At 42.3% G+C, this 121,896-nt stretch overlaps 2 protein-coding genes across 8 annotated transcripts; one reads left to right on the forward strand and one right to left on the reverse strand.

The window, feature by feature from the left end:
* The first annotated feature begins 31,676 nt into the window (after positions 1-31,676).
* Positions 31,677-113,360, forward strand: MEF2A (myocyte enhancer factor 2A). 7 transcript variants are annotated; one of them, XM_059858625.1, is made up of 12 exons: positions 31,677-32,002; positions 65,755-65,952; positions 70,401-70,604; positions 86,966-87,097; positions 87,163-87,312; positions 90,170-90,389; positions 90,576-90,635; positions 100,374-100,564; positions 102,149-102,172; positions 105,706-105,835; positions 109,093-109,219; positions 109,641-113,360. In XM_059858625.1, the coding sequence occupies exons 2-12, from the start codon at positions 65,899-65,901 to the stop codon at positions 109,984-109,986; spliced, it is 1,638 nt and encodes a 545-aa protein (XP_059714608.1). In that variant the 5' UTR covers positions 31,677-32,002; positions 65,755-65,898; the 3' UTR covers positions 109,987-113,360. The 7 variants fall into 7 exon arrangements, with proteins under 7 accessions (XP_059714608.1, XP_059714602.1, XP_059714604.1 ...); XM_059858619.1 differs by lacking the exon at positions 86,966-87,097 and having other exon boundaries at positions 31,679-32,002; XM_059858621.1 differs by lacking the exon at positions 87,163-87,312 and having other exon boundaries at positions 31,680-32,002.
* A 371-nt stretch (positions 113,361-113,731) lies between these two features.
* On the reverse strand, positions 113,732-120,993 carry LYSMD4 (LysM domain containing 4). Its single transcript, XM_059858626.1, has 3 exons — positions 119,844-120,993; positions 119,448-119,738; positions 113,732-116,039 (listed from the first exon to the last, which is right to left on the reverse strand). The coding sequence occupies exons 2-3, from the start codon at positions 119,718-119,720 to the stop codon at positions 115,536-115,538; spliced, it is 777 nt and encodes a 258-aa protein (XP_059714609.1). The 5' UTR covers positions 119,721-119,738; positions 119,844-120,993; the 3' UTR covers positions 113,732-115,535.
* Positions 120,994-121,896: the final 903 nt, after the last annotated feature.

Below are 121,896 nucleotides of genomic sequence, written 5' to 3' on the forward strand. Positions count from 1 at the left end.
AGCAGGACCACAGAGCAAGCCTTGGGAAGGTGGATCAGGGAGGCTCAGAAGTGCAAATCGCTGGATTCCAGTGCTGCCAGCTGGGCAGCAATGTGCCCTTTCTTGGGGAAAGGGTGCTGGAAGTAGCAGCAAAAGAAGATGAAGGGATCTGGGGCTGTAAGAGCGAAGACAAAAGATTGGGAAGGAGAAACTCAGGAATGTCCTTGTGTTTGAGTTTCTGCGGGGGACAGTGGAAGAGCTCCCTCTTCCTGTCCCAGCCAGCTGTAACCATTGTGGGAAAAGCCTTCCTTGCAGAGTGTCTCTATGGTCCCAGCATCCATGAGACAGGGCTTTTCTTTCAGCAGGGGTTTGCAACCTGTAGGATCAACAGGAGAGCATGGATTTGCTCTGTAGGGTCACCAAGAGCAGCTCTGTGGCACCACACACCACCACCACCAGTGGGGTGGGCTTCAAAGCCAAGGTGCAGGTTGGGTGGGTTTAATGGCAGGGGACACCTCAGTGGTGGAAGTTGTGTATTGGGCCTGTCTTGTTGCAAAAGAGCTGGTGAGAGCAGAGAGGTTCTGTGTTCCTCTTGCCACTGCAGATATTCAGGAGCAGCATCTGGTGCCACAGGTGCTTCCTGTGACCTGGAGCTGATGTACTTCTGGTGTGTGGTTTCCTGCCCTGTCCTGACTGGGGTCAGGTGGTAGGTGTGCTCCAACCTCTTCAGTGGGGCAGCTGTGATAAAAGCCTGTTCTTTCTCTGCTCCAAAACCTAATTAATACAAGTCATATTTTGTCACCACATGTGCAGCAGAGATGGCAACTCCCATTTCTGCTGCTGTGGGAACCACATCCGTGTGCTACATAGACCCTGTCACGCTCTGGTGACAGACCAGTAGCACTACTGGAAACTTGAAAACAACAGCAGCAGAAGCTGAAAACTGCATATGGCAGAGCAATATTGTGGGTTGCAGGCTGGAAAATTTCTGCTGGTAAAAATTTCTGGCAAGGTGTGGACTGCAGAATTAATTAATCCGCTTTCTTTCAGCTGTTTCTAGATTAGCTCTTTCTGCCTGATCCAGCACTCCTGTGTCCATATCCATGGCAGGGATGAAATGTCACCATTGATACAAGCCTGGTGTGTAAAAGTCTGTAATTACAAGCCATTTTGTGAGCAATCTGATGGGTGAAAAAAATGACTTCCTATGGACTGGTGATCTCCACCCTCCTCGCCTTGAAAGCAGGCATACATTAATTTACTGCATACATTAATCTGCTGCATACACTAATTTACTGCATAATTTTTATGCTGCTCTAACATCATCATAAGCGTGTGTCATTTCGACATATTATCAATTCTAATACAGCTGTGAGCAGCAAAATAGAGTGAAGAGAGTCTTCGTGCCTGCCTTGGGGATTGAGGGTGGAGATGGGATTGTCCATGTATTCTGTTTTGACAGTAGCTTCTCTCTTGGTGTTCACATAAATAGTTATTTTTAGGAAGATCATATATTCCCCAGTAATTGTTTTAAATGCATCAAAGAGCTCGCTGATATAAAGCCTGTGATTTATGGGTTCCCGCTACTTTTTAATAGCTGAACTTAAATCCTGGATTCACTGAAGCCATTTGGAAAATTGGGATTATTCCAAGCTGGAGCAAAGGGAGGGAGACTGGTATTTTGCCAAGATCAGCAGTGATTCATTCCTACATTCGTGCTCAGCATCCAGTGAAGGGCAGGAGCTGGGAATGCTGTAAGGAGAGCTAGCAGGAGATTATCATGTTGAAGGTGAATCTGCCCTCCTCGCTCCCTCTGCTGCTAGATAAGGTCTTTTGAATGAGAAGGACCAAATTCTGTCACGTTTTTCTTTCATCCCCTCCAAAAGCTGATTTATTCGTACAAGCTCCAAGCCAACTAACTTGCCTCCTGACTCTGAGGCATAGGGAGAACTGAATTTTGGCTGTTCCAAGAATGTCCCCATAGGGGTGAAGGACTGGAGAACACCTCGTGATAAATGTACTTTGGAAATCCCTTACAAAGAGATGTTTTAGTGACTTCTTGGAACGAAGCAATGTCTGTATCAGGTTAGGCCAGCAGGCTCTGGCAGCGTGAGCAGGGGCCTGTAAGGGGACAGGGTGGACCCAGGACTCATTGCTGGCACATTCTGTCATGCTCCAGTGGTATTTGGCCCCTGGACCACGTGAGAGGTGATCACAGAATAAATCAGATTGGTGGTGGTATCATTTAGATTAGCTGATAAATGTTGAAGTCATAGAAGAAGTGGAACCTTGCTGTGGTCTAAGGGTTTTGTTTAGCCTGGGGACATTTATGCTTTTGGTGCCTGCACCAGTGTTCAGACTCCATCTCTAGGACGTACAGCCAGACAAATGGTCACTAATCCTGGCATGTGAGGAATGTAAGGGGCTGTCTGTCCATCCCTGTCTGTGCAGCTCACAGGGGCTGAGCTCCAGCTGCATGTCCAGTAGCCATGGCTGTGGTGGCGGGGAGAGCAAAGCTTTTACAGCTGAAATACTTCTTAGTTGTGAGCCCCTGGGGAGCTGCCTTCCCTCTGAGGGTTCTGTCCTCCTTGTCCTCAGGCCAGCTGACGTTGGAGTAACATTTCTCATATTTTTGCTCTCCCAGCCCTGGGAGAGATGCTCAGGGAGTTGGTAAAGCAAATGGACCAAGTATCCCAGCATAGCTCAGTCCTCACAGAAAGGAAAGGACTTTGTCTTTCCTCTCTTGCAGAGCAGAGGCACAGCCAAAACTGTGTTTTCTTTTTTCCTGACATATCATTCCCGTTGCGTATTTTTGAAATATATTAGTACTGAGAGCACTGCTGTTGTGATCAGGAGGCAAAAATAGCCAAATTTATATTTGTGGATAAAAGGCAGTAATAAACCCCCGAATTTCCAAACACATAGAGGAGCATTGACATCTAAATACCAGAAATTCTAAGCCCTTACCTTGCTAATTCATGTGGCATTTGGAGGGGCTGTGGATTTTTATTTCATCCTGGTATTTGTGGTATTTCCTGCCATTAGTATAGGAAAACCCTTGTGTGGTAAATGCCGGCTTTTTCCTCCGTTGGTGGCAGCCACCAGGACTTGAGTTCATGGAAGGCAAACCATCCTTTTCAATATTGAAGGATCTCTGAGGTACCTGGGAAGGAAAAATCTCATCGGGGTTGAATGAGGCTGTTGGCACCGTGACCGCTGCCAGCTGAACCGCTCCGAGCAGAGTCACATCTTGTCTCCAGATCCAGGAGTCTGGGGCTCAGAATCCATTGGGTGCCTTCAAAAGCTGTGGCTTGCAAATAGCACTGCTAGTAATTTTATCACAGCCTCTTAAAAGTCATCTGTGGATAAAAGTTTCAGGTATGAGTGTTGGCCTCAAGTCAGTGACCCAGCTTTCAGAAATTGCTGTTTTTATTGCAGATTAAACTGTAGATTGGGTCGTTTAGATTTGTAATGGAAAAATATTAGCCAATGTACTTTCCTCCCCTCCACCCTCTATCATCAGGGCATATATCAAGTTGCACTATCTGGCAGGGAGTTCCAAATGTTATTTGAGAAGAGGGAGGAATGCAAGCGATGTCAGCAGAAAACAGCTGAGTAGCGGTTAAATTTCTTTGGCCTTAACCTGCTCCACAGGGAAAAAGAAACGCAACAACTGGACTTGTTTCATTTCACCCCAGCACAAGCCATCCTTTGGAAACAGATGATGTTTGTGAGCAGATTCTCCTCAGAAGCTGGGGTTTTGGGATGCTGCTGGGCGGGCAAATCCTGCCGCGGACGTGGCAGGGCCAGCTCTGGCTGAGATCCTTCGGTGAAAGCACCGAGACCGGGGCCGTGGCTATTGCTGCTCCCTTGCTCATCTTGCTCACTTTAGAGGGGCAGCTTTAGGTTGCATCTCAGTGGCCTATTGAACTTTTTATCTACATTGGCTTTAAAGATAAAAGCCTTAAGAGCTGGCTCAAGTGAACTTGCACTGAGCTGCCAAAGAGCCGTGGAGGTGCGTGCAAGGATACTGTTAGCTGAGAAGCTGGGCTGAGTTAAATGGTACCCTTAATCCCCTTGATACGGGCAGAGTCAAGTTAAAAGGTCTTCCCCACTTGGAGGGAAGGCTTTGCACGTGTAGATGTTGGTTCACTTAAGGGCAGCGCTGCCTCTGCAGCGGGAGCCCCTTCTCAGCTGGCTTTGTTGCTGAGGGAAGAAGTTACTTCTGCAGGGGCTCTGTCAGAAGTGTGGAATTTCTGGTCCCTGGGGGCTTTTAAAATAAACAACAATGGAGGCAGCAAACAGATAGAAACAGGGTGGCTGAACAGGAGAAGAACACAAAAGTAAATATAGCCCTTTGTTTAATTCTGCCAGTCAGTTTGCAGTGGCTTCTTTGCCTTGCACTCCCTGTTTTAGCAGGATTTTGCCTGGGGTATTCACACAGCAGAGATCCACATTTTGCTTCTCATCCTTTGAGCTGTTGTAGGCAAAGGGAGGTTGCAGTCTCCTGCCATGGTCCTGCTTGGGTTCTTTCATGTCTGACTGGGGTTTAGGGCCCCTTCCCTTGCTGTATTCTTTAGTTTGTTCCATTTCCTGCCTCTGGACTGCTCTGATGGGACAGCTTGGTCTTCTCTAAGATGAAAACCCAAGCAAGAAAGGGAACAGGAGATGACTTTTCTTGGATCCCTCCCCAGCTTTGTTTCAGCTCCCAGAGGGAGACTTCCAGCAAGAGCTACACAAGACTCCTGCTTAGATACTTGGGTCAGATTTTTTCCTAGCCCCTGATCCCTAGGGCTGTCTTTAACCCAAGCCAGTGTCTGTGCTTCACAAATGTTTCATATTGAAATATTTTCCAGGTATAGTGCCCAAAATGCATTGGGTACTTGTGCCTAATTCCCACTGACTTCAGTATGAGCTCTGCCACTCTTATTGCAGATAGTGTGGACAAGAGTCAAGGTCAGTTTTGGGAGTTTTTGTAATGGAATGCAAGAGGAGAAAAACAGACCTAAGGAATACAGGGTTTTTACAATCCTACTTCTGTTGCAGTCAAAGGAAGCTACCTCATTAATTTCAGTAAAAGGAGAAATAAAGTATAAGCCAGAAAATCAGATGAAACTCAGAGAACTTGCCCATGAGTTTATTTTTCTTAGTAGTATAGAATAATTTCTTAAACTGAGGAAATGTTCCTGATAGCTGAGATCTTCATTCTAGAAATAGTGTGGCTAAGTATTTTTGTATGTGGATTTAAATTCTTTAAAAAAATAAATTGTATGAATAGTTTTTCATTAGGGACTGCAGGAATGACACTGATGTATTGAAACAGTATATTCAAGATCTTAAACCAAATCCTGCTCTGAAGCTTTTGTCTTTGAATGTTCTTCCTCTCTTCCTCACCCCAGTTGTTGGAGCCTGGTTATATTGCCTAGAAAGGCCTGTTAAAACAGATATATATTTTTTGCATGCAAATTGGTAGGAGGCAGCTTGGCTGTAAATACTGTGCTAATCATTCCAGGTTCATCAGAACCCTAATTGGCTGTGGGATTGCCTGTAACTCTCAGTACCCTGATTCAGAGCAATAGGAATTGTTGAATCTACATAATAAAGTGAGTATGATGGAAGGAGAGCTCACACCTACTTGAGATGTGTGTTATCATTCCCATCAAGGTCAAAGACATTTTTTTTTTCCTTCCAGATATACATATTCATCGAGCCTGTGCACAACTAATGAGTCGGAAGATTAAATGGTTGTGGATTAAGAACAAACCCCACTGTTCTCCTAATTTGATTGAAAGTTACTTGGTTCATCTGATTAGAATTCTGAATTCAAACCAGCCAACATGGGCTCCTCAGCCATGTGCAAAACTTGAGCCTGGCAGCCAGGAACAGGTTAAGGTTTCATCCAGTCCCCCCAAAGCTCGGGGAGGTCGATGGATCTGAAGAACCACTGGAATCCCTCCTGAACTTCCACAGGGAGAGACTGACCCAGGGCAGAAGGGCTGTGCTGCCAGGGTCAGCTACCACCCAGGATCTCCAGCCAGGATTGATTTCATGCCAGACTTTTTTAGTATTATAGCAGAGATGTTACTCCTAGTTCCTGGTAAAGGACATATTACCTAAGATATTGAGATGAGCCTTTGCTCTTGAACTGCTATGCATTAAAATATCTGTCTTTTCCACACATACTGAGTTACATAATTAGCAGCCATGATTCACAGGAGTCCTTGCCCTAAGCCCCGAGTGTCACTGCTTTTCCCCGAGGCTGGAAGCAGTTGGGCTGGTCCCAGGGCTTGGAAAGGGCTGCAGCATCACGAGGCTAGGAAAACCTTGGAAGACAAATGGCCAGGTCTCACAATAGGTGTGAGTCAGTCCCTTTGCACTTAGGTGATTTGACTTCCTGTTGCTCTGCTGTCTGGGCTGCTTGTTTTGGGGAACAAATCCCTATTAATGCTGTATCTGTAACATCCTCACTTCCACCAAAGGCTCCCTGTGTGCATTATTTTCCTGCCTTGTGCCGTGCAGCACTTCCTCTGCTCCGCAGCTGCTCCTGCTCCAGCTGCCTGCGCCAGGACTTTTGGCACAGCTCCTTAATGAATGCTGCTCCAAGATGCTTGGCTTAGCTTCATGGCACCCAGGAACATTTGTCCTTTCCCTCTAATCTCCTGAATTGCAGGAGTGTTCAGTATTTGGGCTTTAGATCCTGCCTGGCTTTATTCAGGTGTAGAAAAGGAGAGAGGAGAAGGTGCTGGAGGGTCTGTTTAACTATAAAGAAAAAAGATAATGGTTTGGGGCTGTGCTGTCCTAGTTCCTTTTTTTTTTTTTTTTTTTTTTTTTTTTTTTTTTTTTTTTGTCTGTGTGCATGCATTTATTTTAACTTTTCTGTTTGAAGGGGGAGAAGGGACCACAGGGTTTGACCTGTGTATTTAACAAAAAGAGAGCGCTGAATGAGAGGATTTCAAGAAGTTTTCACAGGTGTATTAAAAGAGCATAAGATTGCTGTTTCCTTAATGAAAATGGGAGCAATGTGTATCCACAACAGATATGAAACAAAGAGAACTAAGAAATGTGTTGGCATTCAAAAGAACAGGAAAGTAACACTGTTCCTGTCACTGTTAGAAGGTTAAAATCCTGCCTGGCAGCCTATAAACTATTTAAATGATCCTACAGAAATTCCACTGACTGAATCATTTTTGGGATTTATAGCTAAATCCTTCACCCCAATTGAAGACCCAATGTACTCACAGCCCTGCCGGAAAATACACCTTAATGAGGGGAAATTGTAAAATAGGACTGAAAAAAAAAAAAACCCTCTTCAGCAGAGGTCCTTGCTGCAGTCCTCACTCACTTCACATGGCCATTGAGATGGTGGCAGCTGTGCTGCTGTGATCATATGTGACCTAGATTTTTCTCACAGTAGTCCTGTGCTCTCCCTGATCTTGTGTAGGCCTGAATGAATTGAATAGGAACATTTCTGGATGCTTTCAGAGAGCAGTGGTATCTTTTTCTCTCTCTCTCTTGTTCTTCAAACTGCAGCATCTGTTCCCCTTGTGGTTTTCTCCCTTTGCTCTCACTCAGTGCTCGTGAAAGAGGACAGGGCTGGTGTAGCTTTAATTTGGGAAATGGTGGATGGGGAAATCAGGGCAGGTGTGATCCCTCCTTGGTGTCCTGTCACACAGCAGAGGGTAAAACTCGAGTTCATGGGTTCAGCACTGAGTGTGCACAAAGGAGGGGGGGAGGGCTCTAAGGAAGGTCGAGGGGTGAGACTTGCAGCATCAGGGAGCCTGAGATTGTGCACATGGCATCAAGAAGGCTTTTAGGTACTATTCACATAAAGCTCTTCTGCCTGGGCTCAGAAATTACCCTATGCAAGCTCCTAATCCTCTGCAGGAGAAAAGTTGGAGAGGCTCAGCTCCTCAGTGCATGTCCAAGCTTTTGTTAATGCAGTTTGGCTGGATTAGTTGTGGGCAGGAAATAGCTCATGGCATTGCAGTGCCCAGCAGAATGTCTGAGACCATCCCCAGCTCTGGTGTGGAGGTCCTGAGGCCACTCTCCTCTGGACATGGCTTTTGCCTGCCTTCCTTCCTTCCTTCCTTCCTTCCTTCCTTCCTTCCTTCCTTCCTTCCTTCCTTCCTTCCTTCCTTCCCTCCTTCCTTCCCTCCTTCCTTCCCTCCTTCCTTCCTTCCTTCCCTCATTCCTTCCTTTCTTCCCTCCTTCCTTCCTTCCCTCCTTCCTTCCCTCCTTCCTTTTTAAACTAAAATCAAGCAAGTAGCACTTAGAGTCCAGTGGAAACTTTAAGATACTGTTCTGGTGGGAATAAAAATAAACACTTATTCTCTTTCTCAGTTCATATGCAGAATAAATTGTAATGATCCCATCATCTGCTGTGCAGAAAGCCGTAAGGACAACTTCTCTTTGGTGCTGTCTTCAGTTACAGAACTGTTCTGACAGTGGCGAGTGAGTGTTACAGGTGGTGGGTGGGGGTTCCTTCCGAAATTTTATATAACTCCAATATTATCTGTTCCTGTGATTGACTTGACACATGAATTCAAAACAGTTGGAGCTTCTCTCCCACTCTGGTGTAGCAAACTGGATGTGAAAATGACACTTCCCCCTGGGAGCTGATAGTTTGCTGTTCCATGCATGGTGTTGGGTTCCTTTGTTCGCTGAATGTGGCACTTCGCAAGTGGTTTTTGCCACTTCAGGGTTGTCAGTTCTGTCTGCTAGAGGCCAAGATAAAGCTTCACAAAAAGCCTTTCACTCCAAACAAATCTTCTCTGTAATGCACTAACTCGATGACAAAGGAACCAGGAGCTTAGGGACGGCTTGGATTTCTTTCCACCCCAACGTGTGCTCTTCCCTTGTCATGCTTTTATTTTAATGCGGTATTTCCTATCCTGCTGTAAACACCGGGGTGGTTTTTGTCTTGTGACTCGGCAGCGCTTTGCCGCGACATTCCTTTCATAACGCGTTGCTGATAGCGCTGGATGTGCAGCTTATCAGAGGGGCTGTACCAGGAGCACTTAGATAACCCCGGGAGGGGATGCATTAGCGGCAGGAGACCTGTGCGAAGCACTGCTGTGATACATTTGTGACCGAGAGGATAAAACACACGGGAACGAACCCGTGGAACTCTGCAGAGCTGGGGTTTCAGCAGAGCACGGTGAAGCAACGTGTGAGCAGTGTCCTGGTCCACAATGGGATTGTTCCATCTGCGAAGTGACCCCAGCTTCTCGTGGACAGGACAGTGCCAAGGGTGCAGGGCTGGACAGCAGCATCTGTCCTGAGCCCAGTGAGCCGGGGACATTGGTCATTACAAACAGAAGCAGCAGAAATGTGACAAGTGTTCATGCCAGTGAAGCTTGCTTGGCTTTGATTTTACTTGGAGAAAACAGATCAAATTTGTCATAGGGTTCACAAAGGTGCCTGAATGCTGAAATCCTCAGCAGCCATGAGTTGATCCATCTTCGTGGAATTAGCTTTGCCTGTTGATGTGAAGCATCATTTTTCTTTGGATTTTATCTTGTTGTATTATTCCTTATGCATCAGCAACATAAGGATTCGGACATGGATTCAGAATTATTGTGCTTTCAAATTGTATGTAAATGGTCTGACTAAAGTAATAAGTTGATGTTTTGGCTTGGTTTCACTGGCTTCTGTAACAAAGAATGCAAATCACAAACCACTCAGAGGTACTGGATCCTCTCCTGTACACCAAGATTTTTCCATGGAGTTTGGCAGCTGACTGAGTCCTCAGCTCCTAATGGGGGAGAGGGGGTGATACATATAGAGGGACAAGGCAAAAGCCATAATTCCTGGTTAGACAGGACTGAAAGGTAACTTTTCTACTGAAAGAACTTCTCCCATGTATTGTGTCAGGACTGTCACAACCTTCAGCTGCCAGAACAACCTCTAGGGCAGTGGGATAACTATCTAAATGTAGGGAGACAGCAGTAGTAGGCAATGAATCTGCAAAATTGGAGATAAAGTACATGCAGTCCAACTGCAGAGCCAATTATAATCAATGTAGGTTGTTTTAGGGACTTTGCAGAAACCAGGATTTGACTTCACAAGATGAAATGAGAAATTTAACAGGGATGAAGAAAGGCGTTACCACGCTATTCATAACACTCCTTGTTAGAGGCTGCCAGCTTCTTCCTGCATAAACTGAAGGGAGCTACAGGTGATGGAAAAATAAATTGGTCCCTGTGGGCACAGTGAGTTTGACTGTACATGTGTTTTAGAGATGAGGTCGATGTGCTATGAACTGCAGGTGAAATGGCAACAGTGGTACCTGGAAATGTGGTGTTGTCAGAGATGCTGGAGAGCTGCTCAGAGATGGTCAGGGAATAATTTTATTCAGGCTGAGTTTAAAATAAACCTTTCCAAGAACATAGAAACTGCTTGTTGGAAGAGTAAATGGCAGATTGTGTGAATCTTTATGAATTTCCTGTCCTCTTCTCACAGTTGTACCATGCAATGGGGGGGCGTGTCACAGCTGCAGGATAACTTTTTGGTACAATGAAAAGTTGGACGTAGTTTCCTACAGGTCAAGCCAGCTTCTCATTGCTGGCTCAACTCCTTGTGTGCACTTTTGGAGTACTGGGTTGTATATGATCCTGAAAAATGTCTGCAGCTCTTATCCCCCCTCCCCATAGAGCTTTGGCTTCAGTCTGAAGCACAGTTATGTGACCAGGGAGAAAATGTTCTCTAAATGAATCCATCATAAACATAGTGCCTGTCCTGTAATGGTTGGGATTGGAGAGTAACAAACTAATAAACCAAAGTCTTTTATTTCCTTCCTTTTTATAGATCATGTGCTGAAGGCTCCTGAGGAGTGCCTCTGTCTCCCAGCCCTGAGCTTGAAGCAGAGATCACCTCACAGCTTGCTTTAGTAAGGGCTGATGAAGGAGAAATGCTGCTAGGTTTGCCTGGACACTCAGAGCCAGGGTAGGTTTTGGTTCTTAATTGGGCAGGTCCAAAGTTTTCCATAGCTTTTATTGTCTCGAACAGGAATATCTAGACCAGGATACTTCTGACCACCCTTTCAAGGCTCTCTGGTTTCATTAATTGGGCTCTACACCCCCAAATTAATGACTGTGCAATGTGTTACTGTTCCATTAATGAGATCCATGTTGTGGTGGATTTTGGCAGTACCAGACTCTCCTTCCACTGCCTTTGAACTCCTGCCTGGCTTTCCCCAGACTTTACAGAACCATCCACTTATCCTGCTGGCCAACAGCTTCTCTGATCCCTAAGGAGCTGATCCATTCCCTTTAAGCTGTACAGCTCTCTCATCTCTCTTAATTCTCCTTCTCTTTTCCTCCTCACCATCTTTGCTCTGAACAAATTGCTCCCAGAATGGAGCAGTGGATTTTGCAGAGGAGAGATCACATAGGACAAATCTACCAAGCTGTTGCTTCTCCTTCAGGTTGCATCTTTTCACTTTGCTCCCTAGGCTCTGTAGCCCAAATTTTCCCTGGCCTCCACAGACTGAGGACAGAGAGAGCAGGAAAATGTTGCCTCAGATTAATTATTGTCTCCAGCCCCTTTCTCATATCTCCACATTTTCTCTGTCTGGATTATTGCCTTGGGGTCAAAGGAGATTTTTTTTTGATACTGTGCAGATAATATGATGGTAGAATGCAACATTTGGTAAGTAGATCACCTTAATCTTGTTTTCACAGCTCCTTTTCTTATGCTTACATTTTGAATGTGAGGTTTGGATTTGCACATTTTCCTTCCTCCGCAGCACAGCCACCCTGGTACCAAGCATTGGCTTTATTGTGTCTAACAGGTCCTAGAAAGTTGCTTGGATCTTTATTTCTTGGCACAAATAATGGGGCAGGAGCATTTTCAATGCTGCCCTCATAATGAAGAGAGAACTTTTTGCTGGAACTCTACAAGCACTTTTAGAAAAGAATTTGGAGCAATAAGAGTGAGTGACAGTTCTCCCCTCAAACCTTTTTTATTAACTGACAGAAAGGATGCCATTTGCTTCCTTTGCAAATAAAATGAACAAAATAGTGTGAGTGATACCTGAAAATACCACATAAAAAGTGCTAGGAAAAGGCAGCCCTGGCATCTGTTGAGAAAGGACATCATTGTTCTTATTCAGTCTCAACCATGATGAGAATCTCACCTTCCAGACCTGACTACACAGCAGGCTATTTTGAGGAGAGAGTCTCTTTACATTGGCTGACTGTACAAGGCTTTAAAATATATATATTAAATGTAGACAAAAGGAGTACATTCCAAAAAATCAGGCATGTAAATGAAAACTCCTCAAATCTTTGAAAAATCTTCCTTAATATTATATAATAAGAAATACATAACTGTGCCTATTTTTACAGTAATTTTCTTTCATTTGATGACATTCAATAGTAAGATTTATTATTACCCGCATGGAAAATATCCTGCCTGGGGGTGGTTGAAATAGATCTTGCAGACAAGTCATCAATCAGCTGGTGTTTATCTCTTCAGAGATCAGCGATATCAGTGGCAGGAACAATTCCAACCAATTCAAGAGTATTTACCGATAATAAAAGGAAATGTTCGTGTGGCTTTGTACTGCTTCTCTCGCCAGAGGTCACACAGCATTTTTGCAGGAGGGCTGATTTATTGAGGCTCCTTTGAAGCTGAGGCAGGGAGGGCTCTGAGGTGTCCAAAGCCCTTGCCCTGACACCTCTGTGGCCATTGCTCCCTCTCTGAGAGGAGGTCTAACTTCCCTGGCAGAGGGCTTTAAGATAACACCAGTCCTCCCTGTCCCCACTGCTAATGAGTTCAGCTAAAAGGATTTGAGTCTGATGCAGACAAAAAGATCTTTTACATCAGCTGAATTGCATGCAAAATGATTCTTACACGTCGAAGGAGTGAATCGTAGCTTCTAACTGAACTCTGCTATAATTCTTCAGCAGAAGGTCTTACATTTGTGTCCCTGATAGAGAGGTTTTTCAAAATTTTATGACAACACTCAGAATATTTATAGGTATTGACTGCAGGGTTCAGGACAAAGATCTGTTGTCCTTGAGGCAAAATAACAACCCTGACTTTACCTAGTATTTGCCTCGTGGTGTAATCAGTCTGGACTGCAATTGTTACCTAACCCGTGTATGACACAAGGGTTTTGTTCCTCTCACTTTTGCTAATTTTTCTTTGTAAAATTCAGTATTTATACTTACTGAAACAAAGAGGACTTTGAATCACAACATGAAGTGTATGGTTTTTAAAAAGTTATAAAGGGGTCTTTTTTTTTTTTTAATTTCTATGGTTTTGTCTAAGGAAATTTACTGGAACATTCATTTCTGTTTGAGAGGAAACTTGCTCTATGTGGACAATAAAGATGTTAAGATCAGGATGAATGTCTATGAGAGATAATAATAATGAATGAAAAAATGCATCAGTCCAGCACTCATATTTTCCAGGAACTGCAAGAACTCATTTCTGGGTTGTGTTTTAAATCTGAGCCCCATTGTTCCTGACTGGGTTCCCAGTCTGTTGGAAAGGCTTCTCTTTGTTCCTCTGAGCTGCTCCAATCTGAAGCATTTGGACCAGTTCCATATTTTAAGCAAGATTTTTAAGCTGAACATGTATTTTCATCCTTCCAGCTTTAGAATGTAGAGCAAAGCATCTTTCCCCTGTTTCCTGCTGGCCATGAGCAGAGCACATTGACACTGGCAAAAGTAATTTGACCTGGGATGAGCCGGCAGGGGACAGCCAGCAGTTATCAGTGGTACGTGAGAGGTGCCAGGAGCACACTGCTCCCCCGGGGCAGGAACATGCCTTGTGAGGCAGCACTCCGGGCTTCACCCGGGCACGTGTGAGCTCTGTGCTCCCGGCTGACGTGATTTGTTCTCCCCACAGATACAAGGTGGGTGAGAACATGTTTTCCCCGCTGATGCTGTGGCATTTGGTGGCATTAATCAAACGCTTGTGGTGCCAGGGCCGGGCTTTAGTTGTGTCCTTTTGCAGGTGAATGCCCCAGCCCGGTAGCACAGAGGTGGTTTTGTTCCTCTCTTTTCTTTCTCAGTTTTTATGGAATTTTTACACAAATGGTACTTCAGCTGTGAAGCACTGAGGGTGACCTGCCCTTGGACACTCTGGCATTTGCCCTTGGTTGTGTGCAGCAGCAGCTTGGGAAGCTCTTCCCGCTCACAGGCAGGATTTGTTCCTGGCTAAAGTTACTCTCCTTGTAAGAGAAGTTATTTGGAAACGCGGCCTCTCACCCTTTTAACGCCCACCAGTTAAACTTCTTCCCTTTCAGAATGCCCACATAAGGTGTCCTGGCCCAGCCCAGCACCCACCTTGTGGCCCTGTGGCTATGCTTGCTCTCCAGTGTCACATCAAGTGTGAAACACTCTTTCATACCAACAACTCCGAGAGCTCTGCTCTCCTGTGTCACTCAGCATTTGTGAGCCCGACCCTGCTATTGACAGATTGCCGGTCTGTGAGACGGCTCTGACAATACAACCTGGCAAAAATGAGCCTGCAAAGTACTCAGGAGCTCCTTGCCATGGGCAAACCCGGGGTCCCCAAGAGGTCGATGTCAGCGTGCGGGTGAAGCCATCCAGCAGGATCGCGTTAGAGCTCGCACGGAGCGTGAACTGCTGAGAGGGGACTTGGCACTGGCTCCTGCTCAAGGGCAATGGCTGGGGCAGCTTGTGAGCAGGCAGCTCGCCAGGGAGACAGGGCACGGCTGTGGACAGCTCACAGAGCGTGTGTGTGCGCAGGGCAGGCAGGATGCACAGCTGGGAGACGGGAAAGGGATTTCTGTAAACTTCTGCTCCGAGGGGGAAGAGCACATTCAGGCGATGCCAATCCGTGGAGGAGTAAAGAAATGATTTCTGGCAGCTAAGACAGGTTTTGGGTCTGGCTAAATCTGACAGAATGCTGTGGGGGAGAACTGGAGATGTCATGGTTAATGAGTATGGAAATTATATCAGTAGCTTGGCCATCTAGGTTTTAAATGTTGTCAATCTATAACATGCAATACTTCAGTGTAACATTTTCTGGCTGCCTAGTTTAAGGCATAAAGACAGGCAGCCTCTCAGTAATGAGTCAGTATCTATAGAGAGCAAGCTGTTGATAGCAAAGCAGAAATCTTGGCTTCTCATCTCAGCAAGTTTAAATTAATCAAAAAAGATGGTGGGCAGGAGAAGAAGAGGGGTTGTTTTCTTTTGTTTTCACATTTTTGACACACCTGACAAACTGAATTCCCCATGATTTTTCTGCCTCCCTGCTCGGCCCACAGGAGCATTAATTCCTCTCTCCTCTCTGTGCACTCCAGCCCATGAGCTGTGCAGTGACCCTCCTGCCCAGTTCATCCTGGCACCCTGGAGTGCACTTAGACTCTGCACCACGAATGCTGGGAGAAGGCAAAACCTGTTTACTGTAAACACATTCTCCTCAGCACTTCAGTCCAGCGAGGGATAATTACCGAAACTCCGGGACAAAGGTGTTGTGGATCTTTTTACTGGTGGATGGAAAGGATCCTCTTCAAGTCTAATGAGTCTGTGGCTCTTGCAGACATCCAAGTGGGCCTTGCTGTCTCCAGAAGAGACAGAAAGTAACTCTGGGAAGGCAGAGTGTGGAATCTGACACTACTGCGTAATTGAGGAAAAAGAGCTATATGCATTATTTATGAGCAGAAGGCTGGGCTCAATGTTAACAAGTGAGAAGAATGTGGCTTCAAAACACTGGCTTTCTGCTCTTCCCTGTGAGAAAGGCTTCTGATTTAAATTGCTTGTATTTGAGAGCAGGAGGGGAGACAGAGCTGTTTTTAATACTGATCCTCATTCTGTGTGTGTGGAGCTGTACAAGATTGAGGGAGAGGCAGGGATTGCCCCGAGGAGAGCAGCCTCTGCTCACTCAGGCTGTGGCCAGGATGTGTCATACATGCTGCCCTGTAACGAGCTAATCCCGATCTGCTCCAGGCAAAAGATTTCACTGCAAGACAGAAGCAAGCAGAATTGCTACTCTTTTGGCATTTCCATTGGGCAGGGACGATTTTAAGAAGCTGAGGAATTTTCTCTGATTCACTCTATCCACCCCATGCCCTCCCTTTGCAACCACTGCTCAGTTTTGGGGTTGGATGAGTTGATTTTGTGGCTTTTGTCCTCTTATGGGTCCCCCAGCAGCAGGGTCTGCCCTGTCGGGTGTTGTGGTCAGAGCTGGAATTGGCATGAGCCATCCAGCTCAGGCTGTCACAAAATCTCAGGGTAAAGTTACACAAATGTGCTGGGGCTTTTGGGTTTTAGCTGTTTTCTGATTATTTTCTAAAGAAAGCAGGCCCGGCTGCCTAATGAAGTTTTGCCCTTCATGATGACAACGTGTGATTATTATCAGCAAAAGATATTATGTTCCAAAGAGTATGGGATGCTGAGCTGCCTTTTTTCCTAGGAAAACACAGCGTGGGCTGAGGCAGGGCAAGTCCCTCCCTGTGGAGAGATCACCTTCATAGCTGAGCAAATTATCACCTTCATCACTGTCTGCATGGCAGTCACACCTGGAGGCAGGAGCAGGAGCTTGAACTCTCCCTGGACCTTTTTGCAGCTCAGCACATCCATTAAGGACCCCAACACAAAGGGGTAAAGGCTCTTCCCACTCCACCCAGCAGTACATGACATTTGCTGCAAAAGATTTCCCTGCTGCTACTGCAGCCCTGCTTGGGTTGGGAGTCCATGCTTGGCATGTTTGTGATGTAAACCTGGTACCCAGCACTGCTTCATGAGCTTGTATTTGCAGGAGTTCCATGCTTTTATTTTCTGCAGGTCCCAAAAGGTAAGAGAACCTTCCATTTTCTTCTCTTTTTAAAGGTCAGCAATTTCTCCCATCCCCATTTCTGCATTATAGCCAATGTCCTTTCCATGGTATAAAATCCTGACTCTTTCCTGCTGTGATCCCAAGCAGCCAGGTCTTTATTTCTGGGAGGAAAATTAGCTCAGTGGGATAAGAGGAGAATAACTAGGCCTCTGTAAAAGTCAGGAAGCAAGAAGTGAACAGTATTACACTGGAACTGATGGGGGAAAAGCACTGTTCCTTGATTTCTTACACTGGCTCATTGATTCTCCTCTTGGTTCAATCAGCAGTTACTGCTTCTCCTTAATCCAGGTTCATAATTTCTTAGTGGAGCGTGTTCTTAACAGAAATACCCCTGAGAAATCATAACAACGGGCTGGAGGGGAAGCTGAAGATCACTGCATCCCAGAAGGATCTATTGGAGCAGGGAAGTGCTGCTTCTAATGGGGTTCCCTGGAAAGCCCCTTGGCAGCCAGGTTTGTGGCTGCACAGCTGTGTTTGGTGTCCAGAGGGGCCAGCAGACCTCGACCTGAGTGCTGAAAACAAGTAGCACCTTTTTCTAAGGAGTACTGTTAAGTTTTCCCTGTCCCCAGGCTTCTCATAGCAAAGAAGGTAACGGGCAGGAAGGACTAATGAATAAAGATGATTTTTGTAAAGGTGGGATTGAAACAGGAGAGGCTGGAGGTGAGGCACAGCGATGGGGGAGGAGGGAGGCAGCCCGAGTGGGGACTAGTGAGTCATGCATCCTCCAGCAAGCACTGACTCACTGGGAAGATGATCACTCTGCTGTTCCCTTTCTGCTAAGGATGAGGAATAGTCAGTCGGCACAACTTTATTCTGCAAGCTCCCGGGCTGGAGAGTGAGGTGTAGAAGGGAGGGAGCTGGAGACCGTGGAGCACTGAAGTGGGAGGCAGGGGTGAGCCCTGGGGCACAGCCTGGGGCTGGTGTTGCTGCTGAGGCTCCCTGCAGCAGCTGAGGGGAGAATTCCCCAGCACGGGCTGGCTGTGGAACAGAGGCTCAGCTCCCCCAGCCAGGCTGGGCACTGGAGGCTGCAGTTCCCGTTTGTGTTCTCTTTGCTGCAGGGGCAAGGCTCAGGTGCTGCCAGCACTGCTGCTCCCAACGAGGCACACAAACTCCTTGGAGCCAGGCTTGGAGTGTGCCAGCTGGGACAGGTGTCACCTGGCAGAGATGTCACATGGGAGAGGTGTCACCTGGCAGAAATGTCACTTGGGAGAGTTGTCACCCTGCTCCCCTGTGGCCAGTTAGGTACAATCAGTGGGGATGCAGTTCTATATTTGTTATCTCCTGCCCAGCTCATTATATTTGACAGATGAGGAGAGCCACCACCGAATCTGTATTATCTGCAGATTTCTAAAAGGAAATACATCTTTTTACCCGTTGTGTGCACAGGAGAGGGATTCTGCAGGGCTGAGGAGAGGGACCAGAGGCCCATGTGGTTTCTTCCTCTCTGAGAAAAAGAGGAAAGAAAATGTGTAAGAAGAATCCAAAATGACCCCAAAAGCTGATTCTCACTCAGATTGTTGCAGCTTTCGTGTGAGTGAAGTGCAGAGAGCCCTGATCCACAAAGTGGTTCTGTCAGGATTTTTGGAGCAGTGAAAGGCTCCAAGTGTGTATGTGCAGCCAGCATTGAGGGCAGGGCCTGGAACTGCCCAGCACAGCCCGTGCCCAGAGCTGGGATCAGAAACTGGGAGAGCAGTTGCAAGTCAGAGCTGCAATTTTCTTTTGCTTTACAAGTTTCATGTTGGTAATGTGAAGTAATTAATGAACCAGAGCAGTGCTGCAGAGGGGGAATAATTTTAATGCTCCTTTTAAAGAGGCTACTAAATCAATGGGGCAGTTTAAAAAGAAATGATAGCCTGGAGATTAGGAGACTTAATGGGAGAAATTCGTCAGGGTTTTGAGAGTGATTGAATCTCAAGTAGGCAGGTACATCATGAACTGCAGTGTGGGCATTTGCATGTTCAGCACACGCTGGCAAAGGCAAGGACTCACTGAGTTTTAGGCCTGACTGGTCAGACTGGGCAACCGTGCTCAGACATGAAGGTCCCCAGCACTTGGAAGAGACACTGAGAGACTGTAAAGCACAAGCTACACTCCTGCTTCCTACTGTGCAGGAGCAGTATTTTTCCACTCCTGTCACAGGTCTTCTGACTACCAGGCTCATAAGCGATGTCTACATGGGCTTTTGCAGGCAGATACGAGCTTACTCTGGCTGCTGGCCAAGAGAACCAGGAGCCATGGAGCTGCAGCTAATGTGCTATATGCCCAAATTACTGTGGCCTGCTGAGAGGCAGGATATTAGCTTGAGCTCAGGGCTCTGGCCAGCTCAGACCATGAGTGAAATAAGTTTTCCTCTGTGTGCAGAAAGGCATGGAGACAAGGATAGACAACTTGTATAGGATTCATTTTTATAGGGGCTGGGGCAGGTTAGCTGAGCCCAGGAAGATCAGGCAGACACAGCTCCCTGTGCACCCTGCCCCAAGCACAAAAAGCAGCACCACATGGTTGGCCTCGGAGCCAGCCAGATCCTCCTGGCCAAGGAAAACTGCTTTGGGAGCTGCATCCAAATTCTGTGGGCCTCCAGTTGGCTCTCCCTGTCGTAGGCATACCCAGCGTTTCTCTTCTGTTTTGGATGGCAGGGACTCGCTGTGGACAGGGAGGGTTTGAATTCCATCCTCGCTGGCTCTGTGAGTTTCTGCAGGAACATGTTTGTACAATGTGACACCTGATGGGCCATGTTGAATTCTGAGCTCTGAAGGTGGACAGGCACCTACATGTGTCCAATTTGGACTAAGTTGAAAGGCTGTCTCCATTTTAAATGTATATATTAGATGGTTGGATTAGCAAATTTTTTTTTATTCCTAAAATTTTTTACTTTCTCAATTTTGGAGACTGCTTTGCATGAGAAATTTCACCATGTATTGCTGTTTAATGTTAATAGAGGAGGAACTGTGTCTGTGTGAGTTTGGATACGTGTATGTGCATACGTACACACGCAGTGTACAAGAAAACAGGGATCTTTATATGTAAGTACACATCCAAAATTCAGTCTTGGTTGTCTTAGAATGATACATAAAGATATTAAGGCTTTACAGCAAAAAACTGTGTGCTAGGCAGTGTCATGGTGCAGTGAAGCATTTTAAAAGCAGGAATTTGAGTAACTGTCTCAGTTGCTGAGGATAGAACCATAATTTGAGCAGGAAGAAGCTTTAATTAAAACAGACCCATCAGGTGAAATCCTGGCCCTATCACGGTCAATGGCATGACTCTGACTGATCCTTCATGGAATCAGGATTTTGCTCGGATCTTGTGACATTTGCCTTTTCTGAATCTGAGGCATTAGTCCTCGAACAGAATATATAAGCTAAAAATGGAAAACTGCCTGACCTAAAATAGTTTGACATCCATATCATAGTGCTTATTGTCTGAGAGTACATCTAAATGACATGTTGATTAATCCTGAAGTGAGGAAAATGCGATTCGTTGGAAAGAACTGGGATTGTACCAATAATTCAGTACCAGAAGCTACACAGCCATCAACTCAGTGTGCAACGTTTCCAGGAAAACTTTATTTGCAAGCTGTCAGATTCATCTGCCATTTTCCCAGCGACTTCGATTCCCTTCTGAGTGGCCCGGACGAAATGCTCCAATCCAGTTCGTGTGGGCTATCAGCTACTTTGCTAAAGCAACTTTCCCCTGCCTTTTACTGAAAACAAAACAGTCACATCAAGTCAGGTTGCTGTGAGTGGCTCTTAAGAGAGATGTCGGCTGCACTTAGTGCACAGCTGGGGCCAAAGTGAAGCTGTGTAAGTGCCTGAGCTGTTCAGCTGGAAATTACATCTTGTGCAGGAGCCTAAATGTCAAGTTCCCCAGTCCCCCTCACAGCCAGAACTCCAGCAACTCCCCTTTTCCCATGACTTTCTTCCCTTTCCTACAGATGTAGCTGTGTTTTCCTTCAGACACAATAAATCTTATATGGGAACGCTGCAATGTAAAGCAAAGCAAGCTGTCACCCAGGACTTCAGATGACACTTAGCCACATTAACGAGTAAACAGAGCCCACAGGAAAGATGCCTTTTGAAATGCACTGTTTGTGTCAGCAGTGCTAAAACTAACGAACCAAAACAATGAGGGGAAAAAGGGGAATCATCAGATGCACCTAAAGCTATAGACTCTAAAGTCAGATCAGCTGAGAGCAGCTCAGATACAAGCAAATCATTGGGACAGTGCATAAATTATGATTTCCATAAGCAGTAAGACAGCGACTACTCCCAGCCTTGCGATGGGAGGAAAGCACTAAAAGAAAGGCTAAATGTAACCATGTGAAAAGAAGGGAGCAGGAATGAATGTGCTTCTTATTTTGGAACCTTCTCATGGCAAACAAGCAAGGCTGGAGCCAAAATCTCCAGGACACAGAAGGAAGTTGGAACTGTTACCCCAGCGCATGGCTCACGAGAGAGCTGGCACGGAGAGAGGGATCAGCTCTGCATTGTTCAGGAGGAGCCTCACAGAGCATGCAGCATAACATGCATCCCCAGGGCCTTTGGAGGCAACCACTGTCAACAGTCAGTGGAATCAGTCCAAAGTCAGAGAAATGTTACTAAATGATAATTTCACTCTTGATGATGGGGAAGCAATACTGTGCACCAGAAGAAAAGATATAAACTGATGGTAGGGTATAGAAATGGTGCTGCGGAAATGGCTTTGCTTCGCTTGTTGGAGGTATTTACTCTTGCATTGAACCAGTTCTTAAACAATAATCCTCTGAAGGAACCTTTCAGATCACTGACAGGGTGAGAGGAAACCAGTATTAGCTACAGTGCTTACATTCGTGGTTGCTTCATGTTGATACAAACAAAAGTGCTTGGTCTGGGATTGACAATAGCTGTGGTTTAGGTTTTCTTCTTTCAGTGATCCCAAATTATGCTTGCCTGAATAATGTGGTACTAGAGGCAGAATAAACATCGGCTCTTAATAGCTGAATTTTTAAGGTTAAAACTGAGGCTAAGTACATAACATTTATCTTCTTCTGAAGAAAGCATGTGTACCCTGGTTAAAGGGGAAGATGAAAACCATGTCTGTGAGAGCAATGGCTGATGGCTTAGTTCTGCATGATAAAATAAATAACTTCGATTAACTTCAAGCTCCAGTACCTCAGATGTTTGTTGTCACAGAGGAGCAGCTTGGCTGATTGGCAGCTCTGATTTTGTCGACATGTGTTAACAGAAATTGCTCAATTTACATGGAGTACTTCAATCTGCTGTTTTAGGAGTTTTTGTCTTACATAGACTGGCATTTCAGCTTTTGAATAGATGGAGGACTTGTAAGGGTCATTAAAGAAATTGCTAAAGCCTCTGCAAATGCTGGGGCCAGATTGCTGACTGAGATGCAGAGCATGCACGTGTCACTGCAGATACTTCCCAGATAATGGTGCTGATTGAGATTTTAATCTGGACAGAGTGCTGGAGGCAACTTTCTTTCCAACACTCAATTATCCTGATAATAATATGCTTATTTTTTTCCTGTGTTCAAAATGTGTGGTCTGCTGCAACTGTGCAGTGTGAGTACAGTGCTGAACGGAGGGGGGAAAATCAGGGAGCAAAAGTGACTCCACGGCTAAGGGCAGGGACAGCACAGTCCCACAGTGTGCAGGGGGATGTATTTTTACCTTGAATGGGCTGAGTAACCACCATGAGAAAGGGTTGCATTCCTTCCCACAGGCTGCAGGACAACTCCTTGGTTCTCAACAGCCACAGAGGAATAAATCTGGAGCACAGCCTGCAGCCAGGACTACGTAGCATGTTGTAGGGGCAAGACGATCATTTTACTGTGAATTTGCATCTTGTATCCTCCCTGGTGGGATGCTGATCCATAACAGTCTTCTAAAATCTCACACAACACAAAGAATCCAGACTAGTTTCCCACGGACACTCTCCATGAAAGAATTTCTTAGAAGAGATAACTCAGCCAGGAAATGGGAACTAGGGGGCCACATTCCTTCATTCAAATCCATCTCCCTTTGGTAAAGGATTAAAAAAATTGTCCCTATATGACTAATCCCAGCTATATTTCCCTAATTTCTAGGGAAGCAACAGTTTCTAGAGATGAAGAGTAAAGCCATTTGAGGAAATGAAGTTTTATTTGCTTTTTAGTAATTAGAGAATTTTCTGCTAGATCAAATTACTAATAACATTTTGGATATTAAAATGTATGAAACCTAGATTTACTTTTCAGCCTCTGTATCATCTTCTGATCCTTAATACTCTTCATCACACTCAAGGAATGAAAACAAACTCAGCTGCTTTGTGTTTGTTCACAGTTGACTTTTACCAGGGGTGTGTTAGGGTTGTTACATACTTGTTCCAAGTAAAGGCAGAGCACACACTTCTGAGACAGCACAGAATATTCACCCTCACTTTCAGCAGGTTACAGCCCAAAACGAGCCTCACAAACCTGCCAGGAGAGCCAGAGAAGGTTCTGCTGCTTCCACAGCTCCCTCTGTCCCTCTCTGATTGTTGTCTGCAGGGATCCTTGTGAATTTGACTCTTGCTTTATGTGTCCAGTTGTATTTGTTGTTTGAAGTCAATGCACATGCCCTAAGGCAAGGAACACAAGATTTTTGGCTTTTTATGATCAGTTGAAAGTTTTTCCATATACGTTAGATTTGGCTGTATTGAGTTTAGTTAAGCCAGTGCTGAGTACACTCTCTTATTCTGGACTAGGAGTGATTTGGGTCAATTTCCTTTGAATCCATCCCTGACTGACTCGCACTGACCCAGGCTCACGCCTGATTTAGGCTCTCAGTTATCGACCAAGAGCTCGGGGATGCTCTTGGCTGCCAGCACCGTCAGGACACCACAGTCGCAGCATTCCCGCAGCAAACGTGAGCTCCACGTGTCAGCGTGACCTCAGGCCAAGAAAAAGAGAAGTCTGAACGGGTTTCTTCCATCGCCGATCGCCACGGGCTAAGAGCAAACACACACGGTCAATTAGCGAGGCTCAGCTGATGCGCGGTGAGTTGTCAGGCACGTCAGGACCTGAATGAGATCGCTCATTCATGGATTCAGCCCCTGAAAGTGTCTTTTTAAACTGCTGTTATATAAACAAGTGTAACTATGGCTGTGGACACGCGGACAAATTAGTGCGGGGATAAGGAACCTCTGTGTGTCAGCTGTTCCATCTGCATACCTGCCGGGTGAGCTGAGGTAGCCTCTCCTCCCCTCCCCAGGGGGAAGGTACAGCTCGGGCATGGCAAATCCAGAGCCTGGCTTCCTCGGCAGCGATGGGTTTAGCCTAGTTTAGAACGGTTCAGCTTGGTTTAAGTGGAGTAAAACAGATTTAAGCCACTTTTACACCAGTTCAACTGTAATTATTGTGTATTTTGCTCGTTTGCTCAAATGGTGCAGTTGTGCAGGTCAGATCTTTGAATCAGTAAGAGACTTTCCATCGACTTTCTGGAGCATTGTTTTATGGAGAAGTTTGAAGGCCTTTCATTTTGGAATCTAAAGATGGGCTTGCATCTTAACGAACAAACCGTAAGACAACAAAGAGAAACCCCCACAATCCCAAACTTTCAGCTTTCCTCCCAAATAACACTCTGTTTCTTACTCTGCCCTGTGGGAGATGGTCATACTTTCTAAGAAGAAATTTGCTTCTTTCCAGCAAGGAATACAACAGGATTTGCTAAATTGAAATTAAAGTTTCAAAAGCTCCAAACACAGTATGTGCTTGGACCCTTTGAAACTGTGACTGAGACCAATGAAATGCAGGATCAAACACTGAAACTTTGGGTTACTTTTCTTTCTTACTCAAAAACTTGAATTCAATCTCAGTTCATCTTTCATAGAACGAAAGGGAATACATTTGATTAGGTTATGTGAGATCACGTGGATGGATTCAACACATGGCTGCAGGACCAGGCATTATTATCTTGGACACATTTTGAACACTGCTTCTCACTCTGCTATCAGCCACCGCCACCTCTGCAGTAATGTGACAGCAAGAGAAAAAGGATGGGAAGGCGATAAAGTTTGCCCACGCAAGGAGAAAAGAACTTTCTGTCCAAAGCCAGCTGGCTTGGCTTGGGAATGAAATGGCATTTTAGGGAGAGGTGACCTGTTTACATGAGCTTTGTCTCAGAACACTTGTCCTCGGTGCCACAGTGGGGTCTGAGAGGCAGTTTGTCACAGAAAAACACAGAAAACAGGTGAGCTGTCTCCGTGCCAGTTTGTCTTCTAAACTGTTTGACAGATAAGAAACCATCCTCAGAGATTGCAACAAATGTGCTGCCGCATTTCATGGTAAGAACCGAGCATATTTTTAGTAAAGGGTTGAGAAAGTATGCAATAATCCTAAATCCCAGCCAAGAAAACCACAAACCCTGTAACAAATGCCTGGTGGGATTCAGAGCTCGGAAACGTGCACCAGTTGATCCACGTTAACACTTAAAATTTTCAGCTGATTTTTCCAAACTCCAAGAGAGAATCCATGACTTTTTTTGCCTCTACCCAGAAGGGCCAGGGGGAGCAGGGAAGCTGCTGGGTGCTCTTTATCCTGTGGGATACAGACCAACCGTCCTACATCTGCTCCCAAAGAAATCAACGGGATGTGCACCAATGAAATATTTGTACTGAGGAGCCTGTTCAGCATTATAAAACCCCAAAATATACCTTGTAAACTGCCCAAGTTTAAAAATTCATCTTTATTCCATAAGTTAACTGCTTTAGAAGTTTCTTTGTTGTGCCTTGCACACTCTAACAGATCCTGCAGTGCTACGGTGGGCTCTGGATATGAAGGCTACCAGATCAGGATAAAAAATGTATTTTATTCTTTTTGTATTGCAGTTTGGTCAGTGAGTTTAAAGTGAAGCAGACAAAATGCAGGAAAAAAAAATAACACTTAAATTTGCATTTTAAGAGCAGCTTTAGTTGATTGCAGAGGGAGCCGAGGGTCCTCTGCACAAGTCAGGAGAAACTTATCTGGCTTTTAAGAGTTCCACAAGTCTTTTGTCACTTGAAGAGGCCCCATCAGCTTCAAATCTACTTTAAAAAAGTAGTTCAAAAACGTTTCAGGTATTATGGTCTCCTATGTCTATTTCTGTCCCTTTTGTTTCCTAACAGCATGAGATACTGACCACACATACTGCTGTCAAATATAGAAATTAAACTTACAGAAAAAAGGAGCCATTTTCTCTTTAATCTCTTGGAAATTTTTCCAGACTAAAGCATAGTTCTTAAATTGATAATATCCCTTTAAGTATTTATTTGCCAGGTAATGTTAGAAGAAAAAAGACTTTAAGGTCAGTTTGAACATTAAAAAGATCCCCTTTAAAATAAATTTCAAATCTATATCGGAGGTAGTGGCAAGCAGTATTTGAACAGCTCTCCAAATTATAAAATATATTTTACACCTTAAAAATGCAAATAGCTTTAAAATCCTTTTAAGTGATTTCCAGCTCCTTGGAAAAAGGTCAAGATTTATCCTAAGAAATACTTTGTTGCATAAAAATAATACAAATAGTTTAGTGTTGCAATATATACCAGTCATAATATGTATAAAGCTACAAAATTATTAACAGATGAGGGCCTGTAAGTTTTGAATAATGCAGTAAATATGATTATTTTTGAGGGGTGAAATAACACAATGCTGTCAGAAGAGAAAATTACATTTTAATAATGAAAATATTGAACATAACTATTTTTCTTTAGATCTGCTAAGCAATCTGTGTGTTCCCTATGAGATGTCAAACTATAGAGTGCACATGAAGGCTTTGCTCCCTCTATAAATATACATGTGCACGACACATTGCTAACAGCAGCAAGTGAGTGCTGGGGAAATACAGCAACAATGAAGTTCCTGAGAGAGGCTTATTTTTTCAAGTTATTAAAAGAAGGTGGCAAGCGTTCATGAGGATATGAAAATTTAAAGCCGTCTGCAGGAAACTCTGAAAACCTCTGGTTAAGGCTGCTGCCAAAAAATCTCAGCTATGTTATGTCAGAATGTTTAATTGCAAGCTGCAACTTTAATGAATGGAAAGATATGGCAAAAGCAGGAAGTTTCTGAAGCAACATGGAGCAACCATGAAAATAAAATACCAAAGGTTGTAATCTCGAGTGCTGTTGGAAGCAGGAATTTCCATCCACGCTCTGCCTCCTTTCCCTGCTGTGCAGGGGCTGCCAGCTGAGGGGAGAGGTAAAAGGCTCTGGATATCATCTCCTGGGCTCAAGGCAGCACTTGTTATGTCCATGTGAACAAGTCAACCTCTTTGCATTTGTCATTAGGGGTGTTTACAGGAGCGCAGCTTAGGAATGAGGGGAGGAAAGGCAAATGTCAGAGTGCATTAAATAACGTATTTTCTTTACTTTCCAAGAAGCTTTGCTCGCAGCATGATGTTGCTATTTATATCCCATCTCCTAAACCCAGCTGTTGGTTCATGTTAACATGCAGAATGGTGAGAAAATCCCAGCAGAAGAGTGTGAATCCCAGAGAGACTTGTGGGACCTATAAAATATCACAAGTTTTGCTGAGGTGCAGGCCGGGCGTGCCCTCGGTGAGGCAACATCAGCATTTCCCTGTTGATCCTCCAGTGTTTAAACACAAGAGCAGAGCAAAATGTAAAGTTCTGAGTGCTGCAGCAGGGAACTGAGCTCACACCCCTGGCTGGAAGAATTTGAAAGAGTACCTTTACCTGTAACTCTAAACTAGCAAATACACTGTACACCCACATAACAGCATTCTCAGACAAGCTGTGTCTGATCTAATCTTATGTACCTTGGCCACAAGTTTTGGAAAAACAAATATTCCCAAGGCAATCAGGTTAGTGAGTATACCATATAATGGTGTGGAAATACTAGTGGTTTATCGAGAGCAGTTTATGGGATGGATTGAGTGAATTTAATTCATGCATTGTCAGGCAACTTGGACTTCAGTAAAATAAGGAAATCTTGATTTTATCTGTGTGTAGTGGAACATCAGAGCCAAAGACAGTAACAGCAGCACTCCTGAGCACAGGCAGGGAGCTCAGGGGACTTTGTTCCCAGCCAGCTCCCCGAGAGGACAGGCAGTGCTTGTGCTGAGGTGACCACGGGGTTAACAGGGTTACCCAAAGCCTTAATGGCCAGGAACCATTATCTGCTCCTCTCTGATTTCCTGCTCCCTAGGTGGGAGTCCCCCCTGCCCCTCTCCTTTGTTTCTAATGTGAGTTCCCATCCTGAAATGCTGTGAGTACAATTCGGTTTTGTTGCAATCAGTAGTCCTTTACAAAATCTTCATTCACAGAGTGTTTCCCCCATTGTAAGTGGAACAATGTTAGGAATTAATCTGGCCTGTGATTTGTAGGAACCTTGTTCTGAAAACCTCGTTCTTAGACCCCCCCCCTTCCCTTTGAAGGGTAACTTAATTGTTTGGCAAACATGCAAAATCTACACAATATCCCCTACTCCTCTTAGCTATGATTTTAAAAGTCCTGCATTTTGGTTTTATGTAACATTCACCTCTAGAAGCATGAGGCTCAGATTCTCTTCTCCAGGACACAAGACTAAAAAGCTGATTTCTGGAATATAAGGAGCATTTGAAAGGAGGAAATGCCATGGTACATCTCTGGAGTGGATTGTAAGAAGGTCCTAAAATGTAAGTTGAAAGTTAGTAGGGATCTGATTTTGGTGGTAGTGCCTCCAAAATACCTTGAATGGGTGGGTGGAAATGCACTGGAATAGAGATGCAAGGGAAAGCTTTATTGCCATAACAACTGCTGGATGATGACTCTATACAACTCTGAGGCTATTCAGTTAAAATTAAGAACACTGCTATCTTTTTTCCTTATCTTTCTTTATATTTGCTATTGCTCTGAGTTTATTTCTCTTTGGATATCATGGAAATTGCAGTGCCTGCTATTTGGCCAAGGGAAGAGATTTCAGGGGGCTCTTTTCAGTCTCTGGGTTGTACATAAGATGGGCAGAAAAGCAGTCAGTGGTTGTTCCCTTTTTTCTCAGAAGTGATCCTGGCAGATGCTTGTGGTAATTTTTCCCTTGTCATATTGACACTCCAGTGTGATGTTCTCTGGGGCTTTCTTATGTTGCTGCTTCTCCAGTCTTACAAAGATTGCCATTTTTTCTCTGCAGTGTACATTTTTCTTTATTACCTACAGTTTTGCACCCTCTGTATTATCCAGGAGAATTTGGTCTTTGCAGCTGTCCTGGAAATTAAACCCACTGCAGCACCATCAGGTCAGGGAGTGATTTCAGTGATTTTGATGCACCAACTCTTCTGTGACTTTATTCGTGTCAGCCTGAGGGGTGACATTTGTCACTCACTGTGACACACCAGGACATCTGTGCCCTCCCCACCACCCATCCTTGTTCCCCACCAGTCCCAGGAGGGTTCTGTGTGAGCAGATGTGGCAGCCCATCATCACACATGGAAAAAACATCTGGAATTTCAACTGCAACCTGAATTTTGCACTTCCTTTTCTCAATTGTTACACAGGGCAGTGTTTCCAGCAGGGCAGGAAAACGTTTCAGTGGGAAGGAGGCTGCTCTGTGCCCCTGAGGTATTGTTTGCGAGGCTCATAGAGGAATCCCTTGAGCAACACGTGCTCTGCTGCTTCTTGTGGTGCCACTGAAAAGGACAGATTAGAACCAATTATTTATCTCTTTGGCTTCCTGCTCTATTTTTTGCCAGCTTGAAATAATATGTACTGAAAATAATTCATGAGTATATCGAGAAGTCCTTGCTCAGGCCGTGGTTCAGTGTCTTACTCAGATTCCCACTGACTTTTATAACTTAAACATTCAGTATTTTATCTTAACATCTTCTCAGCATATTGCTGTCAAGAGAGGATTTCGTGTTATTAATCATTAGATTCTAGTAATAGACCTTACAGGTATTATGGATGATAGGTATAGTGAGGAAGGAGAGAATAAATCATATTCATATGAAAATCAATGACATTTAGACTGTTCATCTTGAAATTGAAACAAAACTGAGTGGATTTAAATATCTTCCTGATTATTACAGATCAGCAACAAGCAGTTTGGAAATATGACTGTGGATGGCAAATATTATATATTGTTGTCTTTCTCACTTCTTGTAATCTTCTTCTTCGATCCACAAGAAGAAGTGTCTATTCTTGCACCTCTGCTTTGAACAAAAGGTGGATGTTTCAGAAGCTGTTCAACTTATTCACTGGCTGCACTTTTAAACTAATCTGTAACATTACAAACCCTGAACTCCAGCATTTCTGAGAGCTGTGAATTACTGCTTCCATTTGTGCTAAACTTCTGGAAATAAATAGACAACAGAAATTGGCATTCACTTTTTGGGAAAGATCATGGAGGATGCACCTTTTCCCATCCCATGGCGTGGTCACCACCCTGCCAGATGGGAGTTTCTGTCACCATTCCTGGCATCCTATTCCCCAACCTTTTGTGGAGCTACCTTTTTATGTTCAGCTAATGGCACCATTCTAAAACACAAAGAACCCCTCTGATCTCTGTTTTTCAGAGACAGCACCCTTGGTGCTGCTGTCCTGATTAGAGATGTGCCCTTTGCAGTGATTTGGAGCTGTGAAATGGCTCCTGTCGCTCCACTCTGAGCCCGTGGGTATCTCACAGGATAAATCTGGAAGAGCTGTAGAGCGCAGATGATTTTTGGCAAGTATCATTTTATCATCAAAATTTTATTTTTGGGTCGCTCTTCAGCTGCCGCCTTCTGTGAAGGAGAACGACGCCCATTTGATGTCTTTTATTCTGGATTCCCGAGCAGTCTCTTCTGCTTAGAGCAGAATTAATGGGAGCTCTGGCAGGGATAATGGGAGGTGGGGATGGATGCATGGAGCTGGAACTGAGGTGGACTGTCACCTTTGTCTGAACGTGGGGGCACAGCTCATGTCCTCAGAGCTGGGAGAGTCACAGCAAGCCGAGCAGGAAAATATGAATTTTTGAATCTGTATCTGTACAGTAGATAGTCACTAGGTGTACGATTAGATATATTGTATATAATTAATATTTAGGGTAGAATTGATATAGTGTATATTAATGTATACAGAGATGTATTTATAGTGCATATTATATATAGTATGTGTACTACATAAATTATATATTAATATATTTAATAATGAATTTATATTAATAGTTTTGACTTTATAGTAATAGTTTTGATTTTATAACCTTGTCCTTGTTCAATTTTACCAGTGGCTATTTCTCACAATTACATAATATCTACCAGTGTATATATACATAATACATGTATTTTATATATTGTATATATTTTCCATATACTAGACACACTGTGTTTATAGATACACCATATATAAAAATGTACCTACAGAGTATAAAGTGTGTATTTATATATATTTATATACATATATATGTGTGTGTATACACCTATATATATATGTGTGTGTGTTGTGGAGGCGGCGGTGGTTTCAGAGGGTGACACAGGGGCAGCGGAGCTGTTTATCCTGGGGGCAGTGCGGTGCTGCAGGCTCGGGAGGGGCCCGGCCCCACTCACCGGAGCCGCTGTTATTGCCCCCACGCCGCGCTCCGGCCCCGCAGGCCCCGCGTTGGCGCAGGCGCCGCTCGGGGCGGGCCGGGCCCGCTGCGTCACCGCCGGCGCACCCGGCCCCGCGCTCTGCGCATGCGCTCCCGCCGAGCTAGGGCAGGAGGGGCGTTCCCTTCCCAACGGCCCTGCCCCTACTGGGCTCTGATTGGTTGTCGCTTCCCTCCCCCCCTTTCTGATTGAGCGCTCACATGTCACTCAAGGCGTCCACGTTTCGCTACGCCCCGCCCACCAACTGCGCGCTGATTGGCGGGATGTCCCGTGCGGGGGCTGCGATTGGTTGTGCGCGCCGTCACTCCGGGGCGGGTCGGCGGGCAGGAATGTAGGCCCGGCCGCTCCCGGACCGACAAAGTAATCCGGCGATGCCTCGAGTTGAGAGCGCGGCCGTGCCTGTCCCACCGCCCGCCGCAGGAGCAGCGAGCCCCTCCCCGCCATCCCCGTTCCTTTCCGCCCCTGCCCGGCGCCGTTGAGCGCCCTTGGCCCTGCCAGAGCTGCGCGGAGAAACGTGCGGAAGGACACTGAAGAAGAGTGACAAGCTGTAGTTCCGGCCGCGGTCGGGCCTTGTTTCCCAAAAATAGCGCGGCGCGGTATCCGTGCGCCGGTGTCAGTGTCTCCTGAGGAGCCGCGGCGGGAGCGGAGCGAGCGGGGAGCGGCGGTGAGCGAGGGGTCCCGGGGTCCCGGCTCCGCGCGGCCAGCGGGGCGTGTTCCCTCAGCCCGAGGCTCGGCCAGGGCCAGCGGCCGAGGGGCTGGCGGGAGGGGAAGGGGGAAAGGAAGGAGGGTCTCCCCCCCCCCCGCCGGCCCCATCCCGCTCTGAGGGAGCGGAGAGGGGGGAGCCGGCGGGGTCCCGGGGTGGGCGAGTTCCCTGGGCCTCCTCAGAACTTCCTGCTGGAGGGAATGGACATTTATGGGCCAGGCCAGCAGATCTGCCCGGGGACCGGGCGGGAGGGAGCGAAGGAGGGTGGGGTACGCGGCCCTGGAGCGCCCGGGGTGCGGGGAAGGGACCCTTTGTGCTGGGTGTCGCTGGGGAAGGCGACATCGCAGAGAGCGGGGAACCGACAGGAAAAGGCTCCCCGGGAGCCCGTCCGTGGAATGCGCCGGCGGGAGCGGCCGGGGGTCGGCCGGGGGAGCTGGGAATGGTTCAAGGAGTTGTGTGCGCCGCAGGAAGGTGTGCTGGGAATGGCAGGGGGACAAGCGCTCCTGGTGTGTGAACTGGAGGGTGTTTTGTCCAGAAGGAGAAGGCTGAAGGTACAGCGAGGTTGTGCTGCCAGCAGGATTTTGTGTTCGGCGGCAGAAGTCGTGAGGAAAAAGGACTGGTCCGCTTCTGACTGGGAAGACAAATTTTTTTAAGTTTATGGAGCTGTCTTTTATAATAAATTTTTGCCTGCTTTTGAGATGCTAAGCGGCGAGGAGAGTGGAATTGCTCAGAAAAACTGACCGTAGTGCCTTGTTTGACAGGTGATTAATTTCAGAGTTGAGAAATTGGAGTTGTGTAGGGGAAAAAAAAGATAATTTAAGAAGAAGGGTTTTTTAATTGTTTAGTGTAAAAACATTGTGTCCCATAGCCATACAACGACTAAAATTGTTATGAGCAGTGGGGGAAAGGGGTTTTGAGAAGTACAAAGGAGGAAGGAAAAGGAATAATTTGTAAACGGTAGTAAGGAAAATAAAGTGGTTCGGTATGGAATTGGTAATGTAAATGTATTTATTTTAAACATTTTTCACAGTCTGGGAAATTTTTATCTAGCATGAGGAGGGCTATGATCTTTCAACCTTTATTATATGAACTGTCTACACACAGTTGTTCCTTATGCAAGTTTTTTTTTTTTTTTTTTTTTTAATTTAAGGAACTAGCCAGCTATATTTTGTTAGATAATTCTGGTGTCTTCTTATTGGTATCTGGTATTTAAATACGCATGCAAAAGATGTCAGGGCAACATTCCTGTCATCTATTCCGTCTCTATTTAAAATTATTTCAAATGCCTTTTACGTGTGAGAATGTAATATTTAGGTTTTTTCCTTCTATCTCACAGGTGATTTGCATTTGGGGGAGAAGTGTGAAGTTCCTCATTTAAACTATTTTTTTTTTCATTGAGGTGTTAGAATATGTGCAAAATGACATGTTATTCAATTACATAATTTAAAAGGATTATAATAAATTATAATAAAGGTTGTCATGTCGGTGCTTTTGTTCACTAAAGGGTATCATTATTAAATTATATTTTAAAATTCTATACTTGTTAAGCCAGCAAATCAAAAATAAGAGAATGGAACACATTGTCAAGATATTAAGGGATTATGATGGTGCTGTGCATCTGGAGATGAGCCTTTTTTGACTGAGGGCATTCAGTTTGGAATTTCATAAGGAAAATAACCCAATGCCCCGGTCAGTTATTTTTCTCCTCCATGATTCTCTCCCACATCTGTAGTTGGCGTGGTCCACGTGCAGTGGCAGAGGGGGATCGTCAGTAAATGGGAAGAATCCCTCGATGTCAGGGACAGGCTCTACCTCAGGACAGCTTTGGTGTACATGGAGCTCCTTCTCTCTGCCCCTGGAGCTGATCTAAACCAGTTTGAACATTGCAGCATTTCTGTGATTTATTTGTGAGCAGACATTTGGAGATGTTGGTGGAAATACATCAGCTTTTTTGCTATTTGCTTGTCCTGCTCTGTTTTTTCAGTGTGTGTTTAAACCGATGTGGTCACTGCTCACCTCTGAGTGAGCGGTGCCATGGAATGCTGTGCATATGTGCAGATCCCTGGATTTAGAGCCCTATAATATGAGTTTCTTTCTCTGTGAAACCACAGATGGAGAAGAAAGCGAACATTTGAATTTTATGAACTTAGAGGAATTGAGTCATGTTGGACTAACACAATGAGGAGGACATGGCTGCATTGAAACTTGAAATAATTCTGGAGAGCAAAATGGCTCATTATGGCAGAAGACTCATCTTATTTAGAAACCTTTGAGCTGAAGTGTGTGTGGTTCACCTTAAACTGGTTAATGCGGGCAGCAGAGATTTTATGGGTTTATTTTAGAATGTTGGCCACGTTTCTCAGATAACTTGTTGATGTCATTCTGTATATTCTGGGCCCAAGTGCTGCTTCAGAGAGCCTGGAGGCACCACTCTGCTCTGTGAACAATGCCGTGCTACCTTGCCTGCTCTCAGCCATGCCCTCCTAACAAAACACAGCTGATTAATTCTCCAGAGTACTTAAAGAAGTGTAGTCTAATGCTATGTAATGAGCAAATCTGTATTAGTTTGGCAACTTTTTTTCCTAAATAAGGAATATCTTGAATTAGTTATAACTGTGGTTTGTTATGCCTAGCTTGGGAGAGGTCTGTGGGGTTTAGTTGAATTTTTAAAAGTATATGCTTTCTAAAAATTACCATTAGCACATTTTACTCGCCTCACCAAATTCTTAATTTTGTATTTTTAAAGGATTAAATATTCTGTGTAAACCTTGGGCTTTACCAGGCTGCTGTCAGGACTGAGTAGGCCTAATGTGTGCAGAGCACTGGGATCTGCTTTTCCTTCTCATTGCAACGAATCTTCCTTTGAATTAATTGGAACATCATGTGGCAATGTATGTGCTTCTTAATGCACAAATCGCTTCAAGTTTTCACATTTATTGTGTTGGAAAGGCATTATTTCACATGTGTAATAATGTGTTCTTCAATGGATCAAATGGAACAAAAGTCCATGTGATGATATGGGTGAATTTGGTGCTTTGTGTTCAGGTTTGGTTCCTGCAGCTCGGGTGAAGTAACCAGGGGGTATAAGCACAGCACTCCCTTTTTTCCTGTGTGCCTTCCTGTGCGCTGCAAGGCCGAGCAGTGGTTACCTGAATGGGCTTGTCACTGTTACTGAGGTGGTGCTGATGAGGGGATAGTTTAACTCTCGCTCCTGCCACTGAAGTGAATAAAGACTTTGCAGGTGTGTACTGGTATGAGGTTTTAATTTAGGTGTCTTAAATTTATACTCAGAATCCCCTTGGTTTAAGGTGCACTCAGATGTGAAATAAATAACTAAAGGTAGCTGTTTTTTTCCCCTGGATGTTTGCAAGGTGGTTTGGGAGATGATACAAGACATTCTTTCACTTTTCCCCCGAGTTATCTTTGTTGACCTTCCAGTAAAAAACTTGAGGAATTTTTTTTGGACAGCTGATCAAAATACATTTTAGGTCCTTGCTGCAGTATCCAGTGTAACAGGACAAAACAGTATTACTGAGAGTTCAACCCAGCCTGTGTAATATGACAGTTCCCCTCCCCCCTGCATGTGTTCTGTGGTAGAGCACCAGCTAATAAATAATGGGCTCGTAGTCTGTAATAATAGATTTTGCTTCGTTTATTTGAAAGTAAGCATCTGATCTAGATTTCTACCTCTGACCACTCCCCTCATCTGGTGCTTTCTTATTTTAACACTTGATCTTTCAAGTTACTGCTTAGGGAGTTGAAAAGAAGAAATATTTTTCCTCCATATTAAGGCATTGATTGTTTTTTTTTAAAATCAACGGTATTGTTTTGGCTTCTGTTTAATCATTCTGCAGCAATGTTTCTAGATTTCTTTATATTTAATATGTAACTTTCTTTAGAAACATAAAGCCCTGTACTGTGTACTCTCATTTCCACTTGACACTAAAGAGGAATTAATATCTTGCAAGACTCCTCTGTTCCTGAGATTTCACCCCTGCCTGTCCAATATAATCACCCAATTATAATATTTTAAATTATATATAGAATATATATATTAATATATATATTTTTTATTTTCTCATTTTATTCTTAATATGAGTCTACAGTGAAGAATTAGGAAGAAATTTTATTAGAATAAGGCAGGCTAAATTTTGTGACCAGTCTTTTTCAGAATTGTAGTGCAGTGGAGTACAGAACCTTTTCTATGGGAGAACTTTGCATTTTCTTCCCTGTGTTGTAGCAGTTCAAGCGTGCCTCTATGATCAGAAGAAAATACATCCCTCTTAATAAGAGTGTGATTAATTGAATTATTTTTCAGGGAATTAACTACTTTATATTCAAAATGTTAGTGATGCTTAATTAGGTAGGTCTCCCAATTATATTTGCCTCTGCCCCTGGAGAGCTTTTGAATTCTGGCAAAGTCCTTATGGGCCAACCTGGAAACTTGAAAATGTGTTCTGCATTGCTTTGTGATTTCACTAAGAGCTACTGAGAATTGTTGCATGCCTATTTGAAGTGTAGTAAGATAAAAAGTAGGTGCTGGGAATTAGCAGCCAAGCAGAGTGGTGGAAAGGTGCTTGCTGTAGGTGTCTGTGTACCAGGCACTGATGACAAAGCATCTTTTCCTTTTTTTCTAATCAGGAGCAAATTGACTCAGAGAAAAATGTGTCATGGTCAGAGATCACCTAAGAGTGGGTGTGTAGAGTGGATGGGCTTGTGCTCGTGATACTTTTATGATGATAATAGAGGTAAAGAAGGATTTTTATCCATTTATTTCAAATCTCTTTGAGTGTTTGTGTAACTCAGTTTCATTTGAAAACCAGATTGCTTCTGACTCTGTAATTTAGGATTTCATGGACTGGACTGGTGTTATTTTTATTGTTTGAAAGCTCACCACAGATCTGTGAGAATATGTAAAGCAGATGTGTCATCTGTACCTGCAGTGACTCTTGCAGGCTGTGGTCAGCACTGGAGCTGAGGTTTTGTACCAATATACACAGGCCTGATCTTTTAGTTTTCTGTGATCACTTTGTGTTTGGAAGGTCAAGGGGGATAAATTATTAAACTTTTAGCTATATAATTGTGTAAGCATGTCTGTAAATGAGCTGTGCTGTTACACATTCCTTTCTTGAAGATTGTGGCATTCAGAATTAAGAAACAGAATTCAGAGGAGATTGTTTTAGTGTTCTTTATGATGTGGAAGAATTAGAAACAGTTGTAAGAGAAGAGTAAGCAAGAGGCTGAACCTTCAGGGACTCAGATATACACACATGTCCTAAAGGTGAGGGGTCATAAAGGGCACAACAGACTTGTTTTGGCAATGTCCATTAGAGAAACTTCTGAAGGTGTCAGGATAATGTGACTTTACACCCTGTATCACACAAAATCTGCAATAACTGAGTCCAAGAGCTGAGAAAAAAGTTGTAAAATTTTTCCCCCTCAGATATCAAAAAAAAGCGACTGTTTTTAAGTGGTTATCTTTCTCCAGATGTTTTGAATTGTATTTAATAGATCATCATGTGGAAAACTTGTATGGTATAGCTCAGATGCATTGTATGAGGTTATCAGCATGAGGGACATCTTGTTTTTGGTATCATTCTTTCACAAGCAACTGCCTCTTCCTGATATGACTGCATGCATCCTGTTGTAAAAGCTGTGAGCTGACAAGAATGACTGCTAATAATTTGGTGTATAGAGCAGTTTAAAAATGTTGCTTCTTCCAGTGTGAGCTTTCAAAGCAATGAGTCTTCCGAGAGTGTTTGAGAAAAGGAGATGTTCCATCATCGTTGTTCTTTTATTATCTTGTCAGGCACTGAGGGTAATAAACTGAAAATTTCAGAATTTTTATTTTTCCTTGAAGCTGTTGAAATTATTGTGTAATGGTATGAGGTTTTAATTAAGCCAGGTGTCTTAAATTTATGTTCAGAATCCTCTTTGTTTTCAGGGTAAAAGAGGGGAAGTCAGAGGTACAGCACAGGATAATTTGTTTCACTTGATTCCTACAAAAAAGGAAAAGCACTTTCTTCTACAATTTTTGAGCCTATAGGCTGTCAAATTATGTTTGTTAGTCTGAGTTTAATAATACACATATTTACTTGAATAGTTGGCTTCAGGGATTTGAAGCTTTTGAGTGCAGAAGAAGGATTTCCTCTGAGAGGCTCTGTTAATATCCTCCTGTGTTTCTTTTGAGTGTTGGGGTTTTTTAATGTTTTGTCTTCTTGTTGTCCTCCTTATCTTTGTTCATAGCATTCCAAATGGTGGTGTCTTAGATTTTTGTCATTGAAATGTATGTGAAGATCTTTGCTTTGAGAGATGTTGGGTGATGAAAAAAGTGCCAGCAGTAAGGAGGCACTAAATTAGAACTCCTCCTTCAGGGGAAGGAGACAAAATCGTGGATGGCTGAAGAGAGATGTGGTCAGTTGATGGAAGCAAGAATTTGGTGAATATTGGAGATACAGAATATGTGTGATTTGCAGAAGTTGTAATTATGAACACAAATGCCCTGAAAATTCCCAAAGAGCATGTGGAACATGAAATGGCTTTGGATGTCATAGAATAATAATGGGTTTTAAATATCTTGTTTCCTTTGTCACAAATATGAAAACTGCTAACCTGAATAGCTGTTAAAAAAAAGGGGAAAATTATCAATTGGAACAACTGAAATTTAAAAACTATTTCATCAAATCTGTATTACAAAATCATGTAGAAAGCTCTTGTTCTTAGTGAAGCACAGAGAAATTTAAGATGACTCTCCAGGCTTTGTATTGGGTTTAATATGAGATGAAATTTGAGGAAGGCAGAAACAACAAGAATTATCTTAATTGATAAATGATTTTTTTTTTCCCCTAAAAAAAGGAAAAAGCTAATGGTCAATGTTTCTATTTATCACTGCTAACTGAGTATCTTCGAGAAACTAGTAAAATATGTTTGAAACGATTGTCAATTCTGGATTTTAAAATGGAATAGTCCTGAATATTGGAGTCATTTAGGTGCCGTATGCAAAATAGGAGGAAAGTACCTTAAAAGACTAATGGTTTGTTCAGGAGATGAAACAGGGTAATGGTTTCAACTACTGCTCCTGTCATGGCATTCTGATGCTCCTGGTGACTCCTGGCTGAATTTTTTCCTAGGCTTATCTCCAAAGGAGACTTGGGTTCCCGGTGGGATGAAATGTAACCCGATATCCCCCAGTTATCCCCAAGCTGCTGCCAGTAAATCTTCCTGCAGATCCCCCGGCCTGCCCTCGCTGGGAGGCGGCTCTGCTTCAGGGGGCTGCAGCCCCTTGTGCCTCTGTTTGTAGTTTTCCCCTTGTGTTTTGTTTTCCCCTTCTGTGTTTTTGCTGGGGAGTTGGACTACTGTCCTGTCGAGTTAAGCCTAGTGGTGACGTCCTTGTTTTTACACTTCTCTCCTGAGGATGCCCTGAACTAGTCCGTGCACCCCGCTGTTGTCACACGCGTATTTCCAACGAGTCGTGTGTTAGCACAAGGTGCTTATGTAAAACTTGCACCAGATTCCAGCAGGAAGTGACAGAGTCATTCCCTTGAGAAGCTGCGATGGGAGAGGGGATCGGAAGGTTCCTACAAAGAGACTCAAGCAAAAACTGCTTTTCCTTCCAAGCTGAGGGAAGGACGTGCCCCGAGTGAGGAGGTTGTGCTCCGAGCCCAGATACCCCGTGCAGCCCCGTTCGGAGCCCCCGCAGCTCCCTCTGGTGATCCCGGCGTGCCCGTGCAGCCCCGGGGGCTTGGCCGAGCCTCCGATCAGCGAAACCATCAGCTCCTGCCACGGCACTGAAGAAACGCTTCAGAGCAAGCCGAGGCTGCAGCCAGCCTGGTGTTACTCTTGGGTGCCATTGGGTTTTGCTGCCTTTTTGTTTTATTCTTTTCACCATCTAATTTTTGTCTCGGGGGAGATGGAAGTCATTAAAGTATCTGTAGACTGTCCTGTTAACGCTGGCTCTAGGCAAGCATAACCAGTGTGATTGCATGAGATAAAAGGATTCCAGCTCTATGGCTGGGTTGCTGAGGAGCAAGTGAAGCATGGTATGGGGAAGAGGGTAGAACAAAGACAGTGCGTATATGAAAATTTTTATTCTGTGTTCTGTAGCCCATTTCATTTATGATATTAAAATATGGAGAAATGGTGGAAGTAAATTTAAAAATAGTCCGAACTGTAATAGTAAAGAAGTGATTTTGCAAATAATAAAACCTGGAGAATTTCCATTTCTCTTATTTTTCAACTCTTCCCTGATCTTTTAGAGTACCCCCTCTTTTCAGCATGTTTCTCTTCAGTTCTCCACATATCTTAAATGTGTGCCAGCTGTGGCCAGGCTGAGCACACGTGCCTGCTGACTGCCCAAGCATCCCCCAGGACCTGCTGCCTCTGGTCACTGCAGGGCACTGCTCTGCCCAGGGCTTCTCTGCAAATGCAGGTCAAAAATTCTGCAGCACTTTTGGGAAATCTCAAAAATAATTATGCATTTGCTATAGCACTTGGTTGAAACTGACCAATATAATCAGAAGCCATTTATGAGGGAGAATAGACTGTGGTCAAGTAACCTCATTTTATTAAAAAAAGTAAGTTCTAAAGCTGTGGAAATAGTTCTGTCTACAGGATTTTAATGCCATCATTGATGATGCTCTAGTCTAATATAAGCAAACTCTTATTTTAAGTTTTTATTTAATTTTTATTAAAATTAAACTTAGGGTGATTTAACACTGCATTCAGTTTCTTAATTTGCTTTGGTTCTAATGTATTTGATTTGTTCTAAGTATCATGTTAGGCTGGAATTCATTCGTTCAGCAAAATAAATACATTTTCATTTTGATGAGGCCTGATTGTAAGTGTATGGGAAGATAGTTGGAATTTCTTCCTTGTGTCTTCCTATCTTGTTAAGATATATTAATAACTTTATCTAAAGCCCTCACCTCCTCCCCCATGTGATGCTCATATCTGTGCTTTACGTAGGACTTTCTGGATCCAATTTTTTAACAAGTTTTTTTTAAGGGCTGAATTGTTCTGTAATAAAACCTATCACAATATTGCTGGGTACTGGCTGAGTAGTTCTCAAAAGAAGTTTTTACCTGCTTTTGAGTCATTCAGTCCTTGAATGAAATGTTAATGAGAAGATGATCTGACAAACTTCTTGAAATCTTTCTGCACAACAAAATCCTGATTGTGGATTTTCCTTCAGATCTGTTTGTTTTAAGGCACCGAAGTTGGTTTTTGTAGCTGTCTTGCATGCATGTAGATAATGCCTACAAGCAAGCCACAAAGGCCTTGGTGTGTTGTTTTTCTAAGGCTTGAATGACTAATTTTCTGAATGTGTAAGGAGCAACAGCCTTTTGTGTGAAGTTCCTTTTGTGCTTGTTAGAACTGTAGAAGCAGGAGAAAGTAAGCGCAGCCTAAAATTCAGAGTTGCAATCTGACAGGAATCCTCCAGGCTTATCTGCAAGAGCTGAGATCACAGTTCTTGCTTCTGTCTAACCTGTGCTTCTCTGCTTTTAATTCTTCATGTTCTCCTCTGCTTAGTCTTAGTGGCTTATAAGATTTTTCAGTGGCGTAATTAGCTTATCTTAAAATAGTCTGATCTGGTGGCAGTACTGGGACAATGATGGGACAGCCAGCCCAGCCCCAGTCACACGCTGTCAACCACAGAGATGTGTCAGTGCTTGGGCCACTCAGCAGGAAGGGAGGAGTAGGTGAAAATCTTTTGAAGATATAAGTGGACCTTGAACATGAATGATTCAGCTCACCTGTGCTAGGATTTACACGTTTTCCTTCAGGAATTTGGCAACAGCATGATAAAGTAACTAGAAAGCAGCTTCTCCTTGGTTTCAGCCAAGATACAAGTGGAATGAAAACAAAAAAAATTAAGTTCCAGTTGAGTTCCTTTCCTTGGGTTCTTTTTTATATTTGTAGCTTTAGTGTCTGGCTCTGTTTATCAGCCCTCCCACTTCAGAGAGAATCATCTTACCTCAGAGCCTCATCTTACCTCAGGTGCCTTGGTTCAAGCTTACCAGTGTTTCAGGTCTGAGACCTTTAAAGTTTGAAGTGTCCAACCATTAACATTTATACTTCCTTGAGACTGTATCTCTGGGTTTCATACTTTCTATAATTGTCTTGTCTTCTGTCTTCATTTCCGTCTCTCTAGACAAATACAGATTACAATATAAATTTAGACAAGGGCACAATTGCATGTGTTAATGAAGACTGTTGTAGGTACACCAGTTCTGAGGGGTAAACTCTACATTTTAAATGCCTTTCTTGGAAAAGCTGCTGCTGCAGTTGCTATCGTGGTTGCTACAATCTTGAACAAGGGATTAGAATACTTTTTGTGTCTTGTTACTATGCAGGGAAAGGAACTTGATCTACAGTACATTCAGGATGTTGCTTTTGATGTGATTTATCCTGTATTTTCTGAGAGCTGTCCCTTTCTTTAGATTTCAGTAGAAGAGCACTTTTTCTGAAATTCATAAACTCTCTAAATTTATGTGCCATTACCATGCTTTTTTTGTTGATTAAAAATGGATTTCAGCATTTCACAGCTCACTATTTGTTGAAATAGTGGCTCATGCTAGGGCACTCCAATACTGGCTAGTCTTGTCTTCAAGGAGAAAATTTAGCTCTGTTATTATAATGTGTAAAATGCTTTTTAGGGAAGGTTTGTTCTCTTTGGCTTGATACCTGTTCATTCTGGAGTCTAATGAAACTTCTGTGTTTACGCTTTTAGGTTCTGCATTTTCATCTCTCAAACCCTGCAAACCAATCTACTGAGAGATGCTTTTGTTACATTTGAGTTTGCAGACCTTCATTGAAAAACTAATTTGGACTCTGCAAGACATAGTTAAAAACAAACTCTTCTGGTAATGTTTGAGTTCTTCCAGGTGGATTTGATGTACTGCCTCCATGCAGGAAGTGAGAAAAGGAGTTGTAACTATACATTAATGTCTTGCATATGCTGCAATGTTCCTTGAGCTTTTCCTGTAAATGACTGTAGCCAGGCAAGTCCTCTGTGTAGTTTAATGTTCAACTCTGGTTTTATTTTGTTGCTATTGCTGGTGCCCTTATGCATGCAGATAGAGTTGCACTATAACTGAGGCTGGGAGGGGGAATTTGCTTCGCTTCCTGTTTAAGATGTGGATCCCAAAAGCTTGGTCTAGGCATGATTGTAGTCTGGTGTAGTTTGTTACTAAAAATTTAGTAACAATTACTTTACAAGGTCTACTTATTCCAGTGAAACTTCCTAGACTACTTTAGATAAAGTCAGCTTCCAGTGGGACTTGGGACATTTCTTGTAATGCTTGGTTCTTTGTGTTATGTGTATGGAGTTGGGGTTTTTCCTTTCTTTTCTTTTTTCCCTGGTTTCTCCCACATTCATTAACTGTGCTTACAATGAGTTTTCAGTGAATTAGTGTCAATGTTCCAGTGAAATCCTTGGCTGTACTGATGATGTAAGTGGTGGAGATCTTATTCTGGAATTCTTTCTACTGTCTCCTTGTGTCTGTTAGACCTATTTAGATGAAAATGCTGTAGGCCATTGCCTGTGTGCTTGTTCCCTGCTATAATATTAATGTTTGTGTCTTAGAGGTATTAGTAGAGAGATTATTAGGAGGGGAAGTCTAGCACAGAAAAGCTTCCTGTGGATGACTTGGAGTAGTGGTGAATTCTGACAGGGTTCCCATGGTAGTGAATGTGTTTTCTTTAATACACATTACTCAGATCTTGCTATTGTCTTCTTTATAATACAGCGTGGTGGCTGTATTATTGTCAATACACAAGTTGCCTTAGCAAAACCTTTTGAAGCGCTGTAAAAAAATACGTGAAACCATGTTTGGCAAAAAATGCTGAAGGGTTTAATGGTTCCTGAGTGTGTAGGGAACAGTCTTTTTTCCCCTTTTGGCAATCACATGAACTTTTGAATCCAAGTCTTTGTCTCCTTCTCCACTGCTGTATTCACATATGAAATTAAATTATTTAACTTTCATTTTAGCAATAGGAGACAATTTGAGCATAATTAAAGCAATGTATCTGTCTAAATGAGTGATACCTAATTGGATTAGCATTGTTTAGAGAGCATGTGTGCAGTCATTCTTTGTGAATCTGTACATTTCTTTTTTAGATCTACAATAAATATTGAAGTCTCACTGTTCAATCTAATGAACGAAGCTTTGATTGCCACTCTCAACTTCCAGTGGGTTGAGATGCTGTTCTGCAATTTCTGGTTTCAGCCTTCTTACTGCCTGGGGTTCATACTCTGCCTGTGGGGAGATGCACTCAATCTGGAGATGCTCAGAGTAATTTGGATAATGAGGAATGATAATATCCATACCATTAAAAAAAATTTTTTTAAAAAGTGTTTCTGAGTTCTAGTGCTCTTTTGCTAGTCTCAAGCAGTTTATGTATGAAATCTCCTACACTAGAAGATCCTTCACCCACATCTGAGGTCTGTGTATCCTATTAACAGGTCTTGCCTATTTTTCCTGTACAGTACCTTCCTGCACTTCTCTTAATAACACTGTCCTTTGAAGGACTTGGCAGGGCACTGTACTGAAGAGGAATGCAATAGGAAAAATATTATTCATTAGATCTGTCTTCTGGATTAGTCCAAATTTGGGAAGTAGTCTGTCTGATCCCCTCAGACCTCAGATCCCCTCTCAGATCAACAGTAAAGCTCTGTTTTGATAAATGTAGATAGGTAGATGTATACAGAACACCTTTAAACTAATTTATTGTACCTGTGCCAGTCAGTGGCATGTTAGGATAGCACACAGAAAGCATTTGGTTCGTTTTCCCTACTGCTTGAAAATCCATCATTTCACAAAATGCTCGTTAGTTGTAGCCTAAATGGGGCAAACCTGTTTCTTAATGAAGAACATGTTTTCAGTGTCATATTTGTCATCATTAAGGCTTTGGGAAACTGGGTTAATATGTTCAGTTGTGATTATGCACTAGCAAGATGTGGATGGCAGTGCACCTGCTTTTTGAGGTGGATACATTTTCTCACGTGGTCTCGTGTGGTTTGTAGCTGTGAATTCCTGTCTCAGCTCTTCTTTACATCTTGAGCGGAACAGTGCTGAAATTATTTGATGTGTTCCAGTAAAGCAAATGACAGCCTGCACCAACTTTTACTCTTTTTCCATTTGTTTCTTTATTAGATGTGTTTTGGTCATTTTTTTGTGTGTTGTGAGAACATGTTTTTTGGTATAGCAAGTGTTGCTGCATGAAATGCCTTCAAAAGTAGATTAATGTGGCAAATTCGAGTCAGTCGTCCTTTTAAAAACTGAAATCTTGTTTATGTATTTAATTTAGGTGATTAAACTACAATGAAGCTTGTGGCTTTCAATAAAACTTGCAGTTCCAGAGCTTGTCTGTGGTCTAGATTGATGTCTCTGTTCTAAGAAAGATTTGGCTCAGATGGCCTTTAACAAATTGGGAAAACCAGGGGATGTAATAATTTCATTTAATTTTGGTATTTATGTGTGACAGAGGCTTCTGAAGTGCCCAGCATACAGGTCTTGGGGTGTGGCAGTGGTTGGATGATGATGGTGGCAGTTTCTACCTGGTGTAATTTGACCTGGCCAAATGGATGCCTGACTCTGAGAGCTTTAACTGAGGACTGCATTCTGCCAACTACTTCTTCCATCAGCTCTTGCTATTTATAAAAATCCAAGATAAAAAAAATTAGAAATAATTTTCTAGTGCAAGTGCTGTGTTTTTGCATTTGTTTTCAGTTCTCTAGTTGATACCTGTAGGTTAAATTAAAAGTGCAAATCGTGACCTGGAAGACCTCAGTGCCTCAAACTTGCCTGCTAATCCATTAGATTAGCAGCACGTTACTTCACTGGCAGACCTTGCCTTGTTTTGAGTATTTTTTTGCCGTTGAGAAAATTTAAGATTGGTGCCTTGCCTTTGCAATAGTGGATTCCTTGCTGCCCCTGTGCAAATGCCTTAATCTGCATCTCCCTGCCTGGGTGCAGCTGAACAATCTTGAGCTCTGTCCTGTGTCAGTGTGACAGGGCAGGAGTAGAGGAGGTGTGGGGTGATGTGTGACTTGGCTAAAAGCAAGTGCTGGAAGCAGCTGAAGCTGTGCTGCCTGTGATTTTTGGTGTGATGATCTGGATAAGTGAATATGTTGGATTTCAGCTGTTTATTCTCTATATTTTTTTTTTTTTTTAGATAGTTGCAGGTAAACAAGAAGTATTTCCACCACACCTCCTTCTGTGCTATTTTTTTGAGCTTTCTTTCATTTCACTTCCTGGTGGGTAGATGGCAAGTTCTCTGGCAGATTTACTTATTAAAATGCTGGTGTATTTTCTCCTGAGAAAGCAAATATTGTGGCTTCTACTCTTGGCAAGTATTTCTTCTTTTACTTTTCTTAATATCCTCCATTTCTGGTATGGCTTTTAGTGTTTCCATGAATTCAATTCTACATCTGGGTATGTCAGCTGGGTATGTTACATTAACAGATTTTTGTTTCTTCTTTTCACCTGGGGTCTTGAAAAGCAGATGCTCCAAAACTGACTGATTAGGTACCAGCACTTTTGGAGAAATAAAACAATTATTATCTGATCTGAAAGGCAGCATTTGCATAGTTTTACATTATGCAAGCTCTACTTTGGTTGTTAATCATGTTGGATAGGTTTTGATTTCTGCCTGTTGTTGATGGTTTTTGTTTGCTTCTGAAGTAAGAGTAACCTGTAGCACTTCACAGCTGCAGATAATTTAATTCCAAGTCCTTCACCAAGGTCAGTGGGATTTTTTTTTTGTGCTTTGTATAATACTGAGCATTTATTTTTCTTAGTAAAAACTTGTTGCATGTGATATGTAAGATTGTAAGGCAACTTAATATTATTTGCTTACAGGAGAAACACTGTTTATTTAGTTTTTACTGTATTGATAAAATTTGGATGCTGCATTTAAATTGTGCAGTCAGAAACATGTTCTTTAAAAAGGTGAAAAATATGTTTTCTGTAGACAAGTTGTATTTTTAGAGTCCAGTTCCTAGTTTTGTCTTTGTGTGGAAGTTTACTGGTTCAGTTATTTCACGACTTTTCTGTGGGTTTTTTTAATCTGTGTAGCTCTTGCTTTTAGTTCTGTGTGTTCTTTTTGTGAAAGGAATCCAGTGTGTGTGTGAGTTATTGAATACTCCTGGTGTGCTGGGACTTGTGCTGTTCTTCAGTGCTGGGACTTTGCTAATAGCAGGTCAGAATGTTTGCACCTCTTAAGTCATCAATGTGGAAAAAATACCAAATAAGATATAATGAAAAAATGGGTTCAGCTCTGATGCAGATAGGAAAGGGATGACTTAAATATTCGAGCAGTAGCAAGTCAGATGCTAAGTTTGGAATGTGCTAATTCAGCCAAGCTCACGTTTGTGACAGCTCTGCAGGGGTGAAGAATGCTTCTTGAGGAGGATTTTTTTTCTTTCCTCTTCGCAGCGACAGCTTCTGTGCTCCCCTGGGTCGGGGGGCGGGGAGCTCTTCCCAGCAGCTGCACAGAAACCTGTAAGTGCAGGCATGGCCCAGATTCGACGCTGGAGCTTCAGGCAGAGTTCTGCTGTGTGTTAGCACTTGGTCCATGTGACGCTGTTTGACCGGATAAAGGCTCTCAATCATGTGCTAATGTGTGATACTAAATAAATACATATTCTCTGTGTAGCTAATAGAAGTGTTTCTCCTGCTAAATAAGTGCCTCTTATATTAGAAATGATTTTGTGCCTCCAGCATGGTCCCTTAGAGCAGAAGTTCTAATGTCAAAACGAAACCTGGTCAATCTATCAGGACCATACTACAGACATTTTACAGTTTGGTGCTTAACCTTTGGGTGGCTAAAATTAAAAGTGTTATCATAATTTCCTTCTGTAAAAATGTGGTATTCTGTATCTTTGTGTCAGTGTATTATTTGATAAATGCTGGTGTGCTCTGCAGAGTAATTAAGGGAGGACTCTGAATAATGAGCTATTTTAAAGTATCTTCTGCTCAAAATCCAGGCATATATCTACCTTTGCCTCTTCCTGTTCTCCTGATATGCCCATAGCAGATCTTTATTGTGAGTAAGCTGGTTCCTGCTGGTAGTTCTGTCTGGTTTCCAGCTGTCCCCACCAATGTGAAGGGGAGATCAATGAAGTATGAACCATCTCACAAAATTTCTGTTTAAGAGGAGCAGTGTCAGGGTGTGCTTCGAGGTTGCAGCAAACATGCAATTGCAGCTAAAGTAGGTCTGTGAGAACTTTCACCTACCCCCTGTGGATGTGGTTGCACTAGAGAAGCAACAGTCCATGATTTTTTTGTGGGCTAGCTGCCTAAATACTTACCAGAGGTCTGTATGATTCCCTCTGCCTCCAAGTCAGCTGAAGCTTGTTGTGATTACACCCTTACTGATAAGTGTTTGGGTTAGGCTTTCCTCTGTGCTTAGGAAAAGAAGAGGATTAATGGTATTCCTCCAGCAGAATACAGATAACCTCTCCTGACCCTGGTGATCAAGTCTATTCCCCTTTTATCTTTGCATTCTCCAAGACACCAATCTGAAGCCATGGAATACATGATCCTGTGTTGGTCTGGAGACTGCTTTTAGAAGAGTTTGCCTTCCTTACCCCATTATGCTGGCATTCTCTGCAGTGGTGTCCTTCTGTAGTATTACATATTAAAGCATTGTCACAGAGGATGATGAAATATTTTTAGGGTGTGCTCCATTAATTTTGACAACTCAGATTTGTTTGTGCTTTTTATATGCCAGTGTGTGTATTTCTAGTCATGTCAATATATATGTAGAGACAATATGTGGGATTTTTTTAATATGTCACTGTCTTTTATGGAGAACATCTGCTCTGAAATTGTTACAACAATATGCAATGATGCTTGTTTAAAATGTGTTCTAGTAGTTACTGTGTATCCAGGCAGTTTAATAAATCAGTAAAAGATTTCAAATATAGTTGAATACCCTACCCAGTTAACGATACTTTGTGTTTGGAGTTTCATCACTCTTAACGTGTCACATATTATAGACAATAATTGTGTGACATTTTCCTTAAATTTTCATAGCAAAAGACTATGACAAAGCCATTAGCTTTGGAGTCTTGAATCTGAAAAATTCATAATATAGATAACATAAATGCAAGGCTTGCGTGTGTGTGTTAAAATAGTAAATGGGTTAAAGTAGCACAGGCATACTTTGTACTGTGTTGGCATAGTTTTCCCCTTCAGATGGTAGTTTGGAATGTGAAGCCTCTTCCTATATGTGCTGGAGCAGAGCTAAAGTCTAATGTCACTTACAGGAGAAATTTAATACAAGCAGCTTGTGCAGAACTGACCTGCTGCCATGGTAGCATGTAATATATTTAGCATGCATGTGTCTAGTAACCATGTGATCTTATACAAGTGAATAAAACAGAAAAGCTCTCAAAAGTTAACATTTCTCTGAATGTTTTCAGAGTTCTATTCATTAAATAAAATGTTATCAAACTATTTAAAGAGACTCAGTTTGTAACTGGGATGTAACCAACTCAGAATTTGGAATGCTGCAGCAATGTCTCTGCATATCAGTGTGAGCGAGATAGAATTCAAAAATAATTAGATATTTTTAATCCACCATAATTTTTGGAGTGTTTTATTTGGGTTTTTTTGGCTGTTACAGTTCAGTTTTCTGCTGCCGTGATGACCTAAGATTAAATTTTGAATGAAATCTGAAAATAGCAATCTGATCCTCAGGTGCTTAATCTTTAAGAAAACCCACAATTGTAAATTTTGGCAGTGCTGTGATATTGTCAGACTGTCTTGGTATCATCTGTGCTTAAAAGCTAAAGTGTCACTTACGTGCCTTCTGCAGATTTACCAGGACACCATTTGGGAGATGATAAGCAGGGAAGAGTGGCACACATAAGTCCTCTATCAAGACAACATTAAACAGTGGATAATCTCTTTAATGGAATATAATCTTGCTTCTGCAAAATCCTAATAAAATTTAGTATTTTCCCTGCTGATTTTTTGCAGAAAGTGTGATGTTGATGTTGGTTTCTAGTTTAGGGGTTTTTGGTGTCTTGTGCTGAGCAGAGAGCGAGGTGATTTTTCTCATCATCCCCTGTTTTGTTGCACAATCCCATTTTCCCTGTGGTAGCAGCATGGTTCTTGCACAGCAGCTGTGGGCCCAGGTGAGTAGAAATGTCCTGGGCTGGATCCAAGCAGCAGAGTGGAGCTTTAATACTGAATGTGAGACTTGGTGTTTCTCCCGACACATTGCTAAAGGATTTCCTTGGTCTCAGGCTTGCATGATTGTGTTCCTTAAGCTGGAAGATTCAAGTGGGTTCTGAATGCCTTGGGAGCTCCTTTTCTTCCCAGGTCGGGTGGCCCCACGTCCTGCCAGTGAGGCTGGCCTGAAAGCAGAGGGGTGAAGGGTTCCACCTTCCCCAGCTGTGATTTTAGCATGCCTCTTCCAACTATCAGCTTTTTCCATCTCTTCCTGTTGAGAAGTCAATGTAGGCACTTTCTTCTGAATTATTGGTTGTTGGATTTTGGGTTTTTATTGTATTCTAGGGGCACTGTCATTATGGACCAGTGAACTCCTTCAAAGATTGAAGATACTTTCTATGGATTTCTGTAGTTTTGGTAGATACTGCATTTGCAGAAGAATTGCAAGGAAGCACAGTCTATTTTGTGTACTTTAAGAATGCACATAATAAAGTAGCGTTAAATTGTCTTAAACATAGAGAATTGAAATTTATTCCATAAAGCATCTGTTATGTACCTTAGCATATGTCCTGTTTCTAGCCCTGGAGGGTGTAGTTGTGTTGGAAGCTATGGCTGGTGCTCCTGAGTTAATGCCATATGAAAACTACAAGGTCCCTTTAGAGTTCCCTTTTTTTTTTTTTTTCATAGCACCCTCTATCTGAGACACTGCAGAACCATCAGTGCAAACTCAGACCTCTAGCAAAAGGTGCAGCACCTTTCTAGTGGGTTAGTCAGTGTTATTGACAAATATTTCTTTGGTCTCATGATATACTTTTCTCTTCATGTTCTAAATAATTTTTTTACAAGAACTGAGTCTTGTGCTTAATTGATTTAATTTTCAGAAGGCCAACGAATACCATGTGCATCCTTGAAAGACCTTCCCTTAAGGTGAAATCCTCAAAAGTGAATGAAAATCAGTTTCTTTTTAATGCCTGTTGGAATCTACTAAATTGAAAGTGCCAGATCTGTGTCTTTTGTTGTGTGCTATGTGGCATCAAATTAGATAAAATGTCACAGACAAACTTATCGTTAACTCTTTCTGCTGCTGTCCTCTGTCACACTTCTGCTTTTGAGGACCTGCTCTTCCCTTTGCTGCCTTTATTCCAGCTGTGCATGGTGAGCATTTTCCCTCAAAGAACTGGACTAATTCAAAAAAGAACAAAGCACTGAGACTTAAGAGCATCACTCTCCTGTACGGGAATTTTAAGAGGACACTACCATCCTCTTCAGGAATATTGTGGCTTCTGTTCCACCTAGGCAGGGGCACCTGTTTGCCTGGAAGGAGATTTTGGAATCAGAGGATTCACTAAATGCACTAAGTAATTCTTCCTTTCCATGCCCAAGCTGACATCTTGCAGCTAATGCAGATGGAGGGATTTGGCAGCAGTAGGGTGTGAGAGCAGAACTCTTGGTTTACTTTGTTTAAACCAAAGCTCAGTGCTGCTTTAAATGCTGTTATCCCTGTGGATGGATCTGGTTCAGGCATGTAGATCTCTTCCTGAACTAGGCAGTGATGGTGGCCTTAAGATTTTATGTGGTGCTGTTTCTGTTGTGGAATACTAAAAGGTTTGTGTTATTTTGGGTAAGTGAAGCTTACAAAGGGGAGTGCCTGCCACCTCTAAAGGCTTGCTGAGGTTGTTAATCAGATATTACCATCAAAATGAAGTACATTCAGTGGTAGACAAAGAGGAAGGAAACCTGCTAGAAGGAAGAATCTCCAGAAGTGTTGGTTGATGTAACATGTTAAGAGTGGTGTCTGCTAGAAGTACAGGGTAAGCTTGTTTTGATTCCTATCTTCCTTTGAAAGTAGGCAAATGTTTATAGTGTGGAGAATGTCTCCACCCCTCCCTCCGTGAAGCTCTGTGCTGGAGAAAATGATGACACTGGATGTTGGTGAATTCTTACAAATCTAAACATAGCCCATAATCATAGGTGTGTCTGTGCAGGGATAAAAGTGTATGAGCTCCAGATGAAATCATAAGATCAGGTTTTGAGAACTAGATCCAACTCAGTGCTCACCCTTCTGGGTTATACTAAGAAGTCTTTGTTTCAAATCTCGGTTTAAAAATCTGTTAACTTGGCAGCAGGATGGAGTCTGCTGAAAAACCAGCTAGCAATCTGTAGTTCGTCTGAATGCAAGGAGTGAATTGCTGGAAAGATCCCTTTCTCCCAGTGGGAAGACAGAATTTTCTAGTCCCAGTGTTTTGTTTTCAATTTTCTTTAAGCAAGTCTGAATGCATTTCCTTGCAGCTTCTATAATCCTGCTTCAAAGTAGAGGATATGAGGTGAGAATTGAGGGAAAAGTAGAACTCAGTCATCAATACAGTTTCCTAATTAAAATCCACTTCACTAATTCCGATTCTCATGAGCTGTCAGGAGTATCTTGTATTCTGGCAATATGGTTGTTCCAGTGTTTGCACTGAGTTGGCTGTTCAGTTTTTATTAAGCAATGTGTGGCCTCATGTGCAAGACTTGCAAAGCATCAGCAAAGAGCAGGACAGGATAGAACTGGATGCTGGAAGTTTCTTGCAGTATGATTTGTAGCCAGTTAAAACTTTGTTGCTGTGTATCTGTGTTGCAGTGAGGAGATTCAGGTTCTCAGGGTGGTGTAGAAAAGCAGGTATGTTCAAAGCTACGCCAGCATTGGAGGGGAAAATACATTTTCAATACAGGCCAGAGCAGCAATAATGGAGCTGAAGAGGCCCTGGGTGTGCTGTCCCTTGCAGGCTGGGTCTTTGCTGAGGCAGGTGAAATTGGAGAGCAGAGCACTGCTATCTGCTGTTTGCCAGCTTGCTGTCAATATTTATTGCTTCAGCTGCTGCAAGGCTTCCAGTCAGCATGTGAGAGAGAAATGCTTTAATGTCCTGAAGGCCCAGAGTACTCAACAATGAAGTTTTTTTTTTTTGAAGAGGAGTTAGGGTTTCTTGCAGGTGCAGGAATGCTTCTCAGCAGGTTCTTGAAAGCTGTGTATAAACTGTGTCAATTTGCTGTGGTTTACTTTTTGTTATATAACTCCATATAATCATGTTCACAGGTTAGTTACATAGAATGAGTAAAATGAGATAATGTAAAATAATTAAGTTAGCATCTGATTCTAGTGTACAGAATCCACTTTAATAAATGTATTTAATATCTGAGTGGTTTTTTCCCCCCAGATAAAGAAGTACATAGGGTTTTTCAGAAAGACAAAATTCCTTGTCTTAGGAGAAAGGAACAGAAAAGATTGCAGATGCTTTCATGCGTGCTCTGATGATACTGGTAGATAAATGAAAATAATTTCTGTGTCTAAATCAGTTTGTCACTTCACATGAGGAGTTCAATGCCAGCTTGATCTCACTTGTCCCAGCTCATGGGTTGACTGAGGTGTGTGAACTTACACATTGCACACTTTGAGCTATCGGGGCTACAGGCAGCATCCAGGTTTTATGGTGGAATGCAACTGCTCTTAACCACAATACACCTTCAAGAAGTCATTCACAACTAACTGCTTTGTATTTGCTTTGCAATTCAAATAAGGTTCCTAAGGGCTCTTAGCTAGGGTTCTGTCAGGGATGAAGAAGACAGCATGGATGGAAGGGACCCAGCAGTGTGTGGAAATACTGCACTGTTTGTGTATGTTCCAAGCAGGTTTAAACCAGTGATTCCATAATTAAATGCTGAGATGTCCATTCTATCTAATAGTGCAAGAGATCATGCAGTCTTCTCTTCTGACATGGTTTCTGGTTGATGTTTCTGTCAGTTTCTGTTTTTTCATTTTTAATATATAACTGGGGTCTGGATGGCCTGCTATGGTTATAGTCTGACTCCTGATGGACCTTGGTTATTGTCAGGTCTAGGCAGTCGTTGCATCAGACACTGCTTGGCCAGTGAAGTGGTGAAGATGAAGATGTCTCTCTTCCAGTTTCAGACAGCTCACATTTGCATCTGATGTTTCATGTCAAAGGTAAATGAATATACTTGTTTAAACTAAGAGGTTTTCAGTAAGGGAAGTCTGCAATAATCTGAAACTATCTGAGCTTTTGCTTCAGATTCCTGGCTACTTAATGCAGTTGTGAAAGCAGCCCAGCTGCCTTTCAAATACATTGAGAGCCAACTTCTGTGGCTTTCTTTTCTCAATATTCCTTGCTCTTGTTGGGCTCCTCAGTGATGTAATACATTACTCATGTAGTAGTTTATCAGAAGGACTTTATATGTTTGTGTGAATCACTTAACTGGTTCTTGTTGAGACCTTGATTAAAGTTTTTCTGGCCTTTCACTTAAACTTCTGTCAGCTGAATCTTCTAATTCACCTTTTTAGTGGCCCTCTGCATGTAAGATGCTTGTTAGGGTTTGTTGACAGGAAAAGAAATTGAGATTGTTAAAGTTTTGAGGATTTCTGTTTTTAATACAATAATGGGAACAAATGGATGAGAGTTCTCACTTCTTTTTATAGTCATGGAATATTTCACTCCAGAAGCTGTTGAATCAGATATTTGAATACATGTTGCTATCTAACACTTGAATCACATAGCTTTGCTGTGAAGCTGTAATGTTACTTAGGGTCAAACAACTTAATTTTTCCATTTGCAGCAATTGGCAAGAAAGATCAAATGGTAAAATCTAATTATTTCACCTGTCTTGCAGGTAATAACAAGTAACAGAGTTACTGTAGCAGCCTGAATTTCAATTTCTCAACTAATCCATATTAACTAACTGTGTGTGCTAGTTTCTTGCTAAGGACACAGTAGTTTAAAAGTACCTGAAGAGTCAGTGTTCTATTATCAGTGTAGTTAAACTGACATTTTTGCAAGAGAATCCAAGTGGCTGGGTTAATTTTAATGGCATAAGAGTGCCCAGACTACCAGGCATCAACTGCCAAAAAAGAAAAATGTTTATAAGCAGAATATATTTTGGATAATATTCTTGGTCAAAATGGAGTTTACTACAATAAGTTTAGGTGTTGGGGTATGGATCCTAATGTACTAAACTTCTGGTTTTATTGGCTTGCCCTGTACTTGATTAGGCCAGTCTTAGCTTGTGGTTGATTTTAAGGATATGGACATCCAGACGGAGGGCAGTAACACTGTTAGGGTGGAGTACTTGTACTTGGATCGATAAAGTGTTTTGGGCTGTAAGGAATTTCATTCTAGGCTGCTTTTAAAAGTGGCTGCTGACATTGGAGAGGTCATGGGAGTCAGGCAGTTTCTTGCCTGTGGTGCCCAGCAGCATTTTCCTCAGTTCCTTGATGCTGCCTGAGTTCTGCCTATATGTAATCCTTTTGCAGATTATCACGGCTGAGGTGTAGCTGAGTGGATTCATCTCACTTGTATGTTGTTTTATTATTTGCTACCTGTCTGCCTTGGATTCTGAAATATTTAGATTACAAAGAAACTGTCTCCATGCATGTCTAGAGAGGACCTGCTCTGTGATCTGCTGTAGCTCCCCCACCAACAACAATTGTGGTTTATTTTATTTAAATATGATGGGACTATTTGCTTAAAACAGTGCAGAGATGGGAATAATCCTTTGAAATGTGGTTTTAGTATCTTAGAAATACAAAGTATATATAGTATATATACTTAGTATAGGTTTTAAAAATTTTTATTTAGAAGTTTGAACTGGTGGTGTATCTGAATTTTAAAAGCAGAGATTGATTTTTGAACAAAGATTGTGGCAGCCACAGAGTAAGAAACTTGCCACTAATCTTTGTTAGAAGCACGTAGGCGTCTTTATGGTTTGCTGAGTGTCTTTCTGAGGCATGCAGGCTGCTTGAAGCATTATGTTGTCGTGTCTGTCTGGTTTATAATTGTTGCACTTCAACAATATGACTGCATGCTGTCATTTAATCAGACATTGAATAAATTATCAAGAAAGCTTTCTGGATAATTGTTCAGTGATTTAAAGCTTCTTATAGATCATTGATGTGTGTTCTCTTATATTTCTTCTTGGGTTTCCTGTCTTATTTCCTTTAAAGTGGGGGGTGCCTGTCCCATGGAATTCTCGGGAAGACTAGAAACGTGTAGTTGGTAAGAAAGAGAAATGGTCTGGAGACTGCCTGTCACAGCAGGTAAAAAAAACCCTAGCAAAAAACCAACACAGATGGGAGTTGTGCAAGAAGCTTGGAGCCTGTGGCTTGTGCAGAGCATGAAGAGAGGCTGATCTATAACATCAGGAAGAGGCAGATAACTGAGGATGAGCCAAACCTTGGGAAGATGTTTCCCAAGTACAGAACAGGAGCGTACAGCGCTCTGCGTCACGAAGCCACTGTTGACTGAAGCCAACTTGGAAGCCAGAACCCATCTTGCAAGGGCACAGTGTGCAAGGAAGAATCTTGTTTATAATCCTTCTATTTTCCATTCTCTCATCTACTCACATTTGTCCCTTGCTGAGAACTTCAGTGAGATCTGGCGTTGTTAGATTTGAAGCCTGGCTTGAGGAAGCTCTCTGTAGGATGTAAGGTATAAGCAAAGCCACAGAATGCTGTGGCTGCCTTCGTATCCCATTACATTCCTGGAGTCAGCTGTAAATGTTTTTGATTGCTGTAATGTTTGTTCAGGAACATGTGTTGAAGTTGCTGTCCTGTGGCTGTTTGTTGTATTACCTCAACAGTTTGTACTTCGCAGGCACAGGGGACAGCTTCCCTCTTCGTAAAAGGTAACAAAGAATTACTAGAAGTTTACTCACTAGTTAGTGTTCACACATCATGCAGTTCTAGAACTCATGCTGCAAATCCAAAAATCAGTTTGCTGTAGTACCAAATTGGTACAGTTTTCTACAATAGGGAAGTGATGTGTTAAATAAGATTACCTCTTGATTTATGTTCTGGTTTTTCTTTTCCAGTAGAAGAAAGTAAAAGGCAGACAGAAATGCTTTTTATTTACTCCTTTCCTAGGGAGAAATCTGCTGTGGTTTCTGCTGTTTCCTTGGGAAAACTGTACCAGTTATGCACCAGTCAGTTTGAATATACTGAGCATAGACTCTGCTTTACTTGACTGCAGAATTGCTGCTTTGGCATTTGCTATGAGGAAAGTGAAGAGCGGCCTGCTGAATTTTAATGCAATTTTAAAGAGAATATTTGAAGGATAAGAGTAGTAGATCTCATAACAATGCCCTACAGTATGTGCTGTGTTCCTAGTAATTTTTCTGCCTGTCTTAATTTCTATACATTTCATGTCTTATGTCAGGATGCTGTTTGATTTAGCTGAGTTGGCACCTTGTTTAATTTTGAACTGTGTGTAAAAGTAGTGCACTCACTGTATTTGTGCTTTTTGGATGTTGCTTTTGTGTGTTTATTTTTTCTGCAAAATAATCTAGTGTGAGATGTGGTTATGGTAAGTCAGAACTTGTATAGATGGATATTTTTTTCTAGCTTTGGTTTATGAATGTTCAGTTCTTTACATGTAGGTTATTGGTTGAGATTTTAAATGGTTGTAAAATAGTGTTCCCCCTCCAAAGCACTTACACAAAAAGCTTCAGTACTCCTCAGAAAGGATAATCTACTTAAATCATGTACTCAGAGACAAAAGGAAGAACAGTGCTCTGTGTGGGTAAAGATTTCTATATAGAAATGCCAGGAACCTGAATTTAAGTTTAGTTTGGCATATTGTTGCTTATGTTTAAAGTGCTCCACCCACTGAATTCAGCCTGGCATGACCATGTTAAAAAAAGGAAGAGAGCAAACCTTTAAATTAATTATCTGCAAAGGGAGGAAAACGATTAGTGACCACATAGGCAAAAAAAAAAAAAAAAGAAGGATGCTGCTTATCTAGAATTTCGCAGAAATCTGACCAGGTGAATTTAGGACTTTGCAGCTAAATTCTGTTCCAGGAACTGTGAAACATCTCCTGTCTGTGTACAGTGAGCAGCTCTGGGGATGGCAATGCTCTGTGCTCTGCTGATTGCCGTAGAGATAAACAGAGATGTGACAAGTGGGGCAGAGCCATTGTGAGAACTCGGAGATAATGAGCTACACCTTTGCCAGATGCATGTTGCTATGCAAAATAAGATTATCTGTATTCTCTGATCTATTGATAAAGTTAAATTGAGATGGGAGAAGTAATGAGCCAAGGTAGCAGTAATTAAAGCTTGAGTGTCACTGCTGTAGCTGATGAAATATGAAGACTTCTGCAAAGAGATTTCACAATGATAATATTTTTTTCTTAATGCCATGACTTAACGGTATGTTAAGTGTTATCTAAAGATGCATCAGTGAGCTTGAAGAAGATTAATGAAGTATAAAGAAGTTGCAAAACCAGAAAGTTCCATTCTGGTTGGTAAATGTATTAATAAGAAACTGAACAGTACTGTGTATTTATTTTATTCTCTCTAATTGCAAGACGAACAAAAATATGAGAATTAATCTTTTAATTGATCACACTATTAGTTGTTTGTCATTTGGTTAATGACCAGTGCTATATGAAGGTGTCTTGTTCAGCTGACTCTTATCCAGTCATTATTAGGCTGCTTTTAAACTGTGAAATTTATTTTCCCTGCTGAGAACAGCAGCAAGGTTTTGTTGATCCCCATCCCAAGACGAATATAAAAATTACATTTCGCAGGGTTTTGTCTCCTGTACAAAGGAGTGCTGTTTTGTGGCAGCTTTTTGTTGTGGGTCCAGTGGTGTATAATTTAAAGCCATCTCTGGCAGACATGTCCTTATCAGCATTTTGGAAGGTTCCTCTGGTGGCTCCCTTCGTTTGAGCCTGAGAGGAGTTGTAATAACACAAACGTGGCTCTGTGCCATTTTTTGGCCACATGGTAGTTAAGTTCCACAGCCATTACAAATTCCTGATAAGAATGAAGCAAATGCTTTTGATCTTGAAAAACATTTAATGTGTTTTATATGTGTATTTTGCTTCAGGAAAGAAACCTTCCTTCTGTGGCTTATAATGTACAGATGTCTATGGGGTTAAAAGCTGGGTTTAAATGCTTTGAGTTGCACTTTGAGCTTGTCATTGTGAAAGCTGTCAAACATCAGTTTTGCACTAATTAAATACCTGCAAGTGCTCTTCTGTTATGGAGCAACCGTATCCAAACCTAAGTTTAGATTTCTGCTTCTAGTTCATTAATTTTCTGAGAGCTGTAAATGGAAAAAATGGGGAGAATTTATCTGATTAAAAGTTCTAAAATTATGATCAAACTCACAGTTGTTGTAAAAGCTGTTGTTCATTCACGAGGAAATCAGTACTTTTGGCCTCAGCTTTTACATGTTGGGGTTTATGTTGTTAACAGCGTCCCAAATCATCTTTGTTTGTGGCTATTTTTGTGTACCATGGAAAAGGCACTTCTTTCAACAAATTACATGATAAATTAGGAGCAAGTTTCTTGAGAAACTCTCTGGAGCATGTTTTCCAGACAGCTATTCAGTCATGCAGTTATTTTCTTAATCTGTTTGTAGAAGTCTGGCAGCAGAATTCTTGTGATTACTTAATATTTTATATTCTGCTTGTATCTAAAATTGGATTTTAATCCAGTATTGAAAGTTTAGTTCTCTTTCTGTGGTCTTTCTCCACTGTTAGCTGAGCAGTTTCCAGATCTTATTTTCTAACTATGTTCTAATATATTTTTGAGAATACAAGGATAAATTAGTTTAGAAAATACCAAAGTTATGGATGGGAATAATAAAATAGAATTTAGTGTTACTTGAAAAGATGTAGTAAACATGTACATAGCTTGATAAGGGTTCCAGGGAGTATAAATTGTAAATACTCAGAATAGGATGATCGAGATTTTTTAGACTGCAGAGTAGGCCAAGGAAAAGTGTATAGTCAGAGTATTGAGTATTATTAAATCTTAACCCATTTAATTGAAAGTAACTAACCAGAGCAGAATTCCTGGCTGTCCCTGATCCTGGACAAGGCCACATCTGTCACATTGTCTAGGAGTGCATGTGCTGTCATAGGTGATGCTGATAGTTCTGGAAAACTGGTCCGTCAGGTCAGGAAAATCTAACCTGAAAGTGCATTCTGGGAGCAATAAAACTTGTTTTAAAACTGACATTTGAATCTTAGCTCATTTTTGATACAGTTCAGATTTCTGTAGTTCTGTGTGCAAGAAAATGGAGCTCTTCCACTTTGTCTTAGGCAGGACTGAGTGCGTGGAGGAAATGGCAGAAGGAGCCTTTTCCAGCCACAGTCGATTTAAGTAGCACTTGGAAGGTGCAGTTCTTCAGCAAGGATATTTTTTGAAAGCACTTCATGATCTTTTCTAATTCCTTCAAAACATAATTTGAAAAGCTCTGTAACTTACAAACTAGGAGCTCAAAAGTAGATTTGATTTTAGTGTGGAAGCTGAGGGCCGTGTTCAGTTGCAAAACTCCACAAATCTTAAAAGTACAATTTATTTAAATTGTCTTGTACCAGAGATGTGCATTAGTCTTCCCAGCTGAAAGAAACAAGTATTTTATGATGCATAAAACCAGAATATCAATAAAGAATTGTTTATGGCTTCCTGTTTTTTACATTGTCCCGTTTAAAAAAAATAAGTAATTTTGGCTAAGGGTTATATTATTGTTTTATAACAATGCTTGTGTATCACTTGGTGGCAGAGGACCTTGAAGCTGTGAGGCCACTCTCATCTACTGTGAGGCTCTGCTTGGATGGAGAAGAATGGCTTCTAAACTCAGGATGGAAAAAAGATTTATTTCCTAAGATTGTGGTGCAGCAAGTACCACAAGAGATAAATGACAGCATGGACCCTTGTTTTGGAAGGGGGCAGTGTGATTGTTTAACAGTTACATCTGACATTACTTACAGCAATCTATGGTGACAGGGCTATAGAAATGTGGCTGGAGGAAACAGCTTTGGTACTGGTTTTGCACACCTCTGCAAAAACCCTAGCAAGGATCTGAGTGTGCTCTCTGTTAAATGCAGACATAAAGGTATGTAAAAATCCCTTTGCTGGGAATTTTAATTTTCAAGTTTAACTTCCAGCTGGTAGCAGTGAGTTTTGGAACAGGGCTGGTGGAATGTCTAGAGCACAGAGATGACATCCCATGGACCTCTTCAACATGTGTCAGTGCAGTCATATCTGACTGAACATATTTTGTGTAATTAGTATGGGATTTAGAGAAAAAAGGTGTTTGCAGTTGTGTGCTTACTTTATATGGTTTGCATCTCTTTGAAATTCTGAAGAAGAAAATGTTTTTCTTTCTCACTTCTGGACAGTGAAATGGAGTCTGAAAATCATGTTTGGCTGTGTTCCACACAGCCCTTTAACCTTTAGATAAATTACTTTGGTGAAGACATTCTTTGACTCCTTTTTTCCCCCTAGCTACTTCTACTCAGCACTGCGGGGCAGGGAGAGAGGACACTGACATTTGTCCATTATTAGTACTGTGGAAAATGAGATACTCTGTGTTATCTGCCTTGTTGGTGTGCAACAGCCAACGTGTGGTGGGGCTCATCTCCGTGCTGCTGTGAATGGGAATTTTTAAATTCTGCTCATGTGAGTGTGCAAAATGTCAGAATAAGCAGCAACAGTGCAGTTCAGCTGGGATCAGTCTGTGCTCCCCAGTTCATGCTGAGGGGCCGTATCTACAGAAGTATCTGCACAGGCTCCTTTAAGACTAGAAAAAGACCTATTAATCTTGGTTCAGTAAAAATTACTCTCTGCTATTTAGTAAGGCATAGCCAAGGCTTGTGTAAGATGCATCTCTGCAGATCTGTGTTTTCATGCAAATGATCTGACGTCAGGACACTCATTCCTTTGTGTGCATTGCAGTAAATGAGCCGTGAGGAGACGGGGACTGTCAGATGTAACCTGTAACCATGGTGGTGAAATGGAAGTTTCAAGAAAACAGAGTTAGAGGGAAATGAAAGGAAATTAAATGGAAGGAGTATGATTCTGACACAGTTTTTCCTAACCTGTTCTGCCAGGAGGCTTCCAGACCTTGTGCAGTTTTGCACAGATATAATGTGTTTCCACTGAACCCTTGAAAGAATCTTTTTAAATAGGTCAAATACAGTTCCTTTGCTTTAAAGTTATATCTCTCTCAACAATCTGTGAAACTGAAAGCTATCTTGACAACAAATTCAGATGAGCTCCTGAAGATGTGCAGTTGTGAGGGTATGTTTCTGCATGTGGTTCTGTTGTCTGTCAGTAGCTAGTGTGCTGTTTTCATGTGTTTTGGGGAAGGGAATAAATCCAGAAAATTTGGTATCGTTTACTTTAGAAAAAATAGAGAGGCTGTTACCTGGACAAGACAAATAGAATTTTTCTTGCCTTTATTGCAAGCTGACATTATTTTCTATTTGAGGCTCATCATGAACCATGTGGGATTTTTTCCTTCTTTTTCTCTTCTTACTCTAATTATTTTGTTTAATATATACCTGAAGTCCTTCTTAAAGACAAATTTATTTTTGCTTCTGTGTGCCTAGGCAAATAATGTGAAACAGCTTTGGTGGCTGTGATTGGATTCGTCACTTAAGGAAGTAGAACTTTACCTTCATCAAGGTTACTATGTGTTAGTTTCAGATTTAGTCTCAAATGTAAATGTGGGTTGATCTTCATATGTATATCAACAGGTTCTCCTTTATTTGGGCAAAAGTGTTTTGTTAATCTACGTGAAATGGCTTTGTGGATTAAGAGCTTCACCTGATGTATGTTTGTAATGCAACTATGATTTAGCAAAATGAAAACTTTGCTAGTTACATTTCTGATGGAACCCTGTGTTGGATCCAGTTTTATATCTTATCTTACATATCTTACATAGTTTTGTTGCTAGTCAGGATAGAAAATAAAACCACAACTGTGACATGATCAAGGATGAGTAAAAGGAAAAGTCATTCTGCTCATTAGAAATGTACGGTGCCTTTGTCACTGGCAGTAGCTTCCCATTGGGATGTTCTGAGCATGCATGCCAAGTGCCTTTTTACTGCACAGTTTTCTCTGATTTTGCAGCTCTGTCAAGGTCCTTTCTGCCCTGAGCTCAAGCCAAACTTCTGTTTCAGTTCTGAGCTGTGCAAATCACCTTGAGTGGGACTTCAGAATGACAGGGATGCTGCATCCTGGAGCTGGGCTGCCTTTGGGAAATGCGATTCCGAGGCAGGTTCTGGTGTCCATAGCAACCTGTGGGAGAGGGAGGAGAGCACAGACCCGGGCTGGGCACACGTGCAGATAGGAATGGGGAATTTCTAGGTGATACAAGTATTGAAGGTTAAAGAAAGTCAGACCTGAGATGAGAGGGAACAGTGAACTCTCATAAATGGGTAATAGCTTGAGGTTTTTATGCCTTATAGAGCATAAGCATTGTGAAAGACCTGAAATGATACCCCAAAGCTGTAACAGGGTGTTGGTGAAAATTACGGTTTCCCATTTCCCCTTGTGTGGCAGTGCACAGAGCAGATAACAGTGCTTCCCTGCTACTGTGCCTTCCATTAGCTCATACAAACCATTTGTGCATCTCTTATTTTGTGTTCTTTAGTATATATATTGCATAATCTCACATAATATTTTTCTTCCTCTCACTCCCTCTTCTCCAGAGTTCCTTATTTTATTCACTGCATAGACTTGTTTTTGAATGTGTCAAGGAGGCAGAAAGACTCCAGAAGTTCCTGATTCAAAACCCACTTAATATGTGGTTTATATTTTTATTATTCTATTCCTGTGTTCTTCCTTGGCCATCCTAGTGATATCTGCTAGTAGCTACAGATAAAACACTGCACCAGATGGATCTTTGGCCTCGTGTGGTGGCCATTTCTGTGTACTGCTGATGATGGGGAGGGGGTGCTTTTGAAAGCAGAGTAATTCTGGTAATTCTGTATTCAGAGAACTGTTTCAATAATATATGGGAGGTTTAAAAAATGAAGCCACATATAAAGGAGAAAACAAATTTTAAGAGCTGGTTAGAGATGCTTTGATTAGGTATGTTCAAGGGATGCAACCAGATTTTTCCAGAACTAAATTTAATGTGTGATCATAGCATGAGCTGAGAAAATTTTTTTATATAAAAGTGGGATAAATCGATATGCCAACTGTTGTTTCCCTGGAAGATATTCCCTGGGTACTGTTGGTTGTATAGAGGCTGCTTCATCTGGTCTTCACTGTCTATTAATTACCTTCTTAGCAGCACCTTGGAAGAAATCCTTTTACACGAAGAAAACAAAAGCAGTGCAGTGTTGATGGATGTTTTCAAATGCTTTGCTTTGTAGACAGTGTTTAGTGCATATCCTTTAGACCAGTGGACATCATACTGTGTGTTGTTTTAATTTAAATTTCATTAAACAGTATTTCTAAATACTCTTGGGTGTTTTGTGATGTTTTTTTAAAGCAGTCCTTTGTTACTGTCAGGTAAATAGAAAATGACATCCCTTCATTTTGTCATGTTCCTCCACCTCTGTTTTTTCCTCCCAAGAACATCATGTCTGTTTCCTCGGTGTAAATTGAATGTATTGTGAAGTGTAGCCTGTGACTAATCGCCTCTTGCTGTCTCTGCTCATTAACTGTCTGATGGTGATGTGGTTGCACCACTTTCTACACATGGCCTCAAGGATATGGCATGGTGACACCCAGATTAAAATATGCAAGGCTTTACTTCAGAAGATGTTTTGGGTTGGGAAGTTAGAGAGGCTACCAGCTAATATTGGGGCTGGTTTTACCCCTTTGAATGAGTATTAGGTGATAATAAGAGAAATAAGTTGTACCTATTTCATGTTTGTACATTCTAGTATATCCTTCATGTTCTAGAAGCCAGTTGATTTAAATTTTTCTCCAGTTTTCTTCAACTAATGTTGTCCTACAGTTCAAGCAGTATGTCTGGATTATGGCTTAGCAATTTTTTTACTTTGAAGTTTCCTGCGCATTTCTCTTGGTGAACAGTGGAACAATGAAACAGGTACTGGGCTGCAGATGGGTATTGGCAGATGTGGCACTTACAGGTTATTGGAGAGAGAGGAACTGTGTCAGGTTTCAGGTCTTCCTTGGTGTCATGGCAACCGTGAAATACTTACGTTGCAAAACTGTTTTCTCTGGTCTCTTTTAAGTAGAGATTCCCTCTTTCCTTCTCCCTTTTGTTTCCCAGTGAAACTCCAAGGATTGGATCACAAAAGGAGATGTAATTTGGTTTAGGAGCAGAAACTTGATATTCTCATGGATTTATTTTGGTTTTTTTGTGATAATTTCATAAGAGAAAACAAGCCACACAAAATGTTTCTTTATAAGGTTTTCTAAAATATTGAATGGAGTTTACCAAAACTTGTAAATGTGTGAAACCTCAGATAACTAAAGGCCTAAAGCTTAGAGTGATAAGCACCACCCCTTTGATAATTGTATTTTTGAGGCATTCAGTTGGAAGTGTGTGAAATTATTGTTCATTTAAAGTCTGTAGTTTGTATGTAGAATGCAGCAAACCAGTGGGAGTTTAATTAGAAGACAGTGTGTAGTATAATACTTTAGTAATGAAAACACTTGATTTCTCACTGAAATTTCATGATGCACATGTTTTTTGGCTCTATGGGTTTTTAGTGATACTTCCTTTTTAGTAATTTGTACATTAATATTTTCAATTTTTTTTAGGTGCTTAGAAGAAGAAGTAGGAACCGTTTCTCAAGCTGAAGACAAAGTAAAAGAAAACTGTATCATGTGTTAGAACACTGAAGAGGGACATTTCTTGGATTAGTTTATTTCTGGATTGCTAAACAAAAGAAAGAAGAGGCGAAAATGGGGAGAAAGAAAATACAGATCACGAGAATAATGGATGAACGGAATAGGCAGGTGAGAAACAAGAGGTCTGCATGAACAGGTCCATCAGTAATCTTAAAAATTAATGGAAAGTTTGAATACATTCATCCTAATTCACTGTTCTAAAGCTGAGCTTTGTCTTTGTATATCCGCAGATGCCCTTGCCAGAATATGAATAAGAAACCTCAATGATTTTATGACTGTTTGAGGAAAAAATGTTATTTATAAGTAATAACTCTTACTACTTAAAATTTAAAATTGCTGTTTCTATTTAAATGGTACCATACTGTGCTAGCAGTAGAGTGGAGGGGTGTTTTTAAAGACACATGACTTGATCTGATCCCTACTAAGAACGCTTAGTACTGGAGGCAGAGAAAGGATGAGAAATTCAGGAAGGAATCTAGTAAAGGTGTTTTGTGTAGCACTTTGACGGAGGAGTTTGAGGTAGCTGTGGGCAGTATCCTTAGTCCTTTGGATACAGTAACAAATTCTGTTAACATTCTATTTAAAAGCATCGATTTATGTTTCTTGTAAGAGCTGTTTGCTACAACAGTCTTTAAAAATTGTCAGTCAGAAGGGAAGAGGGCTCAAAATGAATGTTTCAGGGAAAGCTGCTCACTTGGCTGCTGGTGCCCTAACAGAGAGGTGCCCTGTGAACTTGAAAAGCACCTAAAGTTGATGACTCTTGCAGTAATGTTTCCTCTTAATTTCTGAATTGCTACATGAGATGCAAAATAAAATTTTAATTGGATGCTGAAATATATAGTGGGATAACTGGAAGCTGTCAATTTTAAAATTATTACAGGAATGACTTAAGATCTTTAAGAGCAGTGCTGGTGGCTGAGGCCAAAGGTGCTGCTGGGCCAATGTCTTTTGTCCAACAATGGTCATGAGCAAATACGTGTGGGCTGGAGATGCACATGTACCCGACCCTGTAATCCTCTTCCAGCTTTTAACTATTCTTAGCTCAGGGATTTCCTGAGCTGGATGTGGTTTCCGTATATTTAGTAACCATTAATGGGTTTTTTTGTTTGTTTTCCCCGCCCCCCACCAGGGAAGTTGTTCAGTTATCCTTTGAGCCCTTTTAATGTTGCAGCATTTACAACGTCTTTTGCCTAGAATCTCCAGGTCCATTGCCTGTTGTTTCAAGAAACACTGTTTTATTTGCCCTTTGTCATGGTTCTGCCAATTATTTAGCCCTTGTATGGAAAAGCCAACAGTGACTCCCTATGTAGAGTCTATCCACGCTTGTTTTCTTTTAAAGTAAGTTTTTTCAGGCTATAGCTGCTTAATTGTTTTAATACAGAATTTGTTTCACACTTCTTGCTCCTATTCCCTGAAACCTTCTGGAGTATTGCTCTGTTACTGTTGATGGTCAAGGGACCCAAAATTCAGGGTGCAGGCAAAATATGGACTTGTATAGTAGTGTGCTTCTGTTTTGTTCTGTTCCCTTCCTGCTGCTTGATTTCCTTTTTTAACTTCTGAGCAGCAGCTTGACGTTGGGGTACTGTCAGAATTCCATGGGACTCTCTTGCTGCTGACACATCAGCTCAGAGCCCATTGTTTTGTTGGTGAGATCAAGATTGTTTTCCTCCCTGTATCACTTTAAAGCAATGTAAACTCTGAGAAGTCTATATATAGCAAGAAAAGTATTATTGGAGTTTGGGAGAAAGCCAAGTATTGTGTTTGAACAGCTTTAATCACCCAGTGACTTTATGTTTGATGTAGATAAATGTCTTAAGTACACGTAGTAAAAGTAGATGAATTAATGACTTCAGTTCTTTTCAGATCTTGCTCTACAACTTAAAGCACATGGAAGAGATGGAAATTGATCCCACTTATTCCTTTTTTTAAATTAATCTGGATTAAGTTGGGCAGCCTTGGTTTTGTTCTGCTTGAGGAACAAATAGCGTTACACTTCTACCCTGACGTTGGTGAGGGGCTTTTTGTTTTTTTCCAGGAGAAATTGTTTTTTTCTTTTGAATCCCCATCCCATTGTTCAGACTGAAACAATGGAGAGGAAGAGAATCAGTGCATTTGTGTAAAATTTTAGGCCACCTTACACCATTGCTGTGACTGAAGCAAAATAAGGAGGTTAAATTCTAGTTTTGTTTCTGGCAGGTTTTTGGCTAGCACCTTTTTGGGCTACTTAGTGATGAGGAAGAGGATTTAAGCTCTAACTTAAAAGTAGAATTAGGCTTGCCTTACCCTTTTTTTCTGGAAACTCAGATGAAAACACACTGCATCTTGTTTTTAAAAGGTTTTAGAGAGTTTTTGTTAGTGGAATCTTACTTTTTATATGTAGCGGTATCGATGGCCTTCATCCCCACTAGTGTCCTGTGGTTTTGGTAGTCAGGATATGGAATTTCAACATATTAGAATGCCCTGATGCACTGGGCATTTATAAGATATTTACTTGGAGATTTTTTTTTCATTGACCCAGATAAGGAGGGCATTCAGGGTTTGTTCTGAACTGAAAGTGTAGTTCACTTGTGTCCTGTCAGTTTTTCTATGGCATGTATAGCTGGTGAGTAGGTCACTCATGGATGTGCCTGTGATGTCCTGGTTGGGTGTTTAGTTTGAAGTTTAGATTTTCTTTGTTTGCAAATAAAAGTAGAATGGGACAGAGCTTTGCCTGCAAAGCAAGTTCATATAACTTGTGTGGGAAGAAAAACTACTGTTTTGTCAGAAGCATCTTATTTCTGATGGGATTGTATGTGAGCTCAAAACAGAATATATAGACCATTCCTCAGGGGGATTATGATTGTCATGAGACTGTCATTGTATTATTAATTAAGCAGCTTTATCTTCTTGAATGAGCTGTAGGACATTTATCTTCATTAAGCTGAAGAGAATCCAGCACAGTAAATTAGATATCAAAGGAGCTCAATCTTACTGCCTTTGCTGTCTCCTCCTCACCCATTTTTTTGCTAAGCATTATTAAAATAGTGCTGGGGAAATGATTTACCTGCAAAAAGAGACATATTTTTGAGTTTGATATGGTTCTAAATGGAATGGGAAAAAAAAGAGAAATTTAGAGAGTAAGACTGCTTTTGGGTTCTGAAATGAAAACTGAGTTTAAAATAATCCCTGTGTGTTGAAGTAAGGCTCGGGGTGCTGTGGTAGGGGGGTTTGTGCTAAGCACTGTCCAAGCACCAAGCAAGGAGTTGATGCCAGCTGAGAGTCTCACAAGTGAAGCAGCCTTGCAAGAGGTGAGAAAGATAAAATTCCAGTAAAGAAATGGAGACCTCTTGGTCAGGATCCTACGGGTCCTCAGTGGCAGTAAACCTTCATTCTTTTCTCTGAGGACTTCTCCAGGTGACACAGCACACAGACATTTTGTTTATAAAGCCTTTTTCCTGACAAACACTAAGCAGTAATACCTCTCTATACCTGCTCCTACTCAGGTAATAACCTTGTAGGTGTCAGAAGGACAACAGCTGTGTATCCTGAGACTGTTAACATGGTGGGAATAATAGATTATACTTTGTGTTACTAATGGTATTAAAAAAGTAATATGTGTGAGACAATGAGGAGAAAAAAAGCCTTCAGGTGTGTATATACAGAAGTTTCCCATCCATTTTCCCAAAGACTCGTTGTACAGCTTGGTAATTAAACTACAGACACCCAGAAAACAGGTTGGATTGTTTCTTGTGTCTTACTTCATTCCTCTCTTGCAAAAGCTCACTGACTGTTGTCTGTGGGACATGGGGCGTGTGGATCACTCACCTGTCACAGAGGCTTGTGCTTGGAATTGTAATAGAGGGGTGTCAAATGCATTGACACTTTTATATCCTTAGCTGCTGTCTTTTGAAAGGAATGATTTTTTTAAACTTTTTTTATCATAACTGATGGTAACTTCCATAACTGTTTCCTCCTTCCTTGATGGGCAGATGCTCCTGTGTGATGGTCTGTAATGGGTTTGTTTCCCCACAGCAGTTCTAACTGGACAGAACAATTGTTTCCTGATGTTTCCAAGTGGCAGAAAGCAAGTCAAATTATAAATTAATCTGATTAGATGACTTAATAGCAACAAAACAGCAATATTTCTTAGCCCTACGTAATTAGAAATCATAGTGCATAGTAAGTGTTACTTCCATTGATTGTTCTGGGTTTTTTTTTATTATGTAATTAAGGTTGAGTACCACAGAAGAAAATGTTGTGATACTTGGAAAGTATTGAACAGAGGAAATAAAGCTAAATTATCCTATTCTAACTTAAACTAACTAAAATTTAATTCTTCTTGGTAGTTATTTACCAGTGGAAGAGTTGGGGGTGTTTTGTAGTTGTTTAACTTGGTCTAATAGAGAGCATTGGGTCCTAAAATTGGCACCAGATAGATCATAGGCAGTTTTTGTGTTAAGCTGCATATTAGAGTAGTAGTAAATGGTGTAGGCTCAGTCAGTGTATACCTTATTTTCCTTCAAACCCTTGTCATGTGTTTTAAAAAAATAAATCAATCATTATTCTTTCTTCTCTAGGTCACCTTTACAAAGAGGAAGTTTGGATTAATGAAGAAGGCCTATGAGTTGAGTGTGCTCTGTGACTGTGAAATAGCACTCATCATTTTTAACAGCTCTAACAAACTCTTTCAGTATGCCAGCACTGACATGGACAAAGTTCTACTAAAATACACAGAATACAACGAGCCCCATGAAAGCAGAACCAACTCAGATATTGTTGAGGTAACAATTTGAGAAGACACATCAGTCTTCTTATCTCCTTAATAATTAAAACATAGAGCAACATAGAGCATTTTAAGATATTTTAATCAAATGCTTTAAAGTTATTTAATACTGTGTTATAAAATGTAAACTACTGCTTTTAGTCTGGTTTCTCTAAGGCAATAACTTGTCTTTACAGCCATGTTGTTTTTCCATCTGCCCTCCACCCCCTGCCAGTTTCTGGGAAACATGTTTGATTTCAATCACATTTGGCAATGGAAATAGAGGTGTGAAAAATGGTTGTTTTTCTGGGGAAGGAGGGGGAGAAATGTTCAAGGTTTTAATGGGGAGAAAAAAATCGACTGAGTGGGAGAGAAAGGTCAGAAGAATGCCCTCAGCCTAACAGACAATTATAGTTGGCCCTTTTTCTCCTCTGAGGTAGTAGCCACTTTATTAGTCATATCTTGAGCATGGATCAAATCAGCCACCACCTCTGCTGCCCCTTGTTCAGCCAAAAAAAAAAAAAAAACCCAAAAAAAGCCAATCTGTGGAATAAACGAACTTAATTAAATTTGTTGTCCAGTGCCTGTCAATTAAAATAGCAGCAGAACGACTGCAGTTTCTGCAGTAATAGAATAGCATGAATATATTTACTCCAAGGTATTGGTTTCATCTACTTTTATAATGCTTGAGCTTTAAATAGATACTCTTTTCAGTACATAATTTCTAAATTAGGTGCAGTAGAATTCAAGGATTTTCTTGGCAATTGGAGCCTTGATGTACTGTAACTGCATTTCAGAGCATGTCTCCAGTAGTCCTGTAAATAGACCAAAACAGGTGGCTGACTTAAGGGTTTAATTTAAATTCTGAAGTTGTCTTCTGAACAAATGCCTTGCTTTTTAGGAATGATTTCAGAATAATGATTAGCCTTGAATAGCTGAAGAGTCTATTGCCAAGGGGATCAGAGTACAGGGATGGTACTAGCTCATCTTGTACATGAGTGTGCAAGCAAAAAATCAGATTGACAAAACTGAGATACAGACAAATGCTTTATATTTCTTTCTGAGAAGATTCTCTGCTAATTTGTCAACTGCCTTTTATGATCAGAAAAAAACCCTCTCCAACTTCTGTCTTCAGCACTGAGTTCTCAAGAGAGGGATAATACAAGCCATGAAGAGTTGAAGGCTTAGTCACTGGATTAGCATAAATAAGGGATAGCCACTGGAGAGGAAGGAAAACCTAATTCCTGCAGAATGAGCTTTTGATGGTGACAGACATGAGTTTGAGACAGGGATGCAAGTTCAGCTGGGTTTTGTTCTGCATGAAGGGCCTCTGTGTTGTGACTCATGGTAATGGTGCTTCTTCACATCACGAGGACTGAGGACCTCTTCCAGAATAATTCTGTGCAAGGCTGCTTTTTTGGGTTCCTCTTGGTGGGTTTTTTTTTACCAGGGTCAAGTGTTTGACCCCTGACAAGTACATTAAAAGTGCACTTAGCACCCAAGGGCAGATGTGCTCTGGGGGAACATGCAAGGACTCATCTGCAGATTCTTTCTAATTTTCTTCTCTGGGTTTAATGTTTTATGATAGTGTGGAATTCAGGACTTTATTCCCATTTTTCAAATGCACTATAATTTAGAAATGCAGCCTCCTACCTCTTCAGATTAATCCTGTGTGCTTTTTAGGCTGGTTGTGAAATATTTCTGGGTTTTTTTCTTTCTGGATTGATGGGTGCTTGGAGTGTGATAGATGTTTAGTGACATCACCAGCATTTTGGAAACATGCTGAAAGAACAATGTAAAATGGCTTCTCTTTTTTTGTAATGACATTGAAATTCTGTTTTAACAAATGAAAATTACTGCAGCAAAGCACCTAAAATCTGTCAAATTCATACTAAACTGAATTATAAAAAGTAATTCCATTGGATGGAGGTAAAGCTAATGTATAGATGTTTAGTAATTCACTTACCTCCTTGAATGTGACAAATGGCATTTATTGGGACATTGGCTCACCGTGGAACTATTCTGGAGCCACTGTGGTCCCCGTGTGCATGACAGGAGGGTGAGTTTTCCTGGGTTAGAAGGAAGGTAATTCCACACAGCTCAGAAGCTGGGTAAGGGAGGAAACAAATCTGCTGCTGTTTATTTCCAATACTGGGTAGATAGCAATGTTGTAAATGATTAAGTGAAATCGATGAGACATCTTCCCCTTGTAGTTGTCTCCTGCTCGGTTTTGGCATAGGAATTGCTTTCATATGCCCAGAGCTTGGTGTCTTCTGTTGCTGCTGGAATGTTTGTGAAAACATAGTGGGAGGGAGAGCACTGGCATCTTAAATGAATATTAGAAATTTTTTTTTATTCAAGCAGTTATGTCTTTCGCTGAACATGTTTTTGTAGATGGGAATGATCTGTTACTGTCCTATACCTGTTCTTTCATGAGGTTACTGGAGTGTAAGGTAGTGCTCTTGCACAGCACAGGGGTACCATATAGAGGTATTGAAAAGAGTGAAATTTTTATTCAGTGTGTGCTTTGAATTCTTGAAATGCTGGGATCATGTATTTGGTTTTACAAACCCATAATGGCACAGTTGCAGATTGTTACGCTGAAGTGCTGTCTGTGATTTGAAGGACTTGCTGTAGGTGTTAAAGCATTTCATGCTTTAATGTTCATGGACTTTTTTTCTGCAACAGATTATTCTTGACAGGTAATTATTTTTCCTGAAGAAAGAAGTATTTCTGCAGAGTAAAATGGGAAGAATTTCAGGTTTTATCAGGATTCTGTATCCATATGGTCAACAAAATGTTTTAATGTATAAAAGACAATTTGAGACCTTGAGCAGAGCATTCATTGTTTCTAAATCCAAAGGAAAAGAGGGAGATGAACAGACACTGTATGCAGGATGTTAAGATTTTTGCAGATCATTTACAATAAGATATCACTTCCATTTTGGGTCCTTCTGCCCCTCAGTAAGGCCTCAGAAAGCAGCAGTTGCGCAGTTGTTCCCTCTCTCCCAGCCTCAGTTCTGGGAGTCAAGGGCTGAAGATGGCTCTTCCTGCCTGTTTAGTTCAGCTTTTTATCTTTTTCCATGTTTTAATTTTCCTTGACTGATACAGTAAACCAGGGTTTATTTCACCTACACTTGGCCATGGTGGGTTTTGCTTGTTCCTCATCTCACCTCATCAGACTGAGGTGATTTGATTTTTAGGAGCCTGTGTAAAATGTGACCTACTTTCCCAGTTGGCATCTGTGCCCAGGAGAATTCCGGGTGGGTGTCAGTTAATGAGCCTCTCCTGTGCTCTGTAGCTTAATGCTGTTTTCAGTGTAGAGTAATGTGCTGAATAAGGCTTAGGTTATACCCCAGATATTGACAGCTGTCCTTGAAATAGGTAATGATCTGTAATAAAAATTATAACTAGAAAGTACAAAAAAAAATCTCTCTTAAACTATGGCAGGTAATTATTGCAATCATACTCATTCTTGTGGAAGGACTGCTCTGGTGTGAATTCCAGCAAATGATTTGGATGTTTGTATTAAATACCTTACCATGGGAATAGGTGACTGTAATGGGGAGTAACATTTGTGATGGTTTGGTGTGAGAGTGATTTTGTTATAGTTGAGACAAAGCAGGTAAATGACCCTGCTGCTGCTTTCAACAAGGGTCAACAAGCCAGTTTAATCTTCTGCTGTAATCAGCTGTTTTCTTGCATTAAAATACATTTCATCTCTGCCTTTTCACCAAATGTTAATGGAGCTGTTAGAGGAGCAGTGCATGTTCTGTAGTCAGGAACATCTCTGGGATCAGAGATGGGATTGTTGGCTCCTGGCTCCGAGTGAGCACGGAGAGCTCAGCTGCACGTGGAGAGCCTGCAGCAGGAAGAAGCAGATGCATCTCCCCAGCCAGATGGAGCATATGCCAAGAGACAAGTGTAACAGTGTGGGGAGCATAAACAGAAAAGTTGGTGTTGAAACACTGTGTTTATAAACCAAAAGCTCTCTGGTTTTGTTTTTCATCCAGCTTTCTCCACCTCCCAGCATTGCTTCTTTTCCAGGCTGGGAATAACCAATGTGTATTTTGAACTGTTGTTGGTGCGTAGTAGTTTGTTTTGGTAGCACTTGAATTGGTTCATTGCTTCCTTTTTTTTAAATTTGGGTTGACTTCATATGAAAATGAAGATCTGGGAATTGTATCTAAATATATACTTGGATGCACACATACAAAATTAGATGAGAATGACCTTCAGTTAATTGATCTTGTTTCCTTCCTTGGTGGATACCTGGTGTATCCGATCTAGATAAGGATTTGCAAAGCAATTTGGGCTTCTGTATTTTGCTATTCAAAGCTAAAAAGTAAGATGGTGGAAACTGGGCCAAATTCTTTAAAAAATAATTATTTCTTTGAAATGTTTTATAACACAAGCTGCACCATAAGTTTTTAAATTTATTTTTAAGAAGAAAGTGCCCCGCAATCAAGAAAATGAAAACTGATGCTGAATGTATGTGACTAAAATCTCCACATCTCTGTGAAATATCAGCACAGCTTTACAGAACTGTGAGGTGGCACCAGGAATGCTGATGGTTAAACACACACTGGAGATTGGAGGGAGGCTGGCACTGTGATGTGTTAACAGTGTTTTGCATTCCTGCGTATTTGATAGATGGAGAACTGCCAGAAGTGAGCAAAACCTGGGGGGAATAAAGAAAGAAAAAAGCTTTGGGCTGATAGAAGAGCATGTATTGGTGTAGTATTATGTATTTTTGTAATTCAAACCACTTGATTTGGTCTCCAAACACTGTGGGAATAAGTGGTGCACATTTAAAAGAAGGAAGAAGCTTAAAAATTATTTCAGTGAAGGAAGGAAAAGACTTGGTAATCTGCCCATGATGCTGAGAAAATGTAGGCATTATTGGGCTTGATTTGCTAAATGATTATGTAAATGTAATTATACTGCATATAACATTTCAAATAATTTGAGATGGCACACAAATACCTTTGAGACATTTTAAGGAGGTGGTTGAGGAGGATTTATGTATGGTTAAGGACTAAAATTTTCTTTCAGCTTACCTTAAAAAGAGGGAAAGTGCTTGAGAACTGAAGTGGTCTGGAATGAGTCATCAAAAGCTTTTATATAGATGTATGTATACATATGTATATATACACATACACATGTATATTCTTGTGTGTCTGTGTCTAGTGGTTTGAATCTTATTTTTTTCTAGTAGAAGTGTTTGCTATAAACCTGACTTATTAACAGGTTCTACCTAGGGATTTTAGTTCCCACTCATGGTTTAGAAAAAAAACAACTACCTTGAAAAATTTAAAATATGGTCAAGGTAGCAAATATTTATTTTCAGTATTGTGACAGAAGACAAGTGTGCATTTTGTGCTGAACAGAACAATTGCCCCTCCTGATGGTGTCTTTGTCTCTCATTTCTCTCCCCTCCTCTTTCTTTTTAGTTTGGGAGATTAAATTCAACACTTAATTCCCACTGTATTTTTTTTTTAGTTGTTTACTGTTATTGATTTTTCCATATCTTGCATTTGGTAATACTGTTTTACTCAACAATATTATTTTAATTCTTTGGCTGTGCTGAAATTTCTTTGGACATACACATGATTAACGTACCTCTTTATTTATTTATTTCAAAATATCAGATTACTGGTGACTTTAAGCAAGCTGACAGTACTGGCAAAAAGTTTTTGTTCTGAGTTCATGTTGTTTTGCATTCCTTCATTGCTGATATATAAAGAATTTTCAGAAGTAGGATAGACTTCAATTTTTTTTTTTTTTTTTGAAGCAGCTTTGGTTTGCCTGCAAATAATCTAAAGCTGTACTTCCCTTGTATCTAAAGCAGTGAATAAATTTAGTGTTTTAGGGTTAAGAATACATTAATTCTTCTACCTCTTTAAAACACTGCCGGTGCTTTAAATTTACCATGCTCTGCTGGTATTCTGAATTTTGATGAATTCCAGATTTAGTCACTACTTAAAGCATATAGATATCTGAAGTTTGTCTAGAATGCATCTTTTTATAGAAATTTCTGAAGTCTTGCTAATAATGACTGTACTTGGCTGCTGTATTGCCAGCAGTGATTTTATGTAGCTGCAGTTCAGGGTGCTCTCTGTCCTACACCAGCCCTGTCACAGTTATACCAGTGACGTGACTTTTAAGCTGTGAACTGAAATTCACTGTGATGTTCTCATTTTTAATAAACTACCAGAAAAAGCTGATCACTGAGTGATGAGTGGCAGCTGACTTGGCTGTGCATCATTACAATCTCAGATTGGATCGGATGCTCCTCTGGAGGCTGTGCTGCTGGGAGGGCCAGAATCCTAAATCCGTGTCAAATACTGGTACAGAGCTTTTGTGTGCTCTACCAGAAATCTCTGCAGAACCAGCCCTGCAATAGGCAGGGATTGGATTCTCCTCTGTCTGAAACTTGGTTTTATGTCCCAGCTACACAAGCGTTGTTTTTCCAACTGTTTCTGCTCCGTGTTAGGAGAATATTTTTATTTTTGAAATTTATAGGGTAGACACACAGGGTCCAGTTCTCACACCCACTGCTCAGGAAACGCTTGTCAGAGATTGAGTTCTGGGTTTAGCTGTTCTGGAGACGTTGTGTTAAGTAGGATTGAAAACTGACTCCAGGAAAATTCGCAACAGCTCATTGCTTGTTAGTGCTGGAGTTCATGCAGGCAGTCACACAAAGACATAATTATTGTATGAACAAGTTCTTCAAGCTGTGCTGGTCTCATGTATTCTGCAGCCCTTGTGTTGCTGCAGAATTTGGTGCTTTTGAAATTCTGTAGTGACAGAAAAGTGTATTTTTACTTTGCAATTTCAAAGTGAGGACCATGGCATCTGTTGATCAAGAGAGAGTGACTTTACACAAGCTGTGCGTGGAAAGAATAGACCCAGAACAAAGCATCTCCTGCAGCTACAGCAAGATGAAGGACTGTTCTTTATGTTGTAGGCTTGATTTCAGTGGAGACTTAATGTAACCCCATCTTTTGACTTCCAGGCTCGTGGGTTTGGTTGTGTCTTCTGCCAGGGATTAACCACCTTGCAGGAGGGACAGCAGCAGTGCAGCTTCTTCCTCACATTCATGTTTGAGCATGAGCTGCCCAAAGGAGGGGAGGGTTATCTCCAGTGCTTCACTACTCCCTGCCTTTTGGACCTCACCATGTCTGCAGTTTTTAATGTCTGGGCCACGAGCTGATGGTGCTTGTGCAGCTGAAGGCTCAGGGAGTCTGTGGCTTGTTCCCTGCCAGGGTTTTACTGCAGGTGCTGTGGCCATGGGGGCTGTAACGCTCAACACTCACCTGAACAAAACACTTCCCTTGGTGATTGCTCCTGGAGTGGTTTGGGGACCAGCTGCACCCGAAGAAAGAAAATATTGGTGGTGGCAGTTCCTGTGGTGCAGACCTCTGAATACTCTAACAGCCTGTGACATGTGACTGACACATGACATGTGACACACAACTTGTGACATGCCATTCTTCACCGTACTTGTAGACGAGTGCACATCCAGTTCTTTGAGTGACTTAGGCAGGTTTTTTGGGTACATCTTATGTCATATCAGTGATGTGATATTTCATATGGGAGCCCTGTAAGTCATAGTGTAGACTATGCAATGCTAGGCAAGTTAGTTCAATTGGCAGTAGGGTGAATTTTAACTTAAATTTTATGTTTTACTGGAAATACTAGGTAATTTCAACAGGAAGTGAATAATACGTTTTTTATTAAAAGCTCCCAAATATTTTGGGAATGTTGTAAAGATTTTTTAGATCAAGCTGTTACACATTGTCCCCCTGTAAACTCTTCTATAACTGTAACAAACTGGTACCATTTAAAGCCCTCCTCTTTCCTGCAATAACTTAAAATTCAGTACTTGCTGATTACAGTGACTTTTTAAAAAGAGAAAAAAAAATCAGGCATTCCAGAGGCAGTCTTTATCTAATATTGACATGAATTACATGATAAAGCTTCCTCAAATTTCTCTGTCCCTGATTCTTGTACAGCCTTTTCTCTCTAACTTTCAAGGTCCCACCTTAGATTTTCCACCCCTTTTCACATTAAGTCAGGACAGTGTTCAAAGAGGTGCTCTGGCTTTTGAATAATTTGCACTAAATGGAGGCTACCCAGGGAAAAAAACGTGTTAAATGTGTTGACACACAACTGAGAAGTTCTGTATTTGAAATATGAATTGGGACATTGTGGGACTTCCAGACACAGCTCTAATATTCTCATTATTTTAGTTCAGTAAAACCAGAGATTTAATTGCTTGTACATAATTTCCTTATTTTTGGGGGGGCTCTCTGCTTCCTGTTGTACACACTGATCTCAGCTGGTGTTTTCAAATACCTGCTTTCAGTTGTCTCATTCAGCTTGCTTATTTGTGGGGTGTTTTTTGGTGAAACAAGGTGGTGATTCCATACAAATATTAAAGGTAGGAGATGTAGTCAGTGCCCATAATCTTACGTGTGACTATTTTAACAATAGCATAAATCCTTGAAATCTACTAAACAGTTTCTTTGGGAATGGTTGCCATTCGTGTTGTAATTACTGTTTTGATAGCACTAAATTATCTTGAGTACCAAGACTCTGAAACAGTTCTGTTATCCTTTCCAATTTTAACGCTGTAAAGAACTATTCAGGACAAAAAATATTTGTAATTGCAATACTACATGAGCAGGTAGACCTAAAGAACCCCATTCTTTTTATTAAATGAATTCTAATCTGAGTTAAGCCATTTTTTTTCTTGGCAAACTCTGAGTAGGAGATAATATTTTTCCTAAAGAACTTCTAAAAGATTATGAGGGATATTATGCAGATGGATTGCTGCACTTGGAAACTTTTCATGTTCCATATGGCTTATCTGCAGTGCACTGTTGCTGAAAGGAGGCCTTCAGTCAGCTACTGCTGCTGCTGATTTATAATTTAACCATTGCAAGTACATGAAGATCTGCATTTGGGAGGCTGAGTTTGTAGCTCTATGTATTGTTATTTGGGTGAGAACTGAAGTGAAGCATTTATGTAACATGAAATATCTCTTTGAATGTTCTAACACAGAGCTGTGTTTTGCTCCATTTTACCATTAGTTTTGTTTGTTGGCAAATTTATAATCCCTGGAAGGACTATAAAATGTATTTAATTTATATGCTAAGGAATAATTTGTGCTTCTTGAAAATGAATATCAGTCTATTTTGTCCTTGTTTTTTTAAATAAAAAGATTGAAAAAGAATGAGTTAAACTGGCACTTTAGTACTCTTTAATGGGAAAACCTAGTTGATGGTTCTGTCTGTAAAATAGGTAAAATGCAAATCTGCTCAGTGATATAAAATTTAATGATCTACTGAGTTGGATAGAAAGTGAAACAAAGACAAATGCATCAAAAATTGAACTTTGAGAGCTTGACTAAGCTGTCACTGTGGAAACAGCATTATCAGTGCTAATGGATTACTAATCATTTTAAGTCTCAAGGAGTTCATTTAGGACCAAGCAGTCCAGCTTGTTTGTAGGTCAGCAACTGCTTTGAAAAGTCCACGGGTCACAGATAGTGTTTCTCTAAAATCACAAATACAAGCATGCAGCTGCCTTTCTCACAGCTTCTAGTCCAGAGCTGGGTAAAATTCTGGGGGTGAAGAGAGGATTTTATAGCCCAGAAAGTTCTAATTCTTTAGTAATTGCTTGTGGTTATCTACTTAAAATAATGTTTCACAGCAAAGATGCTTCAGGCTAGAATTTAAACTTCATGCCATATCAAGTCTAAAAACCTTTTGTATGTGTTATTTTATATAAATGAGAGTTTGAATCCTGAGTGCCATCTTTATCATATCTGGGAGGAATTTGACAGCTAGCTTTCATGTTTGGCAAGCCAGGGATACATGTTAAAATTTGCCAGATACTGGAAGTGGTCCAACATTTGAAACAAGACAGTGTCTTTTCTTAGAGTGGTTTATAGCAGGGACACTGATAAAATTTCAAATCATGAACATTTTTCATTTGTAAATGCTGAATACCTTTGCCTAAAATTGAACATAGAGCATGGCTAAAAGGGCTCTTCTTTGTATTTGTGTGGATAATGCTAGGCAGGCTTAGAAGTTTTTTATTTGTAAAACCCTGGAATAAGTAATTAATCCTAAACCTCTTTTTTTTCTCCATAGCAAGCTATAATATTTGGCCAAGAAATAGAATTGCTGTAGCAAACTTTAAGTACTGCACTCAGAATTTTTCATGTCCATGTATTTTTGCATAATGTCAATTATTTGCTTTTTAAATATCACTACTAATTGAGCACAAGTATGGAAAATATTATTTAAGTAAGCTGAAAGGAGTATGTCAATAGTTCAGATTTTCTTTAGCATGCAGTATTATGGTTGGGGAGCCTGCCAGAAAGACTGGGAAGGTCTTGTTCTTTAAGAAGTTAAGCTCTCCAAGTTGCTTAGCTCATGGAAATGTCTGTCATAATCTAATTTGGCCTCCTGTGCGTTTCAGGGAAGTTTTGAAAGCTGGGCACCACTCCTTCCCTGGCTGGTTTGGGATGGATGTGTTTGTGGCTATAATTAGAATGGAAATTTGAACTGATAGCATGGCAAAATGTAATGAAAATGTGTCAGGGATACTGAAAGGAGCAGTATTAGGGCTAAATGTAAGTAGCCTCCCAACTCAAAGGACAGCAAAACAGCTTCAGAAGGAAATTTGCAGATGCATCAGTGGTTGAAGTTGAGAATATTAATAGAGCCTGGGGAAAATATATCGAGTTTGTAAACATCACATAAAACAATACACTACATCTGTCTGTGGAAAAAGAAATTTCAGCCTACAGAATTAATGTTGATGAGTTTAAATAGACAAAACACCATTACTGAGTTGAATTATTTGGTTTTTCTCTGCCTGTTCCTCTTTGATGTTTGTGGGGATTCATTCCTGTTTGGATTTTAGATAGTGGTAAATTCGCATACCCAGCACTGTAGGGTCAAGGTCTGACTCTGCAGAGCTGTGTTGTTAATTTAGAGAAAAGAAACAGCAATGATGATGCTTCTGTAGCCAAACTGACCCGCAGGAAGTTTAAAAACTAAAAATAGCTTTTGGTGACTAAGAATACTCCTCGGGTACTTGAATATGTTTTATACATAATAGGGGAGACATAATGATATCTAAAGGATGAGACACCTTACTATTGTTCAGGCTGATGAAAGTGGAATATTTTGTGTTATCAAAGAAGAGAAAAACAGCCAGATTTTAGGCTCAACTTCTTGGCAATAATATGTATCAGGAAGCAAATAATAAAACAATTGTCCTGCTTTCAGCAGGATGTTTCTCTGCATGCAAAGCCTGTAGTGACACAAGTGGTCCTTGCCTGCTGTGGGAAGGGAGCTGAGCTGCACTAAAGGAATATGCCCTGCTTTGTCTCACTGATCTTTCATGTATTAAGAAAGAAAACTGGGTGGGAATCTGGTGCTGTGACTGCTTTGTCCTTCGTTCTGTGACTATCACACAAAAAAAAGGTGTGGCTTTTCATGTAGGATGTGACTGTCAGTGGTGGTGTGACTGAGGTTTGCTGCTGCCAGCGAGGCTGGGCCAGTCCTTCTGCCTCCTCTGCCCACACTTTGGCCACCCACCTATTCCTGCAGATGAGTATAAACCGGCAGAAATAAGTTAATTAAAGAATGGACAGGGACAATTTTTTGTCATTTTAGTGAGACAAAAATACTCTCCACTATTGCATGGCATCTCCAGAGCATCAGGAAACTTTCATCATTTATCCTTTGGATATCCATGGTGGAGGTGTCTACCAGAGCAGCATTAATACTTAGCAGTACTGGTAGGGCTTTTCCATTACTTCAGGCCTGAGGAATATTTACACTTTAAAAAGTTATGATATTGAAAACATATTTACTCCAAATTTGTGCTGCTCTGCAGCTTTTCCATGCTCTGATTGCAAGAGCAGAAGGAGAACTAGCCACAGGATTTAAGTGAAAGGGTTTGCCTTTTCCAAGGGAAATCACTTTTCATTTCAGTCTTAGTCAAATTTTGGACATGGTTTTCCCAGTGATTTGGGATGAAATACCAACAAAAATCCTCTCTGGCCAGCTCCAATAGTAAGTGCAAAAATAGAGCTGTTAACATGATACATGGTAGCTTTGACAGCAGCAACCATTTCCTTTTTGTGTAATATTACCAGAAACCAAACACTGAGTGTTTTGAATGACCTGACACTTTTTTACACTTTATAACACTATTTACACATGAGGTCATCCTACATTCTTGCTTTAAGGCAGAAAAATATCATTTCCTGACGTGACAATGAACATAATCAAGTTCTTTACAGTTCTGCCAGGGCTGGTAAGGAGCCCAGATCACAATATCAGAAGTCTTGGCTTTTTAACCAAACTCACTGATGGGAGCACAAAACCCACTGATTGTGCTCTTTAATCATCAGCAACGTTTCCTTTTGGAGTGGGATGGAAAGCCTGGGGTCTGGATGGGAGGGGGCCAGCTGGGGGCTCTTGCTTGCTCTCTGGAAGCAGTGACCCATCCATGTTTATTGGTTCAGAGTTCCTGGTTCCCAGAGCTGCCCCTGAGCAGTATCTAGAGCCCCTGGAAGCCAGGCTGGAGCAAGCCTGGAGAAGGTGGTGGCTTCATCTCCTGCTCTGGGGGCTCAGCGCCCTTCAGGGTCCTGCCTTCCATGTGTCTCTGTTGGATTTTGTGGAAGAAAGCTTGTGCTAGGATAATTACACTAAGGTGGTTGAATATCAGCTCTGCTTTCTCACGGATCAAACAATAAATGACTTTATTATGCTTTTATACTCTTTGCTATTTTTATTATCAGTTTCAGTAAAATTTATACTGAATCGTAGAGAGAAGCCAGTTATTCCTTTCTGTTGTTGTTTTGCAAGAAGCCCTTCTTCTGTTCCTTAGATGCTTCTTGCCAAGGCATGATTCTTTTCTTAAATTAGCAAAATGCTAATTTTAATTGCAAAGTGCAATTAAAAACTACTTTGCATATGTGTGGGGAAGTTCAGGAAAATATTGGGGCTCGTGTACCATGTGCTCGACTGCAATATTTAAACCCGTCATAGCTGGTCCAGCCATTCTCATACAGTGTTTTCTAAGCTCTTGCCATTCGAATCAAAATAAATCAATACTAGACTGGTAGTGGAATAGAAGCAGTTTACAGCTCCTGGGTCATTCTGCAATATCAAGATGACCAGAGCTGTCTGGAACACTTGTGTAGTGACTTTGTGTGTCACAAAAATATATTTTTGTGTTTCCTTCATTCTTTTTAAAAAAAGATTTCACACCTGCATTGGTTTGTTGTAAATACTCAGCATTATTTTCTGAGTAAAACCAGTATTTTTCTCTCATCAGTTGGTGCAGTCTGAGATCAAAGCTGCACAATCTTAGTTACTGGGGCACAATACAGTGTGTTGGCAAACATGTTGGAACAATTTCCAGTAATTTTGGCTAAGTCTTAGAGGAAGTGGAAAGTAACACAGATTTACTGAAAGGGCTACACATTCCCTTACATGATCTGGAAAACAAGACTTCACACCAGAAGGTAATTGCAGTGAGCATCCAATAACAAAACCTGAAATTTAATGTTCTTTTCCCCTCTTGCTGTGGTAAGAAAAAATTATGCCTTATATCTATTAGTCTCCACTGCAAATACTATGATTGTGTCCTAAACAAACTTGTGTTTCACAGCAGAGAAATAAAAGTCTCTTAATGTTACACAAATTACTTGGTCTCACCAAATTTTTTCATCTGAGCAACCTCAAAGTTAATAAAATTTTGATCTCTGTGATAACATCTTGGAAATTGCTCAGAGCCCAGTTATTTACAATATTTGGAGAAGCAGCGCATTTTAGCCCTGGAGAATCTCGAGGGCGGAGTCAGCCCTTGTTTGTGGAGCTTGGCTTTGCCGCGTCCCCGCGGAGCGGGTCCCCGAGGCCGGGGCCGGTCCCCGCCGTTCCCCTGCGCGGGGCCGTGCCGGGCTCTGCCGGGGCTGGCTCCCCTCGGCTGCGCCTGCCCGCGCCAGCTGCTCGCGGCGTTCCGTGCGCAGCCCTGGCCGCCGAGCAGGAATGTTTTACTATTGTGTTACTGGGCTCTGATAAAAGTTCGCAGGCTTTTTATGGTCAGGTCCTCAAAGTGGCACTTGGTGTTTTGGTGATAAGGAGGCAGAGCTCTGGCTGTTGGACCCAGCCTTATTATCTGTGACAGGGAACTGTGGCTTAAATCCCTCCACAATGACAGGAACCCCATCTGGAGTGACGGTTTCCAGAGCCTGAAACGGGAGATACTGAGGCATTTTCCTTCCTCATGAGTCAAAGCAGAGTTAACCCCATTGTTAGCAAAAATGACACACAGTCACCGAGAGGAAGGAGGCATTTTTACATTTAAATCTCTTCCTTTTTGTTTAAATCGGAGGAGGATAATTTACTGTTCGGGGGATGAACTGGCAGCATTACATTTAAAAGCTTTCACTGGATTACTTTAGACTATCGAAAGGAGCTCTGCTGAAGCTCCCTGCTGCAAGACTTCAGTTGCCTCAGCGTGTTTGTCACAGGAGCTGCACTCTGTGTGTGCGTGTCTTGCAGCCCTTCCTTTGCAGAGCCTCCGTGCAGCTCTGTCATCGTGTGCCGGGCACCGCGCGCTGATGCCCAACGCGCCTGAAGACATTTGGGTTCTATTTCCAGGGCGCTGTGGGCTGCAGGGGTTAAGTGTAATCCAGATTACACAGCGTTAACGTTTTCCCTGCTGATATCAAAGTGTAGCAGAGTGGCAGGCTGACTTGTTAGGAAGGGCTGCGAGAGGGATAACAGGCTCCGACCTTGAGAGGCCGAGCAGCCGGCCCTTGTATGGCCAAGTCCATTTACGTGTCCGGCTATTGGTTGGAGGAGCGGCATCGGAGCTGTGACAGGTGCTGGAGGAGCCTACACCTGTTTTCCCCATATGCTGATTTAGTGATTACATTTTTGTGGGAGTTCCAGATACTGTGTGGGATACGTGGAGCAAGCCAGGAAACTTGAGAAGGAATTGCAGCTTATGGTGAACTGTGATATTAAAGAATTTCAGGCAGCGAGTTGGATTTTCAGTTCCCGCTTTCAAACTGCGGTAGAAATAAGCAGGATTTTGCATATATATGAATAGTGAGGAAGTCGTATGTATTTTTTATTGTACTAAAAATCAGTTGACAGTAAAAAAATGCTGGCGAATACTATGAGCTAAAATGTTTTGTAAATCAGACTTTCAGTGCGTAATGGAAATTTCTTCTATAGGAAAACACGGGGGTTTTTTATGGCGCTGGAAACGGCAGCTTGCAGATTTCTGATCTTTAAGGGTTTTAATGTAAAATTCATGGAATATAGATAATTTCTGACAGAAAGAAAGTATGCAACTCCCTCATCCCTGTATGGTCCTACTGCTGCTTTATGTATGAATAACATATATCTGTTTAAAATTTTTATTCCTTTCCTTTTGAAACTTAAAAAAAAAAGATTTTTTTTACAGGTAGTGCTTTAAATACTGTTTTGTTATGAATTAGAGCTTGCAGAGAAAAATTTCTGATTGTGTAATAGGGTAAAAAAGAAAAACAAGAAATACAAATATATCTTGTAATTTGATCACGAGACCTGTAGTTTCACATCCTTTCTTTAATGGCTGGATTGTAGACAAGCTTGCTTTTTTTTTTTTTCCAGGGGATGTTGATGTGAGTTCTCCATCAGAAAACAGGAAGTAGCCCCATAAAGTTAGTCTGAAGGACTCTGAAAAAGCTTATATTTAGCAAGCGAAGTCATTTTAGAGAGGCATTATGTAATTTCTTTTTTGCAGTTCTTGTTATCGTGCAGGATGACAGGAAGATCCTGTCTTTGTCAACTTTTGAGACCGAATGTTACAGATATTAATGTCCTGCAGTTATTTAACTGGATCAGAATTTTAGCCACTGTGTTTGTCAGAATATAACTGTATGCTCTTTAAAATGTGAATGTTAAAATTGGGATGCTAAAATCAATTCATTAAAGATCCAGTAAACTGGCTTTTAATTACCAGTAAATACATGAACTCCTTTGCCACAAGCTTGAATGTTCCTTGTCAGGCAACTTCTCTCCATCAGCCAGTGTCTAAAAATGATTTTGCATGCAGTGCTGGGAGATGAAGTGGTTGTAGGGGGAAGTTACCTGTGAGATGGCACCTGGGTGAACCTTTTCTCTTTGTGTACTTTGCCACTATCTTGAAAGACTGATTCTGTCTGTTGCACAGTGAGTTTTGTCTGTGAAAGTTTAATGTAGTTTCAGGGGCTCTGAATGATTCAGTAGTGTACAAAACTTCTTGGCAAGTTAGTATGATTTGTATGTGAATTTTCCAATTGTATTTCAGACCTTAAGAAAGAAAGGCCTTAATGGTTGTGAGAGCCCTGATGCTGACGATTACTTTGAGCACAGTCCACTATCGGAGGACAGATTCAGCAAACTAAATGAAGATAGTGATTTTATTTTCAAGCGAGGCCCTGTAAGTACTTTTATTTTATCTCTACTTTTTATTTGTTGATCCTTTTTATTAACTTCATTATTTAGGCTCTGAACAAGAAGGAACACAGAGGGTGCGACAGCCCGGACCCTGACACTTCATATGTGCTCACGCCACATACAGAAGAAAAATATAAAAAAATTAATGAAGAGTTTGATAATATGATGCGGAATCATAAAATCGCAGTGAGTACTAAAGTATGGTTTGTGCTTCTCTTACATGCATGAGAATTTTCATGGTGTTTGCTTACCACTGAAAACCACTTCAAAGACAAGAGGATGTAATGGCTTGAGAAGGGAGAAGGCCTTCTGAGGAAAAATGAGGTTGTGATACTTGGTCTTGTTAAAATACATTTTATTGTAAAGAATAAGAAGAATCATCTCTAGCTTGGGTTTTGCACTCTCAGTTTTTCATACCTTTCGAGCACAAGACAACATTTCAAAATTTCAGGAGCCTACTGCATTACCTAATCCTACCTAAAATATATTTACCAAGATAGGTTTTCGTTGTGGGGTGTAGGATCGTTTATTTACATCTTGTAGGTCTTCATCTGTCTGGTGATCAAGCTTTGACAGTATGTGACAAGCAGGCAAAGAGAATTGGATTAATTTTGTCATCTAACCAGTAGAATTTATTTTGCTCAAGTCTGGACGTAGAAAGTTATTTAGATATTTAAAATCAAGGCTGCTGCAGAATGAGAGCCTCAAAAGATTGCTCCTCTGAAATTCCAATGGATACTTCCTTGAGCACTGAAGGATATTTAAAAATTTTCTCCCAAGTGGCAACCCAGTGTGCAGCCATAAGTCACTTGGCTCCAGAACTTCAGTTTGGGGATAGAAGGAGTGGAAATGCTGCATGTTTTTGTGGAGGTGTTCACGGTGACATTTAATTTCCACCTACAAAAATCAGTTAGTGTCGAGTATTACTAAGTATTTTCTAAGAAAAATAATACAGGGCTCTGGCACAGCCTTTGAATATTTTAAGGATGCAAATCTTGTAGCAGTTAAAGGAGATGAACTGGGTGGGTTAATCTGCGCAGACCCTGGGGCCCTTGAGTAGTGTCTCCAAATGACTGCTGATATTGGAAATCATTTCATCGTTCAGAGCTTAAGAGATCTCTGGGGACTGAACAGCAGAGTGACAGTCATGACACCCAGCATCACTTCTGTTATGCTTGAATAAAGCCAATATATTTTGGGTTTTCTTTGTTTTGAAGATTTTGATATCCAACATTTCTGTATTGAGACATCTTGAGGCCTCATCTCTCAGTATGTTACAGCTAAATGGGGCTTTGGGGAACAGCCCAAATGTCTGTGTGGACATCAGTGTAAATAAAAAGGGCAACATTATTTTTTAGCTCTGCAGCTCTGTATTTGTAACTCAAATTTGACCAATTATGTTTCTGTTTCCAGTACTTCTGGGGCTGTTTAAGAACACAGTTTCTCTTGTTCTCGAGCACTCATTGCTGTCAAGGGATAGGAATGAGGCAAAGCGTGAAGAATTCGGTCGTAACCAAATGAACACCATAGATGGGCAGACAGCCTTTATTGTAAGGTGTGGGGGGAGGCTGTCACTTATTGGTTCTGTATTGAGAAACCTACAGAAAAAATGTTCCAGCTGTTCCCTCCTAGCAGTGTGTTCAGCATACTTCAGGTATTTCCAGTTTAGTTTGAGCTGCTTGACAGTGTGCTGTGTAGAAACACCCTGGTTTTGGTAGATACTGAGTAGTTTCCAGTAGTTTCCCCTGAAAAAAAGCATCAGCAGGGCTTGTCATTGGTTAGATACTGTGAATGATTTGCTAGCTTTGTGTTGTTCTGCTTCATTAATTTTTCCTTCCATCTGTGCCAAAAATTGATGATTATTCTTAGAATGCTTCAGTAGGGACATTGTTGTTGGCTCTCACTAGTAAGAGATTTTGTTTCTTGTGGAGAATATATTCTGCTCTCTTAATTAGTATAGTTATTGTTATATTTCTTGTATTATCTAACTTTTCATGCAGAAGTATCATTCTAAGTGGTTTTTAAGCTACACATGATGAAATTGCATTTTTTAAAGTGTACTTGCTAGGTCATGTGTGTTGGTCATTTGCCTTTGACCCCTTAATGACAGCAATCACCTCTCTCTATTCTGTCAATAAATACTACTGGGTTTTTGTCCTTAAATTGTACCTGTCATGGTTTTGTTTCCAGTAATTATGAGAGTTGTGAAAAAAAATAGTCCTCTTCCTTTTGTTTCAGAAACCCATCACTGTCAAAGGATAGGAATGAGACAAAGGCCAAAGAAGTTAGTCATGACCAAATGAGTACCATAGATGGGCAGGCAGCTCAGCTTTTGATTCAATAGCTGTTGAAAAACAAACATATATACTGCAGAAAAACAGTTGCCTTTTAAATAATGCTGTAAAAACTAGAATTAAAAAAATTAGTTTTGCAAAAAAGATGAAATGGTTATTAAAGCAGGGGTTTGGGGAGCCTGAAATGTTTAAATTCGAATTACTGAACTTTGTGATTTTCTAAAGATCCGTTTATTTTTTTAATCTGTTGAAAAACAAAGTGTTAGAGATTAATAGCAATATATTGGCAAAGTTATTGCTAGAAAATGTTATTACTAACTTGTTCTTTTTTGTGTGATAATTGTTTGTAACGTGCATGTTTATGCTTACATTTTGAAGGTACAAGAGTTCATTGATTTGTAGACATGTTTAGCTTGTCATTGCTTTGTAATAATCCAAATTCACTGTTAGATTTATTGTATTTATAAGCTTGTGAATTCATGTGAATACTTTTAGTTTTCTCTGTTTGAACTTTACATATTTGAGAAGTTTGAGTAATTCTTTGGCACTGTAAATTACGTGATGTATAAGAATTTAACACCATACTTTACAACAAATGGATGTTTTCAAACTGTACGCTTCATAGATTTTAAAAACTAACAGAATTAACTTTAATAAAAACCAACAAGCTGCCGTGACAGAATTTTTCTGATGTGCTGTTTCTGCAATCACAGTTAATGCTAACGGCGTTGCCTTGTTGTTCCTCGTCTTCTCTCCCGCAGCCCGGCTTGCCCGCCCAGAACTTCTCCATGTCGGTGACGGTTCCGGTGTCCAATCCCAACACTTTAACCTACAGCAACCCCGGGAGCTCCCTGGTGTCCCCATCCCTGGCTGCCAGCTCCTCGCTCACGGACACCACCATGCTGTCCCCGCCCCAGAGCACCCTGCACCGCAACGTGTCCCCCGGGGCGCCGCAGAGACCGCCCAGCGCCGGCAACGCAGGTGAGCTCTGCTGCTGCCGCCCCTCCTTCCACACCCAGCATCCCCTGTCAGAGCCCACAGGAGCCCTCCTGAGTTACAGGTTCTCAGTGCTGTCACTGCATTTGCTCAGCTGAAGTTTTGACGTACAGAATTCCTCGACACTGTAATGGGGCAAGTCAGTCTAATGCTCTGGCTTATTTTGATTAGGTGGAATGCTGGGGACAACTGATCTCTCAGTGCCAAATGGAGCTGGTACCAGTCCAGTGGGTAAGTGCAGTGTCTTTGTTATAAAAAATAGTCTCGTGGGTTCAGTTTCTCAGTTTTTCAAAAGCAATTTCTTATTTTGACTCTTTGGAAAAAGTGGCTGTGGGAGAACAAAAGTCTTAATTTTTTTAGCTGCACTGTTACTGTCAAGTTTTATAAATTATTATCAGACATTTAACTTTTTACTGCTGTGCCCTTTCCACTTCAGTAATATTCACCTTTTTTATTTTAGTGGTTTTCAGTAGTAGCGTGCTGCTGCTTTTGTGTTTCTCTACAGGTGTAATTACAGCATTCTAAAAACATCTTATGTTTGCCAAATCTGAACTATTGCACTAAAGGCAGCTCAGCTCAGTTCTCAACTTCAGTATTTGCAGGACATGGATGTTTGATGCTGGTTGTGGTGCCAATCAGAAGGAAGCAAATACAGACTGTGTTGTTTGTATTGCCATGTGTATCTTGCTAATCATTTTCTAGCAATTACATGAAGAAAGCAATAAATCTTGGAAACTGATAGCTAGGATCTGTCTTAGTTTTGGATGATGATCAGAATTTCTTTTGAAAACAAATTAGAGATCTCGCCAAAAATCAAATCCACAATATTTTTTGGCCTTCAGTAAAAATATATGATAGCACTTTTTCATTTCAATAATATTTTGTCTCCCCTAAACAAAATTTAGCACTCTGATAGAGGGGCAGGCAGCCATTGAAATGTGTCGTGCCACAGACAGACAAAATAAATGACAGCTCACCCGCTTTGGTCACATTCCTCCTGTGCCTCTGGAAGCTGGCTGAAGGTCAGTCTTGCAAACACACCCAACTCCCCTTGGGAAGTGTTCATAGCATGGAATTAGAGAAGCAACTGTTGACCTTTCAGTGTTTGCCCACTGGCTACTTAGTGTGGCAGCTGGGAAAAAGTTCTTTGAACATCAAATCAGGCAATTGAATTGATGAATAAAAAATGCTGCAGCTCTCCAAGGCTGAAAGCACAGGATTGACTTTCCACTCTTTATCCACTCCTTGGCCATGTGCAGCAAAGATATGAAATATTAAAGAGTGGTTTCCATCAGGTAAGCAAGATTTTAAATGGAGGAAGCTTCCTCAGTTGAAAAAAGATTACTAGTTTTAGAAACCATAGAGGTCAGATGTTGATTTCCATAAGAATTTTTCAAGTCAGACTAAATAAGTTTATTATCAGGTTGTTTCAGGCTTCTTTTCCCAAATCAGGCTTTATTAAGAGAAGCATCAGATGTAAGACTCCTTCCTTCAATAAGCAAATAAAACAGTGGTTACAGTGCTGCAGTGGGGTATCAAACTCTAGAAATGTCCTGTTACAGCAGCTTGGGGGACATATATAATGCAGTAAAATGTTTTCCTCCTTGCATTTATTAATAGTTTATGTAAAAAGTCAAAATGCATCACTTATCTCTTACTTTGCAGAATATCACACCCAAGATGTTATACATATACCCACTCACTTCTAGAAAGGTTTGTCATGCAAGTGAGAGTTGTGACTGTACAAGAACAAGGGAACATCTTTAAGTACCTCTAATGAAACTCAAATACCTGGTTAACACCAGAATTCTAAATTAGAAGGGTACCCAAAGTTTTCAGAGCTTCTCTTGCTGTAAGTTGTGGCATAAAAACTTTGTAGCTATTGACAGGTGCACAGGAACCTTCTCAGTTACAGCCACAATCAAGAAATCATACGTAACCAGATTGACTAAATCTGCTGTCAACTTGAGCTTGACAGCTGCTGTTGAAATGTATCTCATGTTAATTATGTCTGCAGACAATAATGGTTTTAGTTTCTTGCTGCATTTATTGTAGAATTCACTTTAAAAATTTATTTTCTGCTTTTAGCTTCCAGGTTTGGGTTTTTTTTTTAACTTCTCAGGAATGGAGAATTCTCCTGTGGATTTAGTGAAAGGTCATGTGCCAGATTTGCAGCTCACAATTTATAGGAGTGATGTCAGAGGTAAAGATTGGAGTACTGGCATATGCATATTTCCATATATTCTCTTATAAATAAATAAAGGAAGACTCCATCTTCTTCAATACTATGAAGTTCTTGGGAATCTGAGGTTTTGTTCTCATTTTCTTGAAAGACACTTACATGCCTTTATCTCTTAGTAACTAGCAAGTAAAGGTTATCTTGCTTATTTGGGACCCAGTTCAAACAAAGATGTTGCATAAAATGGCTCATATTGAGTTCACACAAGTCCTTTTCTCAAGTCCTGTGTAACTTGATTGGAATGGAAATGATTTGCTTTAGCAGTCAATCTGCCAACTTAACAGTTTTTCTGTGGAAAATAACTTTGAGTAAAAATATCTGCATGTTGTAGCAAAGATTGGTAGGTGGTTTTTTATATCCAGAACAGAAAATTTTGTGATCACTTTATAATACTGAGAGCTTACTTCACATGCAGCTGTCATAACTCTGAAAAAGCATTTTCATTTTGTAATATTTTTAAAATTCTACCCACCACATAAAAAACATTTGCTGAAAATTTTTACTTGGCAAATATACCAGTTTTGAGAGGGAAAAAATGTCCAGCATTATAATGGAGTTTGCTCTAGAGGTAATTTATTTTTCCTGTTAATTAGATCAAATGTTTCTGAGCTAGATTATTGATGATCTTGTTGCTCCTGGTCAATGTTAAACCCTCTTCAATTTGGGATGGGCATCAAACGTGCTCCAGGAGTCTCATATCACCAGGATGGGGAGAACACTGCAGGCAAAGTAGAGCCTCATGTGCCCAGATACAGGGGAGAGTTTCTTTGGCTTAGGGATGGATGGATGGATGGATGGATGGATGGATGGATGGATGGATGGATGGATGGATGGATGGATGGATGGAGGGATGATGGATGGATGGATGGAGGGATGGATGGATGACATTCCGGTTTGCCATGAGTGCTGCTTTGCTGTGTCCCAGTAGATTGGTATCACCCCATGAAGCATCCACAGGTTCCCAGAGAAATGCACTTGCAGTGACCTTGTGCCATCCTTGAGGACTCTGAGAATCAGAGGAGCTCAGAAGTACCACCACAGTTACTCAGTCTCTACTTTTTCTTTCACACCTTTCACGTGTGGTGTTGAGCCAGAACCATGCCAAGGACCTGAGCTGGTTTTCATTGCCAAGGCTGCATGAAAACCATAAACCTTGAGACCTAAGTTCTTCCCAGTCCCAGGGGATTCTTAAGTAATTTTTGGAAGTGGAGGCTGTTTATGATTTCACAAAGGCACAGTATTTTCTGTCTCTACATTTCTGTGTCAGTGAAATAGCCCTACTGATCAATAATGCAGATTAAGGACGCAGTTAATCTTTTGGAAAAGAAGAAAAAAAAGAAAAATTTTCTTTCCTCTTACATTTTTACCAGAGAATAGATAAAAAGGTCTGGTCTGCTTGAGTACTGAATTTCTCCTCTTTGTTCCAGAGCTGTATCTTCTCTAATGTCTTCACTAATCTTTAGGTTCTGAGAATGTGAAGTCACCTCAGGAATACTGATTTTCTTGGGAGCAGAACTGAAGGGTATATCTGCTGGAAAAGCTGTGTCTTGTGAGCTGTTGGATCTCTACTAAGAGTCAGCATAGATCATGTGTGGTCTTTTATCCTGGCCCGAGGAGGGGTTTTGCAGAGGTGCCACTGACAGCTTGCACACACCTGTAAACTGCTTGGAGTTGCCAGAAAGGGATCAAGACAGAACGGGGAATAGCCACACCTGTAAATGGTTCCCTTTGTCTTGAGGGCTTGGCTGATGGGGGAGGATAAAAGAATCTCAGAGCCTGGTTTTGCACAAGTCTGAATCTGCAGCAATCTGGAGTGCACCAGAGGCTTCAATAACAGAAAGGCTCTCTGTGCACACCTTTCTAGTCGAGTTTGGTTTGTGAAATGAGAGACACCCCAGCAGGGGTGTCCAACTGACTCCTGAAAAACACCTCTTGCAGTTTCAGGCAAATGTTCTGCATTGATGCTATCAGCATCTTCCTTAAGAAAGCAGCTTTCTTCTGCCTCTGCCCCACTCTGACATTTCCACCATGTCCCTCTCCCAGCCTGTTAACCTGCTGATACCAGCTCCAAGCCTTGGCCTGTGGGAGAGGACTACCTTAGGAAAGCAGCTGTAAATAAATAGGAAAAGCAGCTGCAAATAAACCCTGAGAGCATGTTCCTACTTCAGGCTGTGCACTCCTGTGGTATTTCAGGTCTGGGCTTCCTCTTCAGTGTGACAGGTAGGAGCAGTCCCAGGCAGTCTTTCCCTAGTCAGAGCTCCTCACTTCCCAGCTGTGTGGAAAGGGATCTGACTTCAGAGTGTTTGTTCACCTGCTGCTAAGTGCAGCACCCAGATGTTCCTGCCTGCTCTCAGCAGTGCCAGGGCATCCTGGCTTGCCTTGCTCTGATCTCTGGCAGGACACAGGTCAGTGCAGCAGGCAGGGGTTCACCTCCTCCAGGGAAGGGCTGAGACATCCCTGAGCAACAGTCCAGCCTATGGACTGCTACAGTTTCCAGGCTCTTCTGAAGGAAAGGGAGTTCTAGGAGTGGGCTGCAGAGCAGCTGTTCCACAGGGTGTGAGCTGAACCTTTTCCTTTGCTGGATGTTGTCAGCACTTAACAAAGGCTGATCCATCCATCTCTCTCTGATTAAATCAGCTCACAAGAAATGAGTGGCTGAAATCGGCATTAAAAATGTGCTGGCAAAAAGAAAGAAAGTATTTGACTTTTTTTTTTACTGTAGCTCTTTCTCCTTGGAAACCACCCATCTGCATGACATGAGGTCAGTTCAGCCCCTGAACTACCCTTGGTTTCAGTTGAAATTTCATATCTTGCTATGTGTGTTTGTTATCTTAGAAAAATATCTGATTTACTGAGAGGTACATGACAATTCTGGTTAGAATTTCCATGCAGAGAAAAAATTTAATCTCCCAGCTAGGTTAAAGTAAGTCTCAACATTTATGTAATGTCTCCTTGCCCAGGATATTCTGTCACACCCCAGGTTGTTGTAAACATGTCATTCCTCTCCTCCTTTCTTTGCCACTCTTTACATTGGGTTTGTATAGACACACAGAAATCAGCAAGTTTAGGAATAAACTGATGTAATTAACTGTAATCTAATTGACAGAAGACCTAAAGGACATGCAGTTGCTGTTGATGATGTTTCACTCAGCTACAAGAGCAACATGCCTTTATTTAGGTTTGCTATTGCATTCTGAATAATAACTACCCCTTTAAATTCTAAATATCCTTGAAAATTCTTTCTCCTTTTATGTAGCTGTAGGCAAAAGAAAATTTCCAACAACCTGGGAAATGAGCTCTTTTTAAAGTTCTGTAACATGACTAAGCATTCCCTTGACATTTAGTCATGTGAATTTCTTTTTTGCTGCCTTCTAATATCTAAAGTACTGCCTTAGAAGCATAAATCTTACATGTTAGACATGTTTCAAGACCTTATATTACTATCAAAGGTATTGATTTGTAAAGATCAGTAGAAATACATTTATTTCAGATTTCTTGAGATATTACAGTAAATTCTTTCCAAAGCTAATATAGAACTGGAGCTTTTTGAAACAATGGTAGAATTAGCAGTGAGTGTTGTACAGAGCTGAAAATGGTAGGAATGGCATGTGCTGTTTTGAATTTGCACTTGAATCTGTTTTATTAACCCCAAAGTAAACAAATTGAGCAACTAATGCACACAGAAATGCTATTGTTGGTTTTACTTGCAATATGTCCCCCTGCCCAAGGTTCTTCATGTAAATGTTTTCCTCCAGTAGATCTTATCTGGCCTCCTGATGCCTTGTGAATCAATGGCTTCAGTTTGCTTCTAATTGTGTGACGTCTGTTGGCTTTTATGGTGTCACTGGAGGCATAAATATTTATTTACTACAATTCTTACTTTTGCTTAATCTTACATGGTTTAGCTGCTTGTCCACAGTTATTCCAAAACTGTGTATAACTGTGTTCAGTCTTTCTCCAAAATGAACAACAACAACAAAAAAAAACCCATAAAAACAAACAAACAAAACCCCCCAAAAACACAACAAAAAACCCACCCCAAAAACAACAACAAAAAAACACCAAAAAAGAAAGATTAATGGCATCAATGCCTGTAATTTATTCCTTGAGTAGTAATAAGTACATGGAGTACTTTCCAGCCACGTGTGTCCATTGTTTCAGCTGATGTGATTTATATAGTGAAATATGAGTCTGGCTCATGTAATTGAATGCTGTGTCTTGGGCTGCAGGACAGTAAATGAGATTAAGCTGTATTATGTCTCTGAAGGCAGAATATTCAGTTGGTATCATGGGTGGGTTGTAACATTTCACTTCAGAAAAGAAGTTGCTTCAAAAGTAAACACTTTCTGACTAAACAAGAAGTAAGCTAATGTACGTTGGCAGGTTTTGTTATCATCAAATCTAATTAAATTATGATTCATATAATTGAGAGCTTATATTTGCATTGGTGTCTGTTTTCCAAAGGACTGTTTTGAACATGCTTTCATGTCTGTTTTAAGGAATTAGAGTTAAATAAAACTCTTCCTTGGGAAGTAAAAATGGTTGTATTTTTACACATATGTGGGATTTTATATTCTGTTTGAATTCCAGTTTGAAAACATTTTTAAGCACAAAGTATTGTCTTTGGGGAAGATCTATAGCAGGTGGGGTAGAAACAATTTCTGTATTATATGAAATAGTGAGTAGAATTTATGGGGTTATTAAGGCCTCGGTTTGGCAAAGGGCTGTGTAGTTGCATCATCCTGTACTCATTATCTTTTTCTGGCTCCTGACCTTGCTCTAAGAAATACCACACATTTAGTTATCCTTTCACTCTTAACTGGTAATTTGATTTTCTTATTAGATTGTTAAAAGGAAAAAGGCTTGAAGTTTCATACTAAAAATGAATATTCTGCACTCTTATTGCAGCCCCAGCATATGATCCTTCAGGTGATCGATACAGACACTCCAGTGTTTGCTCAGTGTTCAGTGCCAGCTCTTTATCACAAAGGGCTGCTATTGGAGTCATACTCATAGTATTGCACACTTAGGAGATTTTTTATTACTGTTTCTCCCATTTTAATTTATTCTGAACACTCCTTTTGAGAAGTGCTCAGCCTTTTGTCAGAAGAAATGCTTTGACTCTGCCCTGCTGCCGCCTGATACTGTGCAGAGCAGGCAGTGGCAGAGAGTTTGTTGTTTTTGACAGCAGCACTAAAAGAATGAAATGTTTCTGAAGGATTGGCAGAGCCTTGGAATAAGGGCTCAGGAAATGACTGGACTGGGTGTGGAAGAGAGACACTGTCCTGATTTAACACACGGGCTACCGAAATACTTGAACCAGAGAACAGGAAATGGTATCACAGGATGGCCCAAAGTGTACAGAACCCCACTGTTTGTACAGAGTGGGATTGTTGGGCAGCTTAAACTGCTCAGAACTCACAGCCCTGCCTTGGAAAGGTGACGCTGACAGCCCCAATGAGTAATAAAATGCTGTTTATTGTTGCATTAAAGCCCAGACTTTACTTCCATTGTAACAGTAAGTTCTTTAAATGCTCTGGCATTTTTGCTGAAAATGGGAGGTACCATAACAAAGTTTCAGATATAATTTGGTGAAAATGATGCCATTTTCTGGCATTTTTCCTCCCCAGAGTGTTTGCAAATCCATTTAATTTTTACTCTGTCCGTTGTGTAGGATGTCTCTCAATCTCTGCAGGCTGGCTGTAGCTCATGCTGCTCTCATTTATAATGGATAGGAATTGATGCATAACTGTGTTAACAAAATCAAGATTCTACGAAAACCATCTCTGTTTCAGGAACCTTAAGGGTAGCACAGAACTAAATTTCTCCTTCTGGCTTGTTGGTTTTTCCATGTGACCCAGCTGTGGAGAGTTTTCTCCTACCAGTCAAGAGTATATTTAGCTCTAGTGTATTCTCAGCTCCAGCCCAACTTTTCAACCACTCCACCTAAATTTTATCACTAACCTAGAAGCATCTGAATAAATTCTGCTGTTTTCTGCTGAGGAATGTAGATCCTTTAATCACAAAATCAGTTTTTGCTGTGGTTTTTAATACAGAAGGAAAAATGCTGACATTAAAAACTTTACTTTCTGCTGCCTTCCTTCTTTCCCCCATAAGTTCTGAGTTAAAAGTCATATTCCCATACCTCCTATGCAAATGCTTCAGGAAAGTACTAAATTAGAATGACTCCTCCTTGCTCTGTTAACCTTGGAAAACTCAAGGGACATATCAGATCATCCATGTATGGTCAGGCTTTTGGCACAGTGGGAAATCCACATAGTGAGTAAATCCAGAGGAGGCCTCTTCACAGCATCCTGGTGAATTCCCATCGAGGTTCTCAGTGTGCCCTGGCTGAGTATCTTGGTAGTACCAGGCACCTCCATGAAGTTTTTTGCCCTTGCTGAGACATGTTGCTGTTCTTCCTTCTTGCTGTGCTTTTAAAGGCATTAAAAATGTTGCTAAAGAAGGTAGAATGTGACACTGACAACTTTCTTATTTTAATTGCTTTTAGATTAATATGTATTTAATGCAATAAAATTGGATTGGGCATAGGGACCTATTCAAATTAGAATAATAATGCAAAATTCATGCCAGCGTGGCGCTATGGGCGATTAAGAGAGAATTTCCCACACAGTGAACTTTGTCTCACAGACTTTTCCCTGATTGTGCCTATAAAAGCTGCTTTCAGACCTGCCGTGTTAGTGCAAACAGAATCTTACTATGAATTGTGTTTATTTTTACACACACACACAGGTTCTGTAGGGTGAACTATGGGGTTCCCTGTTGCAAAATTCTCCTTAACAACTTTTTTTCAGTTTGCAGCTGAATAAGGTTTGTGTATTTTGGGAATTGTTGCTATAAATATGTTTCTGTGATTGGAATGTGGCTTTACAATTTTTTCTGAGAAATATATTTTGGTTAACATGATTGGTGCTTCTGTCAGGATGGGAAAATAGAATACTGGGCACTTGACTGATTTACTGCCTTGGTGCTGTTTTCTGGTCAGTTCTGAGTGTAAGCTGAGGCCTCTACCTTGAGCGTATTCAACTCTTGGAGATTTCAGTGCTGAATCCCCGACCTGTAGGCTTTGGCTTGTCCAATTCCACTTAAAATGAGTACCAGGAGTAAGACAAAGACTTTGTTAAAGAAACCTATGGGTATAAATGATGTGTGTCTCTGGAATGAATTTGAAGGGAAAGGATTTGTTCCCCTCATTGTTGATAAATATAATAATCAGACAGTAGGTATTGATACTGAAATTAGTCCTGAATGTCTTGGAGGTATATGAAGAATAAATTTTAGAAACAGAGACTTGAAGAGCTGATCTTTTGTTCTCACAGGCAGCAATTCAGCGTAGTCAGTGCTCTCTGTGGGGGGGTGGGGACCGAGTGGGGTTGTGCAAAACCCTCACTTTTCTGCAGGCTCAGCCTGGAGGAGCTTCAAAGGGCAAACTAAACACAACGGATGTTATTAGAAATAGTTCTTTGGCAATTTGCTCTTCTCAGCGTTTAAGCTGCCACAGCGTGCCCTTGAAGTGATATTCCCTTTCCATATTGATCCTCTGGTCAGAGTGGTTTGTGTTTGTTCAATTGTTCAATACTCAGCCCCTTGTGGGAAGTTTGTTATCGGAAGTTTTGTGAAATAAATATTTCATAACTGGTACGTAAGCACCAAAATTTTGTATTGTCCTTCTCCTCAGTCTTACGGTCCATTCGTTTTTCCTCTTTCAGGAAATGGGTTTGTGAATTCCCGAGCTTCACCAAGTCTGCTTGGTACCAGTGGTGGTGGGAATGGCCTAGGCAAAGTCATGCCTACAAAGTCCCCACCTCCACCAGGAGGAGGAAACCTTGGCATGAACAACCGCAAACCCGACCTCCGTGTCGTCATCCCACCCTCCAGCAAGGGCATGATGCCACCCCTGGTGAGTTAAAACATTTAAAGTTCTGGGTCTGGCTTTGTGGATGTGGGCTGTTCTGCCCACGTGCTCAGGGAGGAGCTGTCTCACCTGCTTACCATGGGGTACAGGAATAGAGGGGCGTTCGTATTCTGAAATGCCACTGATGAAAATCAGAAGTACAGATTGTGACATGGGGAGAAGTTTAGCTTGTAAGGAATTTTTACAGCTGTAAAACAGCAGTCTGACCTGAATGTGGTAAGAGCACAATCACAGAGACAGGGCCAGGGTGTTTTGATCTGACATCCCTCTGACTTGGTACTGAGAACTCCGGTGGTTTGGAGGATGTGGGTTTTAAAAAGGGTTATCCATTATTCCGTGGAGGAATGGCTGATCTTATTGGTGATGTGAGCTCTATTAATGTGCCCTAAAGCACATTTTGTACCTGTTTTTCCTGGGTCATAATGGCTGTGGGATGTGAAGTGCAGCTTCTGTGGTGAGGAAGGGCTGAGAGCAGCACTGCTCTGATGTGGCACCGTGGAACGTGACCTTGCCTGTCCTCGGGACTCTCGTGTCTTCAGCGGGGCCATCAAAGGGCACCGAGTGCTCTGCAGTGCTGCTCTGCTCTTTGGCATCTGGGCACCAGTGTTTGTCCAGCCAGGCTGGGAATAGCACACAGGTTTCGTGTCAGCCATGAGGCAACCACGGCCTCGAGCCCAGAACAGGTCTTGCAGGAAGTGTTGCTCTGGTTTTCCTTTAATTTACTTGGCCAGATCCTTTGGTCCTCGTTTTTTGCTGCCATGTAGAAATTTTCATTGTCTCTGTGGATGTTTTCTGTATTTGGAAGAATGGGCCATAACCAGGAGGAGCAGGATATAAACAACACAAGTGCTCTCTGTATAATTCCTATTTGTCTTTAAGCTACAACAAGTGCTTACATTTGTTACTGGTACTCATGATGAATAATGACAAATTAATCCAAGTAACAAAAGCTATAATTAGCCTCAGAGTAATGATTCTTGAAAAAAAAAGGTTTTTCTAGGAATACTGAAGTGTAGGAGAGATAGGAAATACACTGGCTGATCATTACAGTGACAATTACACTTTTAATTAGAAATGGAAGCAATAATGCAGTTCTGATGTTAGTGGCACACAGCACCTGTTTAGTGTTGTGTTGTGAAGAACAGCAGCATATTCAGCTTTGGGTTTGTCTGTGTTTTTGGGGGAATTAGGAGATTTCAGAGTAGATGCTGGCATGGAATGATGGTTGTATGTGAAAAGTATTTTGTTGCAGAGCTGGTTTATTGGATCAGTGCAGCCAGAGACTGCCGTGCTGCACATCCCTGTGTGCAGCCGTGTCCTTGGGGTCACCAGGCTCTTGCTGCACCAATTTCCCCAAAGCCATTGTTCTCTCAGTGCAGCAGGTTTTATGTGACACGAATTTCATGAAGTATTACATTTCTAGCTGTATTATCTACAGAATCAGGTGGCAAATCCACATTATTAATTAAAATGAATCAAAATCCTGAAGCACAAACGTGACTTTTTCTTTCATTTGAAAGCAATGCTATTTTTAGTAACTGTGTTATCCCTCTTGTTTGCTGAGTACAGTCGGAGGAGGATGAATTGGAGTTGGTGAGTTTGGGCTGCTGTTTGCTGAGAGACAGCAAGATGCTGGAAATGTCTTTCACTACAGCTTTTTAACTGTAGTTTCATTACATATCTTAAATAATTCCAGTGTTCCCTTGGTAGCAGACAAAAATACATTTGTTTTATCAAACTAAAAACCCGACCAATTCAAGTTGAAAACACGTTCAAAGTCAGTGCTTGCCATTTGTAAACTCCTGATTTTTTTTCCTGAAAATGTTTCTGTTTTTCTTGGAGGGAACATTGGAAAAGAGCCTTACAAAGTAACTGTCCATGTGTATAGGATGTGTACTGCCTTCTGTATGAAATACAAATAAACACTTCCTATCCCCTAAATTATTGGAATATTTTTAGGAAGTGGCTTCACTTGTGAAGTTCTTCGGATTGTAACACCAGCTCTGTGTTACTTCTCTTCCTTTCAAGGAGATGACATCATTGCTGGTGAGGTCACCTTTTTGGAGGTTAGAATTATTTCATCCTGCGTGAGATTATCAAACCACAGGGGTGTTCTCTGTTTACCAAAAGGAACAGAGAATTGCAAATGAATAATTCTACCTTTTTTTCCAGTGGAAAGACATTCTGCTTTTAAAAGGAAACTCTTGGGATTTGTGTGTTTTCTATTTTTTTTTCCCCAAAGGTTTTAACATTTGGCATTCTGTCTGGAAAATTAACGTAAGGCTAAAATAATTCGTAACTTATTTTTAGAGCAAATTTCAAATTGTTTGGCTGCTGTGGCACAGACCAGGCACAAGATGCTGTGTCAGAATCAGAGAGAAATAAATCAACCTATTGCAGACCTTGACTTCTTGTTGAACATGGACCTGTTGCTAATATGAGGCTCTAATTGCATGAAAGCATGGAAAAATTAGTGATTTAGATAAATTTCTTGATGAATGCATGCTGCTGGTTGATTTTTTTTACCTTAAATATCAGAAATAGATTTTAAAAGTAAGGGAAAATGGTTTTTGAAATTCAGATTGAAGTTTTTAAGCATTATTGGGATGTCTTGCTAATTGAGCTGTGAAAGAGCTCTCCCACTTTCCTCTTGCCTTCAGAGAGGAGTGTCTGGTTTTCGGTGCAAGAAGGAAATTTCAGTGTAAAAACACTTGATCAGATATTATTGGAATTGGGACTGGGATTGGGACTGGGATTGGGACTGGGATTGGGACGCAAGGCCTTGGCCTGGGGATCCCCCCTGCCCGGTGCCGGGCGCTGGGAGCCGCGTGGTGCCTGTGCGGCGTGGGCCATCTAGTGATGGAAGTGGGAGCAGCTCTGCCAGGAGCACGCACCAAGGAAAGGTGCAGGGTCTGCCTCAAACGTGGCAAACAAGCACAGGCTGCACCTGCAGGCTTCTGGCTGCTGCTGGGAAGCAGCTCCAAATCCCAGCTGGGAGCACTGCCTCTGTGGTTGGAGCTGAATGTGAAAGCAGCTACCAACGGTAGCAGAGCATGAAGATACTGAATTCTTCCTGCTACATTTGCACCAGTTAAAAAGATTTTAAAAAAAATCCTGAAATTTGTCATGCAAGGACAACAAATTTTGGGCTCATCTAAGTATTAGTATTGCTTAGTGTCTTTGTGTGGCTGAGTGTTCCAAGAATTATATTCAGAAAGAATTTACCTCAGAAAACCACCTTTATTAGCCACTCAAAAGAAAAAAAATCCCATAAGGAAATCCTTTGGTCTGGATTGTTTCCCAGTATATTCCTCTTTACTTTTCCATTATGCAGTAATCCCAACTTTATAGGCAGCCATCCAAGAAAGCTTTGGAGAAAGGTCAATTCCTGACAGACACAAAAATCTGCTCTAATAACATCTCTTTATGCCAGATAAACTTGGTCTAGGGGAGATTTTCAGAAGTACGTAAGTGATTTAAAGGGATCAATTACAGAAAATCAGAGGGACTTTCTCTGGGAGCTTTGAAACCTGGGAGTTCTGAAGCAGAGTGGGCACATCTGCCAATGTGTGTGTTTGGCAACAAATGCCAGAGAGCCCCCAAATCCTTGGGAGGCTCAAAGATGGGAATTCAAGAGCAGCCAGACATAAGAGAGATCAGAAGCTGGCAGCCAGTGACAGCTGTGGCTAATTTTAATATGGGAGCTGTGATACATATTTCTTTCTTTAAATGGGAAAGATACAAGATTGATAACCCTCAATTCATCTTCATAAATTTAAGCTTAAAATTGAACACAGCCCCATTTCTGTACCTGCTCATTCTGATATTTTTAAGGGAATGATGCATTTTTAATGCCGCTCGTTCTCTCAAGATTAGAGTATAGAAAAAATTTAAGTGCTGCAGCTCCTGAAATACCTGTGTCTGAAATAAGGGAAAGGAGTAGTAAGTTCAGTCTGTTAAAGTTATGAAATGGATTCCTACCAAAGAGATGAGAAACTGCTCCTTTTGTAGCAAATATTTTTTCAGAGATAGAGGGAAGTTTGCTTTAAGAAAACGTATTTCCAGCAGATTGAAACCCAGCTCCTTGTAGAAATACAGGGTGTAGAAACTGCTGCTATTTCTAAGAATTGTGCAGATAAAAGTAAATATCTGTTCTTGAAAAATAAAACCCTAGCATTTTCTGTTCTTGACAGTATTTGTCATGGCCAAATGGTGTTGAACCTCATATTTTTCAGGAAGATTTGCAGTTACCACTGTGGAGAGCAGAGCATTCTGTGGCAGCAGCTTTGCTGTCTGGTGCTGTTCACCACAGTGTTTAATTAATTTTCTAACCAGCAAATTTGGTTAGAGCTTATATTGAGTGATATGTTTGCTGCAGGTGTTCATTCCAGTGTATAGGAAAGAAATGCTATTATTAAAAAGCCAGGTTGTGCCCCAGTTGAATTTTCTGAGACAATCTAGTTTAGCTATTTTCCCTGTCAGAAAAGCACCGTTGCTCTTTGTGAACTCCAGTGTCATTTGCTTGGAAACATATCTGCATTGTAACAAGGACTCTCTCAGTTTCTCAGGAACCATGGGAACAGCAAGATTATTTTATCACTGAAGTCTTATCAACACAAATTTAGAAGATCTCTGTGTTCCTTTCAGGACAGGTGTAGTCAGCACAGTGTCAAAACTGGCAGCTGAAATTTGGAAAATTGGATAAACAACTGTGAAGTGGGAGAATCTCTTCTGGTGGAACTGCACCTCACCATCTGCACTAAAACCTCTTTAAAAATAAGACTCAAAACTCTTAAATCACTTAAGAACTTCTGAGAATTGTTGTGTGTATCCCTAAGAAATTGCATTAATTTTTGTGTGTCCTACACCGCTAACACTGTTGAAATCTGCATGCTTGGGAAGTGGCCCAGTGAGCCTTCAATTAATTTTTCATTTCAGTTTGCCAAGATCGTTTTGGTTGTCTTGAAATATTTTAGCTTTTTTAGAAAACCAATCCTGACAGAAAGGATGTGTTCCTAACTCAGACACAGCAGAGCAGCACGCTGGGATGCAATGCTCTGTTACGCTGGCAGTGCATTTCCTGTTCTCCCTGCGCTCACAAGGTTTGTTATTTCCCTCCCTTGCAGAACACCCAAAGGATAAGCAGTTCTCAGTCCACGCAGCCCCTGGCCACCCCTGTGCTGTCGGTGACGACTCCGAGCCTGCCCCCGCAGGGCCTGGTGTACACGGCCACCTGGGACAGCGCGCCCAGCACCGGTAAGCGCCCGCCCGCGCAGCGCGGCTCAGAGCGCCGCCCCTTCCTGGAGCTGTGTCCTGCAAAAGAGCCCTGGGCCACAGGCACGGCTCTGCTCACACCTGTGCTCACCCCTGTGCCCACACTGGGTTTTTTCAACTCTCCTGGGATCCGGGCCATGCACAAGGAGGGACAGGGTCTGCGTGTGGGGTTCCAGGGAGGGCCTTTATTGAGCTTCATCCTCAGAAGGGTCCAGGGCTGAAGGCCCCTGAGGGAGGGAAAGCAGGGGTTTATATGGGGGTCTTGAGGGGTGGGACACAACACCTGAGCGAATGGGATGAGGGCACAGGGGCGGAGCAGAGGGGAAGGACCAATAGGATACATTACATCTGCATGCAACAGCAAAGCATGCTGGGAGAAGCTTTTTTCTCACCCTAAATGGAGGCTGTTGCCTGAGGGGTTCTCCCTCCAAGAGAGCATTGTGGATTCTTTTCCTTCTTGGCCTACTGGCCTCCACAGCTGGGGTCAGGGCTGGGACTGCACACGGGAGTCAGAAGCCCAGGAAATTCACATTTCTGTGACACATGACTTAGTTTTCCTCTTCAGTTTGAATGAAGGCTCTTCTCATCAAAACTGAGCCTGTAGCAATCCTGCCAGGAACTGGAGTGCCTCACATTTAGGCAACAGCTGTTCCTTCAGTACTTCTCTTCTTCAGATACTTTTATTGTTTGCAGGACCTTAAAACTACTTTTTATCCAAGCTGGGTGTGATGTAAGGCAGTTGGTAATGTAAAAGTGATGACTGGTTTGCTGGTTGGGAAAGTAGTTAATGAAAATCAAGTACTAAGTGATGGAATATGAGGCAACGGCAGCCTCACGTTGCACAAGGGGAGGTTTAGGTTGGATATTGCGGAAAATTTCTTCACCAAAAAGGTTGTCCAGCATCCACCAGGGCTTTGGCAGAATTCCACATCCCAAAGATGGGATTTTATACGTTTTCTCCACTCTTAGCTTTGAAAGTCTTCACTGCAGTTTTAGTTTAGCCAGCCAAGCACCTCACATACTCTTGTATCTTCTTGTGTTAATGAGCTCATGAGCTGGCGGTGCCCCGAGCCCCTCTCTGTGCCCTGGGCAGTGCAGCAGCCAGGAATTTGCACAGAGGGATTGTCACTGATGTCACCCGCCAGCCAGGGGCTGTGCTGGGGCCCTGCACTCCTCACACCCCTCAGCCAGGGGCTGTATTTGCCCTGCAGCAGCTCCAGCCCAGTTGTTAAGTCGATGCAAACACAGCTGCCCTGAGAGGGTGAAGTCTGACCAGGGAGTGCAGCAGTTGGGCTGCAGGAGCAGCCCCACGGGCAGAGCAGGGGCTTGCTTTGGGTGATCAGCTGAAGTGTGAGTAGCTGGACATGCAGGCCTTGGTTTGACTCTTGCCCCAGAGGTGGTTCAGCTCTTGTGTTCAGTGGCTGTTCAAAGCAAACCCTTCTGGTCCCTGCTCAGAGGAGCCTCACTGAGTTTCACCTGACAGAGCCCTGTGTCCAGTTGGATGCTGCTTCAGGGAGCAGTGCTGGGTGCATCCCTCACTCAGAATAACCTGTGAGCTGCTGGCTGGAACACCAGGAAGCAGCAAAGGCAATGGGAACTGATGTCCTACGTAATGGACAATGCTGGGGTGTGATTTTAAACTCCAGCCCATTTCCTTTGAGAATGCAAATAATTTGTGCAAAGCTTTTAGCCTTTAGTGGTTTTCACACACTTCAGAATCATTTCTATTAGATTGAACCTTTCAGGGGATTTGCAGGAAGAAATTTGATGTTGAAACCAAATTATCGCCTGGGGATTCTCAGGGTAGTCTCCACTTACAGCACAATTTCAGTTTTGCAATTCAAGGACTAAGATAAAATTTAAATACCATAATTGTTTTTCTGGATTGATAAGGTTGTTTTTTTAAGGACTAGAAGGGATAGCTTCAGCTCCTTGGATCCTTAATTAAAATGTTGGATATCAGTTTTCCACAAATACCCTATTTTATATAATCTGTTTTGGTATTCTGTAGATTGTTGGAGGAAGGACCAGAACTAACTGAATTACTTTTCTAAAACAATCCAGGCATTTAAAAAAATGTTAAAACCCCCTGCAATCAGTTAATTAATAATTGACACCTGAGCAAAGCACACCAAGCCATAAATTCCTGCCTTCAGGTCAGTTGTTTTGCAGAGGTACAAACTTGCCAGCACTGCTTGTGGGGGTCACAGCAGTGATGGTTTCTGTGGTGCAGAAGGTGCTCTTGTGTGTTCACATCAGGTCACTCCTGTAGCAGGGGTGTCCTCCTGTCACTGCCAGCAGATACGTGATTATTTAGGGAATTAATAATGCAGCTAATTGCGTAGTGACTTGTGTGCTCTTTGGAAAAATACCTCCTCAAAGCCCTGTCACCAGACACATTCTGTCTGAAGTGTCAGAAGTTAATTGTCCATGGTCATAAAAGCTGTAATTGCAGTGGAAAAAAATTACATGGGAACTGAATTCCTATCAGTGTTTCCTTCAGGTCTGCTCTGACAAATCCCATCAGCCCAGCACATCCATCTCCAGAGTGTGCCTGGGCTGCCCTGGGCAGGTGTTGGAGGCCTGGCTGCTTTGCAGGCTCAGTGCATGTCTGGGTCACTGCAGGGGCTGCTCAGTTGTTATTTTTTCTTTATTTTTTTTATATTCAATTTTAGTCTTGCAAAAGGGGCTTTTTGGGTCAGTCATCTTGGGACAAACCTTTCTGAAGCTGTACAGAAATACGTGTGAGGGTTTTCAGAGTTTCAGTAGAAGTGAAACTGAGAAGAAATGAAATTAAAAGAAAAAGGCAGCCCAAGAAACTTCACCTGCTGGGAGCAGCTGGGACTCCAGAGGCCTTCTGTAAGGCTCTTGCAGGGATGTGTGTGGGTCTCTGACAGCACAGGGCCAAGTTTTACTGTAAGGTGCACACCTCTGTATATACTCTGCAGTAATGTGTTGTACCTGTGGGTTTGGAACAAGCTTCCAGACAGCAACATGGAGGACCTGAAAGCAAAATGCAAAAATTTTTCATTTGGAGGCCTCTGTTCTGTTAAGGTCCCTGTGAGCTTGGCAGGATTGCTCCCAGACTTCAGAGTTTTCATGTTTGGATTCCTTTGGGTCAGCTGCCTTTATTCGTTTTGGACAGAAAGCCTTTGTATTTGTGTTTATGTATAAATGTATGTTATATATATAACGCCCCCCATACATTATTTTGTTGTTTATTTGTTTTTCCCTCTTAGATTACTCCTTGACTAGCGCAGACCTGTCTGCCCTGCAGGGGTTTAACTCCCCAGGAATGCTGTCCCTGGGGCAGGTGTCTGCCTGGCAGCAGCACCACCTCCGTCCCGCGGCCCTCAGCTCTCTTGTGTAAGTACCCAGGGCACCAGGGCAGCTCTGGGGGGGCTGGAGCAGCTGCACCAAGGGAATATTCAGCACATTTTCACCTCTTGTCTGTGCTGGAAAACATTCATGTGTCGGGGTGTTTGTCCCTTCAGTCACCTCCAGTCTCCAGCTAATGAGCTGTGTCCCTGCAGGCTCAGCTTCTCACCAGGGGGGCACCTGTGTGGTGACTGAACTGCTTGGCAATAGAAAATACTTGTTTGTTCTGAACTTCTGTAAATGCAGCTCAGACCTTTAATTAATGATTTTTTCACCTTTGCTCTTCCCAGTAAACTGCATTTATTTCTGTGCTGAGCCCCAAGCCCTCACCATCACAGACACGTGAATTGTCACTTGGCTTTCACTTTCTCTGTTTTCTGATTTGCACCTTTGGGTTTTCTTTCCCCAGCACTGGCAGCCAGCTATCTCAGGGTTCAAATCTCTCCATTAACACCAACCAAAACATCAACATCAAATCGGAACCGATCTCCCCTCCCCGGGACCGCGTCACCCCCTCGGGGTTCCCGCCGCAGCAGCCGCAGCAGCCGCAGCCGCCGCCGCCGCCGTCGCGCCAGGAGCTGGGGCGCTCCCCGGTCGACAGCCTGAGCAGCTCCAGCAGCTCCTACGACGGCAGCGACCGCGAGGACCCGCGCAGCGACTTCCACTCGCCCGTGGTGCTGGGGCGGCCGCCCAACGCAGAGGATCGGGAGAGCCCCTCGGTAAAACGCATGAGGATGGACACGTGGGTGACATAAACCCGCGGTGCCGCCCTCTCAGCTTTGTGTTCTCAAAATGAACTGTCCTGACATATCTAAATTTATAAATAAGGACATGAATAAGTATATTTATATGTATATACATACGTGCATATATATATCTTCACATGCATATATATGTGCTAGTGTGTGTAGCATACACCAATCATCAGGCACTTAACGACAAACTCTTGTATAGCTGCAGATGTCCCTTGGTAAAAGTAACAGAACAATCCCGTAGGTTTGATCTCTAGTCTGGCACTTACCTGGACTCGTGTGTGACCCCAGCCCGGCCCGCGCAGAGCGGCGTCCCCACAGTGTCTCCTCCTCCTCCACACCCACCCGAGCGAGGGCTCGCCTGTAGTACCGTCCCTGTGTGTAGTCAGCTCTATGGTTACTCGTAGTTAAGAAATAATTGCTTTGTAGCAGCAGAGCAGTAGAAAAGCAGGAAGAAGAAAGCAATACTGTACATAAACTGACCTTTCTATTACCCAACCTGGCATGGGTCTCTATTGCAGAGGGTGCATGGAGAAGGGCTGATGCTATAAGAAATAAAAAAAACAAAAACAAAAACCCTGTTTTGCACGTGCAAAAAAAAAAGTGTATTGGGTCAAAGAAGTGATTTTTTTAATGAGTGAAAGAGAGCATAGAGAACTCGCATGAAATATTCAGAAAATATTAGCCTAGAAAATAGAACATTAACAAAATAAAATTAATATATTAAGTTATAATTGGAATATGTTTGACAAATTTGTTTTTACGTTCATACCTTTGAAAAATATAGAAACGGATTTTAGCTCATGTATATTTTATATTAAAGAAAACAATACCCTAATGAATTGAAGACTATATATAAAGTTATATACAGTACTTTTGAACACATTCTGCTATGAATTATTTATATAAGCCAAAGCTGTATGTTGTAGCTTTTTTGTAGAGTATAGTTTTATCTTATTTTGACTTTCTAGTTTTTGCTTTCAAAGATGAAAAGGAAAAACTTGCAGGCGGAACCTTGGGGGAAAAATAAGCCATGAACACTTATATGTAAATTTAAATTTGAGCCAAACTCTTTGTGTATATAGCATCCTAAATATATTATCACCTTTGGTGTAAGTACCTATGTATTGTACGGTCACCAGATTAAAAAGTATATTTTTGTGGATTGACGCCAACTTGAAACAAGGCGAGGTCCTTATTAAGTAGAGTATTCACTGTTTAATATTTACTATTTTGTTAAATATACTGTACTTTCTTTGGATTTTAATTATTATTAATATTATTATCCAGATTTTTCAGAGGGTGTATAAAGGGGTTGGCCCCCTCACTGGTGGTGAATGTGTGCCGTTCAATTGTAATCTCTGTGCTGTATGGTTAAGCTTCATTATACATTTTATATATATGTATATAAATAGCAAAGTGGCAAAAAAAAAATCTGGTGTTAAGTTCATCCTGCATAAATATAAAAAATCTGTTACAACACATTTTAAGGCATCATTTTAAAGCTGCCTCTTCTGAGGAGGAAAAAAAAAACCAGTGGAAAAACTTGACCTAATTTCTCATGATAGGGAAATGACACATATCAGAGGAGCACAAAAGGTTTTGTGAGTTGGCAAGTGGTTTGGGAAAAATTTGCTGCTTCCAAGAGAGGGAGGAATGCAGAGCCCCCTTGTGCCACGAGACTGGGCTGGGAGCAGGTTTGGTGTTGGATGCAGGGCCGTGATCCCACCGGTGCTCCCGGTCACCTCCAGGCTGGCAGTGCTGGTTCTGGGTGGAAGCTGCAGAGCCGTGGGATTGCCCAAACTCTTCAGAGTTAGCCCTGATATTTATTACATTTTTTGCTTGGGCTTTTTTTTTTTTCCCTTTTTTAATTTTTTTTTCAGTTAAGAAAAATCCCTTGATGCTGTAAGGGAGGGGTGAGAAGGGCGGTGTCCCTGTGGTACCTGTGGCCTCCAGCCCTGTCTCGTTGTCCTGGCAGCATTAAAAGCCGCAGGGGCTCCAGTGCCCTCCGGCCTTTCCCTTGGAACTGCTTCCCTTTCCTGGGTTCATCCCGGCTGGCAGGAGGGTGCAGGCAGAAGGGACACATTCCCATGGCCGCTGTGTCCCCAGTGACCGAATTCACTTGCTGCTCCCTGGAACCTTTTGCTGCTCTGATCAGTGATGTGAGTTCCATGATTTATGCACCTGTATGAACTTTGCTGTACATCCGAGTGGGAGTTCTGCATTCACATTTACTGTCTATTTTCTTGTGTGCCTTATCAGATGGCTTTGCTGACTGTATCTCAATAGTCTTTATTTCTATGCAGGTTTTTAAACAGTACTTAACTACTGTTTTCTTAAAGACAAAGCTACACAAGGGTTAGAGTTTGTATTGAAATTGCACCAATGAATTAAAAAAAAAAAATAAAAAGAATCAGTTCTAAAGAGCTGGGCAAGGGAGTGGCCGTGTGCTGCCCCAGCCCCGGCAGAAACGTCCTTCCACAGCCCTCGGGTCTCGGGGAGCACCTCCTGCCACCGAGGACATGGGAATCCTGGTTTTTAATAACAAGTAACTCACTTTGAAACATACTTTTTTAGAAATTGTAAAAATGTTTTATATTAAAAAAAAAAGAGATGACATAGCACAGATATTTCAACAGGTTAAAAAAAAAAACTTTTTAAAATTATCTCTGCTGACTGAAGTGCAAGTGGATCCAATCCTGGGCTGAACCCAGTCAGGTCTGAATGATTTAAGATTTTTATCTCTGTTGTGACAAATCACCTCCATCCTCGAGCTCTCACGATAGTTTTGAGAACGCCACGTTGTCAGGGACTCGTCAGAGAGAACTGCTTTAGCCTTGCCTTCCCTCCAAGGACACTAATGCATCAGAAACTTGCGAGTTACTGTGCGCACAAGAAATACATAGTAAATAAGGAACAAAACAACTCCTAACAATTGATCCTGGGCAGAAGTTAAATCCGAATGTGAAAGAAAGACTTAACCAATGTAAAAAACATTTAAATCTTAGTAGAACCTTTCTTCACTTTGCTGTGCAAGAGAACACTGCTTTGCTATATTTAAAATGGCTTTTTTAAAAGAGATTTATGTATTTGGTAAATGTTTGTAGTCAACAGTTCACAAGAAGCTGTTCACGGTTTAATGCTGATAAGCCGTTTGGCGGCACAAGCTGGACTTTGTTGCCATCCTTGAGACGAATCTTTTAAGAAAAAAAATAAGTTAATCTCAATTTTTTTCCCTGAATGTGTTGTTTTTTCTTCAATATACAATAAATATTCTAGTGAACTTTTTATCAAATGGTTAAGAAAATGCTAGAGGTTGTTGTAAAATATTTGTATCCTGCATTCACTAAAGTAAAGATACTGGCTTTTACTGTGTACTCCGGCCTCTCTCGTGTTTGCAGAGCACTGGTCCCATCCGGCGTGTCCTTGCCCCTTCCAGGTGTCAGTCTGGTTCTTAACTGCAGCCATGAGGATTTTCATCAACAGGGATACACACACGCTTGTTAGTGCACTCAGGGACTGACACCTGCTCAGAACCTTCCTATAAAACGTGGAGAAACTGGCAGATGAACCAGGGTCCATTGAGAGTGGAGAGCCCAAGGGCAGTCCTGCCTCAGCCCCGGTTCCTCCTGCTGCTCCCACTCCCGCTCACTGCAGAGGCTGAGGTGAGGCTGCAAGGGGCCCCTCCTTCTAAGGCAGGTGCTCAGCTGTGTGGTAGCAAATAAAGCACAGGCTGTGCCCCTTGTGCTTTTATTTCATGTGGCTTTATTTAAAAATGTAAGAACCGGGTCCCGCCCCCTCCCCAGATCAGAGATACATCTCTTCACAGAAGAAAAATACAAGATTTTGTTCAGTATAAGATACTTTGGAGTGTTCATTTATAAAATTAGGTTCCCACTTTTGAGAGCTGTAGGGAACACAGGTTCTCACTGTAGCAGCACCCAGCTGTGCCTGTGTGGTGTGGGGTCCTCACCTTGCTGGAGACGCTTCAATCCTCCCTGTCCGGGCAGGCACTGCCAGGCAGAGGCAGTCCTTCAGGCCGGGCTGAGGCCACACCTGCACAGCAGGTGCTTGTACCACAGCCCCTCTCCAGCCCCTGCTCTGCCCCAGCCAGCCTCAGGCTGCCAAGGGAAGCTGGAAAAGCCCTGTGATCCTGCTGGCAGCTGGGAAGCTGCAAATGGGGCTGGGCCAAGGTGGGGACAAGGAACAGCAGCTTCCTGCACCTGCCCACCGGCGCTGCCCTCACCCTCAGCAACAACCTCACCTGCCCACACATGTAGTGGTTTGTTCAGGAAAGCCTTTACCTCTGCCCACAGGCCCAGAATTTGCTGAGTCAAATTTCTGAGGCAAGTTCTTTGTTTAGCAAAGCTCCCAAGGCCTCCATTGCTGCTCCCTTGCAGCAGGTAGTGTTTGCTGAGTGGCCCTGAAGAGCACAGCCCTGGGCTGACCAACACCTCCACTGCCCTGTGAAGCTTTTCAGTGCATGTGGTCAGTCCACAGAAACTGTCACAATCAGCAGAATCACAGTCCTCTCCCGGAAAGGCTTCACCCTTCTTTCTTCTTGGACTTCTGTCCTGGACCTTGCAACCTGCACCCAGCTCCCACTTCACTGCCACTCAGACTGCACACAAGGAACTAATTCCATGACTGGGTCTCTCAGAAGCACCACTAGAGACTATTATTAGTTTTTTAGCAAATAATACTGACTAGACCTCCTGTCAGCAAATAAGCCCTTGAGAAGTGCCTGTGACTCCTCTCTCGTGCTCTCCTGTCCTCGTCCAACACCCCTTGCCCACCTGGGGCCATGCAGGGCTGAGCAGCACCCTGGGACAGCACACATCCTGCACTGAGATCTCTGAAGGATTTCACTGAGGGGAAGAGGTCTGGGCTCACCCTTCCCAGGGTTGGGCCTGATGCATCCCAATGGAACACAGTTCAAAGATTTGCTCAGGGGAGTGACGAGGTGGGGTGCTGGCAGCATCATTGTGCCCTGGCACACCCAGCTTAGAGCCCCAGAAGGCATCATTAGGGTCAAGCAGGCCAAAACCACCATGGTCTGCAAGAGACAAAAATGACACTTCTGAGGAAAAGTGTCCCCCACTTCTATTCCAGCAAAAAGTGTTTCCTTAAAATGCAAACAACCCCCAACTTTCCAACCACATTAATACTGCACTCTCTAGCTCAGCAGCAAAGAATTTGCTTCTAGACATGGCATTAAGAAATACCTGAAGCAACCATAACAAGTAAATTGCTACAAAATACTTTCCCCTCGATGAAGTTCCCAACTCTGAAGCCACCTGGGTTATGATCTCTGTAAGCAACAAAGCATCCTTTTTTTCTATCATAATCACATCACCTCATTTTCAGTCAAATTCAGGATTACATCATCAGCTACTTATAAAAATAAAAATAATCTGTATTGTCGTACCCCCTTGGGTGCACTTGAGTCAGTCACGAGCATACGGGCATCACTGCTGGGGAGGCTGAAGTGGGCTGCCCTTTCACCTTAGGATTTTTTTTCCTACGACTGAGCCTTGTGGTAATTTCCCTTCCTATCCAGCTGTTGAAACATTTGAGTTTGTCATGTTAGAGGAGTGGGCCACCAGGCCCTGTGTTTTAAAATAGATGATATAAAACACTGGCAGGACGATTCCTATCAGGAGCATAATGAACACGGCGTTCCACCACTGGATTCCGCAGTCCGCACCGTTCCCAGCGTCCCGTTTCCCTGCCTCGGGCAGGGGCCTCTCCAGCCCCTCCCCGCCGTACTCCGCGTTCAGCTGCACCTCCACCTGCACGGCGTCCTGGATGCTCTGGTCGATGCCCCTGAAGTACTCACTGAGACGCCGGCTGCCAGCGGAGCTGCCCGCGCCGGGGTCGGGCTCTGGCGGCTCCACGCGCGTCAGGCCGGGCTGGGCGGGCCCTGCCAGGGGCGGCCGCAGCGCCCCGGCGCTCTCCGTGAGCAGCCCGTGCGGCCGCACCGGGATCTTGATGGACTTCAGCGCGTACAGATCCTGCTCCCGGATGAAGTTGTTGACGCGTTTGATATCTGCAACCTAAGGAATCCAGAAAGGACACAAACAGTGAGGGCAGGACAGCCCAGGAGTGAGGCAGGAAGCAGCTACAAAACCAGTGCGCAAGAATCCGTCAAGGAATAAAAGCAGGCCCTGGATGCAAGTGGTTTGATGTTCTGAGAGATTCTCCAGCAGTTCCAGGGGTGCTCCAGGCCCTGCAGGATTGAGCCAGTCCCCTGTTAAACCAGTCTACAACCTCCATCTCTTGCACTTGCTGTATTTTGCTCCATACTGCTCTTCTTTCCCCTTGCTTTCTTTGCCCTTCTCTCAGTTACGGCAAAAAGAATCTTTTTATCTAACAGATCCTTTTAAAAACTATTTTCATACCTTACACACAAGTGCTTAAGGTGAGAGCACAACAACAGTGTGAGCATCTCCTGCTCAGGAAATTATTTCAGAGTGATCAGAGCTCCATTTTGGGAGCACACACGTTCTGAAAGCAAGGACAGCCTGGAGAGCAGGTGAGCACCTCCCGCACAGGCACGAGCATCCTCTGCTCAAGGAACACCTCTCTTGTGCAGGACAGCAGCTCATCCAGCCCACTCCCCCTGAGCATGTCCTGCTGAAGGACAATCACCTCTGTGCTCCTGACACCCTCTCTGGTTCCTGTGTAGGGCTCCTGTCGGTGAGCTGTGTCCCCACCCAGCAGCAGGAAGAGCAAGGGAGAAGCAGCCAGTGTGCAGCATCAGACGCAGGGACAGGCAGTGCCAATACAAAGGCAAGGCAGCATCCCTTAGTTAACATCAAATAAGAGAAGATGCTTAATCCAGTGGCCACTCACAGCCACCCTGCAAGCACAGCAACTTCTCAGTTGCACTAAGCCCTCTGTCAAAGGAAAGGAACAGGATGTCAGTGTGTGCCAGGAGCTCTCCACTGCAGCAGAGGAGATGTGAAAGAACCTTGAGGAAAAGGCTGGAGGGCACAAACAAAACAGCAAGAGCCAAAGCAAAGAGAAAGGCAACACAAACAGGTAAAGCACCTCTCATCCATCACATCAGAGACACAGCAGAGGGACTGTGCTTTGCTCTTCAGAAATCACAGCATGACCTGCATTCACTGCACACACGCTTGAGGCTGCCAAGGAAACTGGGGAGCTAAAACAAAAAAACCCACTTTACTTCCTAAGAACTCTGCTCAGAGGTGGAGAGGAGAGGAGAAGGGGGCCTGAATCTCATGTTTACTCTGCAAAGCTTGAGAACTCTGAAAATGGCACATTTAATCCAAGACCTGATCTGGGGACCCTGAAGCAAAAGGAATCCTCAGTCACTGCTTCGGGCTCTTCACAGCCAGCCCCAGTGTCAGCTCTGGACTTACACCCTGCAAAATTTCTTAGTTATGAAATAACAATCTCACCCAGATCCTCTAAACTGAGGTGCTGCTTCAATTTCTGGATTTGTTCCAATGAAAACAAATTACTGGGACAGTAAATATCCCCCGTGGTGTCTGCAATCAAATACTGCAGTGTGGTGCTAAGACTCTAGAAACAGAAAGTAGAGCAGCACTCACACAGAAACAATAAACAGAGCTGATGGAAGCATGTGAGAGATTGGGCTGCACAAGCATTTAGGCTTATTTTCTGTACTCATTTTTTGGCTGCAGTGAGCCACCTCTTGTCCCAGCCTAAGAACAATGCCAAAAGCAAGCCAGGACTATAAATGGTCAAGAGTAAAAATGAGAATTTTTAAGTGCTTTGCATCTCTGCCAAGTTATCTGTGGCAAACACACAGAGCTATTTGTTGCACTGTCTTACTATCCCCTCCCCAAGCAGATTCTGAAACCAACGTCAAGTTCTCATTGATTTCAAGGAGAAGTTCCTCCTGGATTTTTACACACATTTGCCTATATAGCTGTGGTTACAGTTCTCACTGCTGTTCTGTGACCTTTCAGGAGCTGTTTAATTGTGCAAATAAAATAAAACACATGAAAACTGTCATGCCAGTCTTTAAGAGACAAATAGACAAATCTCCTACAATAAAGACTTTGGTACCTGTTCAGTTAAACTGGAACAAGTCAGAAGTGCCCTTTCTGGAAGGGAGGGAGGCAGCAGGACAGTTTTTGTCCTGTGGGAGGAGAACACTGACTATGTGGTCCCTTCCATGAGCTTGCTTTTCCCCTGGGCAGGCCCAGCAGCCTCCAGAGGAGCTGAAAGGCTCCAGGAGTGGGGCACAGCAGAGGAGCAGCCACAGCAGGGACAGAACTGGGTGACAGTGCAGAGGCACAGCAAGACTCTTCATAAACCAAAGAACTGTTCAGAATCTCCCTCCTCTGAGTTCACTCAACTGCTGTGAGTCTGCCCAGGTGCTGCTGAGAGCAGCACACAGCTCCAAACCCAACCACTACTCAGCTCTGCCTTCTCAGGCTCTCCTGGAGCCAATCAAGGCCTATTCAAGTCCTACCAGACTCGCTTCTCCACACGCATTGGGCTCGTCAGCAGAACCTACAAGGGTGCCTTTTGTGTTTCGTTTTTGTTTCTAAGGGCATGGGAGGGGAGGAATTGCTGCAATCCCTCTAAGGCCTCTTGCCTCAGCTTCACCATACAGCTGCTGTGTGGTTAAGCAAGACAGACTGCACTGGCAGGGCAGCACTAGAGCCAGAGCTGTATCATTATCCCTGCTGCGGTTGCTGGCCAACTGTTTCATCATGGAACTCAAATCACAGTCCAGCTTGCAGATAAAGGGGGCTCTAAAAATACAGCTCCAACTGCTGAACAACAGGGGGCTTCTAATGTTCAGAGCAGGTAATTAAACTTTCCAGCAGTTTGGCTCTTTTTTGGAACAAAGAAAACGTGCTGTGTAGTTGTTCCAGTTCAGAAATCTCACTGTGCACACGCCCTCCCTCCTGCCCACAGGCACCTGAACTGTGCACGCTTTGGGATGACAGCAAACAACCAAAACCCAAACACAGACAGCACCTGGACTTTGGGACTGAACTTTGGCACCTCTCCACATCCACCCCTGTTAGACTCAGACCTTCCTTGCAAAACATAAGCTGATACCTTTCAAAAAATAAACAAAAAATCTCACCCATAACTCTGGTGTTTCTTTGTACTGCTCAATTTGCTTCAAAACCTTCAATGTTCCTTGAGAGCAGAGCCCTGGCCCTCATTTCTACACTCAGCTCCCTAATGTTTGTCCTCACTGAAATAACTAAGTACAACCTGCACTTAGTCACTGAAATTAAACAGGAAAGCAGGTCAGGCAAGGTGTGAGGCTGACAACATCTTCCCAGGCTTTTGGCTGAACAACCATTTTTTGTGTTTGTCTGGGGTTATTTTTGCCTTTCTCCAGTTTTACCTGGACAATGACCATTCATACAATACACAGGGGCAACACCTGCCGGTGTCAGAACTACCAGACACAGCTGAAGCCCCTGGGGGTGGTTAAGCCTCACCTTACAGCCGTACTGCAGGGCCAGCTTGTTGAGGCTGTCCTCCTCGGTGAGCTCCCTCTCCAGGAGCACCACGTCCCCCGGCCTGTCCCGGGGGGCGCTGCCCCGTTGCTGCTCCTTGCCCCTGGGCCGCAATTCCATCACGTTGAGCTCCTCCTCCGAGGACTCCTCCGAGTCTGAGCGGCCATTGGGGAACACGAACACCTGCCTGCCCGGGAAGGTGTGCACAGTGGCAGGAGCCTGGAAGGGTTTTGTCCGGCTCTCGTGCAGCCTCATCTTTCACACCAGCAGCACCTGCAGCAAAACCCAGACACTTTCAGTTTCCTCAAGACCAGTGTTTATCTCTCAGCATGAAAGATTCAGAGAATGCACGGAAAGCTGGCAGGTGTGAACACTCACCACAGAAAGGGGCAAATCCAGAAGTGTCATTCTACCAGCAATATTAGAAAAGTTATGCACTCAAACTGCAGCAATCAGTACTTTTTTTCCATTTTCTTTTTGTCAGCCTGTAAACAAACCACCTTATAACTATGTTGCTCAACATTTTAAATGCTACATTCTATAATTTTATCTAAAAAACAACACAGTCCCTTGAGCAAACAGTCTTTAATAACCGTCAAAACATACAGCAGGTCTACTAACTGATATTAAAAACTGAGCAAAGTTATCCTTTCCATAAGTCCTTAGCTCTCTACACTCTTCAGGAACCCACATTTTAAGTTGTTGGAAAAGCACCTTTTTTTTTTTTTTTTTTTTTAATAAGGACAGCTCATGCTATACTTAACTTCGACCCGAATAACAAGACTTCATTTTGCTGCATGAAGACTAGAACCTGCCTAAGCACTTTAATTATTGCTCAGCCTACAGCTGCAAGTTTGGTTTGGTTTTTTTTTATCTCTTCAATCCTCAGCTCCACAAACAATTTATTGTCAGGATGAGGTATAGGTAAGAAAACCCCACATTGTTATGGATCCTTGACCTTAACGCTCTCCATCTACCCCTAAGGGATTCTTCAGGTGAAACCACTACGATTTAATGGCATTTCCTTGGCCCCGGGCACGGCACAGCTGCGGGCTGGGCTCGGCTGTGCCGGGGGAGCTCCACACGCAGGACCAGGCTGGACGCTGCTGGGGGACCCCCCGGCCTCCCCCGGCACAGCTCCCTCCTCAGGGGCTGCCGAACTCTCCCCAAGCTCCTCTGGGGACCCGACCTCGTCAGCACTTCGGGGGGACCCCCATGCCCTCAAGGGAGACCGGTGCCCTCAGCATTGCGGGAGAGTCCTTCGCCCCTCAGCACCTCGGGGGTCCCGATCCCCTCAGCTCCCGCTGCCCTCGGCACTCAAGGGGGTCCCGCTCCCCTCACAGGGTCCCGCTGCCCTCAGCGCTTCAGGTGACCCCAACGCCCTCAGCACTTGAGGGGGGGGTGCGGATTCCCTCAGAGTGTCCCGCTCCCCCCTGGGGCCCCGCTCTCCTCAGCGCTTCATTGGATCCCGCTCCCCGCAGGGGCCCCGCTCCCCTCAGGGTGTCCCGCTGCCCCCAGGGGCCCCGCTCCCCTCAGGACGTCCCGATTCCCACCCCCTTCCCAGCGCTCCCCTCACGAACCCGCCGCCATCGGCCCCGCACCAACCTGGCCACGATCTCGCCCAGCGCTCCTCCCATTGGCTGGCGGCGCCGGGAGGCGGGACCTCAGCGCCGCCCGACCAATGGGAGCCCGGCAAGGGCGGCGGGGAGGGAAGGGATGAGCAGGAGGAGCAGGGCCGGGAAGGGGGCGGGGCCTCGCTTAAAGGGTCCGCGACCCCGTTCCGGCAGAGCCAGGACCGAGCCCGGAGCGCTCGAGGGGACCGGGTCACATACCTGAACAGGGCGACACCTGAACAGAGGGACACCTCACACACCTGCATAGCCCCGGGTGAGGTGCCACTGCCCCGGGACTCGTCACACAGCGGTACAATGGGTCAGGTCACACACCTGAACCACGGGTGATGTCACACACCTGAACCACAGGTGATGTCACACACCTGTGCAACCATGGGTGAGGTGCCACTGCCCCCGGACACGTCACGCACCGGTACAAGGGGTCACGTCACACACCGGCAGAGCCCTGTGCTACAGTAACATCAGTTACTACATTGTCAATATGTAATAACAGATTACAGCGTGTCCATATTACATACAATAACAATATACATACTTCAATTTGCCAATATTACAACATGCCAATTTTACAATGTGTCCACATTTCTGCCCTGTGGGTGCCTGCAGAGCTGACCAGCTGTGCTCCACACTGCTGTGTTTGCCTTGGCCCACCCTGACTCATGGCTGATGTTTAAAAACAAGCTCAGGACACACTGCTAGCAAGTTCCACATTCGAAGCTTTTCTGGGATGCAGGGACAGCAGAAGTGATGTCCTCCTTGCCAGCTGTCAGAATTAAGCAGGCACTGCCCCAGGTGCC

The sequence above is a fragment of the Haemorhous mexicanus genome, chromosome 13 (assembly GCF_027477595.1).
Source record: "Haemorhous mexicanus isolate bHaeMex1 chromosome 13, bHaeMex1.pri, whole genome shotgun sequence".
Lineage (NCBI taxonomy): Eukaryota > Metazoa > Chordata > Aves > Passeriformes > Fringillidae > Haemorhous > Haemorhous mexicanus.

Bases quoted from the DNA above. Each gene is read 5' to 3' on its own strand.
- LYSMD4 (XM_059858626.1), bottom strand. From the start codon at position 119,720: ATGAGGCTGCACGAGAGCCGGACAAAACCCTTCCAGGCTCCTGCCACT. The intron at 116,040-119,447 runs GTGAGGCTTAAC...TGGATTCCTTAG, and splicing joins CCCTGCAGTACGGCTGTAAG to GTTGCAGATATCAAACGCGT.
- MEF2A (XM_059858625.1), top strand. From the start codon at position 65,899: ATGGGGAGAAAGAAAATACAGATCACGAGAATAATGGATGAACGGAAT. The intron at 87,313-90,169 runs GTATGGTTTGTG...TCTCTCCCGCAG, and splicing joins AAATCGCAGTGAGTACTAAA to CCCGGCTTGCCCGCCCAGAA. The intron at 90,636-100,373 runs GTAAGTGCAGTG...TTCCTCTTTCAG, and splicing joins AGCTGGTACCAGTCCAGTGG to GAAATGGGTTTGTGAATTCC.